Source organism: Lissotriton helveticus, chromosome 11 (genome assembly GCF_964261635.1).
Source record: "Lissotriton helveticus chromosome 11, aLisHel1.1, whole genome shotgun sequence".
In the NCBI taxonomy this organism is placed as follows: domain Eukaryota; kingdom Metazoa; phylum Chordata; class Amphibia; order Caudata; family Salamandridae; genus Lissotriton; species Lissotriton helveticus.
Window position 1 is genome coordinate 843,830,559 of NC_136072.1, and position 144,179 is coordinate 843,974,737.

Here is a 144,179-nt window from a genome sequence, read left to right on the forward strand (position 1 = left end):
CCTCTATGGCCACATGCCAGTGGCGTTATTAAACGTTTTATGAGCACTCTTAAGAGGGCTGTTCTGCATGCTGAGATAGAGGGACACGAGCTCAAGTCAGTTCTTCATTCTACTCTTTGCGCCTACACATCTACCCCCCATTCTACAACCTGCAAAAGGCCAGCCACCCTGATGTTCAGGAGAGCTCTGTGTACCAAGCTGCCCCAGTGGACCACTGAAAAAACAATTGATGACAAGAAAGTTTGACTTAGATTCATCTCACAAGTCCTGACTAAATGAAGACTTATGCAGACAAGCGTTGATGTGCTCGGGACATTAAATGTCAGAAAGAGGATTGTGGCTGTGTCAAGCAGAGGTGAATAAAAAATTCTGATGCTCTATTCAATGCTGTTCCATTGCAAATGTTGACTAGTAAGGGACACATGGTGACAGCTCACTGGCCTGGAAACCCCATTATGAGGGATTGCTTAAATTTCAAACACCTGCCTCAGAGTCTGACTCTGTCATCAGAAGGCCAGGATAGCCCAAGTACTACCTCACTGGCAAGCATACCCCTGTCTGCTGCAGTTGTTTCTACTCAGCCTCACACCATGAGATCTGGAAGAGTTGTTTGAGCACCTCGATGACTCATTGTGGAACTATGATGTTTAAAATAAAAATTATTTTACACAGGTGGAGATGTAGTGTCTTGTGTAGACCCCTATGGCCCCTAACAGATTTCGTAGTCTAGTGAGAGAAAAGAATGGGTGTAGTTAATAAATTCATGATGCAGTATGTATCCTTTACTGGTTACACTCTGAGGAATAGATGCGTAATTCTGAGCACCGTATGTACCGTAATTCATTTATATGCAATCTGGTTGGGGAGGATGCTACCCACCCTATGCCACTCTACAACACTCCAGCACTCAATGAAACTCTACGCAACTCCCTCAAAGCCACTTTGCTTCACTCTGTTCTATGACACACTACTCCTCTACGCTACGCCACTCTACTTCACTGTATGCAGCTCCACTCTATGACACTCTATGCCACTCCACTCTGGGCCACTCGAATCTACAACACTCTACTTCACTCTATGCCATTCTACTCTGCTACACTACTCCACTCTATTCCACAACACTTTACTCAACACAACCCCCTCCTCGCCACTCTATTTTGCTCTGTACCACTCAACAAAACGTTATGCCACTCCACTCTACGACACTCGACTCCACTCTGACACTCTACTCCACACTATGCCTTTCCAATCTACGACACAATTCTCCCTCCACGACACTCTACAACACTCCACGTCACTCCATGACACTCCACTCACCAACACCCCACACAACTCCATAACACTCTACTCCACTTTACGACACTCCACCCCACTCTCCTTTACCCTACTAACTTTTATCCATGCTGAACAGCAGCCACGCTGGTGTACAACAAGGCTAAAAGATATTAGAAAAGCCAATAGCTCTTGCATAGGCCATACTTCTTGGCTTTGCCAATGCTTGTTGTAAACTTACCTGAATATAGTGCATGGCCTGCTAAAAGTTGGTAGCTACTCCAGGCCTATGTTAAATGCACAGTTTGCAATATTAACTCCTGTGATATCACTTTTTGTGATGTCATTGGTTCACAGTTCATTTGAAGTCGCTTCCTGTGATGCCATCCATTTTGATTATTAATATTCATACGAATTTTTGAGTTTTCAAGTTGCCCAGCTCAGTGGGTGAGCTGCTCATCCTGGCTACGTTTTTAGGTCTCGCCTAGGCAGTGCGCATGCGCTGCTCTAGGAGATGACCTTTAGAAAGAGGTCAGCTCTTTTCAAGCACTCATGCTTGTGCTTGCATCCACATTGCGGGAGCGAACAGCGCGCGCGCGCTAATTGAAAACAGAAGGCCCGCGCGCCACTGCTCGCTCCCGCAAGGTGTATGCCAACACAAGCACGAGTGCTTGAAAAGAGCAGTAGCAGCACAGCCAGCGAGCCACTCCTTGCTTCACTGCGCTCAGGTCTAGTCCTCGCCGGGCTCGCGCTGCCCCTCCCTCCTCCTCTCCCCATTCACAGAGTTTGAGACCTGCCATTGAATGTACGCAGCTCACCTCTAGCCGCCGGACCTGCTCACACTCGCACACTCTGCTCACTCTGCTCCGTCTCTACTAGCTTCCACTTGGCAACGAAACTGGTGCCCATGTAAAGTGCTCTGATACTTAAAGCTTGGATTGGTTGTTGCAGCAGGCTTATGCTATCAGTGAGAAATAGTGTTACGCTTCCCAATCAGTGCGCTATCCACTAGAGTCACTCTGTAGGTTTGTAAACACTAAAGTGGGCCTCACGCTCTTGATGTCTCAAGGCCAAGCACCCTGAACTCTTTGCTGAAGATCCATCCACAGCGCTTTTGTACTGAAAACTCATTATCAGGAAATAACCATGAAAAATATTTGTATAAATAAAAATACATAATTAATATAAATACATTTAATTTACAAGTGAAAATAAAGTGCCTCCATCCGTTTATTAAAAGCTTGCTATATGGACAGTGACACCTGTTTTTATTTCGCAAACCATTCGTAATGGCTTAGATACAAAGTATTATCTATATTTAGTATTCGAGAACAATATATTTTACTTTCATATTGGGGGAGTTCCTTTAAAATGCCATGATGATTATTGGTGTCCTATAATCCATAAATAAATATTCTATACTTCAAAAAATCGTCTGGTCTGCATGAAATGAAACCTTGGGGGAAAAAGCAGGTTTCTGACACTCTTCTGTCTTGTCGGTACCTTCCAATATCTCAGAGACTACTGAAAGATTAATCTTATTTCAGCTCTTAAAACAAGCATTGGCATAGCCCATAGGTCTCACCTTTGGGACCTTATAAGTGTTTAGTCATGCAACAGTGGATGTTGTTGCACCAAGGATATTGTGCTGCATAACTAAATACTTATAAGCATAGCTGCCAAGGTTTCAAATTGCGATGTGTGACATTTTCATATTTTCAGTGTAATTATGATTGACATTTGAATGCCTATGAGTGACACATTCTTGTGAGCAAAATCATGCAATGAATAAGGGAAAACATAAGTATAAGAAATTACACCCAATGAGAAACTAAGCACCAGACATAAAAGAAAGTCCAGAGTCTAAGAAGGGGACAGCACTCAGCAGAGTTATAGGAATTATGAGAGTACTGTCATCATTCTGATTTAGCAGGACCCCGAGCTCACTGCAAAACATCCATGGCGTGGAGAGGGAAGTAAAGAGTGTGGATGTGGTGGGAAAGCTTGAATTCTTGTAAGTTACACGTTGTAACCCCTGATAGCATGGGGTTGGGGGAATGAGAAAAAGGGGGCTGGCTGGCAACTTACGGAGGTTTTGTGGTAGTTTCCAGTGACAGGATAGATATGTGTCAGATCTTTCACAATTCGATATTTTGCACTTTTTTGTTAAAAGGTAATTTTAGGTCGCAATTCGCAAACTACTAATATTTCCATTTTTAAATGGTACCTCCCGCTAGTTGAAATACAATGCGAAACATTATAGGTGGACATGAGTTTACCTTGAGGTGAAAGGGCAGCAATACACTCAGTGTGAACTCCCGATCGTCCATGATGCAACTTAAAGGCTGCAGACAGCACGTACCCAGCAATGAATTTTGCCAGGACAACCTGACAGACAGTTGAGGCACACACTAAGTCCCGGCCCGGGCCGCCTGCCGAAAGCTTCAGTGACCAGGGCAGAACTACACCGACTGGCAGGCGCTGATGATCTCGCGCAAGCCTACGCACTTAAAAAAGTACATTTTTTGCAGATTAAAAACTCTGACACACACTGTCTAACTGACACTTACTTGTGAGCCATGGCAATTTGGGTTTACAGGCCAGCCGCCTGCATCCTTAAGGTCCTGGCCTGTCACTCCCTCGACAAACGTGCGTCAGCCGCCCAGGCTTAGACTCCCTCACTTAGGAGCCTCAGCAGCAGGAACAGCTAAGCTGCACAGTGTGTGCTCCAGCGGCCCCTGGGGCCTGTTGGGTTGAGCTCGGTGGTTGCAGGGTCATTATTAATTTATAGCACGCGAGCGGCCCTGCCTTAATTTGCCTCCCTCGTAGCCAATCAGGCTTCCCATAAAAGTGACGTCCTGCAGCACGTGCCTATTGGACACTGTCTCCTTACGTCAGAATGAATTCTGCGCCGCCACTCCGGAAATCTTCTCCTTTTATCAATACAATGTGGCAACCAGTGAATTAACAGCACCTACCCAGCCTCCAAGCCTGTCTGAAGCAGCGTGCTGCCACTCTTTTATTCTTGTGAGCATTACCAGCACTACTGTGGCTTGACAGCAAGGCCGGCACTGTGCCTGTTATGCGTGACTTCGCATTTCAGTGCGGTAATGCGGACCACCACACTGAAATGCATTAGTATCACGCCTGAAGCGTGATATTTGTAGGAGCTGTTATAAGGTCCCAAAGGCGAGACCTATTGGCTATGCCAATGCTTGTTTGCTTTGTATTCTGTGACTTGTAACCCTGATTTTAAAATGCTAAGCATGCCTGCAGGTCCCAAAATACAAAGCAGAAAAGAAACTGGACTGGGTGAACTACTCGTGTATGAACCTGGGAAACTAGACACCTCTGAAATGTCTCAAATGTTATAGCTCTGAAGCAAAGATGAACCTCTATATGTTACAATTGTGGCAAGGAAGTGTTATCTATATGCAGAAAAGAATTAATTTTAAAATACAACATCGTTCTTATTTTTAAGATGCTTACAAATACAGAACCAATCGCTATCTCTCCCTCACACCTTTTTATTAATTTTGCTATATGGGGAATCCGCTATACTGCGTAGTCTTTACTCACGTAGTATGGCACGCTTTGCTGCCTCCTGGCTTTCTTTAAAATAGAAAGTTAGCTCTCTAGTTGTATTACACAAGTCTATGGCTTTGCTACGGTGAACTTTCGAGAATGGTGGGAGGGAGGTGGTGCTTGGAATAACCCCGCCCCTTTTGAATGAAGTAAACAGTCCAGCCTCCAGCTTTGTTTATGTTGTAGAGAGATTCACTGTGGTGGACGCTTGGCAGCTGGGAAGGTAGGCTGGCTCGAGCCTTCCTCAACGGTTGGTTGGCGGGTACTGGGGGCTCGAGCCCTTCCACGTGCAGCAGCGGTCGAGGTGAGAGGCGCGCGCTGGCGGTGGATATGCACCTCAGGCTCGAACCCACAGTGTACGATTGGAGTGTTCCTAGGGAGTGCGTGCGCGTTTTAAAGCCTTACACTGGCATAGTATTAAAGAGACGCTTCCTGCTACCACACTCGGCCACCGCTGTCTTACAGACGTGTATTGGCAGCTGACTCAAACTACAAACATAATGATCGTGGCGTACAGGGACGTCCACTGTGATGGGTTTTGGTTTTCAGGTGTTCGCTGACATAAACTGACACGTTATTAGTGGGACTGGTTCACGAACGTACGGGCAAGTTCTTGGCAGACGTCGCATGCTGTGGGATGCGCGGAATATACGTGTGAAGAAAGTTACCTGGTATAAGCTAGTGCGCCGTCCCTTCTTGAATGAAACATACGTGTGAAAAGTTGCTCCTTCGGCTGACTCTTGCCAGCCGTGACGCCTCATGTGTGACACCTTGAACAGGTTGCAAATAAAGTTGGCTCAAGGCATTTTACTGTCTAGCGGAGGCAACTTTTTGTTAATAGTTACATAACCTTTGGCCATATGTTTCTCGAGAAGGTGCCACCCAAAACAAATGTGAAATTATTAAAAACTTCAAAACCCTCACTAAAATATATGCGCGTGTTTTTATATACAATAGATGGAAACGCCGAGAAAGCACGACGAAGGGTCAAAGAGCAATCATAACTTACTGTTTACAGAACGTGTTTTTTCGCTGCGTTCTAGATAAACTACACTGAAGCGAATATTTAACGCCAACAAACAAAACGCCCCCTTAGTTGCCTCAAAGCACTCCTACACATCTTAGTGCCATGTCTTCCACAGTGCGCATAAAACGATACAGGACAAACGTGTTGCAATTCCTGAAAACCTGGTCATAAAACACAGCAGATGAATTTATTTTATAGAGCATATGTTGGGTGTCATATGAAAGATAAAATATACGTATGTCCAGATTATGTTGGAGATGTAGGGCGACCACTACATTTTTCATGTGCACACCTAGTCCATAAAACAAGGACACGCATTTTCTGACTGATATTAATTTCCCATCTAATCACGCAGCGAGGAAGTGGTTCTTAGTACTGGCATTACACAGTTAAAGAACATGCACGACGCATAATTGTTAAGCGATCGTAAATCCTGTGTGATATTGTCTGCACGTTTGGGCTTTTTTTGCAGGGGTATGTTGTATTCTGAGATTTGTAGTTTTGCAGGGGTATGTTGTCTTCTGAGACTTGTAGTTTCGCTTTTAATATTTATTATAGACTTAAGAATTAAGGCCCACAAGCAACTGTAAAAAAACAAACAGATACTATTTTACCTGGTTACACACGTCGTTGTATCGTAACCTTTCTATTGCGCTAACAGCCCCTTTGTGGGATGCTTGTCTACGCTACACCATGGAGGATGAATGCTTGAAGGTGTTTTATCTTTGTTTTGATCCTATGTGGGAAGTTTATGGGTTCAGTAAACTGGCACTTTGAGCAGGTCTCAAAGTGCTTACATGGTATTTCTTATGATCACAATCCTCTTATCTGTAGTGGGCAGTGCTTTTAATGGGCCGGTACTGTTCGGTACGGAGTACCAGCACTTTTTTATTTTGAGGAAGAGAGTACCGGCACTTCTCAAGTGAAATGCAATACCTTTAATTGGAGAGTACCGGCACTTCTCATGGTAGTGGGGGGACCTCTATTGTGAGATATTTAGTTTAAAGTTTTGATCCTGAGCAAGCATAGGCTGGAGGGACCAATTTTGGAGAGATCTGCTTGGGTGGACTTTAGTATCATCCCATATCTGATGGTCATCATGACATGTCAAGAAGTGGTCAAAAGATGCAGGTTGCTGTGATCTTCAATAGTGGCCAAAATGAAAGTCCTGCATTGCAGGCAGGTCGCGCCCCACGCTGCTGCATTGTTTTTTGCTGTTCTTGTCTGCATTGCCTATTTTTCCTTTTCCCTCCTGCATTCTTTTCTGTGCCCTGCTTTTTGCCCTCTGCTCCCCCTGCCGTCCCTCTCCCGTTTTTTTCTTCCAGTCCCTGCCCCCATCTCTTCTATTCGCTGCCCCGCTCCCACCTCCCAGCTGCTACTCCCTCCCACCTCCCCTTATATGGAGGACGCGCAGCGGGCGTGCCTAAGGCAAGCCCGTCTGCGCCTGTCCGCACCTGGACCACACCCAGTGCCAGACCTCCTTGGCCCCCACGAACACCACAACGCCCGCCTCAGCTACGATGTCAGCACCCTCCACGCCGGACGATCACACACCTGCTTCCTGGCCGCCCCGAAACGCACCCAAGGACCCTTCACCTGCCAGAACTGCAGCTTCACCAGCATCCAACCCATCAATACACCCGCCAGAACAAGACGCAACTTCCTCAGATGCATTCTCCTGAACACCCACTCCGCACGCAAACACGCCATCGGACTCTGGGACCTGCTCGACACATCCTCCCCGGGCGTTGCCTTCCTGACAGACACCTGGATGACCGACTCCTCGGCACCGTATGTCGCCATAGCCATCCAGAACGGCTACAAGATCACCCGCAGAGACCCCGCCAACGGAATAGGAGGGGGAATCGCCATCATCCACTAGTCCACCCTCAAGGTCTCGACCAGCACTGACGACACCCTCAGCACCGCCGAACACCTGCACTTCCAGATCCACGCCGATCCCAACACCACCCTCAGAGGAACTCTGATCTACAGACCCCCGAACCTCGACCTCAGTTCAGCGACTCAATCGCCGACTTCGTCAACAGGCACGCCCTCGCCTCCACGGACTACATCCTCCTCGGAGACCTGAACTTCCACCTCGAGAACAACGACGACACCAACTCCACCACCCTGATCGACAACCTCGCCAACCTCGGACTACGACAGCTCGTCTCAACGCCCACCCACTCCGCCCGGACACACGCTTGACACCATCTTCTCCGCAAGCTCCCACGTCTCCTTCAGCCACACCACCGAACTCCACTGGACCGACCATCACTGCATCCACTTCACCTTCCAGAAACCCACCACGAACCACCGCACCCAACAGATCCCCAGTCTCTGCTGGAGCTAAGTCATGAAGACCAGCTAAACACCGCCCTCGCCCGAAGCCCACCCTCTGACCCAGATGCCGCCGCCAGCAACCTCAAGTGCGGGATCAACGACTGCGCCAACACCCTCGCCCGATCAAGAAACACACCAACTAGTTCTCCGTGGACCTCCAGACATCCAAACAAACCCGCCAAAGACTAATGAAGAAATGGCACCGTGAACAGACACCGGAGAACCACGCATCCCTCAAGAACGCCATGCGCCAACACCACCACCTCATCAGAGCCGCCAAAAGGACCTCCTTAAAGGACCGCTTCGACAACAACGCCCACAACAGCAAAGAGCTCTTCAATATCGTGAAGGAACTCTCTAACCCCAGCTCCAACACCAACAACATCCCACCATCGCAAGACCTGTGCAACTCCCTGGCCACCTTCTTCCATCGCAAGATCGCAGACATCCACGACAGGTTCGATGACCAGACCACCACGACAGCCAACGACACCTCAGATCCCACGACCACCACCCACAACGACTAACTGCTCACCTGGACGAACATCAACGACGATGACACCATCAAAATCATGAACACCATCCACTCCGGCTCACCGTCAGACCCATGCCCACACCACATCTTCAACAAAGCCAGCGCCGCCATCGCACCCCATCTCTGCACGGCCATCAACATCTCCTTCGAGACCGCGACCTTCCCAGAGAGCTGGAAGCACGCTGAGATCAATGCCTTACTGAAGAAACCCAAGGTGGATTCGAGGGACCTCAAGAACTTCCGGCTCATCTCCCTGCTCCTGTTCCAGGCAAAGGTCATCGAGAGAACCGTCAACAAACAGCTGACCCGCTACCTCGAGGAGAACAACATCCTGGACCCGTCCCAGTCTGGATTCCGCAGCAACGAAACTGCCCTCATCGCCGCCACCAATGACATCAGGGCCCTGCTAGACAATGGCAAAACCGTGGCCCTCATCCTCCTGGACCTTTCAGCCGCCTTCGACATGGTCTGCCACCGCACCCTACGCACACGCCTCCACAACGCAGGAATCCGAGATAAGGCCCTGGAATGGACCACCTCCTTCCTCGCCGGCAGAACCCAGAGCGTCGCCTCCCTCCTTTCCGCTCAGAAGCCTCCAAGATAATCTGCGGCGTACCCCAGGGATTATCCCTCAGCCCAACATTGTTCAGCATCTACATGGCCCTGTTCGCCCATGTCGCCAGACTGCACAATCTCAACATCATCTCCTACGCCGACAACACCCAGCTGATCCTCTCCCTCACCAAGGACCCCCTCACCGCCAAGACCAACATCCATGAAGGAATAAAAGCCGTCGCAGAATGAAGAACAGTTGTCTGAAGCTGAACTCGGACAAGACGAAGATCCTCATCCTCTGCTCCACCCCCTCAATCTGGGACGACTCCTGGTGGCCGGCTGCCCTGGGAACAGCGCCAGGGCCCACCAACCACGCACGCAACCTGGGGTTTGTCCTCGACTCAACACTCTCCATGACCAAGCAAGTCAACGCCGTCTCATCTTCCTGCTTCAACACCCTCCGCATGATCTACAGGTGGATCCCCACCGACACAAGAAAAACGGTTACCCAGGCCCTCGTCAGCAGCAGGCTGGACTACGGAAACTACCTCTACGCGGGAGCCCCAGCCAAACCTCTGAAACGACTGCAACGCAGACAGAACGCCTCGGTCCGCCTGATCCTCGACATCCCACGACACAGCCACATCACACTCCACCTGAGAGACCTGCACTGGCTGCCTGTCAACAAGAGGATCACCTTCAAGCTCCTCACCAACGCACACAAGGCACTCCACAACACCGGACCAGCATACCTCAACAGACGACTCACCTTCTACACCCCGAACCGCCAGCTCCGCTCTGCCGACCATGCCCTCACCAACCTTCCCCCGCATACGAAGAGCAACCTCCGGCGGCAGATCATTCTTCAACCTCACCACCAAGACCTGGAACACCCTCCCCATCCTCCTACAGCAGACCCATGACCTACTAACCTTCAGGAGGCTTCTCAAGACCTGGCTGTTCAAGCAATAGCAACACCCCGCACCCTCCCAGCACCTTGAGAACCACACGGGTGAGGAGTGCGCTCTACAAATTCCTTGATTGATTGATTGGCCAACGGCATGTGGTGGCTGATCTCTTCAATGATTCTGAGCCTATTTAGTTGGTGATGGATGGCTAAATTGATTTGAACTGGTACCAGTGCTGCATGATAGACATGACCCATAACAATTTTTGTCTTATGAGAGTGTCAAGCAGTACAAGTGTATTATTATGCAACCTGTATGAGCTAAAATTGAATGCCTGACCTGTGAGTGTTGATATTACAATTGGTATAAACCAGGAGGAATATTTATTGTATTGTAACTGTGTGTGATAATACTTAATGCCCATGATGAGACATTGAAGCACTTAATGTTCTGGAACCCAAGCTATGTTTTTTATTTAGATCTATTTTTTCCCTTCAGTGGTTGTTGTCAGTGTTTTGGATTAGTCTTGTGCTCTTAAGAAGTGTTACATGCATTTACTCTAGTTTCTGTGTGGTGCTTGAATTATTAGGAGTCATGTGCAACATTTAGGGCCCGATTATGAGTTTCACCCCTCCCTCGCACCGCCGAAACTCGCCACCACCCGCCTGCCAGATTACGACTTTAAAGTGGTCTGGCAGGCAGCATGGCGGTGCCTCATTCAAGGGGCAGTGGGATTGTCTCACAAGGTTCCTGCACGGCTTGAACTCGAAAGTCTATGCCGTGCAGCAACTGTTGTGCATGCACACCGGGGGGGGCACATGTTATGCCCCCACTGTGTGCATCCACAAGCATAGGAGGCTGGTCCCCCTTTGTTTCCTCTCCTCCACGGTGTACATGGAGGTGGAACCTCCATGACCGCCGGTGGAGTGGAAACTTGTAAGAAGCTTGGCGGGACCAAAGCGGTCCCGCCAAGCATATTGCGGCCTCCTGACCATCACGCGACTTCCAGGGACTGGAGGTTCCCTGTTGGTGGTCCGGCCGCCCAACTCATAATGGGGTGGTCAGATGGCCGGCGCAGCGGTGGCTGGACCGGCATCGCTGCACTCCCGTGAGTCTGGCGTTCCTCGGACAGCCGGACTCGTAATTAGGTCCTTAGTGGGATAGGGCATATGAACTTATGCAAATGGTTGGCTTTTTAAAGCATTTTATTAAGTTAATATAGCTTTGGGGAAAAGATACAGAGCAACCATGGGGCATTTCCCCCAAGGTCCATCCCTAAATCCCCCTTGTGGCTGAGGATATTGCAGCAGTCTCTCTGAATTAGGCCCCTAATAGTTACCCCACAAATACTTGTAGATTTCTGTTGCAAGGTCATCCTGTGCCCTGGGCCTCCCCTCCCCCCAACTTTTTGCTGTCTGGTACTGGTGGTAACTGATTCTGACTGACTCTGGACTCTACCTAATCATGCTCAGGGCTATGCTGAAGACATAATTAGAATTCAATGACAACACCTACATACACTATGGGTTAGGGTGCCCCTAGGATTGGCATGACCTCCCCTATAAGTCCCTAGTATATAAAGGGTAGGGCAGTTTAGAGGTCAGCACCCTTTTCTGAACTTGCATGTGTGCATTGCTGGAGGTCAATTTAAAAGCATCCCTTTGTTGCAGGACTGCTTTTAAAATGCCAATTTGTGCCCAAACTCGACTTTGGTGTTTGGGGCACTTAAACATTAAATTAATAAACTACAATGTTTGGGCATATTAGGTACCCCCAGGATCTCCCCTAGACATCCCAGGGGCAGGGTCAGGTATTTATAAAGAGAACCCTTATAAAATGAGTTTTAATGCCCCGTGTTAAGTGAAATTGCACATTTCACTAATCACATTGTGTTAAAGTACTTCACAAAATCGACTTTTGTTCTAGTAACACATGCAGAGGTAGGACCTGCGATATTGTAATATATTCAGAACCCATAAAGTCTCCCCTTGGTATTCCAGGGGTTGGGGGTCCTGTAGATATAGGCACGGTCTTATATAATATGTTTTTATAAGCCCTGGTGTTGGAAAAATGGCCCAAGTAATTTTTCCCATTGAAAGTCCCTTGTCACATAGGTTAACATGGCAAGAAGTTATTAACTAATACTACTATACTACTACTACTATAAAACTAACAGCACCTTGAGACACTCACGGGTGAGTAGCTGCGGTTTACAAATACCTGATTAATTGAGCTAAGAAATCCCTCTAGGAGAATCATAAAAATGGCATTTAAGTACTTCTTAACATGGTATTGATCAATCTAACAATATGGTAATGTCGAATTTCTCCTAAAATGTACAGACAAGAAGTTATAAAACTTTCTTGTCTGTAAGCCAATATTCTGCCTCCCAGTGGTCTGTCCTGATTGGTCAGAGTTAAGTGGATTAGCCAGGCTCCTTTAATGAGGTGATAAAGAGCCCCTGGGGTTAGCCAGCTCTTCTGGGAGGGCATGGTTCTGCTACACAGGAAGGCCAGAGAAGGGGGAGGGGTTGTAGACAACATTCTTCAATGGAAGGAGGAGATAAGCATAAGACACCAGTTTCATTTACAACTCTCCTCTTTGAACCCAGCCAGCTGCTAGGCTTAAGGAAGGAATGAGTAGATGCAATGGGGAGAGCCTACGGAGATCAGCCACCCTGGAGGTGTGTTTAGCCAGCTCTTCTCTCCCTGCTGAAAATTCTGACATTCAATTTTGGAGAAATAGTGCTTTCTGGGAGATCATTTAGCAAAACGTTGGAGGAAGAGGTCATGCTCTGAGGTGTTACTCTGCACCTCATTGGACAGGAGTGCCCTCCTGCTTGACCCCAGAGAACACTGAATTAGTATCCGAGAGGGGCAGTGCCTCACTGATCTGCTCCTTGAACCATAAGAAAAAAGAAGGGTCCATTCCTGGAAGTTTGATTTTGCAACAACCATGCCCTGCACTTTGACTAACTGCGCCTGCTGTACAATCTGAAACTACAGCCCTGTGGATCAAACCTGCTTCAAAAGGACGAAAGATCGGACTCCCTGAAAGCTAACAGAGCTCACAGGACGATCACCACAAACAATCATCAGCCTGCAGTACTACTAGTGGATTTGTGGCTCACTGGTTAGAGGTGGCAGACCCGGAAGCAGAGAACGGCCCGGGACCAGGGTTCAATTCCCGACGCGGCACGTCGTGGACCAGGGTCAGCGGACTTGATAATTCTCGCCTTGGTGCCTACTCTAACCAGGGATCACACTTGGCAACTCTGGGCATTAGCTTGCCTCATCTCTACAACGGCCCCCCACATTCGCCGGGGATGCCTGGTTTCACCTTGGAGATACCCAGTAGGGACCATCTCACAGGGATAGCCAGGACGGGTTCCCCAGCGTTCTACAGTGCCACGACGCCTCAGGGCAGCAGTGCGCTTTACAAGACACATACATATACATTTACATTTACATTTGTAAGTATTTTGCCCAAGTGGATTGTGTCCCAAAATTTCAAGAACCTTCTTGGAGATTCCAGACCCCTGGATTGTGTTTTGCACACTTTGGACCCGCGAGAAGAACTTCTGGAGGGAGTTCCTCACTGAATCAGGCCTGCTGGAGGAGGCTGCATGATGTCTGATGAGAAATCGTCCAGATTAGTTTCTAAGTGTGAAGGTAAAACATTGACCAGGGCCTCCCGCTTAGTGTATCCGACCAGGGCTTCATCGTGGTCGGCCTCAAACTTTGACTTTGTCCTGGTAATTGGCAAACAAATGTCCAAAAGTGTCACTATTGGTTTCTAAAAAGTGTTTCATCTTTAAAAATTCACATCTTTGGTTCCCTACAGTGGATTTTGTTAGTTTAGGTGTAATTTTAAAGATACAAATATTTCCTATTTTTAAACATTGGTGTTGAATTTGTATTGTGTGTTGTCTTAATTATTTACTGTAGTGTTGTTAAATGCTTTACAGACATGTCTTTTAAGTTAAGCCTGCCTGCTCACAGCCAGGCTACCAAGGGTTGAGCATGGGAATAGTTTTCTAAGACCTATTCTGAGTCCCATGTTGTGTTAGTGGCATTATTGCCAGTGGTAAATGCATATCTGCAACTACTAATAATCCATCTTCCAACAATTTCCATTTCTAATGTTGCTGGTTGAGGTTTCTGAGGAGCAATGGTAATTTCCTGATGGCCTGTCCATCTCTTCTAAACTTTCATGTACTCATGGGGGCGGCCTCTGGTCTCATGTACAGACTTTTCCCTGCTCTCGCATCAGTCAAGAGCCTTCCTCCATGGAGGGAGGGTTACTGTCTCTCCACCGGCAGGCTATATCTCTTTGAGCCACAGTCAGGCCCATCCACAGCAACGACAGGCTGCACCAATCTACGCCAAAGTCTGGTGACATGCAAAAGGACACTCTTTGGGTCTCTTGGTATGGGCTTCTGCAGTACATGTCCAAAGCAAGAGAGTATAGGCATCCGGTACAGCACTAGGTCATCACACTTCCAGGCATTGGGAAATAGGTGCCCGTCTTGCAATGAACATCAGAGGTAGCAGGGGGAGACGACTACCCCCATATTCTACAGTTTGTGTCACATGAGGTATGGTGTATGAAATTAGTTTAGGTGGATGAGGCCGAAGCGTGTCACAATTGTCAAGGTTCCTGGGGCAGCTTTGGCTTCATCCCCTTCATTATCAGTGGGGTTTCCTAAGTCACTCTCCCAAGTGGTTCGAAATGCAGGAAAAGTATCAGGTGACTGCTTCACTAGTGAACAATATATTTGTATCACTTTGTGGTTGCCGAGCTCTGCCAGAAGCAGCCTTTTCTCACGGGGGTTGTTCTGTGGGATATCCTCTAATCCTGATGTATAAAGTCTGATAGTGTGTTGTAATTGTAAATAGCAAAAAAACTGAATCTGGTTTAGGTAGTATTCCGTCTGTAAGGTCTGGTATGACTTTGAGTAACATGCCCAACACTAAGTCCACTAGGACGGAGATAGCTATTGTGTCCCATATTTGGAATCCTTTCTGCACCACCACTTGTGGCAGTAGGGGCCCCTTCCCACAGCGGTGCGTGCTCCTTAGGCCCTCAACCCCATGTTTTTCAGAGTAGTTTTCCATGCCTGGTTCACTGTTTTTGCCGTCAGAGGAACCAGCAGTTGTGCCTGTCCGCCATAGAGTAGGTGTTGTATAGAAGACCCATGTAGCGCCCATTTCTCAAATGCATATGCTTGGGTGCCATACTACCATTCATTAATAAGTAGATGGGAATCCTTGTAAGATTTGACGTTGGCTGCTGCGATATCACCATTGTAGATAGATTGAAAGTATATATCCAGGGCTATGCTGGAGAACCCCTGGCTGCCCAGAAAACTACTAAGCATTTAGTGTATTTTACGGAACAAGGCTTGCAACAGGTCATGTGGGTAATTCTGCTTTTGATAAAGGAAGCTACACCGTTTTAAAGATAGGCGACCTGCCCAATAGGGAAAGGGAGAGCGCAGATCTTATTCTAATGTTCACTGTTAGTGCACTTAATATTGATTGGATGTTTGCCCACACATCTGTGACATTCTGGGTGACGTATTCTCCTATTTATTTGAAGCGCTGTGGGACAACTTGTCTCTCAGCTGCCCACCCTAGGTTTTGTGGGAGCAAGGGTATCGGAAACAAAGGGACTTAGCTGGATTGATGAAGAGGCCTGATTTCTTTACACAGAGTTTGAGGATCTGTAACATCCTTGGACCGGAAGTCCTTAGGTCTGTCAGGAAAATCAAAGCATCTATGTATAGAGCCACTCTGCTTGAGACACCAGGACCCCATTTATACACCTTTATTTGTACAATGTTGAGGAATAAGGAAGGTGCACTTGATGCTGAGTCAATCAATCAGGCCAAATTCCTCCAAAATTACTTCTTTTATTAAGTTAATAATAAAAACTGGCACACAGCCAACGCGTTTCGTTCCCAGTTGCCAGATGGAACTTCGTCAGGGCTCAGAAATATCCGGCTTAGGAATCAGTATATAGTATGTGATGGGAAGATATACAGTTCCAAAACACGATAAACATCAAATCAGAAGTGAGCATATATTGTAAGATCTCAAATCAAGAAAGCACAAGGTCCATAGTTTCAAGTATATATACAAGCACACGAGTCCATGGGTGGCTCCTTCTTCAAAGAGGTTTATAATAAATGGTTCATGATGTGAGTCCTTTACGAAGCGAAAAGTTCGAGTCACGGAATAGTAACCGTATTTGTACATCTATGCAGACCCTTTCTGCCAGTGGTTCTATGGCAATGTAGAGTGGTGACAGTGGGCAGCCATTCCTCTTTGGATGGCAAAACATTTGGATGTTGCAGTATTTATAGACATGGGCAGTCAAGTCTATGTATAAAAGTCATGTATATAGGAAGGAATGGGGGCCCGCAGTTGAGGCAATGACGGAGAGCGAATAGATGAGCCCAGAACACAGACTCAAAAACCTTTTCAATGTCTGCTGGGAGCACAGCCGCCAGCCTCCCAGATCTGGCAGCAATAGCCAGCGCATTATATAGCTGCCTAATGCTATGTCTGGTGGTTCTCCAGGTCATAAAGCCCATCTGCTCTGGGTGGACCAGTGAGGCAATTGCCGTGAGCAGCCAGTCTGCTACTGCCCTAGCAGTGATTTGGACCTCCATATTTAACCCCTTCCATGCTCATGACGAAATGGTTCCGTCATGAGCATCGGTGCTCCTGTGCTGATGACGGAACCATTCCGTCATGAGGCCAGGGACATGAAATCCCTCTGCTGCAGACAGCAGAGGGATGTCCTTTTCACCCCTGTGACCTTGGGAGCTGGGGAAGAGCTTCCCCAGCTCCCGAGGCCTCCTCCCTGGTTTCTGTTCAATGACGATCAGCACGCACGTCGCGCTGTCGTCATTGAACACAAACTGAAACTAAAATGAGCCTTTAGGCTCATTTCAGTTTCACTTTCTACATGCTCAGTGGGCTATCTCAGCCCCCTGAGCACGTAGAAAGACGGGAGAGGTATCATTGGTACTCCTCCAGGGATCCACCCACTAGACACCAGGGAGGGGGGAGCGGCCCCTTGGGCAAGGGCCTTCACTCCCCCCATAAATACATTTATTGTATTCAGTCTTTCTGCCCCCCCGGGGGGCTGATGGGGCAGTAGCCCCCCAATCTGCCCCCCCGGGGGACAGAAAGCCCACTATACACCAGGGAATTTTTTTGGAGGCACTTTTTCTAGGGTGGGGGCTGCCCGAAATGGCCCACCAATGCCCCCACCCCCCCCCGGCACCATTACAGCCTTTCTGCCCCCTCTGGGGGGCAAATGGGAGCAGTAGCCCCCAATTTGCCCCCCCGGGGGGGCAGAAAGCCCACTATGCACCAGGGATTTTTTTGTGTGCACTTTTTTTTAGGGTGGGGGCTGCCCGAAACGGGCACGCCAATGCCCCCACCCCCTCCACCATTATAGACTTTCTGCCCTCCCCCTGGGGGACAGATGGGGCAGTAGCCCCCAATTTGCCCCCCCGGGGGGGCAGAAAGCCCACTTGACACCAGGGTTTTTTTCCATGCAATTGTTTTAGGGAGGGGGATGCCCGAAACGGGCACACCAATGCCCCCACCCCCACCACCATTACAGCCTTTCTGCCCCCCCGGGGGGCAGATGGAGGCAGTAGCCCCCAATCTGCACCTCGGAGGGGCAAAAAGCCCACTAGACGCCAAGGATATTTTGGGCCAAATCTGAATTAGGGTGGGGCCTGCCCAAAATGGGCATGCCAATGCCCCTACCCCACAAAAATTACAGCCTTTTTGCCCCCGAGGGGGCAGATGGGGGCATTAGCACCCAATCTGCCCACAGGGGGGGGCAAAAAGGCCAGTAGAGGTCAGGGATTTTTTGGGCAAATGTTAATTAGGGTGGGGGCATTATCATGCCCGTTTGGGCAGCCCCCACCCTAATTAAAATTAGCCCAAAAAACTCCCTGGCGTCTAGTGGACTTTCTGCCCTCCCTGGGGGGCAGTTGGGGGCATTAGTCCCCAATCTGCCAAGCCAGGGGGGGCAAAAAGCCCACTAGACACCAGGTATTTTTTGAGGGGGCAAATATGAAATAGTGGTGGGGCAAAGGCCTATGACTAGGATGACCCCAAAACAGTAGCATTCTCTGTGCTTAATTTGTCAATCCTGAACGCTACAATTTCTTAAAAATAAATTTTTGGCCTGTTCTGCTTTGGCCCACCCACACAAGTGAGGTATCATTTTACTCGGGAGAACAAGGGGAACGCAGGGTGTTAGGAAATTGGTGCCGGCACAGAGATCCCACGCAAAAAAGTACAGAAAAGTGATTTTTTTTACCTAATTTTTTTAGGTTTGCAAGGAATTCTGGGTAGGAAAACGTTGGGGGATCCACGCATGCCATACCTCCCTGGACTCCCACGGGTGTCTGTTTTCAGAACTGTTTTGATTTGGTAGTTTCCCAAGTTTGCCACCGAGCCCTGGGCCAAAAACTCAGGCCCCCCCCCAAAAAAATAAGGTTGTTTTGCTATAGGTTAATTTTAAGTCTCCACCGTACGATTTGGGCCTTTTCCTGTTGCAGCCACTATGCCTACCCACGCAAGTGATACCATTTTTTTCGGGAGACCTGGGGTTACGCGGGGTGGGTGGAAATTTGTTGATCCACGCAGATTCCAGAACTTCCCACCACAGAAATGTGAGGGAAATGCATTTTTTTGTCAATTCTTTAGCTTTGCAAGGGATTCTGGGTAGCAGAACCTGGCGGGAGGCAGTTGGGTCACCCCATCCTGAATTCCCCAGGGTATCTAGTTTTCAAAAATGTATAGGTTTGCTAGGTTTCCCTAGGTGCCGGCAGAGCTAGGGTTCAAAAACGAAAGGTAGGCACTTTGCCAAAAAAGGGCCCGTTTTCACTGCGAAATTGCGGTGCGAACACGTTGCGTTTTGCGCTGTTTCCTGTCGCAGGCATTAGGCAGACCCAGGCAAGTGAGGTACCATTTTTTTCAGGAGACCTGGGGAAACGTGGGGTTGGTAGAAATTAGTTGATCCACGCAGATTCCAGAACTTTCCACCACAGAAATGTGAGGAAAATGAGTTTTTTTGTCAATTATTTAGCTTTGCAAGGGATTCTGGGTAACAGAACCTGGTGGGAGGCAGTTGAGTCACCCCATCCTGAATTCCCCTGGGTGTCTAGTTTTCAAAAATGTATAGGTTTGCTAGGTTTCCCTAGGTGCCGGCAGAGCTAGGGTGCAAAAACTACAGCTAGGCACTTTGCCATAAAAGGGTCATTTTTTAACTGCAAAATTGAGGTGTGTCCACGTTGCATTTTGCGCCGTTTCCTGTCGCAGGCACAAGGCCGACCCACACAATTGAGATACCGTTTTTATCGGGAGACTTAGGGTAATTCAGATTTGTAAATCAACTGTTATTACCTATTGAGTTGTCATGCATTTCGCCCTTCCCAATGAAAGACATTTTGTAAAAAAAAAAATCTTTTTGAAAAATGACCAATAATTCTCATGCTAGTATGAGTATTCCCAATTTTGAAAATGTGCAAATATATACTGTTTCTAAACTCTATAAGTTGTACCCAATTCAGAAATACATAGGTGTCCTTCATACCGATTTTGCCATGTATACATTTTCAAAGAATAAGTGCTCTAAACCCAGTACATAATAAAATACCATTGCAAGTTGCTGCTCAGTTTTTGGCTCTGGGTTCGTCGGGTTCTTGGTGAAACTACAAGTCCTATATATCCCCACAACCAGGAAGGTCAAACGGATGTAACGGTATATTGCTTTCAAACAGCTGTCAAAATTACAAGAAGTTACAGGTGAAAACGTTGAGACAAAAGGCTGGTTTTTTCAACTAATTTTCAATTATTCTAATATCTAACTGTTAATTTCTATAAAGAAACCTTTATGGATTTAGACAAATGACCCCTTTCCCACAAACCCTTTTTGGATAACATTTGCAGGGAAAACCCCAGAGGCTTTCATTTGCTAACCCGTTTTTCCAATTTTTCTGAAAAAAACAAAAATGTTCCTGTATTTTGCTTAATTGTCTGGGACCGCTCCAAGGGAATCCACAAACCCTGGGCACCTTTAGAATCCACATGATGTTGGAAGAAAAGGACGCAAATTTGGCGTGGATACCTTATGTGGTCAAAAAGTTACAGGGGCATAAGAGCGCACTACCCCAAATCGCCAAAAAAGGGCTTAGCACAGGAGGGGAAAAGGCCTAGCAGCGAAGGGGTTAAGAGGGAGGCCTGGCAACATTAGGAACAGACATCCGGAGGGTGTTTTGTTTTTGGAATCACCACTATCTCTGACCTGCAGAAGTCGGGAGGCAACCGTAGCTTCTTTGCTACTTACATGAGAACTGCTGCCAGGGTGTCATTGAATTTACATGTGAGCATCTTGAAGAATTCTCCTGGAAACTAATTAGGGCCACGTGTCTTCCCTAAATTCAGCTGACTCAGACCTGCTGAGAGTTCCATTGCAAGAGCTCTTCTTCTAGAGACTGTCTTTCTGTCTCGGATAGTGTCCAAAGAGGTAGGTCAGACACAAACTTCTCAACCTCTTCTTTGGGTAGTGTGTCCTTTCGGGCATATAGCTCAACGTAGTATCATATTAAATGGTGGGCGATGCTTACGTCACCAATGATCTTCGACCCATTAGAACCTAGGTGATACATAAAGGTGTGATTTTTTTTTGTATGTTGAAGCACAGGAGCTGGAGTAATTTGCTCACCTTGTCTCCCCATTTGTAGTGGCACAACTGTTAGGCAAGCTATATGTTTTTTTGCCATGTCTAGTAGTGTGTGCTGCAACAGTGTTTGGGCATGAATTAACTCCCCAAGCAGCGCACATCGGATCAGAAAAAAGCCTTGGATCTGAAAAAAGCCTTGGAACCAAAAAATGGGTCATTCTCAAAATCCTCCGCATCGAAACTGACACCTAAGTTGTCTACATCAAAAGCACATACCCACAAGACTGCAACAGGCTAAAAAAAGCTCTTTAACGTCCTACACACCAAAAAAAAAAAGGTGACACAGAGCCATGGCAAGAACAATTGCAGCCCATTCTTGAGCACTTTTAAGACAAGCACTGGCGTTGCCAATAGGTTTCGCATTTGGAAAGTTGGAGCTATTGGTTTTGTAAATGACATTTTATATTTATATATCGTTATTGGCATTGTCAATAACAATATATAAATATAAAATGTCATTTACAAAACCAATAGCTCCAACTTTCCAAATGCGAAACCTATTGGCAACACCAGTGCTTGTTTTTTATACGTGCACAGGCAGCGCTGCACGAACAGCTTTTAGGATTGCCTTGCCTGTGACTATGAATTGGCTGTGCATGCAGGGGCAAGCCTGAGCTGAACCCTAGTATCACATAGTTCAACACTAATCTAGCCACAATACATACTAGTTGTTAAACCGTATTCCACTGCGGTTCTTTTTACATCGGATCCGACTCATGATACATAATTTTTTTTGGGCCAGGACAAACAACTTTAAACACAGAAAGAACACTTAGGGTGCTGCAGTGGCAAACTGTGTGTGTGGATAATATGGTAGTAGTAACCGGAATCTCTGGCATGGACATCCTCTATCCTTGGCAGTTGATTTTTGCTTCCTTCACGCTGTGCCGGTGTGTGTGCACTTTCGAAAGTGAATTACAGTGACAAGCAACCAAGATAACACCAGCAAGAATTTTGCCAGGCCTCATTGATGGATGCCAGACGTCGCTCTATAGCTGCCTTCTGCTCGTGGGAGTTAATGTAAACGTAAATGTTCAATCCTTGTAAATACAGCCCGATTAAATCATAGGACAGTTCATCACATGTGTTGATGCTAATTCATCAGGGGGGGATTTTCTGGGAAGTAAAACAAATGAAATACATGTCTGAATCCAAGAAGACAGATTGCGAGCAAGACAAAAATATTCAACTGTAGCAAAATGCAAAGTCTGGGGTGAAGAAAACAAAACTACAGCAGTAAAAGACTCTAGGAGAAGGTGCAGAGTAGGTCGCCCCGTGATGCGCCAAGCGTGTGGGTGAAAATACTAGATTTAAAAAATACCCGAGTGAATTCACGTGTTCAGAGGCATTTAAGCACGGAAAACAGGAGAAAAAGTAATGGGCTTAGGACACACGAACGTGAGGGTTAAGAACTTGAATGGATCTGTGACACTAATCAGTGAGTGAGCTCTCGAAACAAAGAGAAGGAATTTTGCTGAAAAAAGCGAACGTGTCTTTAGATGTGTGACACGGACAAAAAAAACAAGTAACAAACGGGCCAGTGAGGGGATGCGAGAGAGAAGGCAGGCGCTGGAGAGGGAGGGGGTGGGCTGCCCATATGGAGAGGGAGGGGTGTGGGCTGCCTGCTGGGCTGGGCTGGGCTGCCTCTGATCATCTAATGCGAGTCACAGAAGGCAGGCGCTGGAGAGGGAGGGGGTGGGCAACTCGAACGACCATATGGCTGGGAGAAGCTGTGTGAGGGAGGGTGGGCTGGCTGGGCTCGTTCACGAGAGGCTTGTGGTCACGTGATTCTCGTGGTGACTCACATGCACTGTGAAGAAACTGCAGTGGTTTGACTAGTCGATCAAGCACTTCAATTTTCGCCTATTACATTCGCAAGCGAATGATAATAGGCGAAACCTAACAAACTAGACAAGGGGCAAAAGGCTCTTTTTGTATATCCAGGCACTGGGAAACTAGGCACTAAACCACCACCACCAGTTTCCCAAATGCTTCTCAAATGGAAGAACTCATTTCTGGAGGACCAGGCTGGGTCTGAACCTGCCCATAAAAGAAGGACCAAGGCACAAGCCCTATTTGTTTCCCTGTTTCTCCTCCTCCTCCTCCTCCTCCTCCTCCTCCTCCTATTCCATCTTCACCTATTCTGCCTTCATCACCAGCAATGCCAGTGCATACACCCTCAACAGAACACTTGCCTTCTGAGCAACCACATATTTCACCAGATAAGTCACCTAGTGGTGATGATCAACCTCACTAATTCAATATCCCCAATTTCACAGATCCACAAGGAGATCTCAATATTGTGCCTGACCCATGGGATATCTATGATACCTATCCACTGGATGATACAGATCCTAGTATCTACCCATCCATAACCACTCCACCAGATGATACAACATTATACCATGATCTTATCAGTACAATTGCTTACTATGCTTAAAGGTATTCTGTCTTCCACACATGACCTATGTAAGCAGCCAGTTAAATCAGGGGTAATCACCCCTTGAATTGGGAGGAAAACAATTATAAAGCATGCCCATGTGCCCTGACTATATTAAGGGCCAAATCACACCAGATTCATTAGTGGTACACATAGCCAGGTAAAGAGCACATTTGCAAGGCACAGGGGGTACGGTACGCCTCCTACAGATGAAGTAAGTAGGAAATATGCTGCTGGTAAGCACAGCGCTTTGCAGCACAAAGGAGAAAAAATATGAAGCAGTTTACTCGCTCAGTTCCGTTATAAAAAGGGAATCGGATTGTGATTTGGATCGCGACTTCTGTTGGAACTAAAAAATCCTCTGAATTTCTAATATCCTAACATCCTAAATCAGCGTTTGTGCTTGACTCACCGGTACTTGGGGAGGAGTTTCCTGATCTCTCCGTGAACGCCAGTGTACTTTTGTCTTCCCGCGGCGTGTCGGATGGTTTCCAAGCTCTTACTTTTCCGACTGATATGAGCCCGGTGTGGCGGTTCCCGTCTTTTTTGTGGGATTACACCTGCGAGTGGCTCGCGGGCATGGAGTAGTGCGGAGCAGAATGCCTCCGAAATTGAACACTCGAAGCGGAAAAACGAAAGCACAGCCTGCTCCGATGGAAGGCACCGAAAATGGCAACGACGGGGAGCCAGGAGAGACGGGAGAAGGCGAGAAGTCAGCGACACAGACTCCTTCAGGTACAAGCCAAAAGAAAGGGAGTGAGCGCTCTGTACAGTCAAGTGCTGCTGCGTGTTCTTTGAAACAAGGGACACAAACTCTCCCCGCACTATTTGAATGCAAATCTCCAAGAATGTACAGTCACAGTTATTAAGTAGCGAGATCACGGTACTGGATGGAAACAAAGAAACATGCCGCATCTCTTCCTCTCGAGACATGGTATCAACGGTTCCTGTAGTTGGTGTAACAAATTCATTGCCTGCTGGCATAGAGCAAGAGAAAGGGATTTGTGATGCAGTAGTACAAGGGGAGGGTATTCTGGGAGATGGAGTCCCTGAGAATGCTCTCTTGGCAGGTATTACTGGTAGTCTGGATAATCTCGTTTCGGAGACAGATTTGCTGGCATTAAATGACGCTCCTCCTGTACAGGACTTGACTGGGTCTCAAGATGTTCTTGACAATTTCTACTCATTGTCTGATCATTCTTCGGATGAAAATACAAGTATAAGTAAGGACTTGGCTGATTACCAGGAAGAGGGCAATAGTGTTGATGATGAGTCAAGATCGAATGAGGCCTCTCCAAGATCTGCAATAACTACAGTAAAGAAATTAAAAACTAGAAAAACTCGGCATGCGAATTCTAAGAATAAATCCTTAGACATGGGTGTGGTCTCCCCAGAGAATATCACATCGGGATCCCTTCCTGAAGAAGAAATTCCTGGGCTTGATGAAGCATCAAAGACAGGGGAGCAGAGCCCTGATCGGGAGATTACTCTGTCAATGATTTACCATACCATGATGGAACACAGAGCGGAAATAAAGTCAGAAAACACTCGTACTCAGGCAACATGTCGTAAAGTACAGAAGGCTGTACGGCGAGTGATTAAAATATGTTCAGATACTTCGCTCAGAGTAACTGAAGCAGAGACAAGAATTTCAACATTGGAAGACGACCTGGCTGCTCAAAGTTGAAAACACTTCTATCCGAGCCCAACGTGATGATATCAGCTTTAAGCTTTCCGAGTTGAAGAATCAAGCACGTAGGAATAATTTACGAATTCATAGGAGTCCCAGAGAAAAAGGAAGAATCAGATGTCTGTAAATTTGTCTGCGAACTTTTTGCAGAGGCATTTCCAGAACTGACTCTTTGGGACTGGACAATGGAGATACAGAGGGCGCATAGGTTTTCATTTACCATCAAAAGAGGAAGACCAGGAGAGGAAGATCGCCCAAGAGCTATTCTTGTTCGATTTTAGTAATTTTCTAGCACAAGAAACGGTTTTTGGGCTGGCTAGGCCTGATAAAAAAAGACAGGCAAAAGGTTGCAATTTTTTTGTTCGACCTGATTTTTGTCAGGCTACGGTATCTAAACGTTGGCATCTGCGTCAGCTTATTCCGGGGTTCCAAGAAAAATGAGCGATGGCTTATCTCCAAAATCCGGCTAAGCTAAAGATTATTGTAAAGGGTCAAACAAAGTTGTTTTTTTCTGAGATTGAGGCCAAAGAATATCTGCTGTATATATGATGTGGTTAGGGCATGTTTAGTAGGTAATGAATATGAGATCTTTCTGCGCGAGCATCATGCTTAAGGAAAATGCAAGTTTTGGGTTAAAAATGTTGTTATCCTTCCTAACCTAGCAAAGGGGGTGGGGGGCGGCACTCCATATTTTCAGGGACTGACAGTCCTTGTGCCTCATATGGTGGGTTGGGTGGGGTGTGTGGAGCAATGGGAGGGGGATGGAGGAAGGGAGTGGTGAAGGTGGGGGGGTTGGTGGAGGCGGGGTGAAAAGTCAGCAGCAGCCATGATCTTTGGTAAAATTGGTTTTGTTTTTTTGAAACTATATTGTTTAGAGAACTGTCATATAAAATTCGAAAAGAGACCTGTTACATATTATGAATCAAAATTTCCAGTGTCCCTGTTTTTTCTTGGAATATGGAGAGGAAATTAAGGATTTGCACGCTTAATATTTGTGGGCTCAAAGAAAAGACGTTTTGGCTAAGATTGTTCAATTATCACAAATTGATATATTATGCTTACAAGAAACCCATATTGCTTGGGCAAAGAGGGGATGTTTGAAAAATTTAGGATTAGAGTTAGTGGCATGCTCAAAACAAACGGGGATTAAGAGAGGGTTGCTATTCTCATCAAACGGGGCTTAGGGACGTGTTTAAAGATGCTGGAAGACAAATGGGGCGGTGGGTAATTGGAGAATTTAAGATTAATCAGAGTAGATTTACGTTGTGCACGTTCTACGATCCGAATCTGAATGACTCTGAGCTTATGAATTTCATAAACACTGAATTAGCTCAATGGCCGCAACCAGTGATTATGTGCGGGGATCTGAATATACACTTGGAGGCGAATTTCGATATTAGGGAAAATACGGGGTATGCTGGAAGAAAACATCGGACTTTTAGAGCTTTACGGGATTTAATTTTAGAACATGGGCTCATTGATGCGTGGAATCTGCTTTACGTAGAAGATCCTGGGTATACCTTTTTTCAGCCCTGCACAAAAAATGTGTTCGTTTAGATTATTTTTTTTATTTCGCAGCAATTTATAGGAAAACTTAATTTAGAGATTCATCCTAAACTCATATCTGATCACAACCCCTTAATATTGGAATTGATTTTGGGTCCATATACCGGTGATGGGAATCGGACATGGTCCTTTGAAAGAAACTTATTATTGGATGAAGATTACTGTCAACACATGATAAAAGTCATACAGGAGTTTTTAAAATTTAATATAAAAACTGCACCGAATAAGATAGCCTTTAAGGCGATAGTTAGGGGAGAAACCCTTAGTTACTTGAATTCACGACGTAAAAGAACATGGGCTAAACATAAGGATGAAAGCGACATGGCCATGTTGGCAGAACACAAATTAGCCAATACGATTAGACTAGGTCAGGATATAGTAGCAGTGCAAAGAGACCTAACTATTAAAAGGGCTATAGTGTACTCCAATATTGCTGATCAAATTGCGCTCAAACATAATCAATATAAGGAACAATCCTATGAATTTAGTGAAAAAACTGGGAGAATCCTGGCAAAAAGGCTACGGCAGAAAGCAGTCTGTAACGATATCTCAAAGGTTTTTGATCTGAACGGAATACTACAAGAAACCAAAGATGGGGTTTTAGAAGCTTTTCAAAATTTTTATCAATCCTTATATAGTGCACCGACAGAAGAGTCGTTGGGGGGGGGGGGGGGGGGGGGGATATGGCAGCGAAATATTTGAAAGATTTAAGAGACCATGGAGCTTACAGAAACGCAAAAAGTATTGTTATCAGCACCTATTACCTGGAAAGAAATTTAAACAGCTTTATTAGATCTAGCTCCAGGTAAAGCTATGGGACCGGATAGCATCCCACTCGAATTTAATCGCACTATTAGAAAGATACTAAAAAAGGAGCTAATAAAAGTTTGCCAACAAGCCTTTTTGGGTAATCCCCCAGGTTCTTGGTCTGAAGCAACTATCGTAATTTTTAAGAAAAAAGGAAAGAAGGACACTGATATGGGGTCATATAGACCAATTTCGCTTCTTAATGCGGACAGCAAGGTTTATTCAAAGATACTGGCTAATAGACTGAATGATCTCATGCCTAGCTTAGTTTCAAAGAGACAACATGGATTTATTTCCAATCGAGATACAACAGACCATGTTAAAAGAATTATCTCTCTTCTAGATTGGTCACAAGCTACAAATTCCCCTGTCGCCGTTGCCCTGTACGATGCGGAAAAAGCATTTGACAGGGTTTCCTGAAAGTTTTTATGGTCTATTCTAACTTGGAATGGGTTCCCGGGGGAATTTATCAAAGCAATACAGGCATTGTATATCAATCCGAAGGCTGCAATTCGTATTGTCGGGAATCTTTCGGAAAATGTAGCAATAACACTGGGGACGAGGCAAGGATGTCCTTGTTCCCCCTTGTTGTTTGCTTTATATATTGCGCCCTTTTTAAACAGACTAGAAAGTGATGCAGGAATCATTCCGGTTCAGTACATCAGATAGCGTATAAGGTGTTTGCATACGCAGAAGACATTGCAATTGTAACGTCAGATATTAAGGCCGCTTTCCCATCAATAGTTGACGCTGCCGAAAAATTCGGGGGTTATTTGGGCTATAAATTAAACATTTCTAAAACACAGTTAATTCATTCAGACGCAGGACACCCAAAGGATATGCGTTTTGTGTCTGAAGCCTTATACAGATCCTATATTAGGGGCCGCAAATAAAACACTGGAAAAGCCGAACAATCTCCACTTATCTTTGTATGGGCGGAGCAACGTTTTAAAAATGTTAATCTTTCCGAAATTTCTGTATTTATTTCGTACGATCCCTCTCCTTTTTCCCACATCTTTTTTTGTTAAGGTCGACAGAATGTGTTCTAGGTTCCTCTGGAGTTATCGTAGATCCAGGAGAGCTATGAAATGGTGTACATTACCTAGAGATAGAGGAGGTTGGGGGATCCCTAATTTTCGTTTGTATTATTGGGCTGCACTTTTGAAATATATGGGTGTTCTGATCTTCCACGATGTTACAATAGAAGAATCGGTTAGCCCCTCAATCTATGAGATGGTATTGGGTAAGGAGGCCAAGCAATGTCTAGTGCGAGTAATCGAGCCCAGCTATTACAAAATGACGAAATTTTCAATTATACTGACTACCTTTGAAATTTAGAGAAAAGTTAAAGGTAGATTTGGTTGGATTTCAAATCTGAATTATTACACACCTTTAAATAGCTGTTCTCTATTACCGGAGGTTTTTAGGGATCAGGTTATGGCTTGTTGGTATTCAGCAGGGATATGCATTTTAGGTGATTTATTTCAGGGGAATCAAAATAGCCTCCTTTCTCTTCTTGCAGCACAAATATAATTTGGTTAGGACAACATTTTTTAAATATCTACAATTACGAAGTTTTCTGGAGGAAAAAAAAAATACAAAATCAATTAGCGATTTGATAAAAAAGGTATTTTAGAAGCAATAAGAGCAAGACTCAAAATTGGCCCAATTTATCAACTATTGTTAAATAAGCTAGACGATGATCTGAGTGCATGGCAGGATAAATGGCAAAGGAAACTTGAAATCGACAGAATAGATCTGGCTAGAGCAATTGAATTATCGATGAAAGTTTTATTTAATGGCCCTCTAAAAAGTCAATATTTTATGTCTTTATTTGATTTATATTATACCCCTGCGAAATTGACAAAATGGAAGTCTATAAAAGGGGTCAAATGTAATCTGTGTGGTGTCATTGCTGCAGATGCTGCTAATATGTTTTTTTATTGTCCAAAATTAAGCCAATTTGTTACTGATGGTAAATATTTTTTGAATGTCAGTTTGGGAATCCTGGTGCAATTATCAGTAGAAATGGTTATTATGGGTCTGCAGGTAAACCAAGCTAGACGTAGGACGGATGCAGAGGAAGGGTTTTTATTTATTTGTATGTCAATTTTTCGTCTATGTATAACAACTCAATGGCTAGATGTAGAACCACCAGTTTTTAGGGCTCGGCCTACATCCCACGAAGTGGGTGTGGCTTCAGAGTCCTCTAGAGAGCAGTTCGGCGAGCTAACCTAGACATTCCAGAGAAGCGCGTGAAATGGGTTCGGAATTTATGGCAGCTGCATGTCAATTGGCCCGCACATGGCTGTGTTTTTACAAGCCAGCACGCAATAGGCCATAGGCTTTTGAGCTGCTCCGCTTCCTGCATATTCCGTGCGAGGACGCGCACCAGTAGTCTATATTTCATCAATTACCAGCTGTCAGGGGCTGTAGTAATTGAAGCCAGATGCTCTGTGCGCATTCACCTTATCCAGGTCATTTCTTTTTCAGCTGTGTGTGCGCACATGCTGGCTCCCTGCCAAAGCTTGTGGGCCTGTGGTAATTGAAGCCAGATGCCGTACCACTCGTTAGTATTAACGCAGACCTCCTCTGTACTCTTCAAAACTAGGTAGATAGCATAAACACCTATAGTGTCGCCTCAGCACAAAAGAACCCTTCATGTACACACCTCTTGTAATAATAAACGTGCCACATTTATTTATTCTGTGCTTGCAAGTTATGCTATGGGAGTGACACCCACAGAGAACAGGCACTGCATCAGTGCAATGGGAATGACACCCATAGGGAACAGGCACTGCACCAATGCTATAGGAATGACACCCATAGAGAACAGGCACTGCAACAATGCTGTGAGAGTGACACCCATAGAGAACAGGCACTGCACCAATGCTATGGGAGTGACACCCACAGAGAACAGGCACTGCACCAGTGCAATGGGAATGACACCCATAGAGAACAGGCACTGCACCAGTGACACCCTAATTTGTTTTTAGGCTCTATTTTCTTCCAAAGTGTTTACTTTTATTAACAAGATATTTGTGTTTAGCAAGAAAAGGTGTTTATCTGGAGGACCGATACACATGGGTTTCCATTACGATCGCTAGTTCCCAGGAGCTCAAAATGTTACCACTGCTACACCTCCTTTTGCTGTCTCTCAAAAGGATGTGGCCTCACGGCTAGAGCTGCCAACTTTGGAGCTGGGGAACCAAATTTGAGCCTTGGTGTCGGCTCACCACCCGGTGATTCTTGGCAAATCACTTAATCTCCGGTGCCTACCTTATGTGGAATTATTTGTTTATTCACAACGTTCATTTCAGTTTCTTGAAAAAATTATTTAACATAACTTTGGTAAATTTCTTTAGATTTCTTTAATTGGTTTCCTCAAGGATATGTTGTTTTCCTTCAAACAAACTCTTTATTCCATTTTTCCAAATATTTTTGTGCATAAAAAGACAGCTACACCCAACACTTTGTGTTATTTCTATTGGGACTATTTCAGTGCTGTTAATCAAAATGATACACAAATTATAAAAATATTTTGGGAAAAAATATTGCAATCAGCCGTCTTGGTCATTTTGTTTGTGCATACAGTCATTGTTCAAAAACACAAAAATGCCATAGATAAAAACATATAAACAAATTATATCAGCACCATGATGGCACTGCATGCTTAGACTCAAATTTACATGCCATATTAACCATGGCTAATGTCTGCTTATTTGTTACAGAAATGTAATGTTACAATTAATCAATACATATGGACATGTACCTGGACATTTTTTATTTAGCGACAAGGAGGACATGAATTGTTTACATATTGTACCCTATTGAACACATTAAATCACAATGCAATAGGTCTGGTTCTTGTATGAGTTTAAGCTATTGGCATTTTAAATAACAATGCCATTTATTTATATTGTTTTAACCCCTTGACCACGGTGCAATTCCGCAGCGGTGCTGGGAAATTAATGAGTGGGTGGGGTTCGGATGGCCGTCACGCGCACACAAGGGGTTAAAAACCAGCAAGCGGTGTTTAAACACGCACTTTGTACTTATAGTTGTCGCATATGAGAAGCAATGTTGGCAGTAACTGCGTCTCTTTTACTGCCAGACTTGCTTCTCGTAAGCAAAGACTATAAGTGGAAAGTGCGTGTTTGCGCACCGCTTGCAGGTTTTTAAAACACATAGAGAAAAGGCACTAGCGTTTACAACGCAAATAGCTCAAACTCTCGCAAATGCGAGACCTATTGCATTGCAAATGCTTGTTTCTGCGTGGAAATGCTTCATGAGGAGCCTTCACAAGGCCTAAAGGGGAATCAACTCCACCAGTACAATATTCCGTTGCACATCTTTTACCATCCCAGCTTGAAGGTCGGTAACCGATGAATGGTTTGCGAGCACAGTTGTGGTCACAAACTACTGATACCTCCAACTGTGAATTCCAAGTAGGACCCAAGGAATCTTTCATACAACCCCTTTATTTGCAGTTCATATTAGATTGCAAAAGCCCTTTTACCAGTCCAAAATAATTTTCTGACTCGTAATGGAGGCTTGGTACATTAAAAAATATATATATATTCTCACTGCAACCCTCTATTTTCTTGGATTTCAACCTTTGCAACTGCAAAACACATTTGTACATTAGGCCTAATACCATGTTCTTGGTTTGACAAGGACAATAGTGACATTTGTAGCATGAGTACATTGACCTCCACAAGATGTATATGAATATAGGCTAAATAGCACTTCAGGAACCTGTTTTCAGCTCTGCAAATATGTGCTGGTCCCCAGAAAAAATATTAGGATACTCAAATGACTAGGAGTCATTGGGTCACCTGAAAGCAACCTTCTCTTCCACAGGCTTGTCGTATTGCTAATTTCAGTTATGTTTTTGTTACAGGTGAAATCTGGAACTGTGACTATGAAGAGAAGCATATGTGGACTGTCTGAAATATGCCCACTGGATTTGCTTCACTCTGCTGCCATTTTTGACTAAAGGTCCTGTCCCGCTGAAATCATGGAGCACCAATCCCAGTTTGGTGCTGCTGGTGCTGGATTAAATGGAACAGCCAAGTTGGGGCACAAAAATATTCTGCATAGTTACATCGATGTGTCGAGCAATCAGAATCTTGCCTCTATTGCTGAAATCACAAACCCATTGGTTCCTCTTGCAACGTTGGGTGGATTTACTAATTCTGAAGAAATCCTAAGGTTTTCCCCACAACATATTAAAAGGTAAGTAGAAGTGATTGGCAGTTTAATACTTTGACAGAAATCATGTTGACTTATTACAAGGGTAATGTGGGCTTACGTCTCTACAGTTCTAATTATATTTGGTACAAAATTATTAACTATACTCAAATGCATTGATATTAAAAGTTCTGCGGCCTAAAATGTTCTAAGCATTAAACCTTCTGTGTATTCACGTGCTGTGATTCTCCCTTTCTAGGTTCATTTAGGATTTAAGAAACTTGTAATTGAAGCTGGAGAGGGTATACCACATCTTCCCTAGAACTGTGTTACGTTGTTTTACAGGCCGCCGAAAAAGGATCCCTGTGAACACTTTCCCCTGATAACCGACATTTAAAGAGGTTGTTTTGTCTTTTTTTCCACCAGAATGTCTAGTCATAGGCTCCATTGGTCAACTTTGCTTGTTTTCTATTTTTGATGACTCCCAATTATATTGAATATATGGGCATTAGAAAGAAGTATGGAGTGAGTAGGATTCCTGCATCATCTCTACGTTAAAGAAATACACATGAAAATCCTCATTTACAGAAAGAACCCTATTCGAAATACCACAGGAAATTATAGCATAAGACTTTACATTTTGCAGCATTCCCACATATATGGTGTGACAGTTGACTTGGTTTAAAGTAAGTTAACACCTGAAAGAGAACAACATAATCTTCTGAAAGTATCACCGCTCAAAACAGCCACCAAACACTTGCTAGGATCAGAAATACTTACAATTGCCTAAATCGTACATTGGTATGCTGGCATGCACAATTACTGCTACTGTAAGGCAGATGCTAGGGCCAATATTATTCAGTGTCCAGAAGTGACATCCAATCCCTGTGCTGGTGTGCTGTGCCATTGATTTGAACATGGTCCATGGAGTTCTCGTCCAGAAAACTCTTTCGATCCAAACAGTCAAAACTGAGGCTTCATTGGAAGGGTGTGGAGCATGTACAGAACCAAGACAAATGGTGCAAAGATGTATCACATTACAATCTTTACCTGAAACCAGTAGCCTCTCTGATTAGCCCAACACTCCTTCTTCTCATAGATATCCGTATCATCCATTCTGCATCGTTGGATCTTCATTGATGGTCATAATTGTTAGAAGAATTCTCCTCTGCACCATGAACCCGGAACACTTTAAAGTCCTATTTGTACATGTAATAGTATGTACAGCGTGCCAACATCCACATGAGGTGAGAAACCCTTCTGCAGCCTAACCAAGGCAAAGCTTTTTATGAAGCGTAAGCTGTAAAATACTTGAGTCTATTTACATTTTTTGTTGCAGCATTTGAAATATAAAAACGTGCAAAGACTGCCGGTGTTTGAGGGGGGAAAATGCAGCCTGGTGGCTTATATTATAAAGAGGTGATGTGCGTTTCAGAGTCCAGGAACTTTTGCTGCCCATGATGCACCTTACTGGCAGTTGCTTCCCTCAGTTTCTTTTCCCGCTGTGGGAAAAATTCTAGAACATCTGGAGGTTTAACACTGATTTCAGAGCAAAAAAAGCTTAAGAAAAACAAAAAGTCTGGGTGGTGTGTTTACCAACCTCCCATTTAACCAAGGAAAATGTGTTCTCCCTAAAAAATGTCCATAAGGACATTACAAGATGGAGAAGGCATCGGGCTCAGGGGGAAGTTAGAGACATGATGGCTGGGGAAGCAGAGTGCTGCCCGGCCAAATGCCTACACCTCCAACAGACTTTCTAAGAGGAATATCTTACGAAGGAAGAAGAGATGACAGGAAACAGCCTTTGTCACCATTCCAGATGACACGCCTCTTTGACGTCAAAGTCGTTGATGTCAAAAACCTCTATGCAACATGTTGGACACCAAGGGAAGGTTCATTGTGACGAAGCTTCACAAATCTGTAACGCTGTTGACCTAGAGGCTCTCAAGACTGACAGGGGTTTGACAACAAACTCATCACCGTTGAGATCAACGTAAAAGGCACAAATCGCCACCAGCGCCTTCATATACCCTGAAAAAGCATCAGTTGACATCTAGACCATTTCCATCGGCTTCCAGGCACTACATTATTTTTTTACTGCCTCGCCTACAATGTCCATTAATTCAATTCAGTCCTTGAATTCACCACGCCTGGACGCATTCCGTGACATCCAGGTTTATATTGTCTACATTCAGGCCTACACTTAGAGACTCTCTTAAGAGAGAACAAAATGTTGAAACAAACCTCTTATCCGACCTATATTACTTTAGCTGTGGCCTCCTATGGCTCGTTGCCTAAACCAGTCCCCACCTACAATGTGACACACAAAAAATCATTTCAGAATTTACATTTTATTATTTTTTATATCTGCATACTTATTTTCTAAGAAATCTTTTCAATATAAAAAATGTATATATCAAAATTCACTGCATTACTTATTGATAAAACACACTATTTACAATTGCATATCATTAATGCACAAGTACAAAAAAGATTGAAGATTTGTAGATAACCATGTCCACAATATAAGTTTCAATTTATAAGTTCAGATATTAAACATTAAATACAAAGGTAACCCCACACTAAAACTACACACCTGCATTCTCTCCTATCTTACCATTGCACTCATACTATCATTCATACTCCAGACAGAACCGTCCTGTAGGAGATCCTCAAAAAGCTTTTCTAAAGAACCTGTTGTCCAAGACTAATCAGGTTACTTTTAATGGTACATTTGTATCCAGTCAATGTATTTCTTTATGAATGTCTCTGAGAGGGATCCCCATTCGTATATTGCTGATCTACGCACGTTTCGGTGGACCATCTTCTGTGCCACCTTCATCAGGACCAAAAGTAGAGTCATGTAACTCTCACATGGGGTGGGCGCGGGATTATTTTATTGTATTCACTGCAAAATTTATACTGTGAATTCGGCCAACTCCTTATTATTACAAGAAGAACAAGGAGAGTGTGTGTGTGTGTGTATATGTATATATGTATATATATATATATAATATGTGTGTGTATATGTTTTCAGCTACAGCCCTGAACTGGAACCTACTGAGGAAACCCCATTAGACCACTAGATGTTAATACCATCTTTGCGTCCTCGAGGCCTTGTTCATCTTGTAATGAGTTGGACGAATTCACAGCATAAATCTGAGGAGCTTTAATGGAGTGGTTGAAACGATTTCTCTATGCTTTTACCACTGATTCCACTCATCCCAAATTTGCACAAAACTCAATCAAAAATGACTAGTTGCATCAGACTGGCTGAGGCAGAAGTGGTGACCGGATCTCCTCCAGGTATTGATCAGGCCTCACAAAAGACTGCCACATACACAGAGTCTACTCACTAGACTTAACGGGCAAATTCAACATCCCAGTATAACATCTTTGAATTTGACAGCATGTCTCTAGCAGTCAAGTTGTTACGCACAACTAAATCTTCCACATGCTTGCATGGAGGTTCTGAAGGGGAAAAATGACCTTCAAGGTCTTGTTATGCAATGAAGTGGAAGATTGGTTGTATGGTGCAGCACTGATTGCATGATCTGATCTTGTCAGTATAATGTCATCATCCCTTATCCTACATCTAGCCTACCAAAATTACAGTTTCTCTCCAGAAAATTGTATTTTGCTATAATCAGATTATATGAACACTCCATAGCAGATTTCTTTTTTCAAGATACTTGCGGTCAAAAATGCTTTGGAAGGTCACATTAAAGTGTTCCCTCCTATAAGGGAACCAATCTGGTCTTTTCCAGATTAATGTGTCCTTCCTGTAAACCAACACACTAGGCTGGACTGCTGCATTTGGCATTGAACTTTGCCTTTTTCATTGATCAATATCCCACCTGAGGAAGTTGTCATTGATCAGTATTCCATCTGAAGTTGCTGAGTGTTGCATGGTTCTACGTTGAAGATACTTCGTTTAGGAGAGGCATTTTGTCTGTTTCGAGATGCTGTGAGGCTGCGCTGCGAGGTCCTGATGCGTTGACGTCATGGATCCTATCGACTGGGCTTGTGATATGAAGTCCGGTGTTGAGAATGCGATGCGCAGAAGGAACGATGTGTTGGTCCCGATGAGCAGTGAAGCTGCTACGCAAAGTTTTGCCGTTGAGAGATGCGAAGAGCTTGCGCTGGGAAGAGATTTGCATAGCGGCGGATCCCAAGATGTGTTAGTCCCAAGATGCAGAAGGCAGAAGTGATACAAGTCTTTTGCAATGGGTCCAGTACACGCAGCAGCGACAATGCATTGTTTCTGCTTGGGCATGCGCCACTCAGCCGAGGATATGCCTGGGTTATGCTTGGGGATGAATCACTCGGCAAAGAAGATGCGTTGGTTCTGCTGGCTAGCACCTTAGGTTCACTTCTAGGACTAAGGTGGCACCACTTTGCAGGATAGGCTTACAGATGGCAGAGTCCAGGTGCAGTTGGAAGCCTATTATGTCCCTGAGGCTTCAGGTTGTAAGGCTGGGCTATTAGCTCTTGGAGTCACTCTGGGTTCTGTGTTCAAGTGATGCAGGACCAGTCCGTCTCACCCAGGCAAGAGGGCAGTAGTTCACCACAGCAAAGCATTAGTCCAGCAGAGTGCAGTCCAACATCGGCAGCACAGGTCCTTCTTCCTAGCAGGATATCCACAGGTCGAGAAGTGTACTAAAGTGGTGGTGTCAGAGGTCCAGTACTTATATTCAGTGGTGTCTTTGAAGTAGGGAAGACGTCAGACATGCAATTGAAGTGCAAAGAGGTCCTCTCTTCCTACCCTGACTCTATACAGGGGGAATGCAGCCCTGTGTGTGGGGACAGGAAACAGCTGATTCATGTGTGAAGCTGTGTCCAGCTCATCCCTCCCATCCAGCCAGAGTTGTCCCTTTGAGATTCACCTAAGCTCCCATTTTGTGTGTGTTGCTGTCTCAGAGGACTACAGAACGCCCAACTGTCAACTACACCCAGATGTGAGCAGAGACCGGCTACAGGCACCAAATGGCTAAAGTAATAAAATGCCAACTTTCTAAAAGTGTCTTTTTTAGAATTGCAATTTAAAATATGACATAAGTGTGGATTTTAAATTGTCATTCCAGAGACACCAGACTTCAAGGGTTCATCTTTTCCAATTTGAGAATGACACTTATAATAATAAGGCCAGTTTATGTTCTACACCATCGGCGGCCATGGCAGAATTGTGGGCGTTGGCCTGAACTGTAGCCACGAATGGTTCCAGCATGAGAGCAGAAACAGTAGGGGGATAAAGGGCATCCCTGACGCTGGATGGATTGGGAGAAAGAGCTATTAACTTTGAGTTTGGCTGAGGGTCTATGAAAAATAGTTAAAATTAAGGCTTTCATCCTGGGCCCTAAATGGATCTCGTCAAGCCCTTTAGTAAGATAACTCCAGTCCACCCTGTCGAACACCTTCTTAGGGCCGAGAGAGTGAAGGGCCATCGGTTGACGATGTCGTTCTGCAACCTCCATAAGGGCGACCGCTAACCAGGTGTTGTTGTTAGTCTGTCTATTTCGAATAAAGCCAGACTGTGTCGGTGCGATGAGGGTAGGCCATATGTGCTGAAGGTGGACAACCAGAATGGAAGCAAACAGCTTCACATCGCAGTTGAGAAGGGCTATAGGCCGGTAAGAAGGGCAGAGTTAGATAGGCCTCCCTGGTTTGAGGAGGAGAATGATATGTGACTCTTCACATGGTATCTGTGACAATTCCAGTTTGCAAAAAAGCGTTGCCAAAGGTTCAGTATAAAGAGTGGTGTAAGCTTTATAGAAAGGGGCAGTGTAGCCATCAAGACCAGGCGCCTTGCGCATGGGAAGGCTACCTATTGCTGCATATGGCTATCCGTCCCTCCTCAGCTGTAATGTCTTAGTGGAGATGCAGCTCCTCTGACCTATCCGGGATGGGGTAGGGGCGGGGGACTTAAGAAGCCAAATGATCATCTTGATGTTGAGCTTCCAGCTGTTCATCCCGGTACAAGGTGCAATAGTAATCGGTGAAAATCACTAAAATCTGCTCCGTCTCTCGTAGGAGAAGATCGTTGTCATCGATCAACTTCCAAATGTGGTTCCTGGTGGAATGGATGCGTCATTTATGGTCAAGGAGTCTGACTGCTTTATCACCCTTTTTTCATAGTACGTGTGTTTGAAATACAGCAGCTTTTTAGCAGCCTTTTTAGGTCGAGGACCTAAAGGCTGCGCTTGCGCAGTCTGGGGTCGGAGATTTAATGTATCTTAGTAGTACTGTTTAACCCGCCTGCCTGCCCCGTCTCTCCTCCATTGGCTGGCTTCCTAAACGGAGGCCTGCCATTGGAGGAGAGATGCGTCACTCTAATTTAGCCCCGTCTTTTTCGGATTTGGGGGCGTAAGTTTTGCTGTTCTTTAGACAGTAACGTTGTCTGTCACTCAGAACAGCAAAACACGCCCCCGAATCCGAAAATTGAGGAAGCTTGCGGCCGCCATTTTCTTTTTCTGCAGTGAAGGTAAGCCGTTGCGCTCTCTCTTCCGGTCCTCTAGAATTCCTCCTACAACTCATCCTTGTATTTGTTTCCAGCTCTCCTTCCTCTCCTCCTCTGTCTATCTTCCTCGCCCTCTCTTTCCTCTCCTCTGCCGTTTACGATTGGTCTCTTCCGCCCCGTCCTGCCTCTCTTCCCCCGTCCAATGCAGTTCTCATTGGAGGTGTACAACACACGGGGGCAGTCTTGTTTCTTGTTTCTAATGAAAAGAGAATGGTTTTTATTATTTTCCGCCTGCCACCCACATTCCCGCTCCCATTCTTGGGGGCATCGGGACCTCAAGGAAATGCTGCTGCATGCCCACCAAGCACGGCGAAACCTGGTCTGTGGTTTCTGCGCGGCTGACAACGGAGAAAGGAGGTGGATCGAATGCGGCGGATTGAGGCAGATGTCGGGAGCAAAAAGCTACGTGTGGGTCTAAAGAAGACATGGTCCCGCTGCAGGAAGGCATTGCGAGGTGTCTCACAAGCGACGCACAACCTCGGTGGCCATGAGGTCCAGAAGGAGGGGAAGGCGAGTGTTGGGAAACGTACACTCGCATGCGGTTGTGTGGGTAACATTGGTGATTTTCAAATCACCCGGCCATTCAGACTCTGCTCCTGGCATCAGTAGCTCGGCCCGCTCGAGCAGACCGTGCCACAGTGGGAGAGGATCAGACGGGCGGAAGGAGAGCAGCGTGCTGTGCAGCTCTTGCATGTTTAGACATGGGGGTGCCTGCGGGGTTTCAATGTGCTATTCACCCTCCCAGTCCTTGGCCCAGGGCAGCGCGTGCTCACCAACGCATGTGTCCCCTCCGCGTGTGACTCCTGATTTTAACATGCTCGCTTCTGTCCTGTCCCCCCCCCCCCCCCCCCCCTGCAGCCACCCGCTCTTCCCCCTTCTCGCCCTGGTCTTTGAGAAGTGCGAGCTGGCCACCTGCACCCCCCCCCCCCCCCCCCGGAGCCCGGCGTGGCCGGGGGCGATGTCTGCTCCTCCAACTCTTTCAACGAGGACATCGCAGTATTCGCCAAACAGGTCTCCGCATTTTATCCACCTTTGCCCCTTCACCCACCCGAAATACCACCACACTGGCCCGGCCCGGCAGGGCACACCGGCTGGCTGCAAACAGCCGCTGCATGGTCACTTCACGCGTGTTGTGCTCAGTCCTCGTGCACGTGGCTGTAGCGCCTGGCAGGCGGCTTCAGTGCGCTTGTGTGTATGGAGGGTGTACCTGTACAATGTGCACTTGGAGACATTCATGGCTGTTGTAATATACGTACTTCTGCAGGCAGTGGAAAAATCTAGCCGCGATTAAGAATGAGGAGGGGAGAATGTGCCGCAGCTGAAGGAAGAGCCCCGGACCCATTGAGGCATTGCCCGGTCATCCCAGAACGGGGAGAATATGAGGTGAGGTTATTATCTTGACGGGGCTGCGAAAAGGGAGGGGATTGAGAGACAAGAGGGAGGACACACACGACATGCATAAACGATCCCAGTTTATTTCAGACTCAGAATCACAGCTCTGCTCTGTGTGGTGAGCCAATGTCCTTCCCCAGGCATGTCTTCGCTGGTTCTAGTAGCCCATCCACAGTCTGTGGCAACCGGCTCCATGGGAACACATCTGCAGTCCATGCACTTCTTAGGCGCGCGTTCAGCGGCTGATGCCCTTCCAGACTCTATGTGGAGATCCATGTCCTTCCCTGGGTATATCATAGCTGGCTATCCACGTTCTGTGCACCCGGCTTTATGGGCACATCTATAATCCCTGCGTTTCTTAGACGCGCGTCCGTATGCCGCCCGCCCGACAAGGCTCTGTTCACATAAACCTCTAGTCGCTTAAGAGAGCAGCGCAGCCCACCCCATGACCCAAATCTCTGCAACTACATACAGAGCTCATGCACTCTCCCAGAATCATTTACTTATCCACAGTCTTTGCCTTCCAATGCCCCCCATACCCTGTGTGGCTCTATAGTCAGCCCCCATCCCCAAGGTGTGTGCAGTCACTGTCCCAACACTGGTACGCTCTGGTGCGCACACTGCATAGTTATACTCTATGTTCTCGACTTTATATGTAGCCTTCCCCACCTATTTTTTTAATTTCTGCAAAGTTTATGCACGCCCAAAGTGTATGTTCTGCGAAAGATGAGTGCATAACCCCGTCTGTGCCTCCCCGGGCTTCGTGTGCACATACACCCACATATAAATGCCATCTGCAGGCTCAGCGAGAACATCTGTAGTTCATGCCCTCTGATAGTTTTGTGTTAACAACCACAGTCTCTGCATCTGCAGACTCTGTGCAGGCGAGCAACATCCATTGGGCTCACGGGGCTTCAGCCCCCCCCCACCCCCCCTCTGTCGTGTGAGTCAGCCCGGGCAGAGACAGTTTCGGCGGCTCGCGACAATCTAATTGCAGCCGCACCTGAGTACTTAACAGGTCTTTAAAAGACCGTATACTTGTAAATGAGGCTTTTGTTTTGTTTTCACCCCATTTTACAGCCACTCTGTCTATGGTTTAAAGAATTAGCCCCCCCCCCCCCCGAAATATTTTTCAGCCCCCACCCCAAATTTGGCTCTAGTTGCCCGCCTGACTCTGTGTGCACACCCACAGCGCACAATCTCCTATTGCTGCGTGCATATGCACCGTTCCTGTTCTCTATGCCCTACCCTGTTTATGCTGGCTCAGCAAATAACTCTACAGTCTCAGGGAGAATTAGATACACTTGTGCAGCCAACCCCTTCCTGGGCTAGTGTGCACATCCACAGTTGTGCTCCCCCAAGCACAAATGACTTGCTCTATCCGTACATCTACAGCTAATATCCTTCCCATGCTGTGTTCGCAGACCATGCCCTCCCCATGCTAGACACACAACCATGTGCCCATGCACACACACAGACTCACTTTTTTGTGTGTGCAGATGCTGAGTCCATGCTATTTTTCCTTTTTCTGCTGTTACCATCCAACAAACATCATGGGGCAGGGCAGAAGATCATTGATCAAGTATTGGTTGTCATTCACGTAATACGCAGAGGTTGGCAGAATTTACAGCTGTTAAAACATGCATAGTTATGACCTACAGAGACGAGTGTGTGAGCGGCTCGTGTGCTTAGCATAGATGTGAGTGGCATCTCTCCTCATACCATATCTGAGCAATTTCTAACATAAATTACATCGGAGGTGTTGGTGCGCTGCAGACAACCATGAACTGAATGAAGAAGGTAGTGGGTTCTCATGTCGATATCTTCTTACATTTTAACTCGGTCAGGTGAGATGAGTGGATTTGCTGTCAGAGAAAAAACATAGAGCCCTGGTACAAATTCCTATTTGCGTAAAAAAATAAAATAAAACGCATTCACACGTACTTTGGAACCTTCCTTCTATACGTACAGTCGTCATGAGTGTTGTAATATTCTGAAATCCTGCACCTACAGGTATATTAGCATCTTGAAATGAGGCTTTGTTCATTAGGCTACAACTCCTCTAGTAAAGCTTGACCACACAATGGATTTTTTGAGAAGGCCGGACTCTACAACGATTGATAAATGTCCACACTATGCAGGAAATGAATGTGCTGCCGTCAGCCCCTCTTAGGGAAATCCTTCAAGATGTTCGTAGCTCAGTACTCCTTTGTTTTGCCTTAGAAGCTGTTTTTTTTATAAGACCACATTCATAAAGAAATCGAAATGTAATTTTGATTTTGGATGTCATTTTTTTGCGGACATTTGTGATATATATTCTCCGTAAAATTCAACCTTAATAGTGGCAAGCTGTAAGTTCAGTAGGAATGTATGAGAAAGCTATGGCTTTCCAGAGAAGGCTCAAATTGCAGAACATCCGACACTCCCATACATCTTACTTATGGGACAATGGGCAGGGCCATGTCACACCATTCCATGCTGTATTAGTCAGACTTCCCCCTACTGACGAAATCTCACCTCGGGGTCCTTTTAGGCCCCGGCTAATCAATAAAACATTCAAGAAGTGAATGGGCTGCTGACAGACTCTTTGAGGAATACTTGGGGATATTTATTGCTCTGTACTCGTGTGTTGTATCAGGACCTGCTTTATAGACTGCATTTCAGAAAGAGAGATGCATATTTTTTCTGATTTCAGTTATTAGACAAGTCATGCAGGGTGTTCATTTATTTTCTATTTTGAGTGCCATTAAGAATTCATCAGCAACCCCCATCATGCTAGCTAGGAAAGATAGGGGTTTTGTTGGATTTATTGAGCCGTTTTTATTCTTCAGGGAATTTGTGCACAAGTCTTAGTAATGTATCATTTGTGCAGGAGAATAAAAAAAACAAAGTAAAACAATTGCCTTCAAAGAATAAATATATTGCATCACTATTGTTTTAGGTCGAGGGACCGTCGCACTGCGTAGCCCGATATTTAATGATTCTTAGAGGGGGCTTGGAACCTGCCCCTCTTCTCCATTGGCTGGCCTAGTAAATGCTGGCCAGCCATTGGAGGAGAGGGGCGTCACTCGGTCCAAGCCCCGTCTTTTTCAGATTCGGGGGCGTGTTTTTTGCGTTCTTTCTACCTGTGACGTCATCCGTCACTCACCAAAAAACACGCCCCCGATTCCGAAAATTTCAGACCTTTGCGGCATGTAAGTTTTTTTTTTTTTTTCTTGTTTTACATTATATTGTTCTTGCGAGAAAGGCTTGATTGCTGGACTCTTTAAACAGCCAGCCCACTTTGTCACTGCCACTTTAAGGGTCGCAAAAGTGTGATTAATAAACTCGGTACCACACCGTAAAATAACTTTAGAAAAGCGGGGCCGCCTGAACCGAAGCTCCGCGTCGAACCCGCATTCCCCGACCTCAAAAAGCATGCAAATGCGGCTTAAATTCCCCAATGTTGCCAAATTCTGGAATCGGAACATTTATAGAATCCGAGGACTTACAGACAGCGTCTAAAAACTGCCAATTGTGCCTGAATTAAATCCTAATTTTATCGGAGCTTCCACCTGCAAGATGGCGACCACCAGCTCCGAGCAGCAGAACAAAGGAAACACCCCGGGCATCCCGAAGCACTCCTGAAGTGAAGCGGACCCAGCGCGATAGCCGACCAATGTTTATACAGCCGCTGGCAAGAGGGGTCGGGCACAGCGCCCCCCTCACAGGTATCAGACACAAGACTGTGTTCGGTGCTGGGCGAGGCGGCGGAACTCTGACTCTCTGTGGCTTTTAAAGATGGTGAGAGACCGGCGGGCTGCTTCATCTGGTGGGGGTTGCTGAGTGCGCAACATAGCTGTGGCGAATGAGCTGCAGCTTCTCTGTGACTGCCCTACGCCTGTGTATCCTCCCAGCTGTAAGATCCAGGCACACTTTGAGTGATTACGATCGGGCCCTCCCACCAGGACCGATCGTGGGTTTGAAAACAGCGTTTCAGCGGGGCTATTCTGGGCATGCTGATGCGAGCTCTTCTTTTCCGGTAGAAATCGGGAGAGTCCCCTGACAAAGGAGGTTTACCGCGACTCTAGGACTAAGAGGATCTTGATTTGGGCTTAAGCCCCGCTGCGGAAAGTATAACTTTTTGGGGTTTGCGCAGGGATTTATTGAAATGTCTGTTTTAATTAAGACAGTTTGCATAATTGTACTGTGTTGGTCATTTGGCACATCGTTACAGCATTTTCATTGTCCTGACTTTTTGCTCAACTTCTCAAGTTCTAAGCAATCCTCTTCCCTGCCCCCTGGCTATGCTTGCTCCCCTGCCCCCTGGCTGTGCTTGCTCCCCTGCCCCCTGTCTGTGCTTGCTCCCCTGCCCCCTGGTTCCCCTGCCCCCTCGCTGTGCTTGCTTCCCTGCACCCTCGCTGTGCTTGCTCCCCTCGCTGTGCTTGCTCCCCTCGCTGTGCTTGCTTCCCTCGCTGTGCTTGCTTCCCTGCCCCCTCGCTGTGCTTGCTTCCCTGCCCCCTCGCTATGCTTGCTTCCCTGCCCCCTCGCTATGCTTGCTTCCCTGCCCCCTCACTGTGCTTGCTTCCCTGCCCCCTCGCTGTGCTTGCTCTCCTGGGTGTGTGTGTGTGTGGCTCTGGGTGTGTGTGTGTGGCTCTGGGTGTGTGTGTGTGGCTCTGGGTGTGTGTGTGTGGCTCTGGGTGTGTGTGTGTGTGGCTCTGTGTGTGTGTGTGTGTGGCTCTGTGTGTGTGTGTGGCTCTGGGTGTGTGTGTGTGGCTCTGGGTGTGTGTGTGGGGCTCTGGGTGGGTGTGTGTGTGGGGCTCTGGGTGTGTGTGTGTGGGGCTCTGGGTGTGTGTTTGTGGGGCTCTAGGGGTGTGTGTGTGGGGCTCTGGGTGTGTGTGTGGGGCTCTGTGTGGGTGTGGGAGGCTCTGGGTGTGTGTGTGTGGGGCTCTGTGTGTGTGGGGGGGCTCTGTGTGTGTGTGTGGCTCTGTGTGTGGCTCTGTGTGTGTGTGTGTGTGTGGGTGTGGCTCTGTGTGTGTGTGGCTCTGTGTGTGTGGCTCTGTGGGTGGCTCTGTGTGTGTGTATTAAGCTATTGGCATTGTAAATGACAATGCCATTTATTTAACAATTAAGCTATTGGCAATGTAAATGACAGTGCCATTTTATTTATGATTAAAAAAAAAAAAATCATGAGCAATGCCAATAGCTCTACCTTTAATAATGCCGAGACCATTGCATTGTAAATGCTTGTTCATTCTTAAGCTGTCGTAAGTCCAGCAGAGTCCTTTAGGAGCCCCACTCCAGGGGACGCACTTCAGCCTGACGTATGTGAGCCTCTAACTCCTGTTGACGAAGCTTATTTGCCTGTTCAAAGGATGCCGTATGGGAAATAAGCTCCCAGCGGAAAACCGCCATCGCGGCCTCCCATAGTCGCAGGGGAGACATCCCCCGTATTGTTTTCAGGAAATTAGTGTTCAGTAGTGTCTTTGATATAGTTGCGGAGAACTGGATCTCTAAAGGCAACTTTGTTTAAAATCTATGGGCGACGAAAATGGACGTTGCAGAGTCGTCCGTCTAACTCAGTCATATGGGAGCATGGTCGGAGATCACACTCAGGTCCATCTTAGCTTCAACAAGACTAGTCATTAGAGACTGTGAGGTCAAAAAATAGTCTATTCAGGAGTACGTTTTATGTACACTAGAGTAAGTCCTTGTCTTGAACATGGTGAGAACACCAAGCATTCATGAATGCTAAATCTAGAATGCCTTGGGTCAAAGCTGTTGGCGGTCAAGGTACACCTTGCCGGGGGTGGGATTGATCACAGGCAGGGTGTCGGGGGGGACATTAAAGTCACCTCCTAGCACTATGGCACCCCTGTGGAAATGAGAAAGCTGTGGGAAAAGGTCTGTGAAAAAGACATTTGTCATGATTGGGGGACCAGAAATTGAAACTCTGCACAGTTGTGTAGTACCGAACATGCCACGTATGTCTATTTAACGCCCCTCATGGTCTCTATTGGTGCTCTCTATGGTAAATGGAAAAAGAACAATTGATAGACAGAATGCAGAACAATGTCAGACGTGGGTCCCTTGCTCACTACGCCACTGGAGTCAAGCTATCCTGGCTGAAGACGGCTGATAGCCAGAAACCGGTCCTAGGATGCTTGATTCCGGTCCAGGAAAGACATGGCTTGGCAGTTCGGGCTGGACTGTTCCCATGAGGCACAGGGCCAAGACTGATTTGCATATGGCCACGTCTGAACTGGGGTGGCTTGGTGAGCAAAATAACGATGGATTAAACCCAGATCTGTGACTGGAGGTGAATGTTTTGCCATTGTGCAACATTCCGTCCATCATCTTGTTTGTTTTGCTCTATGGTAAATGGGAGATCGCGACGAAGTAAAATAGCGATTCCCCTGGCCTTGTGTGTATGACGGGAGTGGAATTGAGTGGAATACCAGTACGAATGTAGGCGCTTAGTGTCAGTTCAGAGGAGGTGCATCTCCTTTAATATTGCTACATCCACCTCCTTGCAAAGCAGCAAATTTGTCTGTGCCCTGCGCTTGAGGGGTGTGTTTTGGGCCTTGGAGTGAAACAATATATAGTGTTGTAATGGGTAGCCTGCATAGGACTGCGGAATGTATCCAGGAGTAAACAAAAGATGTATGGCGTCTATGTTCTTGGAAAAACAATTATGCACAGATATTTTTCTTTTTTTGAAGATTTCTATAGCGCAAACCCGACCCAAAGGTATTGGAGCGCTTTACATGATCACCAGTTATGTTACACAAGGCCACATTCATTTTTTTTTTGTAGGCACCGGGAGATAGGTGCTAGATGTAGGTAATCTCATTTTACCGATTCCTAAATACCGAATTTTACCGATTCGGTATTTAGGAATCGGTAAATATGATGTAGGTAATTTGTAAAATTTACCGATTCGGTAATATTTCTTATTACCGATTCGGTAATACCGATTTCGGTAATAAGAAATAACTTCCCATTCATTCATATGGCCCTGGAGGCCCATAGGAATGAATGGGAAGCCATTCACTATTACCGATTCGGTGATTCGGTATTTACCGAATTGGTATTAGCGGGAGCATATTCAAGGATGGCAGGGTGTCACATTGACACCCTGCCACCCTGTAAATTGTTCATCTTCATTCCTTTTTGCTCTGGTAATGACTTTCAAGGCGTGGAATGGGAACCCTAGGAGTTGTAAGCCAAAGTGCAGGTGAGTGTATGATGCAAATACTTTGTATTTTATTTCCAATTTTAGTTTCAATTAACCAATGATATTGAATTTAATGGTGGTGCAAATTAAAATAGTGTTAGTATCATTTGACATTTTTGCCACATAATGGTTAATCATCTAAGAATATTTATGCCTAATTTATGTTGAATTCCAACATACTTACTAGTTTGTTATTCTCTGTACAGGAACTTCCTTCGCTGTGGCAAGAAACACAAGCTAGAAGACGAAAATCATGAGGGGAACGAGTAAGTTCTGTGATGGGTTTGAAATGTATGCAGAAAAGTGTCAGAACTGAGCGTTTGACAAGGTTCCACCTCACCAATCAGACTCTAGTGCCCCACACAATGGTTCAAAGTAGATTTTTCGCAAAACACCTTCACCGCTGTAAAGTAATCAACAGGAGGCACTTGTTTTTTCCTCTTCCCCTAAAAGGAATTGTTGTACTAGTAGTTATATGTCAGAGGGCCCGGATCCCTTTGTCCTACATAAGATTGTTTCTTTAAGAAAAATGAAGTTCTTGCAAACATGTAGCATCCCACAAGCCTAAGTCCTACGTCCTACCATAACCCTGTAAATGCATCTGTGTTGAAGGGCTGAACCAGGCACTTACATTTTCTGCATGAACTTTGTGGTTTTTAATCTTTGCTTGAAGGGGCAAGTGTCAGTGACGATCTTGTTAATATTCATTTTGAATAAAATTCAATTTGACCTTTACACTATACTAATAATTTTAAGAAAAGTGGCTGTTTCTCGTAAGTTATTGTTATATTTGGTACTGCTATTACTACAATTTCCTTTGTAGAATAGACAAATAGAATTGACATTTTAAATCTAGGTAGAGCATTAGCATTCATTACTGAGCAAGTTGGCATTGGCTGCCTTGCTTCTTGCACATATTTTAATTGGGTCAGATTCATTTCTGGTGGCATGCCATACTTGCATTCTCTCTCGAACCAGAGTTGTGCAGCCTCTGTCACGGATGGCAGGAGAAAAGCACTCCTTGTCCATTCAGCAAAGCTAAACCTACGGACTTAGTTAAGCAGTGAAACTTTCACTGCCGAGACATCGAAGTAACTTGTATTTTACTCTGACCTTCTCAACTTTGCATGCCATGAATGCTGAGCAAAAAATAAAAGAATCCCTGAGTGGGTTGTCTAAGTCAAAGCACCCTCATTGGTGATGTCATAATGGTTTCAGAAACCATTACAATGTTATCAAATCAACTGAGTGACAATGAAGGAGTGTTGAGGGGCAGGATAACCAGGATTGATGTAGTCAGGTTCCTTCTGACGCCTGATGCACTAGTTAGATTCCGTACAAGATAAGTGCCGTCAGGCAAAGAAAACCCAGAATGTTTTTAAGAGTTTCTACGCAGAATTGTTCATCCTCAGAAAGCCTTTTCCGAAGTAGAGGCAATCCCACAGAGTAGCTACTGTAGGCCAAACCTTTTGTTCACTTTCTCTAATACAGAAAACTGATTCTAACAGGTGATAATGCGGTGTGAACTCCAAACGAAGAAATTCACCACGCTTATTCAGTACGTAACTGGTTTCTTAGCAACCCTGTGATGCAGTCTACTTTCTTTCCAGGTCTGCACCAATTGCAAATAAAAGCAGTTCCATAACAATGGTTATGAAATGCTCTATTCCCCACACTCATGGCAAAGTTTCGCATAGTCACCGAATATTGTTCTTCAGTAGGTGATCAGCAGTGTGAGGCAAAGTTAAAACAGTCCGTAACCTGGGCATTATGTTTGGTAATAAACTTACTATGGAAGCGCAGGTTACAAAAACGGTGGCCTGCTGTTTTGCCATTATTAGATCATTGCGGAAAATCTTTGCTCTGCTGCCCCCTCAGGCGCGTGCGTTAGTGGCGCGCAGTACGATTTTAGCAGACTAGATTATTGTAATGCCCTGCTGCTTGACTCTCCGAAGTTTCTTCTGAACAAACTGCAGAGTATTCAGTCAGCGGCGGCCAAGTTAGCCCTGGGGTGGCCCAGAAGGTCTTCTTCCTTCGCGGCCTTGGCAGAGTTGCTCTGGCTCCCGTTGAGACAGAGAGTTCAGTTTAAGTCTCTGTCTTGTCTTTAAAATCCTTCATGGGCTGGGACCCCCGCTCATGCGGAGAAAGTTTGAGTGGTATGTTCCTGCGAGAAGTCTCCGCTCCTCCTCTGCGAGATTGTTTAAGGTACCAAGGTTTAGGAAAGTCAGCCCAGGTGGTAGACCCTTTGGTGTGGCAGCTGCCAAACTTTGGAACGAACTCCCGTTGGAGCTTAGAGAAATCAGGGACCTCCTTCCGTTTAGAAGGAGTTTGAAAACCTGGCTGCCCCAAGACATAGTTGGCTCTCAGCGTCATTCTTATTCTGTACTTTGAGTTGCTTAGCCCCAGGATGCCTGTTAGGTGATAGTGTGCTTTATAAATTAAATAAATAATACATTAAAGCTATTGCCAGCTTTTTCCCATTCTATACCAGCTGTGTCAATACAGTGCCAGGACATTTACAACGCAAATCAGCTGTTATCAAACTTTGGATACTTGGATCATATTCCTTTAAGAAAGGCACTCTACTGATATCTTTTTGTTGTTGTTCTCATAAGCATTTTCCCAATATGCTTACATTCCAGTCAGATTCTGAATTATTTTGTAGCAGTTGTCTCAGTACGTGTGTCTTCTCAGCAGAATCTTCTAGAAATTTTGAATAATACTTAGTTAAACCTAATAAGGATTGTAACTGTTCCTTCTTTACCAGACTGGGAGCATTCTTTACTGATTCAAACAATTCCTATTTAGGTTTAACACTAATTACACAAATTACAAATTTCATGTCATATATGTGACCGAGTGAGAAGCAAACTTGTATTCATGAAATCCTCTTGTTTGGCCCTTTCCTTCTGAAATGGTTAACACCTTACTTTTAAAATAGTGCTCTACCCTATTCTTCGCAATTACCAAAGTCAAAATCTCATCTTGAAAGACCACGCACTTTAAAATTGGATGCATCAGTCTGCAGCCCACACTAGGCCAAAAGTCATTCTCACTATTTTGAAACCTCCTACATGAGATATGAAGGTAATAAGTCTTCTACGTCTTTTGAAGTGGCACTTTGTGGTATGCTGCAGACAAGTCAGTCAATGGAAACTGATAGCTTCCTTTCATTTGAGCCAGTAACTTCACAATCGTTGGCAGAGGAAATATGTCCACCAAAATGTTTTCATTCAGTTAATGCAAGGCGCAGTTTAATTTTACCATTGCGGTGCTGTTCCACCACCAGTGGAGAAATCCAGTCATTGGACTTAATCGGTTAAACAATTCTGAACTCAAGCATTTGGTTTCTGACTATTGTTCTACTTCTTTTTTTATCACTAAAGGAATGTTCCTAACATAAATTGCATTATCTCCAAGGTTCCTATCCATCTAGAAGATGCACCAAGGAATGCTTTATCCAAGTGTCCCTTGATTTAAGACTCCAGCCTGCTACCAACACTTGCTCCTGCCTATTAGGATCAAGAATAATATCTCCATCATTCACTCATCCTAAAACTGAATTGCCTTTTTCTGCTACATACAGCTATCCCTCAGCTTGTCTACCATTAAACTCAAATGTCACATCTAAAACACATCATGGGAATGGTTTCCCTGTAATCCTGTCGGGATGAATGTCTCTAGCTTCGAATGCTTTGCGTATAGACTCAACAAAATGTTCCTTCATACCTCTTTTATCACTATGGTATAGGTTGATCTTGAATAAGCTACAAAACGTATCTCCACCCTTACAATATGCCTCTCATATAGGGGTTTGTTGCAAGACTTGATACTCCATCACAACACTCCCTCATGCTCTGCCATTGCCAGACTTTGCACTTTCTTATGTACTTGCCTCTTGCTTTCTTTAACATGGTAAACTCTTACAAAGTGCTCAATCAATCCAGAGCCTGAACATTTCTGATTTCCCAGCTTGGCAATTTCTGCTATTTGCTAAATATTCAGAATTGCAGCCTTTCTTATTATCGTTCTTACGTCTTTGAGAGCTGCTTCTCTTTCCCCTCCATAATCTTTCTTGAATGGATTATTCTTAGAGTGCATAACAATCTGATTCCGGATTGGCTCATAATGCAGGCTCCTGAATTGGCATCAAATTGATAGTTTCTAATGCTGATTTAGGTAATCTCCCACTTTTCCTGCTTTCTTTTGAAATATGTATATTTGTAACAAAAAACACATACCGTAGGAGAATAACAATTCAAATCATATAATGCATTCAAATAGACGTCATCTTTATAAACATAGACCACCTTTTTTCAAATGATCATATTCTTACCTTTCAAGAATTGCAAACAAATGTAGTTTGGCCTCATTCCATGTTTTTAAATATGTTCAATTACATTGTTTAATCTTACTCCTTTTTCTTCCATATACCGCTGATGGCAATCTTCACTGGATATATCTCCTACTTTGACCTTTTCTCTTAAAGTGAGTGCTTCCTACATCTATAAAGGTCTTGACTATATATAGTTTCTAAAGATTGACTAAACGCAACTGAATTACAATGGGAAAATTACCTTCAACAGTCTTTCCTTAATCAAACCTGGAATAAATTCTTGTCTAGGATGCACTCTAATTGTCGGTCAGGAGGCACTAATATATGTATTCAGGATCAACAGACTATTTCTATCCCCACATCAGTTCACATGTAAGTTGTCATCAGACAGTAACTGTGGGTCCTGTAATAATGAAAACAGTAATGTGTTGCACATGTTTTTGAATGGCCAAATTTTGGTTACATGTTTAGGACAAGGTTAATGATATTTGTTTGACTACATTCTTTTTATAGGTGATTCATCTCCTGTTTGGCATAATAATATTGTGGTCGGAAAGTTGTTTGACTTACTCCTTGCCATCACTTTACAATAATTACTTAGCTGGAAAGATGCCACAAACGTCCCTTTTTTTAGATGGTGGGATTTATTATGGCATACTCCTAGATTAGACTTTGTTTCATTATGTTCCACGCAGCTTCTTATCAAGAGAGATTTGTTATGGTTGTCTTTTTCATCATTTAATTCCAAGAATTTAAGTTCTCCTTCAAATCCACACACTTTGTTCAAACCACATTGAATGTATTATACACTAGCAGCCCGTCCCGACATTGTCCGGGTATGAAATAGAATGTGTGTATTTGGCAAGGGCAATTTATTTTAAAATCTCGCGGTAGACAACATTTTTTGTTTCATTAGAATAGGGACAGAGAAGGCCCAGATGCAGCCCTGGTTGATGTTAGCAGGCGCGTGTAATTGGTGTAGTGATCCGCCGCCTGAGCCCGGCTACAGCCCTGGTTGATGTTAGTAGGCGCGTGTAATGTCGTTGAATGAGAGAGTTATCAGCCGCGGGTAAATCCGTTTAATGAGAAATTTGAGTGACAGCAAGTAGGAGAGGCTGCAGTAATTGTCCCCGCAGACACGCTCATTTGCGTGTTCCCCCACTTGAGGCCCAGATGCAGGCCTGTTTGATGTTAGCAGGCGCGTGTTCCCCCGCTTGAGGCCCAGCTGCAGCCCTGGTTGATGTTTTCAGGTGCGTGTAATTAGTGTACTGATCGGCCGCCTGAGCCCGGCTAGAGCCCTGGTTGATGGTAGCAGGCGCGTGTAATTTCGTTGAATGAGGGAGTTCAGTAACAGCGCGCAGGAGAGGCTGCCGTAACGTTACTTACTAGGCCTCCAGGTGAACGCGTTTGTCACGCCCCCAGCACACGGCCACAGCAGACGATCTTCTGATTAATGTACGACCCACATGGCATGAAGGGCGGAACGTAGCACACGCCCCCAGCGTTTCTCACACCCCCAGCGTGCCTCTTGATGCGGCGCAATTGCGTTCACATTGCATAAAGGCTGGACACACGCCCCCCCCAGTGTGTCGTGCCCCCCCCAGTGTGTCGTGCCCCTTGATGCTGCGCAGCAAAGTAATTGGCGCTTGTATGTACGACTCACATGGCATGAAGGGCGGACACACACCCCCAGCGTTTATCACGCCCCCAGCACACGCCCACAGCCCACGATGTGATAGCCGTACCACACGCCACCAGCCTTAGTCACGCCCCCAGCCCACGTCCACAGCACACGCCCACAGCACAACGCAGACACGCCCAAGAGGGACTACTTTGCTGGCACGGTTCTTTTACCTTTTAAATGTATAGAGGAGCTGGCCTAACGGCTAAGGCGCTCGACCTCGGACCTGGGGATCTGGGTTCGAGTCTTGGTAACGACGCCAAACATCCTGTGATTCTGGGCAAATCACTTAATCTCCCCTGCTTAACAAAAATGAATGTGTGTCCTCATGTAACGTAACTGGTGCTATGTAAAGCGCTCTGATACCTGATTCAGTTCGGGTCAAATTCGCACTATATAAAAGTCTGGAGGGAAAAAATAAATAAATAAAGGTGGCCGTCTGCATAGCCTATGTCCTTCTGCTACAACTGCCCTTTCCAACGCTGTATTGGGTGTTGTGATTGGTGCTGTGGTTACTGAGATTACCCGCCTCAAAGGTTTGGGCTCTCTCTTTATAATATTAGTATGGATTTTAGCAGGATGTTCTTAATAGGCTTCAATTAGTCAAATCTTTGTATTTCCTTTGTTTTAAGGGTTTTTCGATCGCCTTTCTCTTTTACCCCTTCCTTCTTTTCCTTTTCGTATTTTCCCCTTCTTTCCTCATTCAAAAACGTTTGCAAAAATGCTATTTCTTTCATTACTTCTTCTACCTACATTACAATATGTAAATTACAATATATGCTGTTATGTACTGCTTTTTATAACATGCATATGTTCTTTTGGAATCATTCTTCATTAACAAAGCCAATAAGCTGGAAGAAGATCTTAAGACTGCCGCAGATAACATTTAAAGACAACATGCCAACAGCACTATCTGACCCGAACCAGGCAAACATATTGACTAAAAACAAGGCACACTGGAGCACCTTCAAATTATTAGATCATAAGGAACTTGCTAACACACTTGCGACCACGAAACCCAACAACCATTATAACGACCCACTACCATCGAAATGCCAGAAAGAAATCAGCCATACTATGATCCCAATATGGGCAGAGATCATAAACGCCTCACTATCACAGGGGTGCCGGCCAGAATGCATGAAGACTGGGCAAGTAGTCCCGATCATCAAAAAACCCACAGCGGACCCAACAGATCCAAACAACTATCGCCCAGTGACCAACATCCCTTTTCTTGCTCAACTCATAGAGAAATGTGTTCAGAATCAGTTGAGTAAACACATCGACGACTTCACACTGCTAGATGACCACCAATCTGGATTCAGAGCAAATCATAGCACGGAAACAGCAATTCTACACATTGTCGATGATGCTCTTCAAGCTCTAGATCGCAATCAATCCTGTCTACTCATCCTCCTAGACTTGTCAGCAGCATTTGACACAGTTGACCACGAAAAATTACTGAACAGACTGCAAGATAGGATGGCACAGTACTGAAATGGTTCGAATCATTTTTAAAGAACAGAACTCAGAGATTCCTAGTAAACCAAGCTCTTTCGCCACCTTGCCCTAACGCACTCGGAGTACCGCAAGGATCCACCTTATCTCCTTCACTGTTTAACTTATACATCGAACCTCTCACAGAAATTCTGCGGAATTTGAAAATATTGTACCACATGTACGCAGATGATACGCAACTTTACATCAAGATTGCTAGCCTGGAAGACATAACCATAATGAACGACGCCCTCAAAATATTGCTAAAATGGTTAACTAACAATCATCTCAAGCTCAACGCTGACAAAACAGAATTTTTACTCATCACACCACAAAAAAACCATTCATTAGTGAAAGAATGGTCCAAAATGATTACAGCATTAAATTGCATCCGAACTCTAGTAGATTCGGCGAAATCTCTCGGAATCACATTGGATGAGAACCTCAATATGAAAACACATATTAAATCTATGGCAAAAAACGCCCGCTTTCATTTAAACTATCTAAGGAAGATGAAATCCTTTTTAACGGAGACAGACTTGAAACTAGCTGTGCAATCTCTGGTTGTCTCTAGGATAGAATATGGGTGTACTACACTTGCTGGCCTTCCAAAAATCTCAACAGCACCACTAAAAGCTTGCCTCAATTCAGCGGCAAGGCTTATTACTGGATCGAGGAAATTTGATCATATCTCGCCTCACCTGAAGGCCTTAAACTGGTTACCGTACGAAGCTAGAGTACAGATGAAAATGGCATGTATCACCCATAAAGCGATTCATCACAACACACCTAAATATCTAGCCCACAAAATAGAAATCTCAGAAAGAAACAGACTTGTCAGGAGTGCAAATTATCTACTCCTGAAACCACCTATCTTTAAGAAGAAAAAAAACATATGAGGACATTCTCAGGCGTAGCTCCCAGGATATGGAACGCCCTTCCTGCAAACATCAGAAAAATCACAAACACGATAACATTCAAGAAAGAAATCAAGAACTTTCTTATGAGCAAGTTCCTCCCATAACAAGACATACTCTACCGAAGACGTGCTGCGGATTGTATGACAGTATACCCTATTTGGTAGTAAGATTTAACCGACTGAACTTTAAAGAAATACTACCTCAGATCAGTGTAACTTAAATAGCAATTAATTCCATCACATTAGTATTTTTCCACCATGTCAGACGTGCTACGATCTAATTGCTATATATATTATGTTTGTAACCTGATCACAGAATGTAAAGCGCTCTGATACCCACGGGTCATGTTCGCGCTATAGAAAACTGTAAAAATGAATAAATAAAATAAATAAAATTCAAAAGTTCTTATTTGTTTGTTACAATGTGCTATTTATATTGCAACCCATTTCAATAAAGCATTTTGAAACTGAAAAAAATGTCATCTTCACCAGCAGCTCTTACTTTTTTTCCCATTTAGTTATATTGCCTTATACTTTCCAGACCAAGAGAATATAACAAGATCTATCTTTTTTTTCCTGGAGTCGAGGAATCCTTTTGAATAGCTTCTATGTAATTCACAAGTACTCTTTCCATTCATGCCATTTCATTGCTCGTTCACCTCTAATCAGCAGGAATGGAATTGGTGGTGTAAGTTTTAAGCTTTGTGATGCACACATTTTGTAGGATATGGCTAGCGGCAGTACATAAGAATTGCAAGAATACTTATCCAGAACAGTAGTTCCTTACAAATGATAAATGTATCCTTTTTAACAAACATAATATATGATGTTCAGTAGTGACTTGACAACTGTCCCAAAGAAAACCAGCTCTCGCGCCCAGTCTGAATACAGTCGGTGTCTTGTACTACATCATTACAATTGTGTTCTTTAACAGAGTTGAGGTTAATTTCCCTTTTGTGTAACTTGAATCAATAAACTAATTGCCACTCTGTTTGAAAACCAAATGGACATATACTAGTACAAAAAATCTAAATATCACAAACTTATTAATATTATATATTTTGAGTCCTTAAATACACAATATGATGCAGAAAAATATGTATAGTCTCTTGTATTTTCCCTCAAAAATAATCATCATATATTTAAAATCCCTGTTAAGAAAGGACATGGATTATAATTCCAAAAACTAAACAGAAAATGAGGTAAGCCGCTGCTGTTCTCCTCAGTGAACAGCTTCATTGCTAAAATGAAATGCTCTCACTTGTAAATAATTCTAAATATATATATATATACTATTTTCAGTGCCATAGTATACTACGTTCCTGAGGGGTTTATCGTAACTGGAGTTATTAAATTATTTGCATAACTTTAGTTATAGACATTTAGACAAGAACACAAGGACAGTTTTTTTTCACTCAAGATAATGTCATACTAGTTTTCCTTTTAATGTGCTTATAGGGTATATGATTACCTAGAAAGGAAATGCCCTTTGACAGAATCTGCAAGGCTGTTTTATCTTATCCGCTAAGTGTATCACAGACATCCTGTGGAAATAAAACCTACACAGGTATTTATATCATTATAGTTATGAGGTATTTTCAACTAAAAGATGTATAACAGCTAGATCAAATAAGGGTGTGAGGAGAGTAGGGTCTGCTTCCTATGGTTACCACCACTTCTTGCTGTGATTCTCTGGTTTTTCGACTTTAGTGTGGCTGTGGACCTGACAATCAGGCCCACAGTCCAGCTGTTCTCTCTCTAAATTAATACCATGTACTTTAGGTACATACCAGATTGGTTACTGGGTCACCCTTGTGAGCCCCTGTATAGTGTACCATAGGTACCCAGGGCATAGGTGCACCCTAGGGCGGCAATTGCAAAAAACAACAAGTGATGGACTGAATGTGGATCAATGTCACACACTCCCCCAGTCAAAAGATCTGGGCCCAAATCCATCGTTTTTTTGCACTCCACACCACCCTGGGTCAGATAATGGCTTTATGCAAATCAGCTCTGACCCTGTTGCCCCATGGGAACAGTCCAGTCCGAACTACAACAGCCATATCTTTCCCAGACCGGAATCAAGCATCCGAGGACCGGACCGGTTTCGAGGTAACACCTCTCTTCAGCCCGGCTAGCTTGACTCCAAGTGGTGTGGAGTGCCTGGGACCCACGTCTGGGCATCCCCAGCGCACTTAGGGCGGCAATTGCAAAAAACAACAAGTGATGGACTGAATGTGGATCAATGTCACACACTCCCCCAGTCAAAAGATCTGGGCCCAAATCCATCGTTTTTTTGCCCTCCACACCACCCTGGGTCAGATAATGGCTTTATGCAAATCAGCTCTGACCCTGTTGCCCCATGGGAACAGTCCAGTCCGAACAACAACAGCCATATCTTTCCCAGACCGGAATCAAGCATCCGAGGACCGGACCGGTTTCGAGGTAACACCTCTCTTCAGCCCGGCTAGCTTGACTCCAAGTGGTGTGGAGTGCCTGGGACCCACGTCTGGGCATCCCCAGCGCACTTAGGGCGGCAATTGCAAAAAACAACAAGTGATGGACTGAATGTGGATCAATGTCACACACTCCCCCAGTCAAAAGATCTGGGCCCAAATCCATCGTTTTTTTGCACTCCACACCACCCTGGGTCAGATAATGGCTTTATGCAAATCAGCTCTGACCCTGTTGCCCCATGGGAACAGTCCAGTCCGAACTACAACAGCCATATCTTTCCCAGACCGGAATCAAGCATCCGAGGACCGGACCGGTTTCGAGGTAACACCTCTCTTCAGCCCGGCTAGCTTGACTCCAAGTGGTGTGGAGTGCCTGGGACCCACGTCTGGGCATCCCCAGCGCACTTAGGGCGGCAATTGCAAAAAACAACAAGTGATGGACTGAATGTGGATCAATGTCACACACTCCCCCAGTCAAAAGATCTGGGCCCAAATCCATCGTTTTTTTGCACTCCACACCACCCTGGGTCAGATAATGGCTTTATGCAAATCAGCTCTGACCCTGTTGCCCCATGGGAACAGTCCAGTCCGAACTACAACAGCCATATCTTTCCCAGACCGGAATCAAGCATCCGAGGACCGGACCGGTTTCGAGGTAACACCTCTCTTCAGCCCGGCTAGCTTGACTCTGGGACCCACGTCTGGGCATCCCCAGCGCACTTAGGGCGGCAATTGCAAAAAACAACAAGTGATGGACTGAATGTGGATCAATGTCACACACTCCCCCAGTCAAAAGATCTGGGCCCAAATCCATCGTTTTTTTGCACTCCACACCACCCTGGGTCAGATAATGGCTTTATGCAAATCAGCTCTGACCCTGTTGCCCCATGGGAACAGTCCAGTCCGAACTACAACAGCCATATCTTTCCCAGACCGGAATCAAGCATCCGAGGACCGGACCGGTTTCGAGGTAACACCTCTCTTCAGCCCGGCTAGCTTGACTCCAAGTGGTGTGGAGTGCCTGGGACCCACGTCTGGGCATCCCCAGCGCACTTAGGGCGGCAATTGCAAAAAACAACAAGTGATGGACTGAATGTGGATCAATGTCACACACTCCCCCAGTCAAAAGATCTGGGCCCAAATCCATCGTTTTTTTGCACTCCACACCACCCTGGGTCAGATAATGGCTTTATGCAAATCAGCTCTGACCCTGTTGCCCCATGGGAACAGTCCAGTCCGAACTACAACAGCCATATCTTTCCCAGACCGGAATCAAGCATCCGAGGACCGGACCGGTTTCGAGGTAACACCTCTCTTCAGCCCGGCTAGCTTGACTCCAAGTGGTGTGGAGTGCCTGGGACCCACGTCTGGGCATCCCCAGCGCACTTAGGGCGGCAATTGCAAAAAACAACAAGTGATGGACTGAATGTGGATCAATGTCACACACTCCCCCAGTCAAAAGATCTGGGCCCAAATCCATCGTTTTTTTGCACCCCACACCACCCTGGGTCAGATAATGGCTTTATGCAAATCAGCTCTGACCCTGTTGCCCCATGGGAACAGTCCAGTCCGAACTACAACAGCCATATCTTTCCCAGACCGGAATCAAGCATCCGGGGACCGGACCGGTTTCGAGGTAACACCTCTCTTCAGCCCGGCTAGCTTGACTCCAAGTGGTGTGGAGTGCCTGGGACCCACGTCTGGGCATCCCCAGCGCACTTAGGGCGGCAATTGCAAAAAACAACAACAGGGGGCAACAGGGTCAGAGCTGATTTGCATATTGCCATTGTCTAACCCAGGGTGGTGTGGAGTGCAAAAAAACGATGGATTTGGGCCCAGATCTTTTGACTGGGGTAGTGTGTGACATTGATCCACATTCAGTCCATCACTTGTTGTTTTTGCAATTGCCGCCCTAAGTGCGCTGGGGATGCCCAGACGTGGGTCCCAGGCACTCCACACCACTGGAATCAAGCTAGCCGGGCTGAAGAGAGGTGTTACCTCGAAACCGGTCCGGTCCTCGGATGCTTGATTCCGTTCTGGGAAGGACATGGCTTTTGTAGTTCGGACTGGACTGTTCCCATGGGGCAACAGGGTCAGAGCTGATTTGCATATTGCCATTGTCTAACCCAGGGTGGTGTGGAGTGCAAAAAAACGATGGATTTGGGCCCAGATCTTTTGACTGGGGGAGTGTGTGACATTGATCCACATTCAGTCCATCACTTGTTGTTTTTGCAATTGCCGCCCTAAGTGCGCTGGGGATGCCCAGACGTGGGTCCCAGGCACTCCACACCACTGGAATCAAGCTAGCCGGGCTGAAGAGAGGTGTTACCTCGAAACCGGTCCGGTCCTCGGATGCTTGATTCCGTTCTGGGAAGGACATAGCTTTTGTAGTTCGGACTGGACTGTTCCCATGGGGCAACAGGGTCAGAGCTGATTTGCATATTGCCATTGTCTAACCCAGGGTGGTGTGGAGTGCAAAAAAACGATGGATTTGGGCCCAGATCTTTTGACTGGGGGAGTGTGTGACATTGATCCACATTCAGTCCATCACTTGTTGTTTTTGCAATTGCCGCCCTAAGTGCGCTGGGGATGCCCAGACGTGGGTCCCAGGCACTCCACACCACTGGAATCAAGCTAGCCGGGCTGAAGAGAGGTGTTACCTCGAAACCGGTCCGGTCCTCGGATGCTTGATTCCGTTCTGGGAAGGACATGGCTTTTGTAGTTCGGACTGGACTGTTCCCATGGGGCAACAGGGTCAGAGCTGATTTGCATATTGCCATTGTCTAACCCAGGGTGGTGTGGAGTGCAAAAAAACGATGGATTTGGGCCCAGATCTTTTGACTGGGGGAGTGTGTGACATTGATCCACATTCAGTCCATCACTTGTTGTTTTTGCAATTGCCGCCCTAAGTGCGCTGGGGATGCCCAGACGTGGGTCCCAGGCACTCCACACCACTGGAATCAAGCTAGCCGGGCTGAAGAGAGGTGTTACCTCGAAACCGGTCCGGTCCTCGGATGCTTGATTCCGTTCTGGGAAGGACATGGCTTTTGTAGTTCGGACTGGACTGTTCCCATGGGGCAACAGGGTCAGAGCTGATTTGCATATTGCCATTGTCTAACCCAGGGTGGTGTGGAGTGCAAAAAAACGATGGATTTGGGCCCAGATCTTTTGACTGGGGGAGTGTGTGACATTGATCCACATTCAGTCCATCACTTGTTGTTTTTGCATAGGTGCACCCTAGGCCTACCAGGGGCTGCAGCATGTATTGTGCCACCCCTGGTTTGCCTTCCAAACTGACACAACAGGTCTGTTCACACAGCCTGGGTAAGGTGGTGTAATCACCCCTTACTTAGATATTGTGTACCTGTATCTATATATACATATAGACACATATACACCTATATGTCACTCCTATGGCAGTCCTTGACAATCCTGGAGGCAGAGTGCTTGGTGTTATGTGAGAGGATGCCCTAGCATGAGCTGAGCCCCTCTACAGCTTTCGGAACCATCTCCTTATAGCTGTTCTATGATATAGCCGTACCATATACTCTTAAGTGCATTATTGTCCTTGTGGTTAATGCTAACTTTGGTTTGGCTTTATCAAAACATGTCGTGTAAGGTGTCAAACACTTTGGAATACTACCCTCCTTCCACCTCCCCCCTGCCAGTACTGGTGGCGGGGGTAGCATTCCACCCTTCTAGCGGGAGAAGACCTGTGGTTACTGGTTTATTTACCCGGTTAAAGTTAAACAGGGCCCCAGCATCACAAAATGGATGCTGCTGCTACAGACATGAGTCTGCCCTCCTGCTGCTGGACGAAACCCCGGCAGGGGAGACTTGGACAATAGGTTTCCTGTCCAGGGAGGTGCTGGCACCTCCCCAGACAGGCTTTAGTGTATTGGGACAGGGAGGGTTGCATTCAGTGAATGCTTTTCAGACACTGCCCGGGCACACTAGGTGCTCCATACATTTCCCAGTTCAAACCGGTTGCTGGGGCACTCAGCCCCAGCTCTGGCGCGAAACTGGACAAAGGGGAAGGGGTGTAACCACCCCCACCCCCGGTCCACCCATAGGAGGGACCTTAAAGTTAGTCCAACCCCTAAACTTAGTATAAGTATAGGATCCCAGTCCCTAGGACTTTAGATTACCCTGGACGAAACTCTGAAACATATATCCTGGACCTTCGACATTCCATTTTGACTGGAAGACGGAAGACATCTCCCTTGTGGTCAAGCAGTGACCACCCTGTTCAAACAGGCACCAACAGCATCTTTGCTGGTCTGCATTTTCGAGGCTCCCGCCGGATCCCGAAGAATCTGCATCACAGGACACAGACTTCCAGACATCTCTGACCCGACCTTCGCTCACAGCAAAGCTGAGACCCGTGGCATACACGAGAGACGTGGTACCGGAACCCCTGGACATCCTGCATTTTGCTACCTGCATCGACTTCTCGAGGTATCCCGAAGTTGTGCATTGGGGTGCTTGAAGCCCCTGACCCGAGCACCTTTTGCACCGTAGCTCGAAGCTCCACACTCCACGAGTGGCCCGTGGGCTCGCTGTGTGCATTTCCGCTCATACGTCTTCGCGGTTCCTAGTCCGTTGGCTAGTGAGCCCCCAAGAAGACAATCCTTTATTTCAACTTGCTTTCCTGGTTGCTCCAGGCTTGCTCCAACTTCCTTGCAAAGGAGAAGTTCCACAGACCTTGCAGGTCTGCACCGAAGCCAATCTTGACATCCTGCGTGTGTTGCGTTTGCCAAGGCTTGTTGGGTCCAATCCGGATACCGACACCACAGTCAACTAGATCCTTCGTGGGACAGCTCGAATCCAGCTCCTGGTCGTCGTCGACGCCTCCTGGTCCTCGTGGCTGAAGAGACAAACTTCACCTTTTCACCTGAAATCACCCGACGTCTGGTGGCATCTTTCAACTGCCGCCCTGGTCACTGGCTAGTGGCCCAGACTCTGTCTCCTCTGCTTTCAGGTTCTTCAGATCTTCGATCCACCCTTGGATCCACCCGGACACTTTTCCTCTGGTCGCCTGCAGCACTTCTTTGCAGATCTCCATTGAAGACGACGACGAAACCCGACACGAAAAGGAACCTATGCACCCGGCTTCCCTGGGTGAGGTAACACGAGTACTCCGGTGCTCCCGTGGGTCTTGACTCTCAAAGTATCCTAGTATAAAAGGGTTCCATCGTAGTCCATCCGGAAGTGTCCTTAAATTGTAAAATTGTAACTTGTGCATTGCCCATAGAAAGTCAATGGTAACCCGCGGCTGTGTTTAGACACTGCATGCGTCTCCCGTGGTCCTCCTACTTCCTAACCCTTGGTTGTTCCTAGAAGCCCTAGCGAGATCCCCCAGGCCCTAGGCCTGCTTTCTATCTCAGACGTGGTTCTTATACCACTATTTTAGTATATGGTTTGTGAGGCCCCTAGGGCAAAACGTATACTGTGCAACTTATCGTATGCTAATTAAGTTCCTTGTATTGTACTTTTGCATCTGACCTCATAAAGAGTGCAGAGGGGTTGTGTTTAGAATAAATACATATATATTTGATATATATATACCTTGTGTGGTGTACTGATATATACCTTGTGTGGTTTCATTTGGTACTCAAGAGATTATAATTGGTAAAACAACTAGCTTAATTCACTCTCTGAAGTCTTAGCCAGAAGACTGCTCGCCATTGCTACCCCATGGATAGCTTTCTATAAGGTTGACTTTACAACCACCATAAATAAGGGTCGATTAGACTGGTGCAAGTTGCCCACCAGAACTAGTGGACATCATATGCCAGGCTAACTTCTCACATGGTTGATAAAATTCCTTCTCCCTAATGTAATTACGATGTCATTATCAAGTAATAGGTACACCTCATTCATTAAGCGGGGGCATTTAAATATAACAAAAAATATAGATATCATGAATATTTCTTGGTCAATTGTTAAAAAACAAATGGACGTTAGGAATTGATCTCCTGTTGCGTTCTTTTTGAGCCCTTTTAGAATTTAAGAGGTATAGTAAATTATATGTATTTCTCTGTCTTTTAGAATGAATATATGAAAACATTTCGGTCCTGAAAAAGGTGGTGACAAATATTTCTTTTTCCACTAAAACACTGCGTCAACAGTTTTTGAATTTTTATAAAATAAAAAAGGATTTTTGTTATGTATTAGGTATTTAATTTTTTTATATTATGCCAAGAGCATTTCTAGGGATTGAAAATGTATTAGAAGATTAGGAACTATAACTAGTCCTTTCTTAACTGCTATTTTAAATGTACGAGGATTATTGTATTTTTATGAAAATTAAAGAGAATATACACATTTTTCTACATCAAATTGTTTTTGTAAGGACTATAAATATATAATGTTAATAAACTTGTGATATTTAGATTTTCTGTACTAATATATGTCCATTAAATTCAAAGAGTGCCCATTATTTTATTGATTTTAAGATGCACAAAAAGAAAATTAACCTTTTTCCAGTTTTCAACTACCCTGTCCCTTTTGTTAGGTAATGTGACTCTCCTTTTTGGGATTAACAGGTTTGAGTGCAGCACAGACTTGCTTGAGTATGTCATGATGCATTCTTTCTAAATTGAAAAGTACAGCAGCATTATTTCTTTGACTCGTTGCACTGTGTGTCTCATGAGTGACAGTGCATAATTTCTGTATCATAGCGCGATGCTTATTTCCAAAAAAGGCCAATCTGCGGGTTATGCAACGTGACCTGCTGTTTGGACGGCCTGATCACCTTATGGTGTCCCCCGTATGCCTACCTTTTGATTTCAGAATCCAGAATGACTCCATGATTTTACGTACTAAGACTTTAGCAACTGAGAGAAATAAGCTACAACTGTTAAACCTTGGATGTTTTAACTGTAGCGATTACAGGGACAACGGTTTTGTCAAGGAGATGGTACAGGACAGTTACTGACATGGTTAATTAAACCTAAGTTGAGAGGACCCCCTATAACACAGATTAGAGATAGATGAGGGCTTGAGTGCTCACACAGAGAGAAATAAATTAAACGTTTTTAGAGTAAAATTCATTATATGCAACAAGAGAGGAAGCTGGGGCAAGAAATTGAATCTTCTCTATATAGCATAATCGTGAATCTAGTCCTAGATGAGACGTGTGGAAAGCAGGGAGCATTTAGTAATATATATATGCTAGTATATCAGTGCCACTTCTAAGTAGGATTTAAGCGACCGATTGAGAGAAGAGTAATCGCCCTGGTACATTATCTGAGGCACGTAAAATCTCCTTTCTCAAACCCCATAGGGATCATATGGATGGGACCCCTTGCAGGCTTCTATTCTACTTGAACCTAGATTAAAAGATTTTAGCTAAAATACTAGCGACCAAGATTTTTCCCTTAACTGATTGCTTTTATTCATCAGTAGTGTTGGCACTCCCACTAGGAAAACTTCTGGAAACATTAGAAAATGATGTCTGATTCTGGAAGAGACTCTAGATACCCTGTGAGGAAAGGTAATAATGATGGTTATTGAACTTGAGATAGTGTTTGATAGGATAAGTTGGAGATTTTTGATTGCGGATTTGGGGCGCATGGTTGGGAATGGATTATCCGCACAGTGTATTTCACACCAGGTGCTTGATCAGCCCGGAGAGAATAATTTCGGGACCATTATCAGATTTTACGAAGAACTACACTGGTATGTCGCCAATACTCCATGTTGCACAAAAGACTCTTGTGCTGAGATGATAAGGATGGAGAACAAGGACAGAGGAATCCCACTGGTGGATGGAGTGCATGCCATCTTGCTCTATGCTAATATTGTTTTATGATGAATACACTAGATTAGCTCTAGTGGTAAAGTACCTTAGGGGTTTGGGAGAACATTGAGTTTACTGGCCTAAGACCTGTGCATATGTCATAGACTCTGAAACAACTGACAAACTTCACCAGTTGGAAAAATGCAGAGCATGCATTCATACATGTGGGTGACTTGAGTGTACCACAGAGACGAGGAAATGACGTAGGCTATTGTAGATAGCCCTAAGATGTTGGAAATTTGTAAAGACTTCGCTCAGTTCACGTTATCACTCTTAGGATTCCGAAGAACTTGGGAATTCTTTAGAGACCGTGATTTGACTGTGTGGACATTAGTATGCATAGTCTCAACAGGAGAGTTTTCTAGTTGGAAAAACTGCCTTTTATAACACTGGTTGAAGAACGCGCACTTCAGGCCTCGCAGTTTCTTACACATAGAGCTATTTTACAAAATTTGAAACTTTCGTAGGGGTAAACAGCGACACTGAACTGCAAACTCACAAAGTATTACAATTATTATTCCCAATAGGAATGGCTACAAATTACTAACCAAGCTATAGAAAACGTTCTTGCATATGCCAAGCAGAACCTAGAGAAGAATAAAGTTAAATGAGAAGTGGTCAAAAATGTATTTGATCAAAAAGGCATAGCAGCGGGTTCTGGAATACCCACAGAAGGTATCAAGAAGTGCTATATTCAAATACATCATTACCTACGTAACCACAAATCTGTCACCTAAGACAATAAATCAGTAGCCAAGGGTGATACAAATGAGATGCCCAAGGTTGGGTCCGATGGATGTGGATTTTTAGGTTTCGCCTGGGGCACGGAGCTTTAGCTCCGCACCCAGGAGAAATCTAGTTTTGCAGTGTGGGGGACTTGAATCCGCCCTCTGTTCCATTGGCTAGCTCCATAAATGGAGGCTAGCCATTGGAACAGAGATCTGTCCGTCATTCACGGACCAGATTTGTGGGCGTTCCCGCGATTTTTTTCCCTGGGCGTTCCCCTCTGTGTAGTCATGCGGCGGTGGGCGGAGTTTTATTTTTTTTTTTTCGGCGCCATGTTGCTCTCATTCTGCGGCCGACCGACGTTGGAGGAAGTCCAGGTGGGTAAGTGCTTGTTTTTCCTTTTCCTTGCCTTCCCGCCCCCCCTCCCGCTGACCGTGTGCTGTTCCCGCCCCCCCCTCCCGTGCCTTTGCCTTTCCCGCCCCCCCTCAGTTAAGTAGATTTGGACCCGTTTGGCAGTATGCTGCCCCCCGCTGCTATCTCGCCCTCCGTCTGCCCCGCCCGGGGGCAGTTCAGTCCCGGCTACCAGTATGGGCAGGGCCCGGCGGCGCTCTACAGCCCTTACCCTGGGATGGGCGGCAGCGCAGGCGGCCTGGGAGGCTCCGGCCAGGGCCTGCGGGCTCAGGTCTTCCTCTGTAACCGGCCCCTCTGGCTGAAGTTTCACCGGCACCAGACGGAGATGATAGTTACCAAGCAGGGCAGGTAAGGAGCCGGTCTCATTTTGAGGGGGGCAGAATTTTGAATGCAAGGATTAAATTTGGTGTTTAGCTGTCAAAAATGAGTGTTCAAACTTTTGTTCTGCGCCTTAAGCCATTTAAAAGTACCCTTCAATTGAACTAAACGAGCGGGCCGTTATGTGTTAACGCACGTGCAGATGGTTATTGACACTTATTTTAAAATTAACCTGCCTACGATAGAGCATCTTAGTGACACCGGGTAGCCGCGTTATTTGGTTTTCATGACCCACCCGCGTAGTCTACAACCTATTAATCTATCATGTTCATGGGTCTCTCGGGCCTCTCTTGCCTGGTATGCCAGCTGGTCTTTATTGCTTAACAGCGATATGTACACAAAAATAACTCCATTAAGGCCTCCAAATGTTGACGGCTAGCAGTCCGTTATTTCATGTTAATGCCCTCGTGTCACATAGCAACTACATGACCAGCAGACAAACCCCCATGGATGACTAATACCAGAGTACGTTTGTTGGTGTCTACTGCATGGCAAGTGCTTTTCCGTGACACTAGTGGGACGTTATGAGCTAATAGTGCCTCGAATACGAAAGAACCACTTCGTGGTCTGGAGCGCTATAAATCGATGTTAAAATAACCCTACTTATTGACGGGTGCCTTTATCGTTAGTGGAGAGCGTTAATGCCACACGTTATATGTAAACGTCCGTCTCTCCCCTGACGAACCATAATAAACAGTAACTGCCACTTAACCCCAGAGGTCCGTTAGTGTTTAATTATGCCAGCGATGAGGTCACTAATTAATAAACCAATTCAGTTGCAAAAGAAGTTTTAAATGTAGTTTGAAATCTAAAATAGCTTAAAAACGAATTCAAACTAGATTATAAACGAACATATTTAAAGTGATCACTATATCATATCTGTAGGGATATTTTGTGTTGATGTGTTTTTCTCTTTGTATCCTATCTGCATATAATTTTTAATAAACTTCTATTTCCTAAACTTAAAAAAATGATACCTGTCAAAATGTTGCATATGCTGAACCATTATACGGGGCACAGTAACTTTAGAAGGTAATACTGGCAAATGATACATTTCCCAAACGCCATTTCGTTTACCTTTATAAGATGTCTTATTTGCCCCCTCGCAAGTTGTTTAATTGTTCAGTTTGCAGGCAACACCATTCCGACTTTATGTATCTTGTGGCGCGAACGTGCTCGGGGTGTCTGAACCCCGCTCTTTCATGGGCGGTTTCCTGTTTGTTCATTGTTTTTGCTGCTCATGTTTGACAAACCATGTGTGACAAATTGTTTTGTTCAAACACGAGCCCCGCCTTATTTATTCGTTGTGATATAAATTGTCGGATGTGAACGTGTTCTCGTCCCTGACCAAGAAAACCACTCTTACAGCCTTTAAGGTTGTTTTGTTTAAATACCGCCTTTTAAGTTGTTTTTTCGTTGCAAACTTCGCATGCCTCTTTAGTTTTATAAACCACCACAAAACTGGGGCTCCGACCCAGCTCAGCCATGTTCCGAGCTCTTTGATTGGTCACCCCGACGGGCTTAGATCTCGAAATCTTTTGCGATACTCGGAGCATTCATCGAATATATTTAGCACTGAAAATATAACAAGTGTCTGGCGCTTCAATGTGATTTCTACAACTAGCTATTCACATGACTCGAGTTGAATTCCTTCGTCTTTTTTATTTATCTATCAGAATCGCTAATGTGAAACAGGCTTTTAAACTTCTATGGGAAAAACAAAACTGCAAAAGTGTTGTTTTCTAGTTCGCAATTTATAAACTGATTATAGGACTAAAATTTCACTGTCCATATTTAAGCACATCACCTGTCACTTTAAAATGGCAACGGGGGGTTAAAAAACGAAATAATTGGACTAAAAAACAAACATTACTGCGCCAGCGAGATGCCCGCTGGGCGACGCATGCTGCTAACAAGCGCCCGCTGTGAGGCAATCACAGAGCGGCGTTCTGAGGCAAGAATTCCTTGAGTGCTTGAATCGTTGCCCTGAGATTCCCAGGGGGTCTACCTTTCTGGCTGCACCCTGTTGAGGCGTGTGTGTGGGTGGGTGTGGGGGGGGGCTCGGTGTGGGGGGGGGGGCTCTGTGTGGGTGTCTGGGGGCGGCTCTGTGTGGGTGTGGGGGGGCTCTGTGTGGGTGTGTGGGGGGCTCTGTGTGGGTGGGCTCTGTGTGGGTGTGTGTGGGCGGCTCTGTGTGGGTGTGTGGGTGGGGCTGTGTGTGGGGGGGCTCTCTATGGGTGTGTGGCATTTGCGAGAGATTAAGTTATTGGCATTGTAAATGACAATGCCATTTATTTATCTGTTTTCAAAACCAATACATAAATAAAAATGTTGTCCTTTACAATGCCAATAGCTCTAACTTTTGCAAAGGCGAAACCGTTGCATTGTAAATGCTTGTTTTCCTTCTCTCGCATGACACGAAGTTGTAATATAAATAATGTTTTAATCGATGGCTCAATTCTGGGAGGAAGCACCCCTGACCTCTCTGGAACCTGATTAAGCAGTCTATGCCGGTTTCGGTCATCTTGAATTTAGGCAGGCTTTGACCCACGCTATAAGCCACCCATCAATCTACCTGTATATTGTCAGAATAATTTGATTTGCTGGAAAGGTGCAGTTTTAGTTTGAGTTCTGGTTATACAAGTACGACACTAGTTACCACCCATCCTCCCAAACACTGACAATCTTTTCAACATGTATATGTAAATAGCAAGAACATAAGTGTACGCTAAAGTAATTTGACATTAATTCTCAGAAAGCGAAAGGTTTTCGATTGAGCTGTAAAATGTGTTGGATGTTTTAGAAATTCGATTAAAATACTTGTATGTGTTACACTATGCTTCGTTTCAGTTTGACTTTTCTGAAAGGGTCCATCATGGGAGGGGGACAGAGTGTTAATTACTCTGACATAGACAAGTATTGTACCCAGAGCTTACCTGGCTGCATAGCGGTACACTGCACATCAGATGGAGTGTGCACTGTTCAGGTCTGGCTATGAGTGATTCTGTTTTTATTGAATCTTCACTGTATTCGCTGTGTACACTTGAGGCGCTTTTTTCTGGATGTTCCTTAGTCATGCTGTTTTGTTTATATGTGTGGATTCCATAAAGCTAACAAAAATGAATTAAGGTCACCTGATAGAGAAAATGTGTTACCATTACTCCAAACAAGCTTAAAAAGTTGGCTCACGGTCAGTTGCTTAATGATGTTATTGCCTCATTCAAAATGCAAAAGCCACATAGGTGTGCCCAGTCGCTACTTGTGATATACTGAGTATAGTGCTGCTTATTCGTACTGACAGTAACGTGAATTCACTATTGGGAGTTGATCATTCTCAGAACTAACCAGATAGTTATATATAGGAACATGCTTTACCCCATTATAGTTATATATAGGAACATGATTTACCCCATTATAGTTATATATAGGAACATGCTTTACCTCAATCAGAAATGTGAAGTCCATGCCTAAAGCAGCTTGAGTTGTGTTCCTATCGTTTTCTATATGGAGGCCTACAGTTTTGACATAATAAAAGCTTTTCAAGCTACAGTAATCCCTTTAGTTTACTCGGGGGCTACTATTAGTGCTGAGAAACATAAACAGTAAAAACTGATTATGATGTATGGTTTACAGACCTGGTTTCTCATTCTGCACCTCCAGTAGTTCGGATTGGAACTTGGTATTACATTATTTACAGTATTCTACAGCACTGGGCCTTTCATCTATTAGCATGCTGGAAACACTCTCAGCCACCAGGCTGGGAATAACCGATATAGCTTTAATCAGCTGTATTAATATGCTGATTAAACAGTAGCGTTTGTTTTGTAGTACATTCACCTCATTTGAAACTTTCAAAACTTCAGCAAATGTGGTCAATGTGCTGACCGCTCAACTCCCCTTAATCCACCGTAGCTCATATTTTTACTTCATGTCTAGTGTACAGCCCTCCCCTAGGGAGGCATATGCCAGAAATTCTCACGCCACCTCTGGCTAAGTGACAGATAATCTGGTAGATCCATTCAAGATAACCTGCAATTTTGAATTTTATCAAAAGGAGGCTGCTTAAGAGTGTTATTATTTGTTGTTGTCCCGGTCTGTGCGAAAGGTTTAATTTACGTAAACTTGTTTTTCAACCCTAAAATTGACTTAGTTCTATTCTTTATAGTTGTCCACCTAGGAAAAAAAAACTTACCAACGACCCAACTGTTGCTATGTCTACCAGAGTTGATGATTGGGGCCAAGATGTAGGCGGACGAGTGGTAAACCCTTCGAGCCACTATGCTGGTGGTAATCTTACGTCAGCCACCATGTTTGAAGTTCCGTGTGAAGAAATGGAGCAAACTGTGTGGGAACAGCAGCCTGAAAGTGCTCGACGAACACTCCAAGAAATCGAGGATAGGTGAGCACCAGTTGCCTAGACCTGGATTCTGGTTAAAAGGGCATTCGATAAAGATTTAATTTTGTATTGAAGTATCACAGCAGTGGCATGATTGGTCAGTATGGCGCTTTATAGAAGTCCTATTGTTGATATGGTGTCTCACTATCTTTCTCCCCTGACAGGTGTAGGAACTCAGTTGAATATAGAACTTCAGAATCGTGGTCTACCTTATGTTCATGTTCAGATTGTCTCAAATATACCCATTAGCTTTTTTCTTCATTTATGTATCATGGCATAATTAATATTAAAATCACAATGAACTTCTACCCCAACCCCACACCTCCAAATACTAGACCAATTCACTGAGAGTGTGTGCCTCCCTTACACATAAACATTTAGATCTAATTCAACCTTTAGTCACTCTCACCTGTTCCTTAAACAGACTGGTTGGACCTCTCTGGTTAGGAAACCATGGACTACTTCCTCAGATCTTGAACATGTCCTGTGAGATCTTCAGGTCCATCCCACCTTCAGAGACACCACATTTAGTTATCAGATAGATACATGGACCAGCCCTCTGTCCAACTTCAGCCCCTCCAAACCCCCACCCCGCTGTTCTTTAGAGACCAACAGATGTCCCTCACAGGCAACCAGCCTGTGTTCAGACTCCTCTGCATGCTCCCAAATAGCCGACCCTGGAAGCAATCACGCTTCAAGATAACCCTAGCCCACTCTGACAACTCTGGCTGGTCCTTGGAGGTACCCCCAGCAGGCCAGCAGTACATATCACTTATAACGTGTATTTATAAAACACACTTTCACCCCAAAGAGGAACCTTGGCCCTAAATAACAGATGTTTTTTGTTCCACAACTCAATGGTCCTCATTGTATTAATCTCAGAAGGTTGAAAGGCTGAGTGGACCTGGTGGGATTTGAATCTAGAACCGTTAGCTCAAACACAGGTCCCCACAGTGGACACATTAGTCCACTAAGCCACCAAGCCCTGGCTGTTGACCTTCAGAGTCTACCCCAACTGTCCTTCAGAGTTCATTTCATATACAACCAGTTGGTCCTAAGAGAATCAGCTGCCTTTCATGCCCTCCTAGTTGGTCTTCTGACCCATTTTGAGCAGACCCTTTACTTTCCCTCAGAGATCTGGTCCTCACCTGGCGTTCAGACACCCCAGTTGGTAGTCGGCACGCTTCATGTCCTAAGTCCTCCTTTTGAGTTTAGACACTGGTGTTTTAGTTGAACCCTCTCTATTCTTTTGCTGGCTGGTTATTTTACATTGACCCTTTTCACTTACATAATATTTTATTTCCTAGTCGCTATGATGGCCCATTTCTAAATCACATTCCCCCTCTCTGTCTACTGTTGGGGAAGCATTTTTCCTAGCTTTATATTTTTGTGGACATTAATAATGACAAATAACTTTTCAATGATGGATCCAATATTCAAATGCTGAATTATCAGGATTACAATTGCAACAAGTTTAATATGATATATGGAAGAGTGTTTATTCTTGTAATTTAGTTGTGCCACATTTTTAAAAAAAATCACCATATTCGGTAACAATGATGCTGTTTTGATGCTGCTTTGGCCTTCACTCCTGTTCTTCTCCCTCTCCCATCTTGTCCCCCGCGTATGTTCTGCGCACCTGTCCTGTAGAAGTTAAAACAAACTGGTATCATGGATTTTTAGTGATGTGTGCATGTGTTGTGAATTAACTTTCTAGTTTTCCTAACTGTAGAAACTTTCTATTTGAGTCTCTATGGCATTTACTCTGTACTGTTTGATTTTGAGACTTCTGTAATAAAACCCTTTCCCTGATCTGGAACTCCGTTATTGAGTGGTCCCAGTTATTTATGATTTGCATTCAGCTACAATGATGTTGCCTTTTAGTGCAAGATCAACCTTTAACAGAACTGTCTAAAGTGGAATGAAAAATTTACTAGCTAACGTAACAAAAAGTTTCAATTATATTAAGGACTCGGAGGCGAGGATTATGCCTTCTTTCTTCACTTTATTACATAGCAGCGTAGGGTATAACAAGAGACTACATTTCCCATGAACGTAAGGGAAACAGTAGTCCAACAAAAACACATGGTAACAACCAATCATCTCACAGGAGACCAGTGTCTAATCAGGGGCCAGCCAGCCCAACATAGTCTATCAACAGTGTCCTCTCTTTCTCTTTCGAAGCGCGAAGGCAGCATCCCTCAGCTCTTCTGGAATCCTGTTTATGTGAATGTGAGCCTGAGGACAAGAAGAACATATTACTGGAGGAACCACTGCGATAGTTCACTTAAGAGAAAGCATACATAGCAACAACTGAACTCAAATGGTCATCTGAATGTCAAACCATTACTTACTGTAGTACGGGGAGGAATCTCCTCCAGGAGCCAAGGGCGGGATAATCCTCACCTCCGAGACCTTAATAGAATTGAAACTTTCTGTTATGTTAGCTAGGACATTTTTCATTCTATGTCAGGACTGGAGGCGAGGATTAGGCTTGTTTAAAGCTTGCCCACAACCAAATTAGCCATGTTCAGAATCGGTTTGAAGTAAAACAGTTTAAAAGTGGAGTCTGATGACCAATCCGCCACGTTGAGTATATCCTCTAAACATGCTTCTAGGCTGAAAGCCTTCAAAGCCATCGCTCCCCTTGTGAAATGCGCCCCAAACTGGCTAAGGGTTATACCCGCTTCCTTGATCACCCAGCAAACCCATCTGGCAATGGTGGGTGAGGAAACCGCTTTAAAGGGTTTCCGAAGCGAAATTAGGAGTTGCCTCTCCCCTGTAGGGCGAAACTCTTCTGTCATTTATTCATACGCCTTAAGGCAGTGAACCACACAAAAGTTTCTGGGTATCTGGAAACTGTAGATAGGAAATCAACATGGAATGGCACTTAGTGTGTCTGAGTAACGTGAAAGTCACACCATCCGGGGTAAAAACCCTGCTAGAAATGTCCAAAGCCCGTATGTCAGACATTCGTCTACAAGAAATCAGGCAAAGCAACATGGCCAATTTTGCTGACATTTCTTTCCTGGAGAGGTACCTATTCGGCTGCCAAGATAAGAACAGGTTAAGAACCTGATTAACATCCCAGAGAGCAGAATACCGAAGCTCCGGCGGAAGGGACAGGCGAATGCCTCGTAACAGCCGACAAACCAGGGGGTGTTCACCGACCGGCGCTCCGTCCACCAGAACGTGGCCAGAAGAAACGGCCTATCTGAAGGTATTAATGGACCGATAAGCCAAACCCTCAGACACTAATTGAGCCAAGAAATTGACTATGTGGACCACCTCTGCGACCAAGGGATCAAAACCCCTTCGCAGACACCAACGAGTCCATCTGCCCCACGCGGACCTGTACCTCTTGACAGAACTGTCCACCCATGTTTTAGAGATAAACGTCTGAGCGTCTCGCGAAAGGCCCGGGGCTTCCCATCTACTCCGGAAATCCGCCACACCATGAGCCACAGTGAGCTCGTGGACACTAGAGGATGAGGAGACCCATCCGGACTCATTAGGAGGGCCGGAAATTGGGGGAGTAGGATTGGAAAATCCCAAGATAGTTTCAGAAGAACTGGAAACCACACTTGAGACTTCCACAGCAGGGTGGTCATGATCAGATCCGCCGCTTGCCTGCGAACTTGCGCCGTTGCCCCCGTGATCATCGTGAACGGAGGGAACCCGTAGCTCAGCTCCCCATTTCAATTTTGGAGAAAAACATCTGTGGCTGCTGCCAGAGGGTCTGGCCGCCAGCTGAAGAACCGCAGAATCTGGTCGTCCAGCCTGGATGCAAAGAGGTCCACCGAGAAGGGGCTCCAAAGGACGTTCAGCCTCTCGAACACTGACTGGTCCAAGCACCAAAGGCTGGCATCCTGGAAGTGACGCAATTAGAAATCTGATTCCAAATTGTCTCGGCCCGGGAGATACTCCGCCGTGACTGAGACCTGATTCTCGAGGCAGTACTGCCAAAAACTTGCCGCCTGATCCGAGAGGACTTTTGATCTGGTGCCCCCCAGATGATTCACGTAACGGACCGCCGAAATGTTGTCTATCTTCAGAAGCACAGATGAGTGCACTGAATCCTTCGTCCAGCAACGTATTGTAAAGGATCCCGCCAGAAGTTCTAAGCAATTTATGTGTAACTTCTGTTCGTCGGGAGACCACAACCCTCCTGTAGAGGTCTCCGCAACTGGCCTCCCAACCGAGCCTGCTGGCATCCGAGTCTATAACCATGTCCGGAGCGGAATTGAAAATTGCTCTTCCATTCCATGCCTCCATGTGGTCCAAACACCATTGAATCTTGGATCTTCCCTCGGCAGATAAGGCGACTTTGTGAGAATACGGATACCCCTTGCTTAAAAAGTAACCTTTGAGGCGTTACAGAGCTCTGTAATGGAGGGTGCCTGGGTAGATAGTTTGGATTGAGGCAGACAGGAGACCCACGACCCGAGCCAACTGGCGGAGAGAAATCTGTTGCTCGGAGAGAACGTGACGCAACTCGTGCCGGATCTTGGATACCTTCCTGCCCGGAAGACTGAGAGTGGATGACGTGGAGTCTATGATGAACCCAAGAATGTAATGCTCTGGGAAGGTTGCAAAAGAGAATTCTTCTTGTTTATGACAAACCCGAGGCTTTGAAGAAGGGACACTGTCATCTGAAGATGTTGCGTCAGGCGACAGGGGCAAGCCGCCATCAAGAGTAGGTCGTCCAGGTACACAATCATTCTGACTCCCCTGGACCGTAGGTACTCCACAACCGGTCTGAGAACCTTGGTGAACCACCAAGGAGCTGAAGAAAGACCGAAAAGGAGTGACTTGGACTCGTACGTGCGGCGACCTCAGATGAATTGAAGAAACCGACGGTGTGGCGGAAAAATCAGAACCACCAGATAGGCGTCCTTGATGTCCAGCCGGGCCATCCAGTCGAAGGGACAGAGAACAACCCTGAGGAGATGGATTCCCTCCATCTTGAAGTAGCGGTAAACCAACCACTGGTTGAACCCGCTCAAGTTTATCACAGGTCTCTTGCCGCCATCGGTCATGTCGACCAGAAAGATATTGCTTAAGAAGCCCCCGGGTGTGGAGTAGTAAGGGTGATCGCGCGTTTCTTGAGGAGAGAAGACACTTCTTCGTCTACCAGGAGGCATCCTGTGCAGAAAACTGAATAGGAAGGGGAGGTACTCCTTGTACCGGGTTCCCCTGGAACTCTATATGGAAACCCCTCACTGTTTGCAGAACCCAGGCATCGTGAGTGATGGTCAACCACGTTTGGAAGCAACCTGCCAACCACCCCCCTATGTCTTGTGGGGAAGAAGGGAGAAGTCTCACCTGGACTAGTGGTTGCCTTTCCTCCTCGGAATCCTTGCCGAACCTGGATTGGTCTTGGTACTGTCCGGAGCCTCTTTGATTGTTCTGGCGTTGCTGACTAGCGGCCCCTGCCGGCTCCGCAAAAAACAACTTTTTAATTGTAGACTGGGCTCGGTCCAGCGACTTGAAGGTGTTGACAAACTTACCGAGCTCCTTCACAAAGGGCTCGCCAAACAGACCACCTTGAGCAATAGCGTCCGCCTCTGAATCCGCCAGGTCGCCTAACTTCGGGTCAACCCATACCCGCGTCTCTGTCCCAGCTGTGTAGCCCACACGCAGGGAGACGCTCAGAAGAAAACGCGGTGGACCGCTTGAGAGAAAACACAAGGTAAATAGAGATACGCTTTCTTAAGTAGACGCGGTGACCGCATGAAGCGAAAAACAGAAGGAAATTTAACCAGTAGCGCCACGCAGCGCGACATCACAAACCAGTCGCTACTTTTACCACATGAAACAGCCTAAAAACAGTGCTAACGACCACATAGCAGTTAACCACCTAATCGCACAAGCAGCGCGCGCCACAGAAACTATCAGAAAATTACTGACACTCTCTAACAATCTATACAAGTACTAAACAGAATCATAGAACTGAAGAGTACTTATCTTGCTGCGTAGCAGCGAAGAAAGGGGAAGAGAGGACACTGTTGATGGACTATGTTGGGCTGGCTGGCCCCTGATTAGACATTGGTCTCCTGTGAGATGATTGGTGGTTACCATGTGTTTTTGTTGGACAATTCTTTCCCTTATTTTCATGGGAAACGTAGTCTCTTGTTATACCCTTCGCTGCTATGTAATAAAGTGAAGAAAGATAGAATTTTAGTATGTTCTTAATATTGGGTACAGTTCATCTTCCACACTGTCACCCTCTGTTTCTGTTCATTCTACTGCCAAACCAATTAAGTGTACTTTAACCCCTTCGACGCTCGTACGCTCATGACGAGCTGAGCTCGTCATGTAACGCGGCTTTTAAAAAACCGCAGCGCACAGCGGGAAAACCGCTAGCGCGCATGCGGTTAATGTCATTTTAATCCCTTAAATGCTGAGCTCTTTATTAGGGCTCGCCTAGCAAACGCAGCGCATGCGGTGCTTCGCTTTGGCGAGACTATTGTTGTTGGTTTGGTGCGCGAAGGGAGACCAACCATGTGCGCGCACTGACAGACGATGTGCACCCGCATGGCGTCTCCTCTCTGCCTCACACGCTCCCACCGGCATTATGGAAAAATGCAACACCAGCAGCAAGCCTTCCACCACAGTCGTAAACGGCTAGCAAGAAACAAATGTTGCGGTGTTGAATATGTCCTGTGTCTTAATTTCCTAGCAACCGAAGTGCGGGTGAAGAGCGGAAGCAATGTCCCGTCAGGTCAGAAAAGGCGCGGTTCTGCCCTGTTGCTTAGCAACCGGTACAGGCAGCTAAAAACATGAACTCCAAAGCCCCTGGGCACAAACGTAAACCCGGCCCAAAATTAAAGGCAGCGGAGTGACTGAAATAGCCATTCCCAATTGCCAAACTGGGGATACACAAAGAGAAATATTTCCATCCTGTTCCTAGTCGCTCTACAGGGAAGAGCAACCGAATGCTTAGCAGAGTTTAACAGTTAAAACACTTGTGCCGTTTATAAATGAAGGCCTAAACCAAAAAACACGTAAATATTTCATTTATAAAACAAACACCTTTGGTCTTGACCCAGTAACTGCGGCCTCTCGGAAAAACACCCCGGAAGTACTTTGGTACAACCCCTCCTTTATAGATCATGTGACCATGGATATGGAATAAAGTGGCTAGTAACAGAAGATTTTATTAATGGGCGAGATCTGTGTACTCGGACCAGTTGCTCAATTCGTGAGGACTGGGAAGAGGAAAGTGCCGAGCTATGCCCAGCATGCAGGCACACTACACGTCTACGCTCTGAGCTCCTACCAGCCTGCTGCCACAGCATCAAGCACCTAATGTGTGACCTTCCTCCAATCTTTCATCAGAGTATCGCACAGCCCGCCTTGGGAGCACCCTGCAGCCTTCCTCCCCAGCACCACAAGCCCACAGGCTAAGCTTCCCCTGCAGCCGTTCTCGAAGCATCACTGATGGCCAGTGCCTGATCAACATACAGGCTCTCTTAGAGAATGACACAGTCCACTCACTATCTGAGATATGATCCTATTGTTTTCACCTCTTCACACCCCCACTTACCGTCTGCCCCACAGCACCGCACGCTCAATGTCTGAGCCTTTTGCCACCAGCTCCCACAGTATCACAAGCCCACTCTCTTAGCTCACAGCAGCTTGCCATCAGCTCTAAACATGACAAAACCATGGCCTCTCTGCCATCTCCCTGAGAGCAGCCATCCTTCAGACCATCGCAGGCATCGTGTGTCTGAGCCCTGTGTAGTGTGCCCTCGAGGCGTAACGCACCGCTACGTCTGAGCTACTCCTCCCGCATCCTTCTTTCAGGGCACCTACCAACCCTCTCCACCCACTGTACAAGTATCCCAAGTCCACTCTCTGGGCTTCAAGCAGCCAGCTTTTGAGGCATCTCACACCCAGCTCTTGGGGCATCTCACACCCAGCTCTTGGGGCATCTCACACCCATTGCTTGAACTCCTCCTACCCTGCAAACAGTCACTGTGACAGGGCTTTAAAAAATATGAGGAAATTGCTGATTTTCCAGGGCTATCTTGAAAATTCTGCATTCACCCCCCCCCCACCACACCTTTACGAGGGTATGAATCAATGTAATCAATGTAGTGTCGACCACAGCTAGAGGCAAACCTTTACTTAGTTAAGAGCCCCCTCGCAGGCTGCTCTCTCTTAACGGAAAAGTAGACCCTTTTCAGAAGGGAGCTGTTCCCTGCAATGTAGTTGGTTGGTTGGTTGGTTGATTGCTTTATTTCGATATGCATATATCATAAAAGCATTACAAAAGATAAGAAAGTTAAACAGCATGTCGAAAGTGAGACTGTACATTGAAAATAAAAGGAATAAAAGCACAATTGATTAGAATAAATTATCTAAGACAGAATTAAATTGATACGGACAGTCTTTTTAGTCGAATCAACCAAGCCCATTTTAAAAACTTGGAAACAGCACAAACAATGGTGGGGGCTGTATTGGTTAATGAAATCCGGAGGGCGACCGTGTGCTGGCGGGTGCCCAGTTCTCTGCAAATAGGTTTGAGCCATCGTGATCTAGGGCGCCCATAGTCCGGGCATTCGAATAGAAGATGTGGCACAGTCTCAGGTTTGTCAGAGCATAAGGCACAATAGCGTGATGCTGACTGTGACTTGTTCCACCTGGAGCAAAGGTCGGCAAGGGGTAGAGTTCCTAATCGGAATTTAATGTACAAAGACAGGTCCATGGCGATGGTGATTAAGTCCATGTAGGGCTCAAAGGCAACAACATCTTTTATTAGCAAAAAAGCTGCGGTGGCATTGCAGTGCTGCTGGCTGCTGGTGCGCTTCGTGGAGACCCATTCCCAATATATTTTCTTTAGAGACTCCTTTGGGGGAGCGGAGTGGCTAAGCCAGCAGGATTCCAAACCTAGATTCCCTAGAAGTTGATTAATGTCCCTGAGCCATTTGATCTTCCGCCAACCAACAGAGCCCATCACCTCTGCTAGCCCGTCAGCATAGGGTTTTAGCTCCGGGACCCTCCACAGACGAGCCCAAAGCAGGAGAGGGCGAAGGCGAGCCTGGTCCCCAATTGCTTTGCAGCCTACATCCATTAGCACCGGGACTGTCGGGGTGCTTATCGGGATAGCAAGGAGATCTTTTAAGAATTTGTTCTCGACCTTGCTCAGAGAATCCAATTTGCCTTGGCCCCAAAGTTCAGCTCCGTAAAGTGACGCAGAAACAGCTCGGGCTTTGTAGATGTCTATTAGTGGAGCAACACAATGTTTGGTTGAGTTGCTGTACTCCTTGAGAAGGCCCCCCCCCACCCTTTTATGGCCGATTATCATTTTATTGATGTGGGCAGACCAATTCATCGAATCGCTTAAACGGATTCCCAGGTAGTCAAATTCTGCCACTCTTTCAAGGGGGGTTGAATTCAAAACAGGGGGACGGCCAAGTTTGCGAGGGGGGTGCATGACTAAATACTTGGTCTTGTCCCAGTTAATGACAAGTCCTCTGATGGTGCAGAAGTGCTGGAAGCGATTCAGGAGTTTCTGGAGACCTTGGGGGGTTTTTGAGATGAGGAGGGTGTCATCGGCGAACAGCAATGTTGGAATTTTTACGCCTCCCAAAGTGGGGGCGTCTGCTGGTTCACCGAGCAGGTGCTCTACCACCCCATTGATGTAGAGGGAAAATAGGGTGGGAGCCAAAACACAGCCCTGCCGCACTCCCCTCTCAACCCTGATCTTTTCGGTCATTTCCCCATTAAGGCCCCATCTAACCTGAGCATAGGTGGCATTATGCAATTTGATAAGCAGGTTTAGAATGTACGGGGGCATCCCTAGACCGTGCAACACCCTCCAGAGTTCCTGAGTTCCTCCCTCGGAACCAGGTCAAAGGCAGTCTTTAGATCTATAAAGGCCAAGTAAAGACTGCCTTTGCCTAGTTCCACCACCTTCCAGTACAATACCATAAGCCTGAACACTTGTTCTATAGTTCCAGTTCCTGAGCGGAACCCGGCTTGCATGTCAGACAGAATGTGGTTGTCATCCACCCATTGTAAAATCCTCCCCAAAATAGCTTTCCCCGCCAGTTTCTGACTCGAATCTATTAGGCTTATGGGCCTATAATTCCCAGGTAGGTCCCTACAACCCTTTTTAAAAATTGGGACTACCACGGCCCCTTTCCAGGAGTCTGGGACAGGTCCTCCCTTGATGATTGCATTAAGAAGGGCCGAGATCAGTACCCCCCATTCTTCTGAATAGGCTCGAAGAATGTCTCCTGGCAGGCCATCCGGGCCGGCTGCTTTTAGTGGCACCAGGGTTTTGATCTGCTTTGTGACATCCTGTACAGAAAACAGGTCCAGGGCGGAAGAATGAAGGGATCATTAAGCTGGCCTTCTATGGCGGAATAGAGTGTTTGAAAGTGGGTAAACCATGCCTGGGCATTAATGCTACAGGTCCTCAGTGTATCCTCGGGACGGTTCCTGTTTCCCACCAAGTCCCAGAAGCCTTTAGCATCTCTCCCTTGACTGGCTGCCAAAAGGTCCTGCCAGTAGTTGTTCTCCCACTCCTTCTTGGCGTTTTTTTGGCAAAGGGAATAGAGCCTTCTGGCCACCCTAGTCCTAATGGGTATTTTAGATTTAACTGCTTCAATAAGGAGCGACTTCGCCTCCCTACACTTCTGGTTGAACCAGCCCTGTCTAACCCTTGAACGGGGATTCCTCCTGTTTGTACTAACTGGGACTATAAAAACGTCACTGATAGCCTGGGTTAGGGTGCAGAATCTGGTGGTCACATTCAACAACCCACCCTCGCAGGGGTCAAGGTTATCTAAAGCTGCAGTGAGGAGCTGCCTTATGGCATTAGTCTTCTCCTCTGAGAGTAACAGCTTTGTCCACTTTAGTCGTCGACCGCAGTTAGAGACTGCTGTCAGTTCCGAAGTGGAATTGCAAGCAGTTCTACTCTCAGTGCCAGATAGCCACCTATGGGACAATGTGAGCGAGAGGAGATTGTGATCACTCTCCACGGAAGGTAAGATCACCATGTCATTAACCATACTCCACAAATGTACGTCAAGAAGAAAGTAGTCAATTCTTGACGAATGTCCAGGCCTGTTGTAAGTATGGGCTCCAGCTTTGCCGGAAACAGTCCTGCCATTAGCGGCCCTCAGACCAAACTCCATAGTTATGGAGTTAATCTGAAGGGCCACCTCTGTCCATTTTTTAATTGGACTAAGTTCTAAGGACGGTATCCCCCACCTATTATCATGTGCCTCTTGGTCTTGTGAAATTTCGGGGCCCAGGGGCTCGAAGGTGCAATTAAAATCGCCTGCCACCAGAGTACAATGCTTGTGTGGGGACGAACGAAGCAGGGCTTCCAGGCAAGCTATAACTGGGGATTCTCTACCCCCCTTCGTACCTCGGGCATAGATATTGAAGATGTTTAAAATGGCTCGACCCTGAAGGTTTTTCAGGGAAATGTTGAGAAGGTCCGGGCATTTAGTGTCCCGCTCCACCACCCTACAGTTGAGTTCAGAGGCCACCCAGATGAGGAGGCCACCGGAGGGGCGCCCCCTACCAGTTACTGAGTGGACGGCTGGTAAGTAATGGGTAGAGTATCCTGCCTTATGTCGTGGCTCCTTGCTCCAGGTTTCCTGGAACAAGCATATGGAGTATTGCTCCACAAGCGAGTTCCAGTCGGGCAGTGCCAACTTTCTCTCAAGGCCTGCCGCGTTCCAGCTGAGAACCCTAATAAGTGGGTCCACCACAGCCGCAACGCTGCAGGTCTCGACAGGAGCAGTTAAGTCCATGGCACCCGCAGCTGGTAAGCCAACTGGAAGGTCAAATGGCACCCTCGCCTCCCCTGGTGCCCCTGAAATCTCAACAGTGACCTGATCTTCTGATGTGGGCGGAGGGCTATAGGTTTTAGCAAAATGGGGGGACACGACACCGGGACACCTAATCACCAGAGTCTCCTTGGCTGCGCCACGAAGTCAACAACCCCAGGAGCCCCAATTTGGTGGAAGGGGGCATGTGTACGCCTGCGCAACAGTATTTCCTGGGAAAAATTGGCCATGGGCGTTGATATTATGGGCGGGGAGCCCGGATTGGATGAAAGGAGTAGTCCGAGTCGTCCGCGGGTAGAAGAATGTTAGATCAACTGCATCAACACCCGTGCCGGCCGCGGATCGCCCTTGGCCGCATATTAAGTGGGCAATTCTTGCGTCTTGGAAATTAACCACCACACAGTCACCTTCGAAAGGTTTTATCCCGTGTCCAATCCAGCCCACCCTACGTACGCCAAGAATCAGGCCATCCACCCCCAATGGAAGTGGTCTATTAGTTTTCAACCAGTGGATGACCTTGTTCTTTAGCGCCTGGTGAGTTTCCTGCCGAATATCTTTTATGGGGGGAACTTTAATAAGGACAGCAACATACGGATGGCACTCAGGGGGGAGGTTGACCGGGGGGCACTTACGTGTTGGTTTCTGCGGGATTGCCACTGGAGAGGGATTTTTGGTCGGAGGGGTGGTGGGTTTAACCTTAGAAATTAAGGCTGCTCCGCTAGTTTTGGCGTATGGAGCAGCCGGGGATTGAAAGTTTGAGCCAGTCCCTCCCTTCTGTTGTTTCTTATGAGCAGGATTGAGCACGGGAATTGTCACTGCTGGGGAGGGAGTAGCATGCACTTGAGCAGCATGAGTGGAAGCACTCGACCTTGCCTGCCTCGCGCCGGCCTGGGAAGCAATGTAGTAGGTCTCTAATTTTTGCAAGTTTGAGCTATTGGCATTCTAAATGACAACGCCTTTTATTTATATTTTGGTTTTTAAAATACAAGTAAAGGGCATTGTCATTTACAATACCAATAGGTTAAACTCTAGCTAATGTGAGACCTATTGCATTGTAAATGCCCGTTATTAGATGTTTGGGGCATTTCGTGCTTAAGCCTTGTTTGTGTACACAAAGCATCCAGGCCACATGGATGCTTTTTTTTTGCTTTCTCGTGTTAGGGGTTCTGGTCGTTATCAGGGTTTTGTGGATTCCTCTGGAGGGAGTTACAAAAATTCCTTAAATACCCCTCATACTGTTTGGCAGAAAAACAGTTTAGACCATTATGGAATGGGGGCACTACCCATCCGGTCCCCTTTTTCTTCCCACTTTAATTCGTTTTCTCAGATGTCCAGTGGACAAACCCGATAGGGCATAAAAATGAATTTTTCCACACTTTGAGGGAAAAACTGTTGGCCATGCCCAGGGGTGAACCTGAAAGTGAACATTGTCCTTTGGTATCTCCCCTGCGCAGATTGGATTGGGTCTCGGGTGGGAGGGGTAAGGGGAGCTGAGTTATGCCTACAAGAACCAATTTGACTACTTTAACATGGTGACATCAGCGTTGTGCATGTGTGCTGATCATCAGTGTGAAAACAGTTCAGGATGTGAGCAAGCTGTTCCCGTGTGTTAAGATGTTAATTTTGAGAAGTAAAATCCTTCTGCAGCAAGAATGACTCATCCTTGGCATTTAGATGTTTTTTAATTTTTTAAAATTCTTTTTAGTGAATAAGGAAACTTATGACACCGTATAATAAAGTGGTACAAAAGGGACATTGTGCATCAATATCTTAGCCACTATCTATTCATTAGTGCATTACAACCTCGCCATTACAGTGCATTACATCAATTTCCCTTATGACCAACAATACCACGGAGTTACACATTCCTGTGTAGAGAGATCAGGAAACGTTACACACAGCATTCCCATCACTTTGTTCCATTCTCCCCAGATCTTGGACCATTTTGGGGGCAACCCCTCCCTTCATAGATCACCCTCTCTGTCTGCATACACCAATCCACATTGGCTTCCCAATCCCGGAGTTTAGGTGTCGTGTCTCCCTGGTATTTAGATGATCAAGTGACCCAAGTATAACTAAAGCAAACATAAAATGTATTGAATATTAGTCTGTCCAATAGCGGATTCATCTTTTCAATTTTCATGATTTTTATTTTCTGTGTTTTATGCACAGAATATTTTTTGTGGGCAGGCATAGACCTAATTTGCATCTCTAGTTATTGTTTCCTATAGGTCTCCTAGGATGGCGCATGTTTTTTCTTCTTCGAATATAGGTGCAAGTTTCTCTCCATCTCCACATCTAACAAATCGCTATGTTGGCAATCTCTGTCCTCGCTGGGATTTGGTCTGTGTCAACCAACCTCTATTTAGAGTTTCTGGTTACTCAGTCTGTATTTGGTGAGCGTTCGTGTGCTGTAGGGTTTTCACTATGTAGAGTTATTCAGCCAGGTTAAAATTTCTTCCCAGTATAATTGGCAAACCTCTAGCTTCTTTTGTTGCTTCAAAGCAAACACAAGGAGATGATAGACGGAGCGCTGAAACCTTTCAGATACTCACCCCAGTCACTTCCCTGAACCTTAAACAAGCATCCTGGGACCGGTTTCTGGGTAACACCCTTCATCAGTCAGGCTAGCTTGAATCTAGTGGCAAAGTGAGCAAGGGACCCATGTCTGGGCATACCCTGCCAACTTAGGGCGAACAAAGCAAACACAAGGAGATGATGGACAGAGCGCTGAAACTTTTCAGACACTCGCCCCCAGTCACAGATCTGGGTTGAATCCATCATCATTCTTTAGCTCACTTCGTCACCTCAGTTCAGGCCTGGCAGTTCGGGCTGGACTGCTCCCATTGGGCACAGGGTCAAGACTGATTTGCATATGGCTGGGTTCAAACTAGAATGGCATGGTGAGCAAAAAAACGATGGATTTAGGCCCAGATCTCTGTACTGGTGTGAATGTATGACATTGTTCTGCATTCTGTACAACAATTTTTTATTTTTTTATTTTGTTGCTTCAGGTGTGTCTCCCAGTACATTGTGTATCTAGTGCTTCCTTGGGTCTGTTCTGAGTAACTGGGTGAACTCAAATTGGTTGTGGTTGACTCTGTAGGAGCCAGCTACATTCAGTTTAGGCGTTTGAGATACGCTTCTGTGGATGCTTTGGTAAATGTGGTAAATGTACAATCTATGTGCATAAAATAGTGACTGATCCAGAATGTATAAATAATTGTTACACACTTTGACAAAGAGTTAAATGCTCCAGAATCCAAATAAAAACAGTACACTATAAGTGTGTCAAGTCAACATTTTGACCGTAACATACATTTTAGACAGGGTCATCATCAGGACGCAGGTTTGGAAAGCACCTTCCCAAGGTATAAGATGATTGCGGAGTTGTTTTCTGAGCGCTAATGACGAGATGCTTCAGAGTGAAACTGACACATAGGGGAACTCTTGAGTGGCTGAAATTGATGCCCAATCTGTGGCATGCGGTAATCAGTAAAAGCGTGTATGACACTTTGTGGGAATCCTGGGTGGAGCCATGTGGTGCTTCCCAAACCTATGTCCTGATGAAGGCCCTGTTGAGTAACAACTATTTATGCATCCTGGATCAGTCGCTATTTTATGTACATAGAGAGAGAGAACTCTGTTTATTTAGACCATAGTCTTTAAACATCTGTAATAAAACCGTATCTACCATCGCCCCTAGCAGCCTCTATATTTCCAATTTTATAGACTCAGTTAAAAAGTTTAAAACCTCATAAAAACATAATAAAACAATGATAACATAGATCCTAAGATTAAAAGATACGTTACCCACATCATTTCTCCTTAGCAGCAATAAATTAAAACCATTTGAGCTATAGTTCTCTTTGGTCTTAAGCCTTTATCTACTGAATGGGTGGGTTTGAAGATAAATGAATCACTGTCCTTGCTTAAGTTTTTCCCTAGCAAAACAGTTTACACCTCTCATATAATTTCCTAGTGCAATTGCGATATCCAGATTTTTCATTTCTATCAGTAGCGCAATGGCTTGAGCTCGTGACCTTATTTCGTATTTTACAGATAGTGGCCGTAAAAACAGTTTTCTCAACTCTAGAACCATAAGGCAATCTAACAATATGTGCAATATTTCAGACTTTGTCCCCAGCCGGCATTTGCATAATCCGTCGGGATATAGCATTTCTGCCTTTAGTTTCCCCTCCATTAGCCATGGGTTAGTGCCAATTCGTATCTTCAAGATTTCGCATCTAAGTCCGTGGTTTGGCAGAGTTTCTAGATACGGGTACCAAGCATCATTTTCCCACGCTTTTATCATGCATTGGACCGTTTTTTTCTTTCTCAAGTATTCTAGGTCTTGATTCCTTGTTTGCTCCATACCTTGGGACCTAAGTAAACTCTTGGTAAAAGCTACATCTAAGGCACTCTGGTTTGCTTTCACCTTTAGACTCCCAGTTATCGCCTTTATTTTCCTTCTCGCTTCCTCTGCCCGTTTTTAGGCTGCTATGCCGGATTTCCTCACTGCACCAATGTGAAACCTTCTGCGCGCCCCCTTGGGTTTGACATTTCCCAAATCTTGCCAGGGCCATTTGGGCCGGTCTATTCCATGCTATTGTTCCTGTCTCTAATCTAATTGCCTGAATCATGGCTGAATTAGGTAGGGACAATAGCATTTTTAGGGCCTTACCTTCCTCCTGATCCCAACCTCCTTTGCCACTTAAATGGAGAACTTCTACCCCATACAATACTTGGGGCGGGATCATAGCTTCATAAGCTTTTAACATTGGTTTATGTGACATGTGCCCATAGTGCTTACCTGATTTGCTGGAAGCCTTGTTCCGCCGCACACCCCGGTCCACCGCGTTTTTTACCGTTTGTTGTGGAGGGCGCATAGGCGGTGACATTTGCTCCTCGGCTGGCTGGTCGAGGGGCGGTTAGCGCTCTAGTGTTCATAAAATCTATAAGAGAGCGTTACCAGGGCTTGCAGCGGTCAGACGCCTGCAGGTATCCCGTCCTGCTTACTTTTACTTTGCGGGGCTCCTCCGGTCCCTTTACTTGTTTGAAAAGACTGTTTCTGGTGTGCTGTAACCTATTTTAATCCTTACTTCGTTCCACACGCATTTGTTTTCTATTTGTGGTGTGCCGCTTTTATTGAATCTTCTAAACCTTTTATATTTTGTGTGCTCCCTCTGCTTACCTGATTTGCTGGAAGCCTTGTTCCGCCGCGCACCCCGGTCCACCGCGGTTTTTACAGTTTGTTGTGGAGGGCGCATAGGTGGTGACATTTGCTCCTCGGCCGGCTGGTCGAGGGACGGAGACTGGGCGGTTAGCGCTCTAGTGTACGACTACCTCCCCCCTACTTTAGCAGTATGCCTTGGGCTCCGCGCAGCGGCGTGCCACTGGCGCGCCAAAGGCGCACCAAAGGCAAGCCCGTCTGCGCCCTTCCGCACCGGGGGCCGGGGATGCTACATCTCTCCGACTAGATCTTGGGCCTACATTAAGGTATTCAAGGGGGGATCTGCTGGATATTGGAAAGAGAAATGTGCCACATTGTGCTCACATCCTGAGAGAAGACACTCTGTTCAAGATAGGGCCATTATCATGTAGTTACCTGTGGCCTCTGTTTGAAGGGGGTAGAAGCAATTTGCGCGCCCTCCCTGCCCGGTAAAGCCCACCACATGCTACGGCAAAGGTCGCTGCAGGGCTTCCTCCTCAATTCTAGGTCCTTGATTAAAAATAATATTGCATTTAAGGACTTTGTACTTCAATACACCCCGGATTGGGTTTTTCTCACTGAAACTTGGGCTAACGACTCCTCTGGTCCCGAGCTGGTGGAGGCTATCCCATCGGGGTATTCCCTTACTAGGCTGGATAGGGAGGTTCGTCGCGGGGAAGGCTTAGGTATCCTGGTCAAGGATTCTCTGACCTGTCGTTCTGAACCGACTTCAGCCCTTGACCCCTACCAGGCACTATACTTTTCTATAAATTTTACTCCCTCTGAGAGTTTCTTAGGGATTTTGTGTTACAGGTCACCTGGCCCCAGGGCTTCGTTTAGTGACGATTTTAGCAATCATCTTGAACCTTATCTGGTGCGCAGAAATTTTACGCTTCTTGGTGATTTTAATTTCCACTTAGAAAATGGTTCGAATTATGATACCCTAACTCTGTTGGAATGTATGAAAGGCTATGGCTTTGCTCAATTAGTGAACACCCCCACCCATATTGCGGGCCACACCCTGGACGGGCTCTTTTCGAATGACGATCAAATCTTGGTGGGCGTGCCCTTTCCACTTTCGTGGTCTGACCACTCTGCAGTTCCTTTTGTTCTTAGGGCTACTCCCCTAGATAACACTCAGAGCACAGGGCTGAATATGGTTGAAAAACAAAACCTTTCTGGGATTACCAACAAAGCTATTGCGACTGCTTTCGCTGACTTCCAGCAACCAGATCTCCACAATGTTGACACGGCCGCGGAATATCTTTCTAATGAAATCACTGCAGTGATGGACTCTCTTGCCCCCAAAAAACAGTGCTACTCGGCAAGAAAAAAACCCTTCCGCTTCCTGGTTTTCTGACCGACTACGAAATATGAGACAGGAGTGTAGAAGGAAGGAAAGACACTGGCGGAAGGACTTGGCATCCTCCGGCAGGGATTCCCATAAGCAATGTCTGAAGGTGTATAAAGCAGCTATAATGGAGGAAAAGGAAAAATACTATTCCAAGATCACTGGGGATATCTGTACTCCCAAGGAGCTTTTTAAAATCTTTAACTCCCTTGTGGCCCCGAAAGTCTTGGATAAAGTGGAACCGTCAAAGGAGCTCTGTGATCGTTTATCCTCCTTTTTCTGCTCTAAGATCTTTGATATTTATGATCAGCTGCACACTCTCAATGCCAATCAGGTACCGGACGCCCCCGCTAAAGTCCGCCTGAACAGCTCTTCCAATAGTGTGACTGCGGCAAGTTTTTGCGCCTTTCCTACGCTATCACCATTAGCTGTAAATCTCTTGCTGGAAGGTATTAAATCCGGGTCACCTTTGGACCCTTGTCCTCTCAAAGTTGGAAAAATAGCTAAAGATGCCTTGATCCCACATCGGTCCTGAATTTAGCCATATTATTGGGCCAATATCCTTCGACCTGGAAGGCTGCGGTGGTCAGGCCCATACTCTTAAAAACCTTCCCTAGATCCACTAAATCTAAAACATTTCCGTCCTATCTCCCTGTTGCCACTCCCTGCTAAAATTCATGAATCCCATCTGAACTCTTATTTGAGTGTCTACCTGAGGGACTATAATATTCCCAACATGGGTTCAGACGGGAGCATAGCACGGAGACGGCTCTTACCATGGTCTTGGACAATATACGTGTTCAGGTGGATGCAGGGCATACCACTCTCCTTATTTTACTTGACCTCACCGCCGCATTCGACACCCTGTCCCCTTTGAGACTGGCGGAACGTCTCAAGGAGATAGGGGTTGGCGGCCGGGCCCTGGACCTCCTCGCCTCTTTTCTTAGTCAGCGGTCTCAAACCGTTAGATTGGGTGATTTCTACTCGTAAGTCCTGCCCCCTTGTCTGCGGAGTGCCTCAGGGCTCGTCTTTGAGCCCCACCCTTTTTAATATCTATGTGGCCCCGTTGGCAAGGCTGGTGCAATCTTTTGGACTAGACGTGCTGTCCTATGCGGATGACACGCAGATCATGGTCTCTATCACCCAAAAGACCAGGGATTCTGCGCATAACTTTAAGAACTGTATGATTGCTGTCTCCTCATGGATGGTTCAGAATTACCTCAAGCTAAATGGTGAGAAGACGGAGGTCCTGATCTTTGGGGACAACTCTGACATCTGGTCAAGTGAATGGTGGCCCAACTCCCTGAGTACCTGTCCCACTCCTGTTTCCCAGGGGAAAATCCTTGTAGTGGTGCTTGATGTTGGCCTTTCCATGTTTCGCCAGGTCTCCAGAACAGTTGCCACTTGTGTTGGACTTATCCGAGTGATGAGAAAGATCTCTGTTTCTGTCCATTGAAGCCCGGAAGAAGGTCGTCGTGGCCCTAATATTGGCCAGGCTTGACTACTGTAATGCGCTGTATCTGGGTATAGATAAGGGCCAGTTGCGCCGCCTACAGCTAGTACAAAATGCCGCTGCAAGGCTGGTTCTGGATCTTCCCAAGCGTTATTCGGCCTCCTTTGCTCTCAGTTCATTGCATTGGCTCCCGGTGGACCGTAGAGTCCTGTTTAAGACTTTATGCATCACCCATAATGCATACTACGGACATGGCCCTGTGGGCATAAAGAATATGTTTCAGAGGTAAGCTCCCTCTTGGAATCTCAGGTCAGCAAACAAAAATCTGCTCGCGGTTCCTAGATTTAAAAAGATGAGATGGGGGGGAAAGAGCTTTCTCACAGGCTGCGGCAAAGGCGTGGAACGCTCTCCCCGTTTCCCTTTCGGGCCAGCAAGCTCACTCTATTTTCCGTAAGACCATTGGGTCTTGGTTGTTTCCTGTAAAACAAGTATGAGTAGGTATGCCGGCTGTGCCTGTAGGCCCGTCTGCTCAGAGCGCCTTGATGCCCTTGGGCTTAGTCCGTGCTTTTATAAATACCTTTTCATTCATTTTCATTCATTCATTCATAGTCTTTATTAAATGTTTTCAGTCCACAGATGGAGGACGACGCTTTTGCTTTTTGGGCTTCCAAGTGTGTAACCCATTTTAAGGAGCTTTCAAACCATAGGCCTAGGTATTTATATTCCTTTACCATTTTCAATTTTGTTTGACCTAGATACCAGCTACAACTTATGGACCTTTTACCAAAACATAGAATCTTCGTTTTGTCCATATTTACCACTAAAAGTTTGGCCTCACAGTGGTCTCTAAAAGCATTTAATTTTCTCTGTAGCCCTAGCTCAGTCTGATCAATTATCACTAGGTCGTCCGCATATAGCAGGCTTGCTACTTTCCTACCGCTCATTCTGGGGCTTGCGCTTCTTTCTACTTCCAGTGCTGCTGGTAGGTCTGCTAAGAAAATTGAAAAGAGGAGGGGGCCAGGACGCAGCCCTGTCTTAGCCCATTTCCTATGGCTATTTTCTTTGTCAGTGCCCCTTGAGTGTCCTTAATTACTTGGGCCCAGTTTCCTCTTTGTAATTCTTTTAGAATGGCCAGTAGGCCTACTGGGATATCATGTCTAATCAAGCACTCCCATAAGCTCCTGCGGTCAACCAAATCAAAGGCCGCCCGGAAGTCGACGAAGCAACAGTCCATTTTCCCCTTTTGTTCTATCGACTTCCGGGCAAGTGCCCAGAGGGCATAGCAATGGTATACAGTGGAGTGCCCTACTTTAAATCCCCCCTGTTCTACTGGGACAATTGAATTCTGTTCTACCCAATTTTTTAGTTTGCCTAACACTATTTTTGCAAATATCTTCTCCCCGATGTTTAACAAATTGATCAATCTATAGTTTTTTGGGATATGCATATCACCTTTCTTATGTATGGGCCTTATTATTGCCCCTTTCCAGTTGTTAGGGAACCTCCCAGTATCTAACATAACTCGGAACATTTTAGCAAAAAATTCATCCCACCAGTCTGTCTAGGTTTTAATTATCAGGGCAGGGAGGTTATCTGGGCCTGCTGCTCTTGTTAAATTCAGGCTCTTTATCGTGCTTTTCACTTCGGAGACCGAGAAATCGTGTTTTATATCTGCTACCAGACTGCTCCAATCTGGATGCTGATTCTCTTCTCGGTTTCTCCCGGGACTATACAAGTCCTGCAAATATTCTTCCCAGGCTGCTTCTTCCACTACACAGTTCTTTGCGGCCATCTGGCGATCTGCTGCCGAATGAACTAGTTTCCAGAACTGGCGTAGGTTCCTTGACTCAATTGCCTCAAGTAATTTTGACCAACAGCCTTCTTTATATTCTCTTTTTGCCCTCCTAATTAACATATTATATTCTCTTTTAGAATCACGAGGGCATTTCCACTACCCTGCACACCTTTATGAATTGGCGACGTGCCATTCTCCTCACTTCTCTCTTCTTTTCCAGGCATTCCTTTGTGAAGCACCGTCCTTGTACCTCCGGTTTTGAATGGTTCAATTTGTCATTTATTTTACCTTTTCTCATTCCATCACTAGGGGTTTGGACCACTTCCTCTATTTTACCCACGTACCAATCTAAACCCTGGTTGCTTACTGTGCCCAGTTCTAAGTTCTGTTGTAACTTTACTAGCCTGGCCACATATTCTTCTGTTAACCTAGTTGTGCACCGCCTGGGGTATTCCACCTGTTGTTCAATAACCTGGGTACGGGGGTTCAAATGTGCATTAGGTAGCTTCAGAACTAGAATGTTATGGTCACTCCCTTCTCTATTTGAAATCCTAAACCCTTTAATTAGTTCAAAGCTCCAAGGGGTCGTGAAAACATAATCGATTGGGCAGTTTTGCGAACCTAACTTCAACTTTATCTTTGCTGGGCAATCTAAGGAGGATCTTCCATTAAGGCAAAAGAAGTTTTTAGACCCCAAAAAGTTTCCCAACTGGATGTCGTTAACAGTTGTTATACATTCTGGGAAAGTTGCTTGTGTTATATCGTAGCAAAACACACAAGATGATGGACGGAATATTGCACAATGGCAAAATATTCACCCCCAGTCACAGATCTGGGTTTAATCCATCGTTATTTTGCTCACCAAGCCACCCCAGTTCAGACATGGCCATATGCAAATCAGTCTTGACCCTGTGCCTTATGGGAACAGTCCAGACCGAACTGCCAAACCATGCCTTCCCTGGACCGGAATCAAGCATCCTAGGACCGGTTTCTAGGTGAGCAAAATAACGATGGATTAAACCCAGATCTGTGACTGGGGGTGAATGTTTTGCCATTGTGCAACATTCCGTCCATCATCTTGTTTGTTTTGCTGTGTTATATCGTAGGCCTCTAATACTTATTGAAACCAGCAGTCTACTTTCTTGGGGTGTAATTTATGATTAAAATCACCCATTAACATAATCAAATCCATGCCATATATTTCACAAATTGTATTCATATTTTCTTTAAAATACCCCATTTCTGCTACATATTCCTCTGTGGTACCCCATTGCATATATACATTTATAAGCATTATCACATTCATTTTTTCAAAATCAGATAGCATTATCCTACAACTGAGCAGCCATTTACACTTTACAGTTATTTCAATCACCTTCTTCACTATTTTAGTTGACACCAGAGTCATTATTCTCCCGCTGGGCGGCCAATCTATGCTTCTTTGCTAATCGGTTTATGTACATAGATTGTATAGCACCAGCACACTTTACATTCACATATTCTAGCTTGCACTGGGTCGTTGCATCATTTGATCACCTTTTTACTTATAAATTAATTGGATTATAAGACTGTAATGATTTTTTCTATTTTGTTTAAGAACTGAATTAAAACTATCCAAATTGAGAAATGGAATCAATCTTTTGATGGTCTAATTTTCTCTCTCCAACTTCTGCCTTTAGGGACCACTGTTTCCCTTATTACTAGATTACCTTGGTCCCAGGGTTACTGGTTTGCCCCTTTTTTATACACAGGAATCTTGGTCTAGATCACAAATGTGCATCGTATGTTGAGGAGGGCTGATACCTGCTGGTGTTTATGGACTTCCACATAAGCTTAATTCACATATTTGAGGTAAGTAATTTATATAGCCAATTTGTTCCCTGCAAACCAGGTGGATGCCCTGTTGACCCTGTGCTGGGGACTGTTCAATAAGGAGAATTCATGTTGATGGCAAATAAGGCAGATCGTTTAGGGCATTCTAATCTCAAAAACTCCTGATACTTGAATGGAAAAATAAAATGTTACTGGCAATATTCAGTCTTTGCTTGTCACCCACAAATACAAAATCACTTTTGTTCTCACTTAGACTTGAATAGTTTGTTTGCTTTTCAGTAATATATGCTTTATTAATATAGATGTGGGAAATTGATTCTATTAATGTTTGTCTTTACAGCTTAACTTGTGATGAAGAAGTGGAAACGGAAATTGAAAACAGTGATGGCAGACTCCCAAGACTTGTATTGTCTGATGCTCTTAAAGAAGAACTTAAGAGGGACTTCACTGGGGGACTAACCAATAAAATTGTGGGATCATTGTAAGTATGAGAGACTGGACATGGTGGGTCTGGTACCAATCTTGTATTTTTAAAATGTTTGGAAGAGTTTGTTTCTTCTTGAAACTATACCATTACTGCTCATGAATCTTTGAGATGTTATTATGCATATGAAATTTACGGAGGGAAACGAATTAGACTAGAATTCTCAAATTTTTAAATGTGGAAATGCCATACGTCTTCTTTGAAGTGCACGCCTTCTGTGCATCTACATACAAATGCTCAGGTCTTGAATGTATCACTTCTGTTAAAGGTAACCTGTGGAATTCTGAACCCAAGAAGTTTCCCAACTGGTGGTCCCCTACAACTAGTCGGGTGTAGACCTACAGCGGCTTTCGATTTGAACCATTTTGGAGTATTCCCTCACTGTTCATATTTCATTACACCTAGAGTTAACTGCCCTGAACGGATTTGCATCCAACATCTTGTAACGCAAGCCCTCTAGTTGGAGTTTATTTCAGTCTTAATACTTAACCCGATAGGATTCCTTTCCTTTAACATTGATTTCAGGAAGGCTTTTCAAAGTACTCGATTGGACTAAAATGCAGTATTGTTGGTCAGGCATCTGGGCCCTGTTCTATAGAATAACTCCATAATTTCACTTGTATTCACCTCCTTCACATTTGTTGCCTACCCTCGTAATGTCCCTCAAATGCCAGCACTGTCAAGTAGCGAAAAGTCTGTATGAGCACCACACAAACTAAGAAGAAAATAAATTGCCTATAGGTGCCACTGGTCTGTAATGTTGAGGACTACTGCCACATGCTATCACAATTGGAGACATAATATGCAATCTGTTAAAATGAAAACAGGTAGGCTGCCTGCAGTGCATCCGTGTTTGACTTAATAACGGTCTATGGACCCTTCCCTGCCCCATGTGTCGGAGTTCTGTTTGTCACTTACTGATTGTTGGGGGAGCTCGGAGGAGGGTGGGGGGGAGGGAGTACATCCTTTGTTGTGTTAGCATTAATTTTTTAGACGAGGCCTATAGGTTGTTACGAAGCCTGGGCAATATATACTTTACCCGGGTGCAGTAACCTGTCATTTCCAGCATTTTGCACTATGGATGTGATGTGCAACTTCTGATAATACACATTATGCTATGTTGTGTACACGTGATTTTGTTTGAGTAAAAATCCTTTAGTGGGAACAAAGCCCAACACTCGAAGGCTTTACTAAATTCAAGCAGCCATTTTCTAACAAGTTTAACTGGTAATTAACTTGAAGTTTATTTAGAGGTACATTTTTACCCATGCAATCCATTACCTATCCTTGTGTTTGAAATCTCTTCTGCAATATTATGCCCCCCTGGAAGATTTGCATTTTTGTGAACAGGCACCACTGTTTTATTTTTTTTTGTTGATGAATGGTTTCGTGTTAGGGGTCCAGCGGTGCAAGGATGGGCTTGTGGGAGTTAACGGATAAGAATGTAAGAGCAGTGGACATTTTGGGGTGGTGGTCGCCTAGATGGTGTATTTCCTCATTTTCCCTGTTGTATTTTTTCCCAGATTAGTGATTTCACTGTGTTTTACTATATGGGGCAGAGTCTGCTGTAGCCCATTGATTTTGTTTATTGAATGTATTTTTCTCAATACTGTTGTGCTAGAAATATCTTTTTGTTATTTTAGGGGCTAGTGGATAGCTTTAAATTAATACCAAATTTAGGGTATTTTTGTCTGCTGCATGTACCTGTTGGTGGATAGGGTGTGGTGGCTCCAGGATTCCACACCCATGTAGCCAGACATTTCCCTTAATCAGCAAACTCCTACCACATGTGCTTGTCCACCACTTTGTATGTGTTTGAGATGATTGATTAATGTGCCTTTTCTGCCACTTTAAAACATTTTTTACGGGGGGCAGTTGTTTTGTAGGGCTTTTTTTGTTTAGGATGTTGTATCGTTTATTTGAAACCTTTTTTGTGTTGCTTTTGTATTTTTGTCTTGGTTGATTTTTTGCTTTCTCGTTTCTCTTTTACTCCCCTATATTGTACAGGCCAGTTATGGGTATATATTGTGTTATATATGTGTGCAGTTCTTTCTCTTTAATGCTGTGTTTGTTGATGGAGGGGGAACCGGCTGTAATGTAAAGTAATGTCCTCCATGCCTTTCGCCTTGTCCGCCATTTTATGAAATAAGTTTGTGTGTCTTCATTGACCACTTTGCCATTGTTTTCCATGTCATCTGCCTTTTCAGATCACATGATTGTCCTGCATTTTGTTAAAGCATTGCGTACCTCATGGGTTGCCTTTTATCTTTGTTCTCCAACCTTTTGCTTGTTCACCAGTTTGTAAAATCAGTTAGTGTGTGTGATCATTGATTACTAATCTCCGTATTGCACTTTAAAACTCCTTTTGCTGGGAGCTTTGTGTGTTATGGCCCTTTAGGAGCCCACAGATATTTTTGCACATTTTCCTTTTGTTCTTATATACGAATTACTATATATTGTGATTGTGGGCTGCTTGTGGTCTTTAGTGCATGATTGTTACTATTTTTAACTTAATTGGGTTTTGCTAGCCTCTTTCTGACTCCCATATGAGTCACGTGTGCCTTGACGGAACACATGATATCTATTTCAATTTTGTTTTAGATGTTCTTCCACATAGATTGGGCATTCTGGGCCTTGGTCATTACTCCTAATCAGTCTTCTTTGCTACCATAGGGGCAGACCCTGTAGGTTGCTAGGTATTTTGCAGTCTTTCACCAACTATGGTCTAAGTAATGCACTGCCTCACAAAACAGTTTACATGTTGGTATATTATTGTTATGATGACGTATTACATTGACTAGAATGGCCAAGTCTGGCTTTCGCCATTCTCTTTTTTTTTTTTTGCCTATAAGTGGAAGAGGCTGAGACTGACTTCTTTGAATTACCTGGCACAGGAAATTCAGAGACTTCTCTAAGTGCTGTTGTTTTCGCTGCTGCCTAACACCAAGAAAGCAGCTAGTGGGAAGTCTCTTGCCACCACTGGCATCAACTCCTCGCCCTTGTTTGCAAAGGTGAACAATGTTGTGCAGTACCTTCTGCACCCACTTGTGGGCAGGAAGACGTTGGAAGTGGGACCACCTCTGGTGACAACAAATATAGCAGCAAACCCAAGGCAGATGTCCTTCATTGGTGCAGTTTCTGCAGTCAGTTTCTTTAACCACTGAGTCCAATTTAGAATTGTTTCATCAAACTAAGTTGTCCCAGGAAACTTTACCGCAATAAGAGTCTGATATATCTGATCTTCCTGTGGTGAGAACAGAGGAGGAATATGAGCTTGCTGCCCAGCATGATGTTGTGAATGCTCTTACATTGGAAACATTGTCTTCACCATCTCCTCCTAGGAAAATAAAGAACTCCCCATTCCCTTCCCAGCCCTCCCCCTTCCACCACACGCTCCACCCCCATCTTCTCCAAGCCAACCCTTTCAGGTGACAGTTACATGGCGTGACGCCTGATCCCACCACTTGAGAACAAGGTAACTGAAGGTTCTGGAAAGACTAGTTCACATGGAGGAAGAGGAATGAGTGGTTGTTCATGTGAAAGTGGCACAGAGGAAATGCAGGGGACTTCTGTTCAGCCTGCTGCTGTAGCATCACCACCTGCATCCATCTGCTCAAAAATAAGCACCAACAACCAGCCCTCTTGCAGTTTCAGCCTTTTCTCAGAAGAAGCAAACACAACCTATCTCCAACACAAGTTCTTCCGGCTTACACATTATTAGGAAACTCCTCCCCAGTGTAGGTCTTCTTTACACTTAGACCGACTTTGAACCACAGTGCCTAATGCAGTTTATCACAGACCCATGCTTGGTGTGAAGTCATGAGGCCTATTGGCCTGCATGAAAAACAAACCCCAATCATGTGAGGACAACACCTACCAATGTATGTTGCTGTGATAAAACATAAACCGAAGGATGTGGTGAGAATGATGAAGTTGGGGTAGTTCTCATGTGAAGCAGCCCTCTTGAACAAATTCTGGCAGCTAGGGGACCTGTTGATGTACCACCTGAAGTCATCACTGGGTTCCAAACAAATGTCGCCCACCTCTAAAACACTGACTATCAAATGGTCAAACATTAGAGACATTTAAACATAGTAAAGAGGCAACAAAAACAGAGTACGCAAAGAGAAAGCTGTTCGGAAAACAAAAAACAAGACCAGTAGGTCCTCTGTGTTTCTTTTAATCGTGTTCTTCATCTGTATATACAAACAAGCACAGCGAATACCTTTAGTCTTATCGCAGGCTTCTTCAGGGCAGAATAAAATAGAGAAAGTTTAGGCAAGAGTGTCAGGACAAACAAGCATCTGGAGTGCAGTGCAGTGCAGTTTCGGGTTTACCCTCCCGAACAGCGGGTTTGGGATATTCAGGCTCCGATTCCGATCTTTCAGCCTTTAATCCCTAGTCTCGGTCAGGCTGGCGCTGCGGCTTCTGGGGCTGATGACCTCCTGCATCCTTCTAGTGCATCACGCCAGGTGGCGGATGCGGCCTCTGCAGTGGGACCTGAAGTTTCAGTGGGCCCAGCTTCAGAGCAACCTGTCCGACCACGTCCTGATCTCGAGGGCACTCCGAGACACGTGCAGTGGAGGCTCACGGACAGCGATTGGGTCAGCGGCAGATCTCTCTACCTACCCCAACTGGAGAACGTAGTGGTGACGGATGCGTCCCTCCTGGGATGGGGGCCCACATGGGAGAGAGGGAGATCAGAGGCCTCTGGTCTCCGGCGAAGTCCCGGCTCCATATCAACCTTCTGGAGCTGCCGGCGATCCGGCTTGCACTGAAAGCCTTCCTTCCCTCTGTCCGGGGATGTATAGTGCAGATGTTAACAGACAACACCACCGCCATGTGGTACTGCAACAAACAGGGCGGGGTGGGGTCGTGGAGAGGGCGGGGCGTGGTCAGGAGGCTCTGCGCCTCTGGCAATGACTGGAACACCAGGGCATGTCCCTGGTTGTTCAACACCTGACATGTTCCCTGAACGCCAGGGCGGACGAACTCAGCCGTCGGTGCATGATGGATCACGAATGGGGTCTGAACTCAGACGTGGCGCAAGGTCTCTTCCAGCAGTGGGGAAAGTCGTGGTTAGATCTATTCGCCACAGAAGAGAACGCGCAATGTCATCAGTTCTGCGCGTTGGAATTTCCAAGGTGGCACTTGCTCGGAGACGCTTTTCGTCACGAGCGGAGCTGCGGTCTTTCTGCCTATACCACTTCTGCCCAGAGTGCTGAAGAAGATCAGGCGCGGCCGGGCCCAAGTCATCCTTGTGACTCCGGACTGGGCACGAAGATACTGGTATCTCAAGCTAATCAGCATGTCAGTCGATCCCTCGATTCGTCTGCCTCTTCAGGAGGACCTTCTGTCGCAGCAGCAGGGGACGGTCCTCCACCCGAACCTGTCCAGTCTCCACCTCCATGCGTGGAGATTGAGCGACGTCAGTTGAGGCCATTTGACTTGCCTCCTGTTGTCTGTGATGTCATTCTGGCAGCCAGGCGTCCCTCCACAAAATCGGTATACGCCTGCAGGTGGGACAACTTTGTGGCATGGTTCACAGCAAAGGCTGTGGATCCACTTTCTGCCCCCTTTCAGAGGTTCTCCTCTTTCTTCTTTCTCTTGCCCAGCAGGGCTCTGCTCTGGGCACTATCAAAGGCTACCTCTCTGCCAATTCAGCCTTCTTAAGGCTTCCTGGTCAGCCTTCTCTTTTCAAGTCCCCTGTTGTAAATAGATTCTTGAAGGGCATCACTCACATGTTTCCTCCTGTTCCTTTTGTGATGCCTCAGTGGGACTTGAACCTTGTTCTGACTTATTTGATGTGCGCTCCCTTCGAGCCACTTCACAATTGCCCTCTTCGTCTTCTTACTCTTAAGACTGCATTCCTGGTTGCCATCACCTATGCCAGGAGAGTGAGTGAGCTCCAGGCTCTATCTTCTCAACCTCCTTTCCTATCTGTCCACCTGGACAAAGTTGTCTTAAGAACTCGTCCCTCCTTCCTGCCCAAAGTAGTCGCAGCCTTCCACATTGGGCAGTCCATCACCTTACCCACCTTCTTTCCGCCTCCGCATCCCTCTAAAGAGGAAGAGAGGCTCCACCGTCTGGACCCAAAACGTGCGCTCTCATTCTATCTGGACCGCACACGCCAGTTCCGAGTGGACGACCAGCTCTTTGTTGGTTACGTGGGCGCTAAGAAGGGACGAGTGGTGCACAAACGAACCATTTCTCGACGGGTTGTTGTGTGCATAAAGGCTTGTTATTCACTGGCTTAAAAGGAGCCTCCTGTGGGGCTGCGTGCCCATTCTACTCGGGCCATGGCGGCTACTACTGCCCTGGGTCGGGGAGTTCCCTTGCAGGACATCTGTCAGGCAGCTACGTGGGCCTCGCTGCACACGTTCGCTAGGCACTATAGCCTGCACAGCCAAGTCCGGAGAGATGGCTTTTTCAGCCGTTCTGTTCTCCAGGACATTCTGGTGTGATCATTGGTTCGCAGACCCACCACCGGGGTTGGTATTGCTGGGATATCTATTCTAAGGTAAGGAATCTAACACTAACCTGTTTCTTTCAGATGCACAAGTTACTTACCTTCGGTAACGATATATCTGTAAGAAACAGTAGTTAGTGTTAGATTCCTTACCGCCCCACCCATCCTCCCCGTTCTGCAAACCGAGTTTCATGGCACCAATGTCGGTTTTTATCATGGCTCTGTGTTTCTGAAGCAGAAAAGCTGTGTATAAGAACTGACGTCAGCACGTGAGGGTGGCGTCTAAGTACTCCGACGTCATCCCGACGCCGACGACGGACGCGGAGCCGCAGACGAAGCCAACCGACGCGCAGGAGTACTGAGTGAGTCCTGTGTTCTCAACACCACTGGAGTCAAGATATCCTGGCTGATGAAGGCTGATGGCCAGAAACCGGTCCTAGGATGCTTGATTCCAGTCCAGGGAAAACGTGGCTTGGCAGTTCGGGCTGGACTGTTCCCATGAGGCACAGGGTCAAGGCTGATTTGCATATGGCCATGTCTGCACTGGGGTGGTGTGGAGTGCAAAAAAACGATGGATTTAGGCCCAGATCTCTGCACTGGGGTGAATGTATGACATTGTTCTGTATTCTGTCCATCAACTGTTGTTTTTGCATTTGTTTGAAAGAGAGGCGCTATTTAGAGTCCGAGCGAGGGAGGGGGGAGGTAAAAAGTTACTTTGTATTTTATGACTGTATATAAAGGGACGAAGCACACTTCGTATATTATACGTGATGATATGGTTACCGGCTGTGCTTAATTTGCAAAAGAGTAAGTGCCGGAGCCCAAACATTTTCTTAGGAGGCCACCGCCACTTGTTCCCGTTGTTCGCCCAGCTATATTCCTGGTTCCACTCAATTGTACCTTGACATACCCTATACTTACATGGACAATGCGAAAACAGCCAAAATGAAAAATTAACTACTGCTTGTGTAGCATGGCATGGATTATAACAGTACACTTATTTGACAACAGCAACATTCATTAAAAAAAAAGATGTTCAACGAGGTAAAGGTATCATCTCTACTAAAAATGCCATCAGGAAAGGAGTGTCTCTCTATTCATGTTTAAACACTTACTTTTAATAAATATATTACTAAAATGTGATGTGGTCGTGCACTGTCATTTACAGGCAGTAAATTTCCAAGAAATGGCCAAAAATGTTCCCACTACCCTGCAGCTTTACTGATAACACTATATAGTGTATTAACAATAATCTGTGAAAATTGGGTTTCAGAAAACATATTTATCATGTGCACATCACCAAGTAAAGTGTTCTAATTTGTTTTTCATACTATTAAAATATTTTTTTAATTGTACATTAGTACAAAAAGTGGGCTTTCGCAACTACTGAAATATATTTTGAAATATTTGTTCAGTTGACATAGTAGCTATTTAAATGTGTTATTAAAAACTGGATATCCTACAGCCTTTCATTTCACACTTTAGACAGCAGGTCAGACAGTTCACTTTACAAAATCTTGGAACTTTGCAGTCAGAGAAGGAAAAGTAATTGTAAGTTGACTTCTGACCTCTGTCTTTGAACACAGAGCAAATGTTACAAGATTTAAAAGCATCTGTATTGCTTCTTCACTTTCTGACTGAAGAGAACACCTGTTCTGTATCAACTCTCTAGAAGGGGTGAGTAGCTCCTACATATAGCTGGACCTGATAAAATCTTACCCTGGGATCTTCACTGTAGATCTTTACATAAACCTCAGAGTGATAGTGTGTGGGGCCTGAGAAATTAGACCTGCATTGAACGGTGGAGAGAAAAGGTCTGATGACTGAGAAGTGCCCCAACTGTCAAACACCAAATGTTTATTTCTCAACGTTCCAAGCCCAAGGAAAGAAAGGAAAGGGAGCAGGAAGGGGAGAAAGCGAAAGCATAAATAGTAATACTTTGAATAACTTAGCGTTTTAGAACACATTTTCTCCTTTATACAGAATTAGAAGAAACCGTCTAATCCTCATTGAAAAGAAAGTATGCGCAATTCTCAATTTGGAGTCCGTACTAATGTTTTCTATTGAATGGGAAGAGGTTCCATAAAAGGGCAGGAGAGTGCATTTAAACAGTGCCCAGTTGGATTGTTGAATGTAGTTGGCCCTTTGGTCCCCATTTTAGATATAGCAGAGATAGAGCATGTTTTTCAGGTACACATTTATGGGCCTCTTGTTGGGGTGAAGCCTATAGTGCGTTCGATTTTGTGTGCAACATGAATCTGACCATAGTTGTTGAGAGAAATAAAGTAGTCTTAATGAAGATTAGGAGATTGAGGGAATGAGACCAGCTTGGAAACAAATGGCCTCCAGTTGGCCAGCGGCCTGGATAAGCTTCTGGGAAATTGGCAAGGCCCATAATTCAGTGTATAAGGTTTTTGGTGCTAGCTTTCTCAGCAGGACAAGAAGACTACAGTCTTTTAGCTGTATCCAACAAAAGCCCCTTTTTCATGGGAGGAGGGCATTTCAGGGGTTTCAATCTGCAACAGATTCCTGTCCCAAAAAGAGTAAAAGCAGAAGAGGTTGATCCAACAGAGGTCTGGATTAATAGCAGCACAATTCTACATCAGGACTGAAAGCGAGGATTATGCTTCCTTTCTCCACTTGAATGAATAGCAGCATTCTTTATTCACTAAACAAACTACATTTTCCGTGGAACACTGGGAATAGTAAAGAATGATGTCCAACAGTCCCACACTGCAGTAGGTGTCCTATCAGAGGCCTGTATCCCCAACATAGTCCTTTGCCTCTGTCACCAGCTCCTCTTTCTTTGCTGCTCACAGCCCAGATAAGTGTTTTCTGATCTTCTTTCTGCATTACATGTGTTGTTTTCTTATTGCTTGTACAACTGTGCATGTTTTCTTCGCATCCCAGAAATGTTTTGCTCTCCTACGCGACCATACCATATACTTCTGCCATTGGTAGAGTGCGGTGGGGGTCCTCCCCCTGCTGTGTCCCAAGGTGTGATTCCTGTCACCTGGGATCCAGAATCACATCGTTTGCCTCAGCCTCTACTTGTCCCTGGAGAGTGGCGCCTCTATCTGGCGTCTGTACAGGATGGCTAGCCTGAAATGGTTATTTACCTGATGCCCTCAAGGGTTGGTTGGAAGTGCCTTCTTGACGCCCTATTGGGGTTTGTATGATTTAGAGACTGAGAAGCCTGTAGGGGACTCGTTTCAAGGTGACTTCAGCACCCCAGCGTTGAACTAAGAGCAAGGGGAATGGTGTCCCGGGGCGTGGACCCCTGAATGAGCACCTCTGCTCCCTTTTGACTTGATGAACTCCAGCACCCAAATTGCTAAAGCTTAACCCATATTGGAAAGGCACTTATATAGCCCTGTGCTTGGGTTCGCACTGTGATCCCAGTACTATCTGCGCTGTGCCCAGGTCCTCAGGGCGCCATATAGCATTGTACATCTGAAAGCCAAGCTGTAACTCTACTTTCACTGTCCCTCTGTATTGTGCTCCACTAATCACTGGCCATGGACCAAGAGGATGACGCTCTTTATAAACAGGACCCTTTAGCTGCCCTTCCATGGGGTGATGAATTTTACGATGCTGTAGACGCATCCATTTACTGCGCTGTAGAAGCAGCCATGGCTCATATGGAGCAGCGCTTGTCCCAGCAGATTGCTCGGGAGTGCGCAAAGTTGGCCCAGAGTTAACGCACTGTATCCCCTTGCACGCTCATCTGGCCCAGCCTACTGATGGGGATCCCATACCGGACAACCACCCCCCAGGAGGAAGGGTTGCATCACGGTACCTTTATGTGCCTCAGGAAGGCAATCCTGAATCCAGCCCCACTGATCTCCACACCTGGAGAGTCCCCACATAGATTAGTAGACCCAACATCTTCCCCGCCCCAGATGATGATGCCTACAGTCACTATCAATCAAACACAGCCCCACAGCTTGAAAGGAATTTTATAAGATGTTTAACGTCAAAGATCAAGGAAAGGGAAAATAAGTTACCTCATCTCCTGTGGGCATAATACAGTGTGCACAACAAGGTAAACATTCATCAGTAAACCGTGTAGCGACTTAGTTTTGGGGTTGGATGTCCTGAGTTTATTATACGGATCAATAATATACAGAAATATCAAAATGACATAAATGCATATTAAAATAGATAAAGAGATAAATTGTAGGTGAACAATCACACAAGCTCTAGATGCCCTGGCATAGGCAGAACCAGATAAGATACACCATACAATCCAACTAAACCATGCACTCCATTCAAAGCCTCACTCGCTCATCACACTAAAAGAAAAGACCACAACCCATCCAACACAATAACCTTACCGAAAAATGGTCCAAAATATAATGCAAATATGTTCATACAGGAAATATTCCTGTTGCTTTGTTATTGACATTTCAACAGTTTAACCATTTTTGTCCAATCAATAGTTCATGCATATTTTATATATTTGATACAGACAAAAGTAAAACATTAAATAATAACTGTTGTGGGAAAATAGTGGCAATCAGCTGGGGGCATTCGCCGACCCGCGTTTGGGTGGAAGACCCAGGGTGCGGGTCACACCTTCAGGGAACTGAAATGTTAGGAAGCGGAAGCTGCAGACGCCTGGGGACCTGGGCAGGCACCAGCTCGATGCTCAACCAGAGAGGCTTTGTCTGACTGAGAATGCTGCTGAGAGTGGGGCTAACCTCAAAGGACAGATGCGAGGGCCCAGATAAATGATAGGGAAGAGGAATGAAGTCCAAGATATAATCCGGCCATGGGTTGGGGGGAGAACGATATAACTCCGGCTGTGACAGAGACCTGCAATGGATGGTAACGGGTCTTAAGTGTCCAAAGCCCTCTGATAAGGAGGATGCCACAATCGTGATGATGAGACCAGATCCCTGGATAGTCAGGGGTTCCAGGTGGAAAGCCAGCATTCTTTTCCAGCATTGAGCTGCTGCCTGTCCAGATCACCCAGGCGTCTGCAGCTTCCGCTTTCTAACGTTTAAGCGCCCTGAAGAAGGTGTGACCCTCACCCTGGGTCTTCCACCGAAACGCGCGCCGGCGCATGTCTCCAGCTGATTGGCACCGACGTTAAGTATCTTATAAAATTACTTGCAGGCTGTGTTTGATTGATCGTGACTTTTCCCCCTATTCCCCTGCCTAGGTATCCGTTTAGGGGCCCCCTTCTGTGTGATTTTCTCAGATGATTCCCACAGGGACGAGAAATCTGTGCCTTCATGCCCGTCCTTCCCCTAAGCCCCCAGCCACGGACACCCCCTACCCGCCACCCCTAATTTACCCCCATAAGGATGAAGGGTCTGACATGTTAGATCTCAAAGAGCTCATCCACCCCCGTTCTGCCGAATGGACACCCTCTAAGGTGGCAACTTATGTGGCAGGGCAGATCAGAACCCTGCTGGGAAAGGAATTCTGCAATTGCCTTAAAGCGGAATGCCATTAGCCATCCTTAGAGGGCAAGGCAGCCCTAACCCCTGAGCTAGACCCAGTAATGGACACTTTTTGGCAAAATGTATTAAAGACCCCAAGAAGGGCATGGACTGGTCCTGGCAGGCGTGCCAGAATAAACTCCTGGGCACCCTAGGTCCGCTCACCAGAATCCTGGATATGGCAGAAGATTCCTAGGTTTCGGTGGACCTTATATCCCATCGGGCCCTCTCTGGGTGAGCGCAGCAGACGTTGGCCTTCATTGGCAATGCCAATAGTGCGCTATCCATAGGTCCAAGGAGCTCATTTCTTATTAAAGTGGATCCAAAGTTAGGAGACCTGGCAGATTCAGAGGCTGGGGCAGTGGCTCAGGGAGGTCTTTTTTGGTGAGCCATTTATCAAGAAACTGTCAGTACCTTTACTTCCCTTGATAAGACCCAATCCTCCATCAAGAGGTTCTTCCCCTCACGGGTTTTCTGTGGGGCCGGCCGAGATGGGGGCTGCTTGGCCGGCTGCTCCTACTCCCAAAATTCTCCTAGAGGACAACTCTCCTGACGTGTGCAGTATCAAGACCAAGCCGATTTGGCAACTTTTACTAGACCAGCAGACGGTGCTTCAGGGGCCAAAGGTACAAAGACTTCAATGCTGCCTCCAATGCCGGTGAGTGTTCAACCTTATTCCCTTGTGTGAGTAGGTGGAGGGGTTACCTGGCGTCCTATTTAATCAATAGGCAAGCCATTACAAGCTATGCATGGGTCTTGCGAACAATTCAGGGGTTGCACATAGAGTTTTGCTGTTCCCCCTATCAGGGCACACGACCCAGGGCTCTGAAGTTTCCATGCCACGAGGCAGAGTTGGTGGATGCAGAGATTTCCTCACTGCTCAAAAAAGGAGCTATCTGCCCACCTACACTTTACCCACAGGGCTTGATAAGCAACCTTCTTCTGGTCGACAAGTCAGATGAGGGGCAAAGGCCGGTTATCAACTTACAGAATTCAACGAGTGACTAGTCAATCGCCATTTCAGAATGGAGGGGATCCACCTCCTTTCCTCCCTGGGGATGTTCAAATCTCATTTTAGCACAAGTCTCCACTGTTCCTCTTTTGCACCAAAAAAACTTAGTTTTCACAAAACCTTTGCTTCTATCGCTACCTGAGCCATAGCATTTTTCTCGGTTTTCTTCAAGTCTTACTCTAACACCAATTCTTGATCTTTCTTGAGAAATATACCAGATCTTTCTTGAATTTTTTTTTCTGTACATTCCCCTTTTAAACCGTCTAATTACTAGTAATAACTTTACACTTCTAAACAAGTGGAGCCATGTAAGTCTACACTTTTATAGTAATTCTACACTCAAATGTTGATTTGATAAAAGTAATGAGGTTGCACATGAGATTTACTCACATGTAAAGTTACCTTTGTGAATTGACCCCACAGTGTACAGACTTTTCAAGAAGAACACTATTTATCTTTAGGAGACATTTTATAGAAAGAGGATTGACTAGCAAAGTTGGACTAGAAGAATGCTTAATTTATGATGCCAATAACTGAGGAAAATCGGGCTTATCTGTAGTTCAGATGGAAGGGGTCGCCTTATCAGTTTACCTTTTATCACATACCTCAACACCTTATTAAAAACTTTAAAACTGACTTCAGAGTAGGGGGAGTTGGGATGATTGAGACATTATCATTAGGTCATCAAAAGAAACGTAATGGTGTGTGAATGAGATGAAAGAACAGTTGCTGTTAATGAGAGTGATATTGTTTGATTTGGATTTTTTCTGAGAGGTCAGTCATGGGCCTCAAGTTCATGTTTAGAGTTCTTAGACTTCAAAATAAACATACAGTCAATAAAATGTTTAATTTTCCCAACAAAGTGGTGAATTTGTTAAAGAGAAAGGTGTGTCAGTTGATGGCAAGTTCAGGCAATTTTCCGGGTTTCCTCTATTACCTGGCATTTCAGAGGAGCAATGCGATTTCCTTTGTGGCAACATTTTGGTACTCAGGGTGGCGTTTTCGCACAAAGAAAAGTAGGAGCCCCATTTGTGGATGGGATGCTGAATGCACTGGTGTTTAGGATTCCAACAATTTGGGGCCAATTGAAGATCTTTTTGCATCCAGGCTGACTGAAGTATTACAGTTGCACCCAGCTCCAGAAGCCTTAGAGGATAAAACCTTTTCATTAGGCTTGGAGGAGGGTGGAGAGATCTTTATTAAAGCTGTGAAAGGGTTTTTATTCGGAGTGGCTGGCGAAGAGCACACTTTAGAGACATGGTCCTGAACCATCTTGTATCTAGGATGTCCGGTGATCTACTCATTTCAGAGGTCCTTCAGGGGAGGCTTCAGCTCTCTTACAGAAGTACTTGGATCTCAGTTCTGAGAAAAAAACATAAGGGAACCTGGATAAGTGGGTATGCTTTTGCAAGGAAATGTGTGAGGATCATCTGGAAGCTTTTGAGGTGGAGTTGGTTAATTTTTGGCAGATTTGCTCAGTAAGGAGTTAAGCTATGGGGCTGTTTTAGGCCAGCTGTGATGGCAGGGCATTTGTTGGTAAATTATGGTTCTTTTTGTAGGATGAACTTGGTATGCAGAGTTCTAGCCGGCATGAGATTAGAGACCTCCAAGGGCATTATATAGTTTATAATGAGATGTAAGTAAAGTTATTAGCTTATTTGTCTCATGGACATGTAATTCTAATTTGAGTTTGTGTCCCTTTAGTTGGACATTGGTATCCTTGAGGAAAAGTGTGACTCTTATACCACACAGCTTTGGAATTTAGAAATGTCCTTTTGTTACGTTGCTGATGCACAATGATAGGAGTGTGGGAAGGCGAGGGCTAGCATAGCCCATGACGCCATTATGGCGGTCGCACTAGTCCCGGGCTTTAAGAGAGGGAGGGGGGGAGGCCGCGTCAGCAATGACGCTGCACTCCCTCCCACATTTGTTGGCAAGAGGCTGCACTTTTGAACTGGAAGCACTTCTGAGCTTCCGGTCCAAATGTCCGGCCTGCGCCTAGGTAGACCGTTCTGGACCAGTCAGCCTGGGTGCCCTCTTTATAGGGGAGAAGTGGGGAGCAGAACAGTCTCTTGTTCTTGCTCCTTCACCGGGCCGGCTGAGGGCCTGTAATCGTTTTCTTAGCGGTCATCACCATGTAACTCCAGGGGTAGTAACAGCTGGTAAGTAGGCTGTCGGGGTGCGGGGGCCGGGGGAGTCATCCTTCCCAGTGGGCCTGGGGCCACCCCCGCATCAAGGCGCCAGTATGCAGAAGTCTGCAGCCCCCGTAATGGAGTTCAAGGCACAGGGCGTAGGGGGGCCCGGGGGAAAGTATCCGTCCGATAAGCTGTACCCCCTTCGCAACCTTACTCCGGGAGCAGTATTGGTAGTACACTGGGATCAGGGGTGCTGCCAGTCATTGACCTTGCCGTAGGCTCTAGATGGGACACGCAGAAAGTAAATATATGCATTGTTAGATTTACGGCAGGAGTGTCTTGTGTATTAGACTATGTTAAGGTTAGCCCTGTAACAACATTTGTCTATCAATGTATCTTTACTTTCTGCGTAAATTTTGTATATAATGTTTTTCAAATGTTTTTTATTTTTAATAAATACGACCGGGGGGTTACACCCCCCCCCCCATTCAAAAATGCTGTAGCCTGGGGGAGGGAGGTGCCATCCATACCCCAGAATCTGTAGTGTCCAGCAGTTGGAGTAGGGGACCTAGGTAAGTACCAGATCATATAAGATGTTATCTGGATGGAAAAAGATGGAACATGAGACGATCAGTGTTCCATCAGACCAGTCGATGAAAAAGGCGGATGGAGTGGAGAGGGTGCAGGAGGAGCAGTATCCCAGTTCTAAGGTTAATAGGTTAAAAGATTTTGTGTTCTCTAAAGTGCTGTCAAGGATCCACAATAAATAGTTGTGCCTAATGCTAGCCTTTTTGCCTTTAATATAATCAAGTTCCTCCTGACACTAAACTGAATTGGTGTTCTACAAACAGGTAATATCCTTAAAGCATGTACACTTTTGAACAACATTAACACAAGAGAACCTTTGGTGCAAGTGTATGGGTGCAGAAGCAGCTGATGAATCTTAAAGGAGGGGTGGCTGGTTAAGTTTTCAGTCCCATCGATCATCTGGTGCTGCTTTTTAAAAGCCATTGAATATAATGAAAAATGTCCTAGCTGTCATAAGGGTACGTTTCAGTTCTATTAATGACTGAGGCAAAGATTATGCTGTAGCTTCCATCGCTTTATTTTTCACAGTAGCCATTTAGAAACGCATAACAAAAACTACCATTCCCAGAAACAATTAGGAATGGGACATCAACAATAGCCAATCTGCTGCCAACAGTCCATCATTTGTGTTGTCACTGCCCCATTCGTTGTCCAAGTTATGCCTCTGCACTGTTTTTATTGATCCTGTTTACCAGTTTCAGACCCTAGGAAAGACTCATCTGTCCATGGTTCAAAATATGACCACAGGCATGAACATAACCATAATCTTCTATTTCAAATAGTTTTATTGGGTATTTTGAATAGAAAAACACAAATAAACGGCATACCTTGTGCAAAGGTATCAAATTAACAAGATACATCAGCTAGGTAGAAACATAACTGCTTCCGCAGTATGAATTATTTTCACAAGCGGTGTTCGAGAACCATGAAATAAATTGTACTTGATGATATAAGATGCTGTACACTGATGAATAATCTTCAAATAATCTGTGAAATAAAGGAATACATGAAAAAAAGAAGGAAATAAGAGATAAGAGAAAAAAAATAACAATAAAAGGGTCTAACCATGCTTTGTTGGGTATTGTGTCAAAGTTCGTGCCTTGACATAAGAGTCCTGTGGAGGTAGAATTTCCTTAGGTTCAGTTCACCTGAGGTTCCGTAATGTATTTACCCATCCTTAACTATTGTTTGTCACTAGTGGGGATATGTGAAAGGGGAGTAACCTATGACTGGTGTCTTTATACCGAGTTTTGAAGGACGATATTGTCTGCGTCCCTGAGGTGTGCGATCCAGTTCATCCAGCATTTGAATGATACCTTGTGCGTGTTCTTCCAATTGTTCAGGACAATTTTTATTGCAGAAGTGAATAGAAGGTACAAGAGGGCCTTGTCTGTATTGTTTGATGTATCCATATCAAGAAAGCGAGTTGTTAAAGTGGAGAGTCCTCTTTTTAGTTGGCAATTGAATAGTTTTGTTAGAAAATCAAACAGGTTGTCCAAAAATGCTGATACAGCTTTGCAGTGTAAGATGAGGTGAGCTAAATCGCCTGTTTCTTTTTTACAGTTCCAGCAGAGAGGGTCATGGCGAAGATGTTGTGACTGTAGTTGTGCCGGTGTCTAGAAGTCTTTATGAAAGAAGCCATAATTTTGTTTGAGATTGGACCGGAACTATTTAATTACAGGTAGTCAAGCTCCATATTTGAGTCCATTTAGACTCTGGTAGAGGATTAGAAGAATGAAGCTCCCAGAAAGTAATAAGAGTTGAGCTTTTAGGGCGGAGTAGTTTGTATATAAGTGATATTTGGTGGCCTAATTTGTTGATCTTTGTTACGAAGTTTGGTATGGATGGAGGGGAGTTATGTAATTTGGCCTTTGATAATGCTGCTCTGACCATTAAAAAATGGTAAAATTCCATATCCTCCAAATTATAATTAGATTGGAGTTCCTTAAAGGTAATTTGGGTATGAGGAGCTTTTTCGCTGTTGGGGGAAGAAAATCCCTTCGTGAATCCAAGCATCATAGTGTAAAGTTTTGCCTTTGTAAAGAATGTTACGGTTGTTCCATTTGGATTCCATCTTGGAGTGCTTTATGCTTGAGTCGAGTTTCTTATCTAATTTTAGTAATGCTGTTTTTGTATTTTTAAAAATAGACTTTGATCTAATTAGATTTGTGTGGCTAGAGGTGAGCAGAGCCAGAGGTTTAAGATTATCAAGGATAGATTTTTCAACTTCTAGCCAGACAGGGGTATAATTAATGGTAGGCGAGAGCCAGTAGGAACCCTGTTTTGCTAGGAAGGCTGTTTAGTATGTTTTAAAATTGGCTATATTAACCCCTCCTAGAGATTTGTCCAGCCCTAGTTTTTTAAGTCCTATTCTAGCTTTCTTGCCTTGCCATATCAATTTTGATTAGAGGATATCAAGTTTATTGTGGAAAACGTCTGTTAAGGTGAGAGGGAGCATGTTGATTAGATAGTTGATTAAGGGTGTAATCATCATCTTTATTGTTTCAATTCTGCCCCACCAAGTGATACATTTTGGAGAACAAGTGTCTATAAGTTTCTTAATATTCTCTAGTGTGGTATTTTCATTATGATGTTGTGTGTCTATGATATTGCCACCAAATTCTGTACCTAAGTATTTTATATACCCCGGTTGCCAGGCAAGACCTGAGTTGTCTACAATCTCTCTGGTGCAGTGGACGTTTAAGGGTTTTACCTCAGATTTGTCCCTATTTAGTTTGTACCCCGAATGAGTAGAGTATTTCCTTATCGTTGGCATCAGAGCACTAATTGAGGGACCCAGGTCTTCTGTTACTATTAGGATATCATCCGCGTAAGCGGCTAATTTCATAACCATAATTTTCAATTTAGCAATGGCTGTACAGTTCCACTACAGCTTCACAGAAGCATATAAATGCAATCCAAATGCATATGATCAGAAAATGCAATACTTAATAGCCATTGGGAGGGTGATGCGGGCAAGATTCCAGGCAGGTGGCATAATCCTTGTCTCTGAGTCCTAGAATTTGACAACTAGTGAATGTTTCATTCCATGTGAGGACCGTAGGCGAGGATTATGCTGGTCAAAGCTTGCTCTCCACCAAGTGAGCGATATCCAGCACCAGCTTAAAATAGAATCTTTTAAAGGTGGAGTCTGAGTACCAGTCTGCCACATTCATGATGTTTTCCAAATGGACAACTAAGCTGAATGCCTTTATTATCAAGGGACCTTACATCCAAGACCCATCCACCAGGCATAGAAGCATGGCCAACTTTGCTGAAAGCTCCTTTCGAGACAAAAACCTGTTAGGCTGCCAAGACAAAAATAAATTAAACATCCAATTCTCATCCCAGAGCGCCGAGTATCGCAGTTCTGGTGGGAGAGACGGGCAGTTCCCCCTCAGGAGTCTGCACATAAAACGGTTTCCTACCCCCCCTCACTGGGGAGCCCTCAACCCGTGTGTACCCCGCCGAATTGACGAAACAGAAAGAATTAATCAAGCGATTAGCCAAACCCTCTGTCACCAGACTGGCTAGAAAATTAAGTACCTTTACTACATCAGCGACCACAGGATCAGCACCCCATTGCAGACATTTTGTCCATCTTGTCCATGCTGACCTTTACTAATTGACTGTGCTGTTGGCACAGGCTTGGATAGGAGATCTTCAGCCTGTCTCGAGAGGCCCATGACCATCCATCATCCCCTGTAATCCACCACATCTTCAAGCACAAGGAGCCCTCCAGCATCAACCGGTGCAGAATCTGGTCTGGATTCAGAAGAACAGTCTGGAACAGGGGGAGATGGATTGGAAAATCCCCCAAAAAGTTCCATCAGAACTGGAAACCAGACTTGAGATCTCCAAATGGGAGTGATTAGTACTACTTCTGCACTCTGTCGCCTGATCTGGACCAAGGCCTGGGTGATCATTGCGAACGGGGGAAAAGTGTAGTCTTGTTCCTGACTCCAATACTTGAGGAATGCATTGGTGGCCACCACTTGTGGATCCAGCATCTAGCTTGAGTACTTAAGCAGTTGATGATCCAACCAGGATGCAAACAGGTCTCCAGAAACTGGGCTCCAACAGTCCTTGATCATGGAAAAAACTTCCGGATTGAGTTTCCAAAGGCTGGAATCCCGTAAGTGATGAGAATGCCACTTGGCCACTTGATTCTCTTGGCCGGGAAGGTACTTCGCTGTGAATGATATACGGTGCTCCTGGCAGTATTGCCAAAAATTGGTAGCCAGATTGGACAACACTTTGGATCGAGTTTCCCCAACTTGATTGATGCATCGGATCACCAATACTTTGTCCATCTTGAGGAGGACCTAGGATTGAATTCTGTCCTTGGTCCAACAACTGGCTGCAAAGGAGCTTGCCAGCAGCTCCGAACAGTTGAAATGCAATCCATGTTCTAGTGGTGTCCATGAGCCCCCGATGAAAAATTCCCCATACCTCGTGCCCCAGCCTGATCTTCTGGCGTTGGACTGTATAACGAGATTTGGAGTTGACCTGAAAATTGCTCTCCCATTCCATGCGGGAAAGCCACCAGCTCATTTAATTCTGCGCTTCATCCGTTAGGGGTACAAGCTGAGAGTAGGTGAGCCCCTTCTTCAAGAGATAGGCTTTGAGGTGTTGTAGAGCCCAATCGTGGAGGGGACCTGGGAAGATGTCCTGAAAGGATGACTAGAGCAGGTCTTCCAGGTGGGCGATATGACACAGCGAGGTGCGTTGCCTGGCCAGCATTTTCTGAAACATGTACCGGATCTTTGTCACCTTCCGGGACAGAAGGCTCAAGGAGGCTATGGTGGAGTCTGTCACAAAGTCCAGAAAGGTAGCTCTCTGAGAGGGCACCAGGAGCATCATCATCTCGTTGATTGCAAAGACCAGCCCTTCCAGAAGGTTAACTGCCGTCTGCAATTGGAGCGGCTACTTCTGAGGGCACTGGGCCAGTACTAGCAAGTTGTCCAGATAGACAATAAGGCTCATCCTCTGTGCCCAAAGGTGTTTCACTACTGGTTTGCGGACCTTCTTGAAGCACCAAGGGACAGAGGAGAGTCCGAAGGGCAAAGTGGAAAACTTGAACGCTTGCTGATGCCACACGAATTGGAGGGACTGCCGATGGGGTTGAAAAACTGGAACTGTCAGGTAAGCGTCTTATAGATCCAGATAGACCATCCCGGCCAGGGGGGAGGCCTCAATGGAGAAAGTGACTGGAGAAGGGCGCCAGAGCCATGTGTGGCCCCCCTGCTCGTCAGTCTCCATGGGAATAATCATCATCGGGGGTGGGGTGTATGGCGAACAATGCTGCAAATGCTCTGTGAAATGCTCAGAGGTTACCAGGGGCGTGATAGGGAGAGGTGGGTTTGTGGCCAAGGAAGACTGACAAATGCATCATGATTGACCCCGGCCTCACACTGCCATTTGGGGGTTGTACATTCTGCTGCTGTGGGAGTTGAGGGGGACTAGAAGGCCCAGGGACCCCTGCTGCTTGTGGTCTAACCTGGGAATCCTGGCGCAGTCGTGCACTAGCGGCCTCATGAGGCATTGGTTTAAAAGGCCAAAGCCTCTGAGACTGTCCAGTTGATAGAGGCATCTACCGCCTCATAGAACTCATCATCCCAAGGTAAGCAAGACAGGAGGCCCCCCTTCATAGGCCTGCTTTCAGACGTCTCCATAACTTCATCACAAGGGACATGAAGGGATGCTAGCAGGCACAGCGCTGCAGGTTTTGGTACTGGTGGTCCAGTAAAGGTATTTGTGTGGGCCAAGCTGTACCATCTCTGGGGAATGGCCTGAGATTGTGTGCCCAGCTGGGGCCTGAGCGGCCTCCAGTAAAAATACAGACCCCGTGGGGAGTAATGAAATGAGCGCAATAACCATCCATAAAAGGGAATCCAATTATTATGTGCAGCACATACAAACCTTGGCATGTGGGACGTCACTCTCCAGGCCGAGTAAGGCTCCGGTGGTTACCGCAGAGCGTGACTCCAAATCCGCTTCTGACCAGATAAAACAAAACGGTAGCCACGCTGATCACAGTGCCACCTGGCGGGCGGAGAACCGTACCACGCTGAATGAAGAATGTAAACCGAGGCCCACAACAAAAAAAATCAAATACACTGTAGCACTCAAATAATAAACATAGTGCAAACAACCATAAAATACTTAGTGCACAGTAAGCGCCTACAACACAGAGAGAGAGGAGGAAACGTGACTTTACTCTGATTGCGAGCAGCGAAGAAAGAGGCAATGACAACACAAACAATGGACTTGATTGGGACTGTTGGCAGCTGATTGACTATTGTTGACCCATTCCTAAGTGTTTCTGGGAAGGTCAATTGTGGTATTGTGATTCTAAATGTCAGCTGTAAAAAGTAAAGCAAAAGAAGCTAAAGTAAAATCCTTACCTCCAGTCCTGACATGGATTTGGGGTTTTAACTTGTAGAAAATGGGGGTTGTGACTGGCCCAGCTGGGCATTCCTGCTTCTATTGTATAGTTTTAATGTTTAACCTGTGACACAAGCCTTGATGTTCTGACCAATCAAGCGCACACAACAATTGTAACGATATGAGTAATCAAGGTAAAGTGTTTCAAGGATAAGATCACACACGAATGTTCTTTCTATTCCTGTTTTAATGGGTATGTGTATGGTTCTAGAGCACAAAGAAAAATACAAAGTTCCCCGGGGAGAGTACTACAGTGTGGAGAGGAGAGTGGACGTACAGAGTCAAGGGACTAGCGAAGGTCCCTTGTCGGAACTAGAGAGCCTCACACACCCAGAGCGTTAGGCGTGGAACACACCCTGGCTGAAGGATGTCCAGTATCATCATCGGCTCACTGCTCCTCGTCAGACCGGCGCTGCAATGTCTGACGGAGTACCATGAGGCACTCTTTTAGCGGAGTTCTTTTGTTCCTAGCCGATGGTGGGTGTGAGTGAGGAACAAGGGGGAGTGTAGTCAGTGAAAAGTGAGTGTGTGTTAACAAGGGATAGTCAGTCCACAATGGATTTTATTGGCGTGGCTGATTCCCTGATTAAAAGAGGTGGGAGGGGAGCTAGAAGCTGTGGAAGTATACAGAAAACTAACTCAACCCCCTGGTGTGGTCAACATGTTTCTCGCCAAACGGCGATTCGTCAGGACCTAGACAGGGTACTACACAAGAAGACAAGTGATTATATGCTCATTCACATAGTAAAAAGCACATACAACCTCTCTGGGACGTGTACGTAGAGGGCCAAGGGGTCCCACTCTAATTAGGCGACCCTAAGGGAGAATAACACGGGCCTCGCAGCATGCTCCCGTGAGGCCAGCGCTGTCTGGTGGATGAACCTTAGTGCAGGCGCTGGTGTGGCAGAGACACCTACCCCTCACGCTCGCAGCACCTGGTCAGAGTGCGGAGCAGCTGGTGACCGGGGGACCGGTGATAATTCCAACCCGGTCCTGATCGGGTGTTCAAGCCTTGAATGTGCAAAGGTCCGCACAAAGTGTAACTGGCTGTAGGAACAGAAAAGCGTATTTGGACATAGGCGGGTAATGCCTGTTGTCAATGCAACGAGCGGCGTTATGCCGTTGGGTAACGAGGAGGGTATTGCCGGACGCTTTTCTGTTCCTACAGCCAGTTACACTTTGTGCGGACCTTTGCACATTCTAGGCTTGAACACCCGATCAGGACCAGGTTGGAATTATCACCTGTCCCCCGATACTACGATATCCCACACCTTTGCAGCCCTGAAGAGTCATTGGGTTAACACCCTTTCTGACGAAACACGTGTCGGGTGGTTTCTTTCTTTGTGGATCTCCTTGGATGGGAGAACCATACACATACCTATTAAAACAGGAATAGAAAGACCATTCGTGTGTGATCTTATCCTTGAAACACTTTACCTTGATTACTCATATCGTTACAATTGTTGTGCGCTTGATTGGTCAGTTTACTTATCATAAGGGTTAGCCTCCTCACCCTTTGGTTTCAGAGTTCTCAGGGTTTTCTCTGAACAAGCAGCACCAACCAGCATTACCCTATCATGACTACTCAACCACTACATGTTGTGCGCCATCTAATTCTGAACACTGATAACCCTTCGCTGAACTGTAGCCTTGATGTTCTGTTTGTGTTTTGACTGCATTTTGTTTTAACTAATCTCATGCTTGGTATCTCAAACAGTAGCTCGCCTTCCATGGAGTTGGTGCTGTGGAAGCCACCGCCAATGCTTGATGCACACTGCCATAAGTTTTCAAAAGAGGCTAAAGGAGTTGAAGGTGAAGAGGACCCAAACACTGCTGCTATGACTTCGACTTTCCTGCAGCTAAATGAAACTTTGTCCAAAGGTGAATGTATAACGACATCCCCAACCTTGATGTGTAACAACTTAGCATCTGCCTGTGATGCTGAAGAGGAGATGGAACTGATGGAGCTCTAGTTACCACTTGTAAAGCACCATGTGAGTTGTTTCAGAGCAACCAAGGTCAAATATTGGAGTCTCCAAATGCAATCTTTTCTTTCTTTACTTTTAGGACAAAATATACAGTTTAAGGGTAATACATCTTGTGTCAAGGTGGAGAGAGAAACAGTTGAATTTGTTTTTTGAATGTATGAATTGGAGAAATGTGAGTTGTAACACTTAGTTCATTGGGTTAGTACTGCAGGTTTCTTGGTCACTGAAAGCAAGGTTACTTTTACTACACTTTTAACTATCCGCATGCGAGACGAAAGAGCTAAAGGGTAATTGCATACAACATTTTCAATAAATGCACATATGAATGCCACCCGAGCATATTTCTAGGACAGCCCTTTAAAGCACATTGCTATGCTTCTTTTTTATATTTTCTTTCATTTTTGCCCAAAGAAGGTGAAATAATATATGCAAGAAAGATGTTTACCTTGTTTTTTAACTTCGGGGGGGGGGGGGGGGGTGAAGGAACGGATAAAGGCAAAACAATGCGTTTATTTCTGTGTTATACACAGTTCGTTTTGAGTACTTAAACATCGGCCTCCAAAAAGCAAACCTCTCTTGCCATTTGTATTATGAGGAACAAAGACCGTTTTAGTCTAATATTGTTAAAAGTATTTGTTGTTTTCTTAATGCCCTTAAATTTAACATTCCTTTTCCCCTCTCCTTGCTGTGTTCCAACTAGAGTTTTTATCTCCATGTTCTGCTTCCTTTCGAAATGTGATGTTGTAAATAAAATCAAAATGAAATTTTTCATTGATGTATGGCGATGTGGTTAACTGAATATATATACTTCCTGTGGAAAAAGTTACCAGGCCGTTCTAGTTATCGTTCATAGAATCACATATTTAAAATGTTCCCTGTTTAGGGAATGGCACTGCCAACACAGGGCAGGTACAAAACGAAGTGCACTTAAAAACTGTGATTCCCAAAAGCTGTAAACAAGCTTTGGCAAAGCCAATAGGTCTCACCTATGTGAGAGCTATTGGACGTGCCAGTGTCTTTTAGCCAGCAAAGCTGCTGTTGAGCATGGCTAAAAGTTAGTGGCACTTAGTGTAGAGAGGTGTAGACAGTGCTTAATTTATAAAGTAAGTGCTGGCTCCAAAACATTTGCTAATAAGTTGCTGCCAGCGCTGAAGAATGCTGTGGTGCCTAATACCAATGCTGTGTAGTCTTGATTTCCCCTCATGCATCTTTAATAGTTAACCAGACAAGCCCTTACCCTCAAACTCCCTAATGCACATTCTTTGTTTTCTCTTTGTCACTTTTTTTTCGGCTCTTTCTTCCTCTTTTCCACTTTTGTTTTTCTCTCTTATTCTGGATCAAAGTTTGACGGGGAAAACGAAGTGCCGGTGCCCAGAAATAGGTGCCGGTAGGCCCCGCCTGTAACCATGGGCCCAAATTAAGCACTGGGTGTAGAGTACATAAAGGAAATTATCCTGGGCAAAACCCTATATTTTCCTCTACTTCAGTTTCCACTGTTGCCAAAGTCAATATGTGTGCCTGAAGAGGGTGTTTGGTTTCAATTAGACCTTGTCAGAATCATATTTTTTTTTAACACTGCGCATCCATCACTCTAATGTGTTTTTCCATTTTGTGTTATGTTAAGTGTCAGTTTACTATTTATTGTCATCTATTAAAGCAACGCACAAGAGAAAGCAACACGGGGTGGGAAAGGAAGAGTTACGCATGAGGAAAAAACAGCTTTGGAGGTCAGAATGTATGGGGGAATCGCATGAGAGAGCTGGCATTATGAGAGACACAGCAACTCAGAGCGCAGGGGTGGGAATTTAGGGGGAGTAGTACACAAAGGAAAGACAACTAAGGAGTGGGGGTAGAAGCACACGAGGGTGAAAGCAACTTGCAGCACCTGAGAGAGACCGCAACGTGTAGCGCAGGGAGGAGGATCACAAGAGGTAGAGCTTTGTACTAGAGCTGCCAACTTTGGACCTGGGGAACCAGATTAGAGTCTCGGCTCAACATCCTGGCATTCTGGGTAAATCACTTAAAGTACCTTTAAACAAATACAATTGAGCAAAATGTAAACATAAAGTGTGTCTTATAGGTCTGTGTAAAAAGAAGAAAACCGGATGTGTTTCACGGTAAGCAGCATGAATGTAATGCCAGAAGCCGTACACATTCCATCCTTATAAAATCAAGCAAAAACTAAAAGCGTGTTTTGTATGCCTGTGTGAAAAAAAGGAATGCAGATGCATTTGACAGTAAGCAGTATGAATCTGCCTTAAGCTGTATTATCCTTCCAAATGAAATAGTGTGTAAAAACACAAGAACAATGATAAAAAAGAGTACACGTACTTGGTTTGTGCTCCAGGGAGGAGCTGATACGAGAAAGGAAGGGAATCCGACGGTAGGGAAGCAATTAGAAGATTGCAAATGAGACCGACAAACATAAACAATGGTATGTTGTGAGCGGGTTGTAAACCCATTGAATTTGATACAATATGTCTTGCAGCGCAGGAGCTGGAAGGCGAGATCTCAAAAGAATAGAAGAATGTGTACAGTTGAAGTAAACTTGTTACATTCTTTTTGAGAAGTAACTACAGCAGGTGTTGCTGGATGATTTTCTTAACTTACCCACCCCAGCCTGAATTTAAAAACACTGGGACAGATGCATAAAGAAACTATTTTGCGATTTCCTAATTGCGAATCTGTGCAATTTGCAATTAGGAAATCGCAAAACGGAATGCATGAAAGTATGTGGAACACTTTTCGCAATTCCTAGTGGATCGCAAATGACCTACCTCATGAATATTAATGAGGTAGGTTGCAATTTGCGACCCCTGAGGAATCGCAAAAATCACAGGGATGGTGGCCTGCTGGGCTCAGCAGACCACCATGTCTGTGATTGACTTCAAATAAAGCATTTATTTTTTAAAATGCAACGCGTTTCCCTTAAAGGAAAACGGGATGCGTTTCAAAAACAATGAAAAGTTTTCATTTCATTTTATAAGAGCAGGCAGTGGTCCGTGGGTCCACTACAGGCTCTTAAATAGGATTTTGTAAACATTCACAAAGGGGAAGTGGTCCCTTGGGGATCCCTTTTCATTTACAAATGGGTTACCACCTACTTAAAGTAGGTGGTAAAATGCAAATGTTTTGCGACTGCTTTCACGGTCACAAAACATTTACGCATACCGTTAGGATTTGCTATTTGGAAAGGATGCCCTAAACGCGCCCCTTCAAAATAGCGATTCGAAACCCATTTTACGATTCGGTAACAGGTTACGGAATCGCAAATTTGGGTTTGCTGCATCAGTAAAGCATTTTTTTGCAATCGGAAATGGGCTGATCCTGCGATTCGGCCTGTGTACGAGGTGAAAAATGCTTGGAGTATCTTGCCCAATATCTAGACTTGGGCCCTAAGAGAGCAGGCAAAGGATTAAGGCAAAGTTATCATTAACGGAAACACCTGGAGGATAGATCACACAGGCTCAACTGATTCCCCTTGCGAGGAAGTCTTTTTTTTAAAAACAAAGTAAACTGGAATGGTGAATTGCCACGAGCAGGTGAAAATTACCACCACCAAGTAAAGCTGAGACTGCTGCCACAGCCATAAAGCAGTCTGAGGGAACACAAGTAATGATGGCGAAAATTAGCCACTGAAGAGAAGGATGAAAGCATGATTAAACAGTGAGAACATTTCCCTGTAAACTAACTAACCAACCCTGGCTCCTTCAATTTATATTACTGAATCTAATGTTGTAGCAAGCTTGTCTGAACCCCTTGAAGAATATAAACAAAAGAATAGGCTTCACAAAACCTTCTGAACCGCCACTAGGAGTATGACACAGGATGTCTTAAATTATGAGTGTTACCTGAAATGGCTTAACCTCTGTTTCACGTATTCCATAGACTAGTTGTGCCATCCAGAACGTTCATTTTTCCTACCACAGGGGCCCTAGGGGTAGATCATGCCTTGCCTAAGACCAGTGTGACAACAAAACGTATTCCTTATGTTAAACTTTTTTGGTTAAAAGCTGAAATGATCACTGAAACGATACCATTTCAGGAATTGCGGTATATTCATCTGTCACTGATAGGTGGTACTGACTTGTTGCAGTGGGATTGTAGAGCTCATTTGCTGCCTCTTGCCATACACCTTGTTTCTGAAAGGGCATCTGGGGTCTGCCTTTATATAGGCTTTATATACTTAAATGTATCCAGTAGCTACTATTTATAGTTTAATCAAGAAAAGAGCGAATGGAATAACAGCTAGATTCATCAAGGTCAATTGCGCTCGCAAAGGGCCAGATTCTGAGAATCTTGCCCTTTGCGAGTGCAATTTTTGCATTTGGGATTCATCATCCCAAATGTAAAATTCGCTAACAAAGAATTCGCACATTTGCGAGAAAATGCATTTAAGGAATCTCTATTTGAGATTCCTTAAATGCAATTCATTAACCATTTTTACATTGCGAATTCGCAATTTTTGGTCGCTATTTACCACGAAGTCTGACTTTGTGGTAAATAGCGAAAAAATAGAAAAAAGCACTTTAGTGCATTTTTCTCAATTGCATGTTACACATACACATGTCCTTTGGACATGAGTGCGCGCAACACCTGTGTAAATTTGCATATCAGGGGTGCTACAGGGTGTCCTTTGGACACCCCTGGCACCCTTGAATTCGCATCCTTATTTGCGATTAGCTAATTGCTAATCGCAAATAAGGAATAACTCCCCATTCATTCCTATGGGCCTGTAGGCCCATAGGAATGAATGGGAAGTTATTCCTTATTTGCGATTAGCAATTAGCTAATCGCAAATAAGGAAGCTGTAGGAATCGCAATAAATATTGCGATTCCTACATGAATCTCGTTTTACGAGTCTGAAATAGCGATTTCTTATGAATCGCTATTATAGACTCGCAAAACAGGTTTTTAATGAATCTAGCAGTTAATGCATAGGCTCTTGTGATTTATTCCACAATTTTTCTAGGTTATTCCATAAATGCAACAACATTCAATTCATGTCAAACATTAAGGACAACACAAACTGATGACATTTTTCAACATAGGAATCTAAGCTTTGGCTTTCCAGACAGTCTTGCAACATTCTCTCAACTAGTTGCTATGGGAAATCAAACCATAGTTTTTTTGTGTTTTATTACAACATCCTTTTAGTAGATTCTACACCTCGGTGCCATTCATGAGCCAGCTCCACAACCTATTGTTCCACAGGGGAGGGTGAGCGTGATTAAAATAAAAATGCCCCCCAGAAGCTGCCTTTTCCAATGTCATGGCATTTTATAAGTTGAGGAAAACTTTCAGTCCATTGGTCTCTATTCTTGGGTGCGCTTTTTGCACAATTCAGTATCTTCCTGGCCCTGATTTAATGAGCTCCATCTCTCTCATTACTGTGGGATCATTTGTTGTGGCCTGTAAAATATAAATTAGAGTTATGCATTTGACTTTGATTTGTTTCACAAGGCATCTTAAATGTTCCACATGGCTTTATGGTCTTGTTATTGTGTCCTCCAGTGAAAAATAGGAATTACATCAGAATCGGCAGAATGTAATGCTCGTGTGACTGTACATACACATGTTGTGCATACTTCCGCCATCTAGTGTTGGGCTTGGACGTTTACAACTTGTTTTTCTTCGGAGTAAGTCTTTTCGAGTCAAAGGACCTAGGGACTCTACTTATCAGAGGTATTGCGCATGGGCATTGGCTTCATTGTTATATTGTTTTTTTACTCCACCATCTGGTTCACTCGTGTCCAAGTGAACTGACGCCACGTGGTGTTCTCGCTGTTCCTTTTGATCCATTCTTTGTTAGTTCTTTTAAGCAATCACACTCTTTTATTGGTCTCCACTGCCGCATACTTTCCACTCTGTCTGTCACAACCTCTCAACTCCCATCGCTTGGGTTGAGAAGGTCCTCTTTGTGGAAAGCACCCCATTCAGGTTCTGCCCTACTTGCCACGTCAAGTACCCAACAACTGACCCCCACGAGGTTTGCAACCTTTGCTTTGCCTCCTGATCATTGTGAAGACTCCTGTCCAACGCCTATCTTCGTAAACACAAAGAACCTGCGGAACAGACATGCTCATCGAAAGCCCTCACACTCCATGGCGCACAGATGGGAGAAGAAAGATATCCTTGATCTCTTCGTTGTGTGAGAGGAGTCGGACGGCGAGCAACTGGATGCTCCAGGTGCCAAAGTCGAAGCAACCTTTTTGCTGGAAAGTGTTGCCTCCGAGGAGGACACCAAATCAGAAGAACCTCCACCTGCCCAGCATCCACCAAAGATCTCAGTGGGTACTGGCACTTCTTATACTCACCAAATGGGGGCTCCAGCCTCAAGCTCCCGTGTCGCCTCTGAGGCCTCCAGTGCACCACTGCCTTCAGCCCACGGTCAACACCAACGTTCAGAGCCAGATCAGATGCCCGTTACGCACTCTGCGTCGAAGACCTCCTCCAAGCCTCGAGTGCTGTCATCAAGTGCCGCTTCGGCGCCTGACTCAAAGACGCAGCCTCGACCCCTCTCTGACTCAAAACAGGTGGACCTGAAGCATTGGGAGCAGAGACAGCCGCCCTGAAGCATTTAAAGCCGAAGGAGATCACCTCGAAGCATTCAGACATAGACTCTATTCGGCTCCCTCCAAGACCTCCTTCTACTGCTGCGCTTTCTGCTGCCTCTGAGGACTTCGACCAACCAATCCTCAGTTCCTCACAAGAGGAAGTCTACTTTTGAGGAGGCCCTCACCCCTCATGTGCCTCCCACTCCCAAAAAGCCTAAAAAACACATCAGGGGTACCTCTCTACTCTCTCCTCCACCTTCTCCTCCTTCACTCCACAACACTTACCACTGCGTTCCTCACACTCTGGGAGTGGGGACAGTGCAAGACTACCCTATGACCTTTCTTCGCCAGCAGGCTAATGAACTGGATGAACTGATATGGTATATTTGCTTACGCTTTTCCGCCTCTCCAACTCCTACTGTTTTGGATCCGAAGGCTGAGGCAGACATCCCTCGCTCTCATCCTAGTGGCACCAACCATGGTGCGCCAGCCAGGGTACATCACACTGCTAGAAGTCTCTCTAGTTCCGCACAAAAAGCTCCCCAACAGGCTGGACATTTGTCCACAGAACCACAGCACTCTCTGATATCCCAGCCCTCAGCAGTTCAACCTTGTGATCTGGCTCCTCGGGTCTTAGTTTGGTTAGCCCAAAATTCTAGAAGTGAGTATGTCTAGCCTCAAAAGAGGCACACAGACCCACTACCAGGTCCTGCTGCACAGCTAAACGGAAACGTCTTGTGCGCTGCTGTCTTCCCACACAGATCAGTCCTCTCACAGCATCGATACAAGACATTCTCTGATACCTACCCCACCTGCAGAAGTCAGGCCTCACCATTTAATTCCATTAGGTTACATCTGGCTTCTGTAGTTGCCAACTTGCAGAATAGGCAACCTGCTTCATTCTTCAGAATACCAGTCATTCAAACTTTTATTGAAGGCCTCAAAAGAGTTTTCCCACCCTGTAAGCCTCCTGCTCTTGTGTGGAACCTTATATTATCCTAACGGAACTCATGGGCCCTCCTTTTGAAGCCTTTCTCTCTTGCCCACTGCAATTTCACTCATGGAAGGTGGCTTTCCTTGTAGCCATCACTTCCCTCAGGTGGGTCAGCAAAATACATCTTCTTACCTTTGAAGAGCCTTTCTTCCAGGTCCATCACAAGAGGGTGGTCCTTAGGACCAATCCAAGATTCCTTCCTAAGGTAGTCTCAAGTTTTCACGTCAAATAGTTGAGCTCCCAGTCTTTTTTCTGCAACCAGAGATTGTAGCAGAACGTGCTCTACATACTCTAGACGCCAAGAGGGCGCTAATGTACTACATTGACAGAACAACATCTTTCTGTAAGGGACAAAAGCTTTCTGTGTCCTACTCCAAACCAAACAAGGGACGTCCCATTTCCAAGGCAGGTGTTGCACGATTGTTGGTCAAGTACAGACATTTTATACCTAAGCTAAAAGACCCCTGCCCGTCCCACCCAGACTTTAACCTACTCATAGGAAAGGGGCTTCTGTGGCTGTCTTAAATAATATACCATTAGCTGATAAATGTAAAGCAGCTACTTGGTCTACCCCTCATACCTTTACCAAACACTACTGTGTGGATGTCCTGACAAGGCAACAGCTAGAGTCGAACAGATTGTCTTGCGTATGCTTTTGCAGTCTTCTCCAAAATCCTCAGGCTAATCCACTATTTAAAGGAGGACTGCTTTACAGCCTGTGTACTACACGTGTATAAACAGCCAAACGTCACAAACCGAAAATGTTACCCTGTAAGCATATGCTTGCGGCATGAGGTGCTGTTGATTCACATCCGTCCACCCTTCTTGGCAGTTGCCTAACGGTGTTGCAGATATTTTTTAATACTTTGCACTGCCTGGGCATCTTTGCTGTATATTACACTCCATCGCCACTCTTGCCCTCTCTGCGGGGCAAAAACAATTAAACACTGTAGCTGATGGCCGTGCGCAGTGCCACTAATATGTGGAGTCTCTAGGTCCCGTGGCGTGAATAGACTTCGAAGAAAAATAGGTTTTGCACGTACAAGCCTAACACTAGATGGTGGAAGTATGCACCGCATGTGAATCTACAGTACTACATGTGACGAACAGATGCTTACAGGATAAGTAACATCATCCTTTTTGTGGCCTGTTAAACTGTCTGGAAGCAGTAATTCTGAGTGCAAACTCTATCTCTTAATCTTATGTCACATCTTGATCAGTGAATTCTGTACATTTCTTCCCATGTATGAACAGGTGGACCAGCTAGTCCTTGTGTTAGGTTGGCACCCATCCCTTTTGGGCTGGTGTCAACAATTTCAATATGAAGTGAAAGAACAAATCAAGCAATGTTGCTGTCTTCTTCAATTAACATTAATAAATCAGACACAAAGGGGCAACCAATGTGATTTAAAGACCTGTTTGGACTTTTCCAGTACTAAAAAGTTCACAGGGTATGTTGCGCTATCTGATTCAAAACGCAGGTGGTCTATGTGATCGCAACAATGATGGGAGATCGAACACCCATAATAATATGATCTTTTGGCATTTTTAGCAGCTCTGCAAGAGGAAATCAACAGCTTCAGATGCCCACTCTCTACGTAACAAAAGGATCTTCCAAGATGGCAGAAATTGCCAAAGATGTTGAAACAATCGTAGAACAATTGAATGCAGATGAACCCATCTGTTTGATTAAGACTCCAAAGTAAAACAGTTTCCTGAGGAAATAAGACCTAGAGGGCAAGTCCAGGCAGGACAACATAAGCGTCTGAAACATACAATGACATTTTGATGAGAGCAATAATTAAGAGTTCTGCCAGTCGCTGTTTTCACGAGCTGGAAGAAGACTTCCAACACGTCATCAGTGGGCCTCAAGAGGATTCACCCAGAACGTGTCCACTTCAACGATGAAAGGCAAGAAACTGCGACAGAAGTGGAGAGATCATCGTTGAAGAATGGTCTATGTAACTGTTCCAGTACATGTCTCAAAATACACTAAGCAAAAGAAGTACACTGAAATAAATCATGGGAAGACAGAGGAGAAAGCAAACCTGAAACAGATGGCCCCTACCAGGTTATATTAACATTTTAATAGGACTCCAAAATTCGCATGACAAAATCACTGGAGGAAGACCATGTTTTTTTGGGCATACAGTGAAATACTTCTCCACATCACAATTCGGAGTACAGTGGACTCACACATATTCAACAAAAGGAAAAAGAGCAAAGAGTGACAAGGAATGAGAATAAATCTATTGCAGCAATATTGATTACAAGTGTAGAATAACTTGAATACAACCCATAGGGCGCATAATAGTCATACCATATGTCAAACAAATACAGTAGGCCCGCATTCCAGGGACATGATAAAGGCCATAATCCTTCACAATGAAGGCTCTTGGGTCTGTTGCGGAGAGAATGGCCATGGGTGTGTTATACCTGTCTCACATGAGGTTTTACCAATAGCTATGGTGAAAGCTTGCAGTTGGGGTTTTCTATTTTTCAAAGGGGGGGATAATTTGCCTGGGGGAAATATGGAGAGAGGAGAAAACAGTACGGAAAAGCACTACTTATGCACCCATTTCTCTAGAAAGCAAGATGATAACCTGGAAAGAGGCCCCAAACACGATAACTCCATACAGTGGTTTGGTTTTTATCTAGAAATGTCTGAAATAGTCAGTCATGTGCCCCAAAAAACTCACTCAAAGCTCCCCTGAGATAAAATACTTACTTGAGATGTACTAAAGATACCACACAAATGAGACCAAAGCTATATCCGACCCGAATTCACACTGCTGTCATGAAAAAGTTAGCATGTTAATTACAATTCTGACTTGCTAATCGAGCTAGAGAAAATTATGAGGAGAGCAGATATGCCAATTTAATAGAGAAATTGGAGAATACCCATCTAACACGTGGTCTTTTACTCCCCTAACTCCATAGGGCTCTTAAAACATTTGGACTTTAAAAAGACCTTTGTATATAATCCTTGGTTGTAATCTATTAACCACCTGCATTCATAAACGTCTTTCCCACGAGTGCAATGTGTCATCCCTTTTCAGCCAAAACTGAGAGCATATAGAGGAGATCATATTGACTTCAAAGATGATACTTTGGCCAGCATTGGTTCGTTCATAGATTCACATGCTTGAATTATTCCCTTTTATCAGGTTTTATGTTGATGGTTTAGGAGGGAAACCTGGCGGGATAGTTTTTTCAGCTATCTTGTGTGCTGTTTATTCAGAGACATCTATTGTATTGTTTTGCTACATTGTGTTGCAACATTTATGTAGTGCTTGCTACCCCTGTGTGGGGGTCCTAAAGTGCTTGCCTTCATGGACATCATACTGTGTCATGTAGGGTGTCTGTATGGAAGGGTGTGACCTTTAATGTGGGAAGTGTTTCCATGTCGTGCTTGATGACCACTGAGTTGCAGTTATATTGTCATGGTATGCAGTACTTAGCAGTGTGGTGGATGAAAATCTGTGAGAGAAAAACACAGTTCATTGTTTTAAGCAGACCGGTAGAGCTGAGCTGCTGTCTATGGTTTCTAATGACCATAGTCTACTTAGCTGGATACTGCATTGGATGGTCTAATCTGATATATTTTGTTTATAGGTTTATGGTCATGAGCAGGCATAGATGGAGAGAGGAATGGTGGAGAGATCTACTGGGATGGATTGTATCATCTACTAGCAGCCCGTCCCGACGTTGTCCGGTTATACACACGCTCACAACGGAGTCCTGTGAATGCTTGTTTTGCAGGATTTCCGCGCCCCCTTTTTGCCGAATGACGTTGAATGCCGCGCCGATTGCTGTATGGCCACGCCCCCACATGCCCACAACGGAGCCCTGTAAATGCTTGTTTTACCTGATTTCCGCCCCCAGATTTCCACCCCCAGCACAATGTACACGCTTGTTTTACCTGATTTCGGCCCCCAGATTTCCGCCCCAGCACAACGCACATGGCCACAAGGAAGTACTAACACATAGCGTTGGCCACGCCCCCACATGCCCACAACGGATACCTGCAAACGCTTGTTTTACTTGATTTCCGCCCCCAGCACAACGCACACGGCCACAAGGAAGTACTAACACGTAGCGAGTGCCGCACCCATCGCTGTATGGCCACGCCCCCACCAAAACACGCACGCCCCCAGCACAACGCCTCGAGCAGAACACCCACAAGGGACTACTTTGCCCCTAAGGTTCTTTTACCCTTCGAATTTATATGGTGGCCAGCTGTATAGCCTATGTCCATCTGCTGCAACTGTCCTTTCCAATGCTGTATTGGGTGTTGTGATTGGTGCTGTGGTTCCTGAGATTACCCGCCTCAAAAATTTGGGCTCTCTCTTTATTATATTAGAATAGATTTGCTTGTCATGGTTAAATGTAACAAAGCTGTGGCACTATTTTGCTTTTTGGGACCTGCAGTGGTGGATTAGAGTCCTCAGATTGGCTAACAGTATATGACAGATTTCTTCTTGTCCTTCCATGCCTGTTCAGTTGGCCATGGGTGGTTTATGGCCCGGTACAGTAGTGGGTGACGGACAGATATGTCTTATGTGAATGTAAGATGATTAATCAGTATAAGAGAGTTATCATGCTGCCTGTATGAACTATATTTGGCTGCTGGCTGGTCATTTGTATTGTATTCGTGTGACCCAGAACTGTTATGTATGTGAATTGACAGTAGTGAATAGTATCAAGCAGCTTGCACTTAAACATGATCACTTAATACTTAACATGGCTGAACATACATTTTGGCAAGGGTACTGGCACACTGAATCACTTTAAGAAGCGTCTGTTGTCGGTCCATGAATGAAGGAGTTTACTCCCAGTGGGCATAGTGCTTGATTACCAAAAGAGGACATGATCAAGCGAGGTGTCATATTTGTTGTAGGACACATTGACTTTCAATTGGCAAGGTTATCCCGCGGTGGAAACATGGTGACATCCATGAACAATTCAAATTCAATTAAAATGCTGAAAGGTTACAAAATATTACGTTTGTCAGGTGGGTGTGCCACCTTAAACGATCTGGGCATCCACAGGCTAAACTCTGGTATCTGGAAAATGCAGAAAACCTCTCCCTACCTGTGCCTCCCTGTCTCCGAGTGAGATGTATAGTCGCCAGTAAGAGTAAAAAGTACCTCGTGAAAACCTTGGACCCAGTGCTAAGAACTGATAATCATCGGGTAAATCTGAAAGAATTTTACAGTTTTGGTATGTAAAGCAATACAGCAGACCGTTGCTGCTGAGAAAACGAGGAGGACATTGAATTCTCTGGAACATCAAAGGAAGGCAGGCTATCCTGGTAAGCAAGCTATGTAGTGCCATGTTTATTAACAATCAATTTTATTAAATAACATTTACCTCACTGTTCAGTCTTAGCCAAATGAAGATAAATAATAATATGCCATCCTTGATACGTCAAACCCAGCTGCATTGATCTTTTCCTTGCATGAAAAGCCCTGTGCCTCCTCTCCCACCCTCGCTCCCTCCCCCCACCCCCCAAAAAAAAGAATTTGTCCATCCCTCCTTGGTGCATTTAATTTCCCGACCCTCCCACCCGCTGCATTCCTGCTGCAGTGCTTGAAAAGGTGAGACCTGACCAGAGCCATTACAGACACTCCATTCTTGTGAAATTATAATAGGATAACACGACTACAAGGGCTCTAATGTAAATAAAAATCATGGACTAGATGACAATTTTGCACAGAATCAAGAAACTTGAGAGGATTGGTGTCACCACTTTAGTGTCTCTTTGCAAGTACATTTGCATCCACCTATTCCGGCTGAACTGCAATGTCCATGAACATCCCTATATCTTTTATAAAAGATTGGTTCAGTTCTGCAGTGGGCTACTCTACCTGTCAATCTCACTCCTCGCAGAACAGTCAAGTTTCCCAGGTCCATGCAAGAGCTGCTATTTTCCTGCAGGATTTCTTGTTTTACATTTAGAGACTTGTAATTTTTAGCATTGGCTGAACAGAACTTATCGTCCTGGGATACATAGCAAAAGCCTGGACAAGTCAAATTAAATTATCGTAGGGCAGCCAATCAGGCTGTAGCCATGTCTAATGTTCCTATGGGAATAAACATGGGGAAAATGCGTTTTGGGGCCCACCTTTTTCTCTGCCTTGCTTGATGGATCACCACAAACCCTTTCAAGACAACAGCTGAAGTGAGCGCTGTATTAGTTTTGAGAATTTTGTTAAGATTCATCAAACTGTGCCAAAGTTATTGGCAAATGAAACGCTTTTCCCAGAAAGTTGGGCGCGGACACCAATGTTATCTGCTCACAGTAACTTTTATTTACAATGCTGATATGACGCCTTTTAGGCCAGTCCTGGCCTTGGTCACATATGCGCTATGTTCATTAAAGACATTTAAATACACCACATGATCAGTAGACAGAGAAAAGATACACTGTACACATTTCATCTAAAGTGCAAATATGTTTACATTCCTTGATTTCTTTATTTTCTGATCTCACATTTTTTGTGCAAATAATATCCTGTCTATGAGAAGCACCATAAAACATGATTTTTTTAAGTAGTTTTTGCCAATTTCATGGTCACATGATCTCAGTCATTCTCATGTCTTCATAATCATCACAATATGGCACATTAATATGGGCATGAAAAATTATTCTCCAGTATTAGGGTGTCTTTCATAGATTCATATGCTTGAATATTCCCCGTCGTCGGAGTGGGAGTCCCACGGTAAATAAAATAACAATAACATACTAATAATATGTATATGTAAAACATAACAGATGAAATACACATTAGAAAACAGGCAGTAAATGCCTAGACAAAATTCCTCATAGGAATACATGAATAGAGAAAAAAACACTTGTAGCCTATTCCTGTCATTATGTTGGTCCAAATTGTAGCCAATCAGGCGCCAGCAGCCCTCCAGAACCTTCTCCTCAGAGCTCAGCACCTCAGATTTTCTACCGCACGTCGTGTGAAGGGAGTCTCCCTGAGCTCTGCTGAGTTTTCTTCAATTTTCTTCAATTTTCTCTTCATAATATCACAGTTTTGTAATGTCTTCTTACATGAAGTCTACCTTCAGACCCTGCGTCACTTGTGGGAAGCTGAGACCTTTTCCTGTGAACCCTCATGAAGAGCATATGGACCAGCACTCTGCCTGTCTCTGACATGGTAGGTGGAGAAGGGGTTGTTCTTGTGCTTAGGCTTTACCCACCTTCTGATGTTGGAGGATTTTTTTGTTTGTCCTGCACATTAAGGTTTTAAGTGATGCTTCTCCTCTACTTCACCAGCTGAAGTAACATCACAATTAAGGGGTCTCTGGCCTTCTTTAAGTCTGCCTCCCACATCTACGCCCACGAGATTTACTCTCAGGCGTCTAGACTCACTCTGCGCACTTTTCTACGTGAAAATGTGCCAGCTTGTCGGCGATACGGTCAATGTACTCTCTGATGACAATCTCTACCGTCACTGGTGCTGTGCAACGACAACGCCTCCAGGCATTCGTCGACGAGAGTGAGGACAGTGCCCTCTTGTCGACAGTTGGCCTCGTCGACGGTAGGCTCGTCGACGGTAGGCTCGTCGACGGTAGGCTCGTCGACGGTGGCCTCGTCGACGGTAGGCTCGTCGACGGTAGGCTCGTCGACGGTAGGCTCGTCGACGGTGGGCTCGTCGACGGTGGGCTCGTCGACGGTGGGCTCTGTAGACGATAGGATCGTCGACGGTGAGCTCCGTAGACGGTGAGCTCTGTAGACGGTGAGCTCCGTAGACGGTGGGATCCGTTAGACGGTGGGCTCCGTTAGACGGTGGGCTCCGTAGATGGTGGGCTCCGTAGACGGTGGGCTCCGTAGACGGTGGGCTCCGTAGACGGTGGGCTCTGCAGAGGGTGGGCTCTGCAGACGGTGGGCTCTGCAGACTGTGGGCTCTGCAGACTGTGGGCTCTGCAGACTGTGGGCTCTGCAGACTGTGGGCTCTGCAGACTGTGGGCTCTGCAGACTGTGGGCTCTGTAGACGGTGAGCTCCGTAGACGGTGAAGCTCCGTAGACGATGAGCTCAGTAGACGGTGAGCTTCGTCAACATTCAGCTTCGACGCCAGTTGGCTTCGTTGACGGAGGACCCTGTCAACTGTTGGATTTGTCGATGGTTGCGCCCGTTGACAGTTGGTTTCATACACTGTTGACTTTTATGCACAATGCTTTTGTAGACGATTTATTTCGTCGACGGCAATTTTCCGCTACATCCACGAGATGGCGTGATGGCTTTTTACTTTTGCCATTATTCTTCTTGGACAGCACATAGCCGGATGAGCATGTTTTTTCTTCAGATCAGAATTATGTATTTCTGACAGCAAGGCTGCCACGGCCTGTACCATGGCGGGAATACGTCTTCTCTTACAACTGGAGTTCTATTGCATTCACCTCCGGTGAATAGTGGAGGTTTTCCCCTCCTTATGAAGAGAGCGGCAAATCGTTTTCCCCTTTCCCCTCGTCCTGGGGAAACCACAGAAACAAGTTCGTTCAGTTCCTATCATAGACTTTATTTAGCAAGAAGGTGTTAAGCTCATGCAGAGGCCAAACTCTGTGCCGGCGTTTTTTTTTTTCCACGCCTCGACAGGAAATGTGAAGCTCCCCACTATTCACCTGCTTTTCTGGTCTCTCAGCCTACCCTGACTCAGTCATTACTCAGGCGGCACAGCGATTATCTTGCAATCCAGTTGGGCAGGTATGTCGCTAGATGTGCCCTGACATGTTGGCGCTAATAGAACTTATTCCAGAATCCTCCAAACCTCACGCTTTGAAGATCCTGCAGGAGGAAGAGAGAGAGAGAAGTGCATCAGAAATGATACACTGTGCAGCGGACATTGCGTGTATAGGTTTTCGACAGCTCGCAATAGGGGCAGTCTGGCAAAGACAATTTTGCTTCAATGCTACGTCTTTTGCAAGGAGGTTCAGACTTCAATACTTCGCTTGCCTTTTGATTGAGGATCCCTTCTGGCCAGCATGTTGTTGAGGCACTGCAGACCATCTTAAAGGAGACAGATACTGCCCGCACCCTCGGGATATAGAATCGCAGCCTTTTCGTGGTGCCGAGGACGTAGCTCCACGTCCTTTTTTTCAAGGGAGTTCCATCAATCAGAACCAACTGCGATACTCAAATCAAACGCAGTCACATAGGCACAGTACCAACAGGTCCTACATAGAAAATCGTCGTACAGCAAAGGCAACTCTTCTAAGAAACAATGGATTACCTTGAACCTACCTTTATTCCCTCCACAATCGTCGGAGGTCTAATATCTCACTTTTATTCCAATTGGTCAAAGGTGACAGAGGACCGTTGGGTTTTTAAATGTCATGCCCAAGGGCACACTCTAGAATTTGTCAAATTTCCCTCTTTCTACATCTCCAAAGGCACCTCCACCTTCTCATCTACGGTAGTCGTTTGCATAGGTGTCTATATGGATACAAACCCGGACCGTCGGAGTGGTTCAGAATCTGCAACAGCGTTAGGGTTTACTCTCAGTTCCTCATCAACAAGCAAATGAGGAAAGTAGCGCATGATTTTAGATCTTTGCGCAAACTTTACAAATGTTGTCCCTCAAGAAAGTCCTAAAGTTCTTATGCCAGAACGACTTTATATCTACTCTCAACCTCCAGGATGTCTATTTTCATGTGCCAATCCTTCCTAAGCAGAGGAAGTGGCTACGCTTTACAATAGGTACAAAACATTTTCAATTAAAGTCCTACCTTTTGGACTTAGGTCCGCTTCACGTGTCTTTACGTAGATCCTGGCACCAGTGGCAGCCTATCTACGACTGCAAGGCATACAAATTTATCATTACTGAGACAACTGTATAATAAGGGTTTGCTCTTATTTACAAGCAGTCCAGCACACCCAGACTTGTCAGTCACTGTTTCAAAACCTGGTTTTCAATAAATCATGACAAGTCCCAACTAGTACTAGCTCTGATATGAACGTTTCTCGGAGCATCAATCAATACAAACCTAGCAAAGGTGTTTGTCTGACACGAACGACGGGCCTGCAGTTCCCACTTGGTGGTTCTTCCACGTACAAAAAAAAAAAAAAGGTCAGTTTCAGTAGATCCTCAAAGTCATTCCTGGCCACGACCTCCACCTGCATCCTGTTGGTTCCCAACTACAGATTACACATGAGAAAATTGCTAGAGGAGTTAGACAAGCAGTGGTTGCAGGTATCCAGTTCATTCGAAGATCTCATTCAAATCAATCCTCGGATGCAAGAGGTCTTTTGTTTGGTGGGTCCAAGAAAGATATTTGTAGAAGGGGTGTGCGTTTCCTTCAAGAAGCGCCAAATTACACAATCACCACAGACGCATCCATCGAGGATTGGGGAGCATATCTTCAAGGGCTGAAGGTCAGCGGGAAATGGAACCCTCAACAAAAGACTTGGCACATCAATCTGCTGAAGCTAGGTGCCATCTTCTTAGCCCTCAAATCCTTTCGTGCAATCATTCAAGGGGCCACAGTATTGGTTCGCACAGACAATACTTCAAGTATGCATTACTTAAACAAACAGGGAAGAATGAGGTTGGTTCTTCTATCTCAGAAAGCCCAAGAGATATGGGCTTGGGCGATATGACACAGGATCAAACTCTTAGCTGTTCATGTGCCGTGAGTTGCAAATGTGCTGGCGGACACCCTCAGCAGGTCAACAGGTGTCCAACCACGAATAGGAACCGCAACAGCCAACGGCGGATCGAATCTTGCAGCAGTGGGGTCATCCAGATCTGGACCTCTTGCGACAAAAAAGAACAGCAAATGCCTGTTTCTTTGCAAGCTGGCATCCCCACAGGGACTCGCAGGGGAAGGCGCTTTCGATAAACTGGTCTCAAATATATGCTTACGCCTTTCCCCTGATACCGTTGGTTCTGAGAGTTCTCCGGAAGATGAAGAAAGAGCCATGTAGTTTGATTCTCATCGCCCCCAGGTGGCCTCGCCAATACTGGTTCACCGAACTTCTTCTCCTCTCAGAGTGCGATCCAATACAGTTTCGACCAATACCGGATCTCCTCTCCATTCAGAATGGTCAAATTTGCCATCCGGATCCGGCTTCTCTAAAATTAGCAGCTTGGCGCCTGAGCACCTTGAATTAGCTCATCTGACTATCTCGTCGGATTGTAAGGAGGTACTGGCTCACGCGAGAGCACCTACTAAAATAAAGACATACAGACTTTAATGGAAAAGAATCTGCATTTGGTGTTAATCTGCTGGGGTTCACCCATTTCATGCAACCCAGTCCCAGATATTACCTTTCTTTCTTGCACTTGGCAAGATCAGGCTTATCTCATGCAACGTTGAAGGTCTTTTTGGCAGCCATTTCAAGGTAACGTCAGGATGGGTCCACCTCTCTTTATTCTTCAAGAATACAACAGTTCTTTAAGGGACTATTCAGAATGTTTCCTCCTGTATGGCGTCTGCCTCCACCATGGCATTTTATTGTAGTATTAGCGCAGCTCATGCGCCACCCATTTGAGCCAATTTTCAGGGTGTATTTCAAATTCCTAACATGGAACGTTTCTCTTTTGCTAGCATTAACTTCATCTAGAAGAGTCAGTGATGTTCAAGCTTTCACCGTCAATTCACCTTTCTTACAATTCACGTCCAATTCTGTGGTGCTACGTACAAACCCAAGGTTTATGCCTAAGGTGCCTTCGGATTTTCACCTGAATGAACCAGTCATCTTAAAGACATTTTTTCCTAATCCGTAATCCCCTGCGGAGAGAACATTACATACCCTTGACATCAAAAGATGTTTAAAATTCTATTTGCAAGCGTTCTGGAAAAGGGTCGTGCACCGCCTAAGTTGAAGAATTTTTTACCGTGCTTACATGGGAATCACTCCCCTCCTGGAGTGTAAAAGTTTAAACTACAAGATGCACACCTATTAATACATAAGTGTATCTCCCATGGCACCAGTGTTGATGTGCTGTACTCTTACAGCTTTGTTATAACAAAGGAAACTTCGTACAAGTGTTCAAATGTTCAAAAAATTCTGTATTTCAATCACTTTTCTGTTTTCATAAATGTTGCAACAATCCTTTTAGTTCCAATGCATTTCGGTGTTTACACACACCTTCATCAGGGAACGTCTACAAGTAAACAAAAATATACATTGTATCAATTCTTCATGAAATTCATGTTCATTAACGCGCTGTTAACCGTCTCTACTAATCTAGCATTTGAAGCGTGTTCAATCCCCCTTAAAACTAAATGGGTCAGCGTGCGTTCTACTAATGTGTTCAGGTGATCCTAGTCGACCCCAAATTCATTTATGTGTATGCTCTCAACTGGATTATCTCGACTCGTTTCACTGAGAGTAGTTACGTTAAATGTCACATTTAACCAACTATCGACGGATGGGGTCCCCTTCTCTGTTGCCGCGTAAAAGTTACTCTTAACTTGTCTAAGTCCGCCATTGCTCACCTTAGTTGCTGAAAAGTGTATCCCGCTACGCTATGCGGGGTCCTGCTGCTGTTGCGCTCTCACTGATGTGAAAAGTAAACTGACGCCGCGTGCCTGACGCATGCGCTGTGGGTTAAACTGGCGTTTTTTTAATGAAAGAAAACGCTTTTTTTTAAAGAGCAATCGGAACAACTTTAACATTCAATGACTCCTCAACTAGAAACATATTAAACGTCGAGGTTAATCAGGACTCCTAGTCATGTTCCTCGCATACGTGCTAATACTGCTATTAACTGAGTATTAATCTTATTTTCATATTGTGATAAAGTACAAATAATCATAGATAGCATGTAAATTCAGTTCTGTCATTTAAACCATTTGGCTTAAGGCTGCAAAGATAATAAATCCAATGATTTTCTCTCTTCAATAGGTTTTTTTTGTTCATGGCACCTTCTTTTCTCGGTATCACTTCCAAAACGCAGGCTCTCAATTGGTTCAAGTTGTGGCGTTTCTCTGCGAAATGTGTCGCTACAGTGGATTTAGATGAGTGAGTTCTGATATTACTTTTGTGTTCGGTTAATCTCACTTTCAGTTTTCTTTCCGTGTGTCCCACGTAAACGCTTCCACAAGGGCATTTCAATAAATATACCACGTTGGTGGTGTCGCATGTATCGTTGACTTTAAGGGGTATTTTGTGTCCTTTCATGGGGTGACTAATGTTCGTCCCCTTTATGATGTTGTGACAATTCGCACAATTTAAGCATGGGACAGTTCCTTTATATGTCCGGTGCTGGGTTGCCTGCTTGGATTTCTTCAAAAGTTCACCAATGTTTTTTCCTCTCGAGTGTGCGAATAAGGGCTCTTGATCAAATATACCATTAAAGTCTGATTCCATTTTTACTATTTGCCAATTCTTATGTATGATTCTTTTGAATTGAGTACTCACGTTGGAAAATTTGCTAACACATGTTATGCGTTGAGCTTTAGTGGATGCCTTATACGTCAATAATTCTTGTCTGGTTTTCGTTAGTGCCCTAGCCATGGATTTCTGAATCATCTCCTCTGGATAGCCTCTTGTGGAAAACCTGTTCGCCATGGTTTGTAGTTGTTCTTGGCATGCGTTATCCTCGGAGACCACTCTCCTAACCCTGAGGAATTGTGTGTACGGAAGGTGGTTTTTCAATGATGGAGGGTGATGACTTGTATACTGTAACAGATTGTTTCTATCTGTAGGTTTACGGTATAGGTTTGTTGTGATGGTAGCATTGTTTAATGTGATTTCTACATCAAGATATTGGATGGTGGTATCATTGATGTTCCATGTGAATTTAATTCTGTCGTTTCTTTCATCCAGGATTCTCAGTTGTTCTTCCAATGATTCCTGTGTTCCTTTCCATATGATGAACATGTCATCAATAAATCTCATGTATGCTAACAGATGTGTAGCCCCCTCTTGGTTGTTGTAAATGTGTTCCTCTTCAAAAGATCCCATAAATAGATTTGCGTACGCCGGTGCGGCGCAATTTCCCATGGCCGTTCCATTGAGTTGGATGAACCAGCGTTTATTATAGGTGAAATAACTGTTCATGAGGGTAAATTGCATCAATTCCATCAAGAAGATTTGCAGGTTTTCTGGATAGGTGCTATGTAGTAAAGCTTTTTCGATGGCTTCTAGGCCTTCTCTATGCGGTATGGCTGTGTATAGCGTTTTAACGTCTATGGTGGCCAAAATGCAGCCTTCTTCCATTTTAACTCCTTGTAACTTTACCAAGAAATCTGTCGTGTCTTTGATGTAAGATAAGTTTTTGATTACCAGTGGTTGTAAATGTTTATCTATGAATTTCCCCACTGGTTCGGGGATACTCATTTTGGTGGATACGATTGGGCGACATGGGGGGTTTTGTAGATCTTTGTGTACCTTCGGTACTAGGTACATGGTCGGGCTCTTGGGATTCTCCTGCGTTAAGTATCTTTTGGTTTTTTCATTGATTGTGCCTTTTTCTGTAGCTTGATTCAGGATCACTTGTAGGGTTTTACGGATTTCCTCTGTTGGATCTTGGTCAATCTCCATATATGTGTGGATATCTCCTAGATGTGTGTTTATTGCTTTTTCGTAGAACTCCTTGTCCATTATAACAAGTGCCCCTCCCTTGTCTGCTTTTTGACATATGATTTGTTCGTTATTCGCTATGCTTTCAATTGCTCCAAACTCCTTTTTAGACATATTTGGATTTTTAACCGTTTTGTTGGTGTTGATTTTATTGATTTCCTGTTTACATAGGTTTTCAAAAAGATCGATCGTCTTATGTGATGTTGGTGGCATATAAGTACTTGGAGTCTTTAATCCTTTCAATTCATCTTCCTTTGGAGGTGGTTTTTCAGTCATTACATTCTCGAAGAAGTGTCTCAATCTCATTTTGCGTGTAAGTTTAAAGAGGCTCACCTCTAGTTCTAATTGGTTGGTGTGTGAGCTCGGTACAAATGATAATACTCGTGGTAAAGTGTTTATCTGAAACTCATTGAACTTCTGATCCGAGATGTTTAACACTAGATTCTCAATCGTTTTTAATGTTGTTTCTTTCTGTCTTTCCTGGTCGTGGCATTTCTCGTTTGTGGCTGATTTGTTTCTTTTGTTTTTGTTGCGTCCCCTCCTGGGTCTTCTATTTCTGAGTGGCCTGAGCCTAAAAAAGGCTCCGATGTCGTCGGTTTCTCTGTGGGTATGTTTTTTGTGGATTCTTTAGTGGATTTTCCTTTGTCTGTTCTATCACTTTCCGTTGATGAAGTGTCTGTATGAGACGTGTATTGTTTAGTTTGCCGCCTTCTGGCGTATACTTCTGCCCATGTGTAAACTTCTTGTAATTTGTAATCGAGGGTGTCCCTTCGGTATTTTCTGAGCTTACGTTCATTAACTTCCTGTGTGTGGTGAACCAATTGAGCATTGATGTCTTCAAGGATTTTTTGTAACTCTTCTCCTGTTGCTCCCTTTTTCAACTCTTCTGTGACTGTTTCAATTTCTGTTTTGAGTTCTTCCAAAATTTTGGCAAGCTCTTCAATAATGAGTAATATTAGGTCCAAACTGCATTTATTTAATATGGCATACCATCGTTCGGTGAATGGTTTCGAATTTTTACATAGCGAGGGTTTCAGGGCTATTCGGAGGCCTCTGGGGATGCGCTGTGTCTTATGATATTTAATCATGGTGCTCGCGTGGAGTCGCTGATTAATTTTTCTTCGCATTAAGTACATGAGTTGTTTAATTTGTTGTTCCTTGTTTCTTGTAACTTTTGGTTCCAATATTTCTGATTGTATTAGTGAGTATATCTTCTCACTGGCTTCCGCCGAAAAGGCGAAGGTGTCTGCTCTTTGGTCTGTTGAATGCGTAATCTCTTCATATTGCATGTTGCTCTTAGGGGTCGGCGTGCCACTTCCCTGTTGGGGGGAATATGCTGCAAGCGTTCTGGAAAAGGGTCGTGCACCGCCTAAGTTGAAGAATTTTTTACCGTGCTTACATGGGAATCACTCCCCTCCTGGAGTGTAAACGTTTAAACTACAAGATGCACACCTATTAATACATAAGTGTATCTCCCATGGCACCAGTGTTGATGTGCTGTACTCTTACAGCTTTGTTATAACAAAGGAAACTTCGTACAAGTGTTCAAATGTTCAAAAAATTCTGTATTTCAATCACTTTTCTGTTTTCATAAATGTTGCAACAATCCTTTTAGTTCCAATGCAT

At 45.1% G+C, this 144,179-nt stretch overlaps 1 protein-coding gene across 2 annotated transcripts; it reads left to right on the top strand.

Moving 5' to 3' along the window:
• The first annotated feature begins 4,993 nt into the window (after window positions 1-4,993).
• LOC144792171 (coiled-coil domain-containing protein 117-like) lies at window positions 4,994-121,238 on the top strand. Of its 2 annotated transcripts, none has more exons than XM_078667072.1 (6): window positions 4,994-5,161; window positions 32,414-32,748; window positions 48,035-48,094; window positions 72,199-72,432; window positions 96,227-96,367; window positions 120,192-121,238. In XM_078667072.1, the coding sequence occupies exons 2-6, from the start codon at window positions 32,531-32,533 to the stop codon at window positions 120,442-120,444; spliced, it is 906 nt and encodes a 301-aa protein (XP_078523198.1). In that variant the 5' UTR covers window positions 4,994-5,161; window positions 32,414-32,530; the 3' UTR covers window positions 120,445-121,238. The 2 variants fall into 2 exon arrangements, with proteins under 2 accessions (XP_078523198.1, XP_078523197.1); XM_078667071.1 differs by having other exon boundaries at window positions 5,000-5,161; window positions 120,189-121,238.
• The last annotated feature ends 22,941 nt before the right edge of the window (window positions 121,239-144,179 follow it).

Coding starts and splice junctions, on each gene's coding strand:
- LOC144792171 (XM_078667071.1), top strand. CDS start 32,531: ATGGAGCACCAATCCCAGTTTGGTGCTGCTGGTGCTGGATTAAATGGA. Junction 48,095..72,198: donor GAAAATCATGAGGGGAACGA/GTAAGTTCTGTG, acceptor TATTCTTTATAG/TTGTCCACCTAGGAAAAAAA. Junction 72,433..96,226: donor CTCCAAGAAATCGAGGATAG/GTGAGCACCAGT, acceptor TTGTCTTTACAG/CTTAACTTGTGATGAAGAAG.